This window comes from Antechinus flavipes, chromosome 5 (assembly GCF_016432865.1).
Source record: "Antechinus flavipes isolate AdamAnt ecotype Samford, QLD, Australia chromosome 5, AdamAnt_v2, whole genome shotgun sequence".
Taxonomy (NCBI): Eukaryota; Metazoa; Chordata; class Mammalia; order Dasyuromorphia; family Dasyuridae; genus Antechinus; species Antechinus flavipes.
In genome coordinates, this window is record NC_067402.1 from 282,547,163 (window position 1) to 282,691,341 (window position 144,179).

Genomic DNA, 144,179 nt, shown 5'->3' on the forward strand with positions numbered 1-144,179 from the left:
TGTCAGAGTTAGTAGAGGTCTATAATGGAAGAAAAAGTAACTCATTTAAAGGCAATCAGGAAGCAAATAATATTTGTGATAGTGATTACTTCAATACTCTTTGCCAAAGGAAAAATTCTTTGTTCCACCAAGTTATCTTTATAGGACCTAAAGTTTTCTAAATATCCTAATGGCCTTATGCCATATGTTCTCCAATTTGTTACTGCTTATCCTAAAATATAACACACAAATACATACATACATATATATATATATATATATATATATATATATATATATATATATATATATATATATAATATATATATATATATATATATATATATATATAAAGTAATTCACATGTCATCTGACCAGAACATTCATTCATTTATTTTTCCACCAAGATTTTGTCAATGAGAACATGCATTTTCTTGGTCCAATGGCCTCAACGGTACGTATAGTGAAATGCTCAAATTGTGGTGCTACTGATTACCTCATACTTAGGGTTTTGCTGTTTCTAGGAGCCTATCAAATTAGATAGAAGACCAGCTTTATAGGTGTTGGGGGAGCATTTCCAAATAGATGTGATACAGCACAAATCCCCTGCCCTCATGGGATTTCCCATTGTAGAATACCCCAGCAATATTGTTGTTGTTCAGTCATTTCAGTCATTTCCAATTTTGTGACTCCATTGGGGTTTTCTTGGCAGAGATACTGGAGTAGCTTGCAATTTCTTTTTCCACATTATTTTACAAGTAAAGAAACTGAAGCAAACAGGGTAAAGTGACTTGCCCAGAATTACACAGCTAGTAAATATCTGAGGCAGGTTTTGAACTCAGGTCTTCCTGTCTCCAGGCAAAGAGCTCCATATAGGATGCCATATAGCTACCTATCCCATCAACGCAGGTAATGCAGTGTACAACATTACATTATTAATAGTACAAACCAAAATGCTGATTATTATATAATCTGATGTGGGTGTGCATGTCAAAAAAACTTCATGCAGGAGATGGTATTGGATTTGTGCTTAAAAAGAATTCAACAGGCTTGAAAGGAAGCTGAAACTACTGAAACCAAAACAATCAGCTTTGACATTCATGAAATGGGACTTGTCCTGTCCTGAATTAGGGACAAGTGTTGTTCCCCATCTCTTCATTTTCCCTTCCACTACAAAAATTCTTCCTTGTGTGCCTATTTTAAGAGCAATAATTTCCCCCATTCTTCCTCTCTCTTCCTTTTTCTCCTAGTGAATCCCTCTTTCTCACTTCCTCATTTTTAAAAAAATAATCCCTTCACAGTTACCTCATACTTATGCCTTCTATGTTTGCTTTTTTCTGTCTTGATAATGATCAAGTTGCTAGAAGTTACAAGTATTATCTTCCCATGTAGAAATGTAAATATTTTAACCTTATTGATTCTCTACTTCTCTTTCAGATATGCCTCTTTATGTTTCTCATGAATCTTCTGTTTGATTATCAGATTTTCTATTCAGCTCTGGTCTTTTCATCAGGCATACTTGAAAGTACTCTATTTCATTAAATATCCATTTTCCTCCCAAAGGAGTATATTCAATTTTACTGGATAATTACTCTTGGTTATAATTCTAGATCCTTTGCTTCCAGAATTTCATATTCTAAGCCTTAGGCTCTTTTAACATGGAAGCTGTAAAATTTTATCTGAATGTGACTATAACTTACAATATTTGAGTTTCTTTCTTGCCATTTGCAATATTTTCTCCTTGAGAATCTAGAATTTGGTTATAATATTCCTTGAAATTTTCATTTTGGGATCTCTTTTAGAAGATAATTGATTGATTTTTCCCCCTATGGGGAAGTAGAAAGAGAAAGGGGAAAAAAAAAGGAAAAAGGGAGTAAGATGATAGGATTTTAAAAAAAAAAAAAAAGAAGGAAAGGAGAAAGAAAAGTGTAATTGGGAGGAGAAAAATACAGTTAGTTATCTTAATTGTGAATATAAATGGTATGAACTCTCCCATAAAATGTGTAGAAGGCTGGAACTCTGGAGAAGTATACTTGAAACAAGGATACTTACAGCAAGGTGTTAACTCAGTGGAATTGAAGAGATGATGATTTTTCTATTTTATATATACTTAATACTTAGCATGGGGATATAATGGTTCTCTGATTCACACATATTCAGTATACTGTAATGATGTAATTGTAATAGGATATTTAAGGGCTGAGAGGACTAGAAATGAGATATCCCATCTTTGTCCATTGGACCTCCATATACTTCTAAACATTTTGCACATTTTTGTGCACAGTATCAGATCTTACACATCACTGGCATATCTTTTAATCTTCCGGATGGACATTGGTCTCAGCAGGATTGTCACCACAAAGATGGACAGGAATAGATTCTAAAATCTTTATTGTCTCTTTTACAGTCACTCTGTCTCCTTCACGGTCTGTGTTTGTCACACTCTGACCTAGTCTTAATCTTAATGGAGGATGGAGGAGGGCAGGAGGCAAGATAGCAGAATGAATCAAAATTTCTTTTTCCAAATGTCCAGTTCTGATATTTAAAGTATTTTCTTTAGTATTTTTGATCTTACAAAAAACAACCTGTTGGCTTCCCCCCACAATTTTCATACATTGCTCTAATTTTCTCCCATCTTATTTGATTTTTAAAATTCTTTGGGAGCACTGATAGGAATTTTTTTTAACTTGTTTCCATTTCCCCTTTTTTTCATTGAGATTTTCCTTGAAGCTGTTTTGACATTGTTGTCTTCTGAATTTGTTTTGATCTTTTCTTTCACCACTGTAGCATTTTATAATCAGGTTTCTTTTCATTATTTGCTCATTTTTCTAGCCTATTTCTCAACTCTTAACTTTTTATTATAGTTAAGACTTTGCTCCTGGGGTAAAGGGGACACTCTCCCAAGATTTAGGGGTTATATTTTGCTGCTCTTTTCAGAACTAGTTCTAGGGGGTCTGTTAATTTTTAGTTTTTCTAAGGTCTTAGGATCCAAGGAAAGATTTGGTCACTGCTTTCATGATCTTTGCTCTGGTCTTTACCCATGAAAGTTTCTCCTGCAGTCACAAGTGCTATGGCCCCTCTTGGCCTTGGAACTGAGACTGGAGACCCTACTTTTTTGAGGATACAAGTGCTACTGCTCCTCTTCAGCCTGGAACTGTGATTTACAACACTGTATAGGCAATGCAAAAAGGTCTTCCACGCAGTGCCAGCAAAGGGTCCCTCTATTCTTTTTCTAATCAGTTGTCCAATCCCATTACTATCTATTGGCTGAGAGTTCCCAAAGCTCTGTTATAGAAGCTTCCAAGACCTGCTGCTGGTGTAGTTGTGGTGTGCACTATGCTCTAGGTCAATCACTACCTCAATGTTACCGATCTCTCTTTCCAATCTCCTAAATTGTCTTGGACTGAAAAAAAAAAAAAAAAAAAAAGAACTCACCTCAATCTTTTGCTGACTTTTCCAGAATTTTATTTGGAGCATTATTTTAAAGTTTTTTGAAGAAAATATTAGGAAAGTTCATCTAAGTTGTTGTTACTTCACGTCTTGGCTCTATATTCTAGTTCATATTCTAAGTTGCCTCCCTATTTCCACATTGTATGTTCTAAATGCTCTCTAAGTTCAGATGATGTATCTTCCAAGAGAATTTTAGTTCTATCATTTGATTTCTTTTTTTTATATTTAATATTTTATTTTTCCTCTATTACATGTAAAACTATTTTTAACATTTAAAACATTTTTGACTTTCAAATTCCCTCCATCATTGAGAAAGCAAGCAATTTGATATAGATCACACATGTGCAGTCTGACATTCCATTTCATGAGTTCTACTAATTCTAACATTCCCCATTCTAAGGTCCCTCCTAATTTTTACATTTTATTTTTTAAAAAATTATTTTTAGGGTTGATATAAAAGGAAAAAACAAACAAACAAAAATTAAACAAACTTCCTAAGGATAAGAACTGCCTAAAAGTGGAAAGCTATGCTTTGGGAAGTAATAAAGTTCCATTCATTTAACATTGTCAACAAATAGCTTAGTGATCACTAGTCAGGAAATTCTAGAAGGCATTCCTGCTCAAGTATGACTAGAATAAATATGCTTGCATGTTCTTTTCTACTTAAAGTCTTGTATTTTGGAAGCACCCATTTTCATGCCTTTTTTAGATTAAACACTGGAGACCCTTCAGCATTAGATTTAATTTTTGAACCACAAAAGAATACTCAACACAATACAAAATGAAACAAGAATTTAAAAGAAAAAAAAAGAATTTTATTAATTCTTAAGTCCCTTCCAGCTCTGGCATTCCACTTCCTAAGAATATTTCACAGACATAGGAATCAGCTATTCCAAGGCCTTTCCCATTTCTGATTTTCCAAGTGATTCTATGTGTTCTAACATTCAGTGTTCTAAGATGCAGCCCAGCTCTGAAATTCCATTTTGAGTCCTTTCCCAGCTCTGATATTTTGTATTTCAAGAAACTTCATGTTTCTGATTTTCCAAGTTCTAAGGTTTTCTGACCAGCTCTGACAGTCTCCTTCCTTCTTTTATATTCTATGTTCTAAGGTCCATCCTTGTTTTCACATTTTGTGTTCTAAGGTACTCCAAACTTGGACATTTCATTTCACAGTGACCTTAGTTAATTCTGACATTTCCCATTCTAAGGTACCTCCTAGCTCTTAAATTTTATACTCTAAAAGTCTCTTTTAGTTCTAACATTCTAATTTCTAAAAACACCCAACAGAATTGGAAGGTAGCTAAGAAAATGTTAAACCGTTATTCTTGAGGAGAAAAAAGTTAGAAATAAATACAACTTCCAATTCCCTAAGGATTCTTAGGAAAGGAAAGACTTCCCTGGAGACAAGCTTTTATTTGGGAAAAAAGAAATAGGGAAAAGACAATACAGGAGCAGGGAAAAGAGTCCATGGGGACACCAGATTTAGGAAAGTGGATAGAGAATAAATTCATAGGTGACTACCCACTTGACTTAGAACATTTTGTTATTTATAAATTCTTTTTTTGTATTATATTTGTTAGGTATATTTGTTGTATTATATTTGTTTCTTCTGGGATTTAATCTAAAAAAGGAATGAAGATGGGTGCTTCCAAAATTACAAGACTTTAAAGTAGAAAAGAACATGCAAGCAAATTTATTCCAATCATACCTGAGAACAGGAATGCCTTCTACAATTTCCTAAGTAGTGATTACTCAGCTATTTGTTGAAGATGTTAAATGAATGGAACTTTATCCTTTCTCAAAGCATATCTTTCCATTCTTAGACAGTTCGTATCCTTAAGAAATTTGTTTAATTTTTTTGTTATTGTTTTTTCCTCTTATATCAAGTCTAAATCTGCCTTTGCAGCATCCATCCATTGTTCATTGGTCTGCACTCTGGGGTCAAGCAGAACAAAGCTAATTTCTCTTCTACATGGCATCCTACAAATGTCTGAGGACAGCTCCCATGTCAATCCTTGAAGGTCTTCTTTTCTCCAGGATAACATAGCACACTATGATCTACAGTTCTTGTTCCACCCTGGTCATTTTCTTCTGGAGTTGGTTCAGTTTATCAACATCCTTTATTAAATGTGACAACAAAGTCTAAATGTCACACTCTTGATGTGGTCTGAACAAGACAGAGGACTGAGGGACAATTACCTCTCATTTTCAGGAAAGAGCAATCATAGTAGGTTTCCCCTGGACTTTGTTTTTGGGGAAAGCTGGTATTAATTTTTTGCTTAACTAAACCTCCCAACCTTGGATCGAGGGAATTCTAAAGTCAGCCCCTTTAGAGGATCTGGCCAAGAATGCAGCAGAGGAATTCATATTCCTTTCTTCCTAATTTGGGTTCATTTATCTATTGAACTAACCTTACCTGGTACTATGGAGGTGCTTGTTGGCGATAGGAAAGGGCATTTTTAGAGTTGGCTTAGGAGGCCAGAGATCTCTGAATTTTGGACTCCTTTGATGTTGCCTTGCTGAATGAATAAGTGGTAAGCATCATAAATTATATATATATATATTATATATATATATATATATATATACACACATATATATATGTGTGTGTGTGTGTGTGTGTGTGTGTATACATATATATATGTGTGTGTGTGTATATATATATAATATATCATATATTTATATAATATATTATTATATATATATTATATATTCCGACTGTAGACTCAATGCTCTTTTTGTACTCTACTTCCTAGTTGTATGATCTTGGAGTCATTTTTCTGAGTCTTACTGTCCTCCTTGTAAAATGAGGCATTTTAGAGAGCTCAATCTTTCGATATCTCTGACACTAAGATCTGGTCTCTGGCCTTGGTTCTGCCTCTAACTGACTGTGACTTTAGCCAAGTTGCAAAAGTATGCTATGCTCTCATCTGTCAAATGCAGATAATCCTTTCTCTGCCTTCATCCCAGTGATGTTATAGATGGCAGATGTTAAAAATGCTAAATAAATGTGGGGTGCTATTATCATCATTGTAGGCCCCATTTCTCTTAGGCAAATGTTTCCTCTCTCAGGAACTCTGCCATTTAAAAGCCACCGTTTTGTCGGCACACTCCATTTTCCCTAACCAATAGTGATTTTTTTCGCTGCTTGTAATGGCTAGAGAGTCATTAGGAAAATGGTAAGGAAGACAGAGGCAGAGGAAATTATCTAATAAACTCATTGAGGCCAGCCCAGCAAGGTCACTGGACTCATAAATTGAAAACAAGAATGAATCCATGGAGCTAGAGAAGCTGACTTGGGAATAAGAAGTCCTTGGTTTGGGGCCCACCTGTGTTATCAGTGTACATAAGATCATCTATCTCTTAGGCTTCCCTGAGTATGCTTTTCATCTGTAATGTCAAAAGAGTAGTTGGTGAGCAAAGGTGAGTGAGGGCAAATGGACAGAGGACCATCTTGCCATCCAGCCAGTGGCAGTCAGATGTTAGAGTTTAGAGTCTTTGAAACTTCATTCTCTCTATTACTGTGTCCAGAACAAAGGAGAAATTTGTTAAATTTGTTAAAAATTCTTAATTAAACAATTGATGGGAAATTTAACCCAATTAATAACCAATGATTAAGCAACTAGCCGAAGCAACTAAGAAATTGGCCGAGGGGATAAAGAACTGGTATCAGAGTCTATAAGATCTAGATTCAAGTCCCACCACTGGAATTTGATGACTGTGTCACCCTGGGTATGTCACTTAATATTTCAGGTCCTCAGACACTTCTCTGAGTCTTTAAGTGTCAAAGAAGTTGTATATTGACATTTGTTGAAGGAGCTCCCTCATTGGGAACTGCCAATCCAGTTAAATCATTCATCTGGATTGAGGCCATGTGTTTATAACCTCTGCTCTATACCAAAGAAACTGCCATCCCTAAAAAAAAAAAAAAAAATCACAAATCGAGAAGAGTGCTAGGGATTTAAGTAGAAAATGTTGGAATCTTTGGCCTAAAGCAGCTAATATTTTACTGGGAAAAGATTGATGGATGGAGGAGGAAAAACAAGAAGATGCACTAGGTTCACTGATACTACTTTCTTCTCCAAATCTAAGAGCCTTGGACTAAACTGAGTGATTGGATACCACGGTTTCAGGCAATAGACAACCAGGATTATCATTCAGGACTGAATGTACTCTACTGTCTTATCTCTAAAGAGTCTTCTGGCAATGGAGGTAAATGGAAAAATTCTGATCAGGAGTTGTTTTCTGAGAAATGAGAAATAATATTTGCCAAGTATTTGACTTAAAAAAAAAAAACAATTTGGACTTCCCATCAGTCCTTCAGAGATTGTGATAGACTTTCTAAGAGTGATTTTTGAGATAATTTTGATGAGAACTGAGGATTTAATCAGGTAGAAGAAGTTCCCCAGGTCTGGGAAGCAGTTTCCCAGACCTTGTAAAGATCTAAAGGAGATAAGTGAAGTATCATGCACCAGTATTTGAACAGTTACTTAAAGAACAATATATGAAGGGGAATTATGCGTGATAAATTTAGAAGGACTTTTGGAACCCATTTTCAAAAGAGCTAAATGACAAACAAAGGCATTTTTTTTATCCCCCAAGAAGGAGCCATTGCAGGTTTCTGAAGAGGTGAATGGCCTGATCAGAACACTTTATCAATATGTCTATGGAGCAGAGAAAGGATTTAAGAGAGATAAGGTAGGAGATAGAGGGACTAAGCAGTAATCCATTTCAATAATACAGAGAGAAGTTACAAGGACTTGAATTAGAGCAGTAGTCTAAGAAAGTAGAGGAACAAGACGCAGAAAATGAAAATGTTTAGCCGATAAACTTTGGAGAATGTCAAATAAATATTTATCTTAACTCAATGGAATTAAAAGATAGAATAATAATCTAGAGGCTGGAGAACTAAGGAAACATATAATCTAAAGATATTGCTTTCTAGAAGGCCTGTCCAGTAGGACAAATTATCAAAATCAGGAATGCTTCAAATCTCCTCATTTTGTCCATGAAAATAGCATGAAGTGACAAGAAGAAAGGAACAGAGCTGAAGAGAGTCTTAGATCCAGTGTGATCCTAACACCATAAAATTTCAAGTCAGAAGGGATCATAAAAGCCATTTGTTCCAACCCCAATATCAAACCCTGCCTGGTGAATGAATATCCTATAAAATCTCCATCCTCTGATCAATCATTGCGTGTGATAGACAATCCATCCCACATTCAAAAGTTCTTCTCAATATTCTCTAAGTCTCCCCTCTTTTCTGAATGGCAGCTTTTAAGATTTTTGAGATATTCTCTTTCTCAAATTAAACATTTCCTGTTCCTTGAGCTGTTTCTCATATGACATGGACTCTTGAAGCATCTTGAAGCATTGTTTTCTCATGAAAAATATCACTTTTCAAAAGGTCCTCAGAGTTAAGTTATATTCATACACAAAACAATACTGTTGTGTTTAAAACATTATGGAAAGGGCAAGGAACCTGAGAAGACTCATATGACCTGATGCGGAGTAAATTAAGCCAACCTAGGAGGAGGATGTATACAACATTAAAAAAATGAACAATTCTAAAGACATAAGATCTCTAATCAATACAGTGGCCAACTATTATCCCAAAGATCTCATGATGAAGCCTGCTATATTTTTCCTGACAGAGAGGTGAAGGACTCACAACACAGAATGAGACATACAATTTTTGGGATATGGCAAATACAGACATTTTATAGATTGACTATACATATCTGTTGTACTTTTCTTTTCTTTTTCTCCCCAATTAGACTATGAGTTTCTCAAGGGAAAGAACTGTGGTTTTGCCTTTCTTTGTATCCCTAGTTTTTGGCATAATTAATTAAACTTGCTAATAAAAGGAGTGGGAGAAAAAGGAAAAGAAAAAAAAAAACTTCTTAACTGAAAAACAACAATAATAACAATAAAATGCTAACATGTCCTCAGGAAAGATAACATGGTACAATAGTTATGTAATCAAGAATACTTGGGCTCGAGACCTGTCACTGTCATATACATTTACTGATTGTAAGATCTTCCATATCTTAGTGTCCTCATGCAAGTCTCTATCACTGTAACTTGCACAGCAGGAGTTGATTTATTTTGAGAAAAGAAGTATTCCCATCAGGAATTCTTTACAGCAGTGACATCAAACTCAAGTAGAGACGGCGGCCACTGAACCATCTATAAGGATTCTTACAAACCTCACAATTGACTTAGAAAACCACATGTGTATATATTTCTTCACTTAACATAGTAACATTAAAATAACATTAAACATAACATTAATATAATATTAAAATCAGATAGGAAAAACATTTTAATCTGGTTCAAGTAAAACTCAGGAGTGTTATGGAACACCTGCAACCCCATCATATGTTTAACACCGTTACTCTATATCAGTGAAATCATATGTGTGCATGTGTGTGTATATAAAATCCTCACATTCTTTTTCATCTGCCTTCTTTCCTTCTTTCCTTCATTCTTCCCTCCCATTTCCTCTTCCTTCCCTCCCTTCTCCTTCCCTCTTCTTTCCCTCTTCTTTCCCTTTTTCTTTCCTTCTTTGTTTCTTTTTCTCTCCCTCCTTCTTTCCTTCCTTCCTTCCTTCCTTCCTTCCTTCCTTCTTTCTCTATGTCTCTGTGTGTCTCTTTCTCTGTGTGTTTCTCTCTCTGTTTCTGTCTCTGTCTCTCTCACTCTCTTCCATATGAGTGGTCACTGTTTTGTTTTGCTTTTATCTATTCAGTACTTAGCACAGTACATGGCACATAATAGGTACATCAGACATGCTTGTTAAAATGTAAACCCTTCCAGGCCAGCATTTTCTTTTATTGTTATTGTTGTTGCTTGTTTTTCTATCACTAGAAGCTAGCAGTGTCTGACCCTTACGGGATTCAATAAATGCTTATTGATTGACAGTTGAATGGCTCCTTAGAACAGTGCTAAGGGATAGGCAGAAACAGGAGCACCCTCCTACTTGACAGATAACGGGAATTTCTCCCCATGTTGCACAACTTTTAAAACTGAGAAAAGAGTTAAGTCTCCCTGTCTCATTCCAATGCTTCTTGCATTTCATCACTCAGATCCCCTAATAATGGCCCTGTTCCTAAGGCCAGGGAGTTATATCTATGGAATCATGACTGGAGAAACCCCTTTGAGAGAAATACGTCTGGTTTGTTGAGCAGCAAGTTGCCCATCTCTGGAAGATTTCAAGCAAAGGTTAGAGGACCATTTGCTGAGAATATTGCTGACAAGATTACAGAATCGGGCTGAGGTTAGATTAGATGGTCTCTAAGGTGCCTTCTGGCTTACTGTATATGAAATCCCTGCAACATCCATGTGGAAAATCAACGGATTCCAATAAGGAGGAGGCTGCCTCTGGCTTTCCCATCGTGTCTGTCACTGTTCATTGTCACAGCCATAAGTAATAGAGAAGTAGAAGCAGTGGCGACTGGGGAAGGACACAGTAGAACTATATTAAAAGCAGAGGCAGGAGGGAGGAGCCAACTGACTTTCCTTAGTGTAGATTCATTTTTCCAGCGTCTGTTTCCTCCACTCAATCTTCAGTGGATAATAGCCAGGGCCCAAGGAGGGATTTCATTTTGAACAATAGAAATATTACAAAGAAAGAAGTGGGGAAAGGACAATGAGGACACATTATGGGAGGAGGGAGAAGATGCGATGAGTTTAATAACACTGTTTGCTTCCATTGTCCTTAAGTTTCCAAGGACTGTTGGATGCATTCATTGTCTCATTTACCCTTAATGACAGCCCTGTGATGGGTATGTCAGATGCAATTTAGATTCTTGGTTTTTGAGATGAGGAAGCTAAGGTTCAGAGTTGTGGAAGGTCAATTGGTTCCAGGTTATGCTGCGAGGTCACAACTAACCAAGGACAAGAACTAGGGTCTCCTAACAAGTATGCCTTCTGAACAGCTCTATTTTATGCCTTCTACAGAAAACCAGTGGGATGGATTGCCAGTATTGTTGTGGGTTATAATTACACATTCCCACAGTAGGGAGGAACCTCAGAGAACTTCTCATTTAAATCAAACACAAATTCTGCTGATGGCATCCCTGGCCAGTAATCATCCAGCATCCTCTAGTGATGGTGGATTCATTACCAATTGTCCCCCTCCACAGAAGCCTGTTCTAAAAGTCAACAATAGAAAAAAATAACTCTTGATCAATACCTAATACTACTGATGAAATACGTGAGCAGGCAATGAATGAAATATATTCAATCCGCAGCTCTATAATGAATTATGAATTATGCTTGGCCAAAATGCTCCTTCTGACTTAGCCTCCCCTTAGTTTAGCTAAGTATCAGGCTTCCAGAAGCAGGGTGGAGCAGAAGGGGATCAGTGCTGAGCACAGTGGGAGGGAGGAAATGTGTAGATCTTTGTTTGAAAGCTTATTTGCATATCCCTCTGAGAGACAACAGTTCTAAAGATAGAAATAGCCAATAGCTCATATTGACTTAACCCTGCAATAGAAGGAATACTGGATTTGAAGGATTTGGGTTCAAGTTCTGTCTTTGTCCTTTGTGACCTTGAGCTAGCCATTGATTGACCTTTGAGCCTCAATTTCTTCATCTGTAAAGTGGGGGGGGGTGTAACCTAATAATACTTTTGGCTATGATCCTACTATCCTGGAACTTAAGATTCTAGAGGCAGTAGAGTACAGTGGCTAGAGTATTATGCTTAGATTCAGTAATATTTGAATTAAAATCAGATTTGAGATACTAGCTGGGTAAGCTTGAGTAGTCACCTGGCTTTGCTCACTCTTAGTTTACTCATATATGAAATGCAAATAATGATCAAACCTGCATCCCAGGTTTTTGTGAGGATCAACTGAAATAATATAGAGTGCTTTACAGGTATTAAAGTCCTTAGGTTGTCCCAAAAGTCTTAGTACAGCCTAATAAATGTTGTTTATTAGTATTAATCCAAATTTTCCCAAGTGCCTTGCATAAATTATCTTATCATTCTCATGAATCCCCCATTATTATCATCCCCATTGGAGAGAGGCTAAGTGGCTTGCCCCCAGTCACACAGCTAATGTCACATTTGCGGACTTTTAGCCCATAATGCTTATGTTACAAGTATTTTCCCTGAATTTGAGAGCTGGAAGTGACACTCCAGGCAATCTAATCTAATCCAAATGGAAAAGATTCTCTCTAGAGCATGCACGACTAATGGCCACCCATTCTGGGTGTGAAAAGCACTAATGGATGAGAATCTACCATCCCTAGTTCCTATTCCCTATTACTATTGTATATTACTATCGTCTGTCACTATCCTGGTCATACTTGGGATAGTCTCCAGCCCAACAGTGACAGATGGCCTTGGATATAGTCCTTCCAATGCGGTTTCACCAGGGTGACTAAGAAAAGATGGATCACCTCTTTACTCCTGAAACCTACAACTCTCAATGCCGTCTGAGCTCACATTCCCTTCCTTGGCTACCATATTAAAATGCTGATTTATCCTAAATGCCTAAATCTCCTAAAATCACAAAGCTTTGTAAGATTAATTCTTGTCTAGCCTTACCTTTTCTCATCTTATATTTGGAAGGATTTTTTTCTCTAAAAATAGATATTTTATTGATATTCTTTATTTTTATAGCACCTGCATCTCCAATGCATAATTATCTCCCTTTCCCTGACCTAGAGAACTATCCTTTAGTCAGTCAATCAACAAACATTTAACTATTGATTTTGTAAAGAAAAATAACAACAGTTCCTGATCTCAAGATGCTTATAGTGTAAATGGAAAAGACAATATTCAAACAACTACATACAAACCAGGGAATAGTCTCAGAGGGGAGATCCTACTCTTAAAGGGATCTGGGAAAGGCTTCTGACAGAAGGTAGGATTTTATCTGGAACTAGAAATAAACTATATAAAGCAGGAAATTAGAATGAGAACATCTCAATGGGGGTCAGGAGGGGGAGGAGCAGAGAAATTGCATAGAATTTAAAAGTTGAATGGCTTGAACACTAGCAACCCATTAGTATTTAAAATGTACTGATCGTCTAGTTAAATGATATTTCTTGGAGCTAATTGGAGTTAAATGATTTAGCCAGGGTCATAAAGCTAATAAGGTCTAAGGCTGGATTTGAATATATGTCTTCTACCCCAATTAAGTGATATTTAAAGAAAAATAAATAAAAAAAGAATGTTGTTTGTCATACAGATAATGGAAAGAGTGCTGGAATCAATGGTCTCAAAGTTCTAAGTCTATGATTTAGTGAGCCTCCTGTAGTTTGAATCAGAAGGAATCTATGACATTTAATTTCATCTATATGAGAACTCATCCACTGTCTAAGATCTTAATCATTATATAATGAAGGTTGTCTTAGTGAGTTGTCATGATTGAAAAATTCATTCCCTATCCCTATTATCACCTCGGTGATGGTCTTCTTTAGACTTGGCTAGAACTGGTCCATACAGGAGAAGCCACAGTCCCTCAGAAAGAGTGGCCAGACAAAAATGGTGGTAGTTAACAAGGTAAATTCCCTGAGAGCATGGGATGTTCTAGCTTTTGTGTCTGTATCCCCAATTTAGTGTGAAACATGTAGGGATTTCTCAATAAATGCGATTGAATGAACAAATAAGTGAATGAAAAATGAATTAATGAATTAATGAATAAATGAGGACCTCAATAAGCTACTTCAAGGAAGAGACTGTTTTACATGTCTTTGTATTCCCTGTGCTTATGGTTTACATTATAGATACTTAATAGGTTTCTTATTGAATAACTGAACAAGGAATGAGTAAATGAATGAATGAAGAGAAGCCTGGATAGAATATAAGTTGCTTGGGGAAAGGATCACTTTGCATGTTTTTTGAGTCTGAGGACCTTATATGTTATAGACACATAGTAAATTCATAATATTTGCTAAATAAATTAATATTGAAAAACGTTCTTGGAAAATGAATATTGGACATATATTCCATATGGTCTCTTCCTTGCCCAGCTAATTGTTAGACTTCCCTGACATTTCTCATTCTATTCTTAAACCCTTTTCTCTTAAGACAGATGAGGAGAATGCTTAAATAATCCTCATTACTAACTTCTTTGCATCAGAGTGAAAAATGGATTTCAGCGATTCATGTGGCTCATGAATATAAGAGACTACTCATTAGCCAAAAGAAACGCTGAATATGATGAATATAGAGAAGCATGGGAAGATATATAATGAACTGATGCAAAGTGATACAAGCAGAACCAGGAAAATAACATAGACCAGGACTACAACAGTGGAAACAGAAAGGACAATTATGAAATAATCCACATTGAATGCTATGAAATTATAACATCCAAACTTGAGCAGAGAAGAAATAGGAGAATGGGGTCTTTGCAGGCATAAGGGACTGTGATGTGGAATATCACATTAATGTCAGACTTTGATATTTAAGTAGTTTTTGGAGATGATTTTCCCGCCAATTCTTTGTCACAAAAGATAGCTCTTTTTGTAGGGAAGGAGAATGGGGTACATTGAGAAATTAAGGTGATATAGAAACCTAAGATCACCATCAACTTTTATTTCAAAAAATAGAAAAATAAAAGACACTTGAAGCAGCTCTCCTGATCCAGGAAGCTTGTTCACACCCCTCGTGGAGATCCCCTCCCCGTCCCCCAGAATAGCAGCAATTGTCACCATTCCCAGGGATGCTCCTCTTCAACATTTTCATTCCATCTGACTGGCAGAAGGGAAGGAGGGTAAAGAGGTAGGAAGGAAAGGTGGGGGAGAGCCAATTTCCAAATTTGTGGCAATGCTTTGAGGTGGGAAGGGGGAAGACAGGCAGGGAGGAAGATTCGTGAGCTTTCTGTTTCTTTAAATAAACTGGTAGAATCTCCTCAGAGGCCCTCTTCCACACTAAGAAGTCATGTGTGGGAGCCATCTTGGGAACCTTCCCCTACTGCTCAGCTATCATCCCAGATTTCTCAGAGGAGTTCAATGTGCTTTCCAGCTCTGGCTATGAGCTGGTCAATATACCCCCAGAAAAAGGGTGGGAGAAACCAGTGATTTTCAACAGGTAAATCCTAAAGGATTTACCCCTAACCAGGGCTGGTCTTTAGCACAACTGGGAAGTTGGCAAGGTTTGTGTTTAATGCTCCCTGCTTTTTCTTTCATCACCTTCAGCACCTTTATGTAATAAATACTAACAAACGCTTGTATCATCTTTATTCCTATCACCCTGCTTTTTGTTTCTATTTTTAAATTTTAAAATAAGTTCCTTGTTTTTTATTTTTTATTTTTTAAGTGTCTTGTTTATGCTCTTATTACCTCCATATTTTTCTATAACTGAAACCCCCAAGCCAACCTTCTGTTTTAATAATAATACTTAGTACTTATATAGTGCTTTAAGATTTGCAAAACACTTTACAAATGATATCTCCTGTAATCCTAACAGTCTTATTGCTATTACTAACTCCATTTTGCAGATTGAGAAATTAAGGCTGGAGAATGTTAAGTGATTTCTACAGAATTATCCAGTTAATAAATGGCTAAAACAGGAATTGAACTCACATCTTCCTAATTTCAAGTGCAGTCAGTGCTCTATCAAATGCATCATCCAGCAGCCTCCTTATAATATAAGTAATCAAGCAAAGCCAATTGACATATTGATGGAAGATACAATCTATTATAATCTGCCATCTTTTTTTTGAGAGAAGAGAAATATGTTTCATCTTCGCTCCCTTGGGACCAAAGCTATTAAGAAAATTTCATTTGAATTCTGACAAATTTTCATGTTATTTTTTTTTACTGTTTATTTTGTTCTCTCTCCACTCTTTAGTTTTTAGGGGGGGTGGGGAATCATCCGTTATTGACAACATATGTATAACACATTGTCAAAGTCCTTGCCCTTTCTGGATGAAGTGAAAGCATTATAGATGTAAACATGGAAGGGGCCTTAAAGTTCCCCTTTTAAAAACTATTCATTTTACAGCTGGGGAAACTGAAGCTCAAAATGATTTGTCAAAAGCCAGCTAATAACTACCTAAAGCAAGATTTGAATTTAGGTACGTGGGACACCTTGTATCTCTAAATTCTTTGACTCTAAACTATAATAACTCATAATAACTGATGCTTTATAGTTTATGGTGGATTTTCATATTTATCTGCACATTTCATTCATATAACAATATTGTTATAATAATATAACTACATTAGGATTGTTAAAATGGGGGATTTGCCCATTTTAATGAAGAAAAAGCTGAGGATCAGAGAGGTTAACTTGACATGGGAATATGAACAGAAAGGGAAGACCAAGAAGGTAAGGATAAATGACTATGAGTGAAGTTTTGCCTAATGTTAATCCTTACATATATTTCACTCCAATCCCTCCAGGGAAGGAACTCCCAGAATTCTTTGGATAGGCTGTTTGGAGTTGCAGAAAAAAGAATGGAATCAGAAATACAGAAAGCTGAGGTCATTTACTCTTGTTCATACCATTTACAAAGCATGGAGTCAAGATTAAAACTCAGATTTAATTACAAATCCAGAACTCTTTTAAAAATATTAAAATTTTAATATTGGACAGCATCCCCATCTCTATCCCTTTTTGCCTACATATTAGTGTCAATCTTCCCATGTCAATTCTTCATGTCAATACCCATAAGATTCCCACCCATTCCCCATTCAGTTCTGATAGCTATCTCCAGTCTCTACTACTTCCAGCATCAAAAGATATGGGCTTTTGGCCTTGAATTTTCATCTGGGTCTGTTCCTTACAAAAATATTTGTAGCAGCTCTCATTCTCAGGGCAAAGAATTGGAAATTGAGGAGGTGCCCATCAATTGGGGAATGGCTGAGTAAATTTCGGTGTATAACTGTCATGGAAAATTGTTGTTCTATGGGAAGTGATGAGCAGAATGTTCTTGAAGGAAAAACCTGGAAAGTCCTCCATGAACTCAAAGTGAAAAAAAAAGTACTATATATAAAGTAATAGGGATGTTCTGGGATGACCAGCGGTAAATGACTTTGCTATTCTCAGCAATACAATGATCCATGACTACTCTGAAGGACTTATGATGAAAAATCCTATCCATACCTAGAGAAGAAATCAGTTGTATCTGAATACAGATTGAATCATAAATAAAATAAAATAAAATTACAGGGAATTGAAAAAAAAACAACAACAACAAAGAAAATCCCAAATGGTAGCATGAAGAGTTGGACATGACCAAAAAATAACTGAACAATAACAAATAATCTATAATCTTAAGAGAGCAGAATGGTTAAATGAATTCTCTAAGGTCATGCAGGTTGCAAATAATGTGATCAGAATGTCAACTTAGGTGTTTTTCTTTTTTACTCTGAATCAAGCATGTTTTTTCCACTGTTTCTGATTAATAGCATCCTTTATAAACATTCCTCTAAATATCTCTTCATTAGGAAAGCTGTAAATTTTCAATACAAGTGAATTGCCATCTCTCTTACATATTGGCATTTTTAGTGTCTTTTCCCTTTGCCTGAAATTCTTACCTTTTTCACCTCCTGGTTTCTATCAATTCCTTTAAGCATCAGTTAAAATTCTATCTTCTGAAACAAGTTTTTTCCCTTGGTTCTTTTAATTATAGTATCTTCCCGCTGAGATCAATATTTATCTGGTGTGTAGTTGTGTGTGTGTGTGGGGGGGGGTGCACATATTTTTATATATGCATATATGCATGTAAAAGTTTATATATGTGGGTATTGGCCAGTTACACATATACACATACAAACACACACACACACACACACATATATATATATATATATATATATATATATATATATATATGTTATCTATAGTTAAATATAGTTATGTATGTTTGTATTCATATATTTTTATTCATTGCCTTATTATTTGGAGAGACTTTAAGAAATCACCTTATATCTTTGTTTAAAAATCAGTTTGTATATTTCTAAATATATGCAAAGATTGCGTTTGCATGTTGTCTCCCCCATTAAGATGTGAACTCATTGAGAAACTCTCACTCATCATTCTTATCTCAAGCATAGTTCAATACTTAGTCCACAGTAAGCACTTAATAAATGCTGACTGACTGATTGGGCTTGCTAATCAAGTTGCCCAATAATTCTTTTAATTATTTTTTTTATTTGAGGGGAGGTCGTGAGGTACTTGGAGTTAAGTGAGTCGCCCAGGGTCACACAGCTAGGAAGTGTTAAGTGTCTGAGATCAGATTTGAACTCAGGTCCTCTTGACTTCAGGGCTCGGGTTCTATCTACTTTGACATCTAGCTGCCCTTCCACAATATTCTTTCATTTACTTTACTAGAGAGTCCACAGTCCAAGAGTATGTGGTATAATACAGTCAGAGATGTGAGGACTGGATTCACTCTATTGGATGTCACAATGGGCCACCCAAACCTCTGAAGGTTTTTATTCATTGCCTTATTATATGGGGAGACTTTAGGAAATCGTTTTATATCTTTGTTAAAAAAAAAAAAAAACAGTTTGTTCTGTTTCTAAATGCATGTTTTGTGAAAAGGATATAAGATCTTTTTAAAAATTGGAAGCAGATTTGAGAATGAGTTAGGAGTATTTTAGGATTGTTAGTAAGCAGGCAAACTGTGTAAAGCTGCTTTAATCAGTAAATATCTAGTATCCAAGACCTAATGAAAAGGCCTCCTTGGAGAAAAGAAAGCTACTTCCTGCTGATTGGGGGAAAAAAGGTCCATCATCAAAAGGCATTTAAACTGTGGGCACATGTTCATGGAATGACTCTCATGTATTCCTCATGAGGATTTGCCAACTGCCAAGATGGTAAAATAGAAAGATTTGAAGTCAGAAAACTTGGGCTCTATTTTCAGTTCTTAGTTCTTTATATCCCTAAGCCTCAGTTTCTTTATAACCAAAATGAGGAAGTTGGTCTAGAAAAGCTCTAAGCTGCCTTTCAGGTCTAAATTAATGACTGATTCTGTAAAGAAAGCCAGTGAAAAGAGGGGAAGAGTGAATATGTAGTAGTCAGTAGTGAGGGGCAGATGAATTATAATATACCCATTCTCGAAAGAGTATTATTGACAAAAGACAAAAATTGTCTTACGAGCTGTTCCTTCAGACTGGATGGAAGAATATCTCCAGGGCACTACCCATGGCTTCTGTTTGGTGGCTTCTAGGATAGTTCAAAGCTCACAGTAAGAATTCTTCAAATATGAAAATTCATAAGCATGAGGATGGATTAGAATGTATGGGGATATCTCTGAATCCCTAAGAAAGAGGGTGCAAACAGAAGCATTTCTGATCTTTCTATTGTAGCAGACTCTTTGTTCTCGGAAAGCAAGCTCATAATTGCCTTTTTAATATACATGATATTTGTATGAGTCGATTTGGGGGAATGCCTTCAGAATTTTCAACTACAAAAGAAAAGAAATCTACAATCCCTTTCTTACAAAGATGGATTGGGACTTCCAAAGTGTCAATCTCATTATTCTTTTATATTTTATTTTTTCTTCAATCTTGCTTTAAAAAGAAACAAAGTTTTCCTAGGAAGGATTGAAATCTCTTGGAAGAGGTAAGAGTTGTATCAGTACCAGAATCTTGAGCTTTAATCTATTGTTCCTAAAGTTCTCTGTCCAAGCCTACAAGGGTATTATGGATACTACGTCCATATGTTCCTATCCATCTGTCTTGTCTCTCTGCCTGCTATGAACCCCAGGAAGACAGCAGTAGGGAACAGACTGAGTGAAGACTAAATGGGGCAGTGTTGAAGTCTCCATCACTGAATGGCTAGCTGATGATCTAAATATGGATTATGCTAGCTAAAAGATGCCAATTTGTTTTAATTCAAAATTTATTAGGTGTTTACTATATAGTAAGCACTACATACAAGGAAATTGTTCTTGTGTTCAAGGAATTATTATTCTACTGGAGAGATAACTCAGATCTACAAGTAAGTAGATACAAAATATAGGAAATTTCAGAGGGATTAAAAGCTGAAGCAAGTGGAAAAATAGGGCATCTAAGAAATATAATTATATTTATAAAACATAACAAATTATGTATATGATATACTATATAATATAATATATATTACATATAAAATATTTTATATAAGCATATATTGAATATAATATAACATATACATTATATAGGATATCACTTATAAACATATACATAATATATAAGAATAATTATAATTATAAAGTTAATGAGACTAAATAATTTCTCTACCCAGGGTCATGCATGCAATGAATATTAAAGGCATCATGTAAAACCAAGTATTTCTGTTTAGCCCCCATCCACTGTGGCACGTGCCTTATTTGCTAAGTGGTTAAGAATTATGTGGTAATTCCTAGTCTATTTCTGATAATACTGAAAATTGTGAAGATTCAGAAATGGAAGCTCTTGCTTCCTGCAGGTGAACATTAGTTCACTTAGATGCTCTTGCTTCTTCCAGTAGAACATTAGATCATTGAGGATGTTTTTGATTTTTATTGAAAAGTTCCTGACATGATTGCAGGCATTTATTTAGCTTATAGACTCACAGGTTTAGATTAGGAAGAAATCCAAAAAGTGATCTAATCCAACCCTCTCATTTACAAATTATCACGAGCATGCCCAGAGTGCTGTTGCCATTTGCCTTATGCCTTATATTGGGGAACCTGTTTTAGGGACCCTCACAGTTGCGGGTAATAAAAGTATCTTATAGAAACTTTGGAACATGTATAAAAACTACATCACTGGTTCCAGTTTGCTAACGATGTAGCAAATAGGAACCTCTTTCAATGGCTTTATCACTCCCCATATACGTTGTCTTCTCCTATTACCATGTAAACTGCTTGAAGATAGTGACTGGATTACCTGCATGTATTTATATCACAGTTCTTAACACAGCACCTGGTACATAGTGAGCATTTAAAGTAGACTCTGGGGAAATTCATAAAGGAGAATTTTCTCCCCAATTGGTCTGCATTTCTTCTAATTATAGGTCAATAAATCTACTTCTCAACAAGTAAAATGTTATAGAAAAATCTTTGGATCCTAATTTTACAGGAGAGTAACCTGATAACACATGTGAGAATGCTATTTTGTCAGTGGTGTGAAAGATCATTTAAGGCCAAAGACACCATTCCCCATCATTGGTAGAAAGTTGTTTTGTTGATTGAGTCCCAAAGGCCCAAAGTTGTCACCTCTCTAAGTCTCTTTGTCATAGCTCAGTTTCTCATTTTTGATGTTATCTGAGAATCATTTATTCTTTCTTTCTTTCTTTCTTCCTTCCTTCCTCCCTCCCTCCCTCCCTCCCTCCCTCCCTCCCTCCCTTCCTTCCTTCCTTCCTTCCTTCCTTCCTTCCTTCCTTCCTTCCTTCCTTCCTTCCTTCCTTCCTTCCTTCCTTCTTCCTTCCTTCCTTCCTTCCTTCTTTTCCTTCCTTTCTTTCTTTCTCTCTATGTCTCTGTCTCTTTCTCTCTCTCATTTCTCTCTTTCTCTCACACACAAATAAATGCACAAAGGTTAAAAATCCCCATTCAAAAAAGGAAGTAGTGATTTTTAAAAAATTCTACATTTGTATAAGGATATCTTTCTGAATTCATTTCCTTTCCTGTCTAGCACAAAATTGCACTCCTATACTCCACCTGTTTTGCTCCATGTGTTCCCAAGTACAAATAAGGATGCTTCAGAAAAAAAAAGTTTAATTTTGCTGGAATGACAAGCTTTGCCCAGTATCCCTTGTAAAGCTTTTATGTTATATGTAGGAAAATGCTAGGAGACATGCAAATAATCCATCAGTGTAAATGGACATTATGGCTGCATGTTGCCAAGGTGATACTGAAGAGGGAACAAGTTCTCAGATATCCTAAGAGGACCCAATAACCATATGAAATTGACAGCTGGAATGAATGGGACATAGGAGACAATATATTGGCCCCTCTCTACCTGTCATCCTCCTAAACATTCACTGTCCCTGTAAAATAACCTGGCACTAGTCCATGATGATGCTAGTTTGGAGTCCTGCCTCAATTTAATTCAGAAAGTATTCTCCATATGTCCAGAATACTCTCCCTTCTCACCTCTAATTTTTCCCACCTTCTTCATAAAATCTTTCCCAAGTATCTCAGCTGCTAATGCCGACCCCTCACCTTCTATTTCTTTGATTTATAAGTTATGTAGAAGAATGTTGAGAGGCTGAATGAGCCTATAGAGGCCATTCCAAGGAGCACATACCCAGAACTCTTCTGTAAACTTCTGAAAATGGAAACCAAGGGAATCACTTAAAGATGAAAGGGACATATGGTGTCTAGAGAAAAAAAAGAAGAGGGTTTTGTTTCCTTTTTTTCCCCCTCTGGGGTAAAGAGGAGAAAGCTATTTTCTAGCTTTCACATCAGTGTGGAGGGACCAAAGGTTCAAGGTTTCTACAATGACATTTTTCCCCCATTTGGACTTGTTTGCTTTATTTTTGGGGGTGGTTAGGAATTTGGAGTTTTTTACAGACTGATAACAATATTGATCAACACAGATGATTTAGCTTACTCCATTTGTCCAATTTGGGCTGGTTTGTCTCTAATTAGGCAGTTTCTTCACCCACTCACCATATTGATGCCAGATTTGGTGATAAACTTTAACCATATAGAAAGCCCAGACTCAAGAGATGCACTAGCCTCAGTCTCTCTAGCAGCAGAGTTTATAGGCAAGGGCCCAGCTCACACAGTGAATATCATTTCTCAATAAAGCTTGAGCATGTTCTTGTGTATAAAATTGAATAGACAAGACAGGAAACTTGTTGCTTGAGTTTGAAAGGATAAAAAGGAAAAGAAAATAGAAAATCTTTCTGCCTGTATTATGGTGTCTCAAAGCTGAAAGGACTTTGGGAGCTTTAGGATGACATGATAGGTCCGAGTGGTTGAAGGGTCATGTTTCCCAACCCTAGCTCATGCCAACAGAATTAGCGGAGGGCATCGAGTCTGATGAAAGAAAAGCCTTCTGATCATTGATCTTCTTTGATTGGGGCTTTCCACATGACAAGACATGACTGACAGAGATAGGGGGATAAAGGCGATTGTTGAATCATTTAAGCTTATTATTCCATTAATCTTTATTTACTTTCTTTCTTAAAAATCAGCTTCAGGCTGGTTCATGAATAACAGCAGTTATTGAAAAGGTTTGTGATCTCAGAGACAAGAAATTATTACTCAGCCTCACCCCATATATCTCTTGGTAGGACTTGGTTGTATCTCCTATTTTTTTTAGACTGAACTATTTTTTGAAGCCCATCAATAGCCACTAATTTCTTATGTAAATAGGAATAAAAAAATACAAAATGGTGGGGGTGAGAGACATAAAAGAATGAAAAGATACAGGGTGTTGGATAAATAGCTTTTCTGCTTTGGTTCTTTCTCTTTTCATAACAGGGAACAGAACTTTCAGAGAAATTATCCATTTGGGATGTGGGGCCAGGAGGAGTCATTGCCCTGACTTGGATGCAGGGAAAGCAAGGGATCATCAAAAATCATTCAATCCTCACTAATCTCCCAGCAGAAGAATGACCCCCAAATCCCAATGGCTTCTCTAATGCACACGTGTGATGCATTTTTTTTCCAACAAAATCTTCACTTGATACTCTACTTTGAATGTCCACATGCTTCCTAAGATGAAAAATCTTACAAATCCTGAATCTGATTCATCGTTCTTTTTGTTCAGTTGCCTTGCTCTTTTCCTTTTTTTCCTCTTTCACCCCCTTCCTATGCCTTGCTCTTTTCCTTTTTTTCCTCTCTTTAATCCCCTTCCTATCTTCCTCCCTCTTTCTCTTCCTTCCCCTCTCTTTCTTTATCTCTGTGTTTCTCTCTGTCTCCTTTTTTAATTTATTCCTTGTCATCAGTCACTTACTTCTGTCACTCCTGGACCACTGCTTCAACTAATTTAATAACTTTCTGCCACTGTTGATAGCAGAAATCTGTTATAGTTGGTTAACAAGTATTTCTTTGGTACTTACTATGTACCAGATGTTGTGTTAAAGTATAGGAAACACAAAGAAGGAGGAAAAGGACCTGATGTATCTAGTTAAAATCATAGTTGTTGCACTTTGCCATTTGGGAGGCCCTAGACAAAGCCTTGCTTTATTGGAAGCCTGGGTTCATGCTCTGAGATGGCCCCAAAGGCTTATTTGCTACAGTAATGTGCATGTATTTTATTTCTTCCAATAGAATGCAAACTCCTTGAGGACAGAAACTGCTTCTCTTTTATTTTTCTCTGGCTTCAATCCTAGTGCTCCACACATAGCAAAAGTTTAATAATTGCTTGTCAATCATGCTTCTCAACTGATTGATTAATATGTGTCAGGAAAGAGATGGCCTGGCATAATGGCTGAACACAAACTTTCAGTATTCATGTCATACCTACTAGATGCGTGACTCTGGATAAATGAAATAAGCTTTCAGGTGATCAGAAAAATCTCTGAGGTAACAAGTTTCTAATATCTGCTAGCTGCATGACTCTGGGTAAATGAGATAACCTTTCAGGTCATCAGAAAAATCTCTGAGATAACAAGTTTCTAATATCTATTATCTGTGTGACTCTGAATAAATGAAATAACCTTTCAGGATATCAGAAAAATCTCTGAGATTACAAATTCCTAATATCTACTAGCTGTGTGACTCTGAATAAATGAAATAACCTTTCAGGATATCAGAAAAATCTCTGAGATTACAAATTTCTAATATCTACTAGCTGTGTGACTCTGAATAAATGAAATAATCTTTTAGGATATCAGAAAAATCTCTGTGATTATGTTTCTAATACTTACTAGCTGTGTGACTCTGCGTAAATGAAATAACCTTTCAGGATATCAGAAAAATCTCTGAGATTACACATTTCTAATATCTACTGGCTGTGTGACTCTGAATAAATGAAATAACCTTTCAGGATATCAGAAAAATCTCTGAGATTACAAATTTCTAATATCTATTATCTGTGTGACTCTGAATAAATGAAATAATCTTTTAGGATATCAGAAAAATCTCTGCGATTATGTTTCTAATACTTACTAGCTGTGTGACTCTGCGTAAATGAAATAACCTTTCAGGATATCAGAAAAATCTCTGAGATTACAAATTTCTAATATCTATTAGTTGTGTGACCCTGGACAAATGAACTAACCTTTCAGGACACCAGAAAAATCTCTGAAATTACAAATTTCAGACTGAGTGTTGACCAGCCTTGGTAGAAGGAATTTGTTCTTTCCTTTCCCTTCCCCATTTCTTACCTTTCCCTTCCACTCTCTTCTCAGTCCTTCCCTTGATCAGTCCAATCATTCCTCCCATCCTCTCATCATCCCCCTCCCCAGAATAGACCAGATTTGGTCTGAAATGGCCACAGATTCTGTCATATGGTTGTATTTATTCTGTCTACAAGTCCCCACTACTCAAGGCTCTCTTTTTGACATTCATTTGGTTTTTTATAAAGCCAATTCCATTGTGGTTATCTCCAGCCCCGTCCCCCAGCTACCATTTTCATCTTCCGAGATAGGACAGGTCGATCAGGTCAATATGACTGCCTGGTGAGCCTCTTCACCAGCTAATGTGTTGGAGGCAGGGCACACAGAGCCAGCTCCATGAGGGCTTCTTTTTATTCAGGGGGCCAGAGGGGAGGGAAACAAGCCTGGCTGCCTTTACAGGAGGCATATTTGTGTTTCCTCTAATGCACACGTGTGAAGCGCCCCTCCATTAATTCAATAGGAGAATCGTGGTCATGGCTGATTTCCATGGAAACAGCAGGATTCCACTTCTCCCTAACTCAGAGGCCTCATCTCCTTGTCAAAAGGAAATCAATGAGGTGGCAACAGAACTCTATGGGGAAGAGGATATCTGCCCAAGACCTGGGGTGAGGAAAGACACGATTCTCTCCCACTGAGAAAAGTCTTTCTTCTTCCATCCATCTCCCATTCATATTTCCCCTCTTTTCTCTTCACATCAATATGTTTCCCTGCATAGATTTGCTCTCCTTTCCACCCACCATCTTCCTGAATCCACAAAGCTATCTTTATAAGGTGAACTTGTTGTGTAAACAACCAGAAGCCACCTACAAGGCATGATTTTAATAACAAAGGGACAATTCTTCTCTCTGTTCCTAAACCACTCCTATCACATATGCACCCATACAGATCCCATACTGCCACAATACTCCAAATTCCCTTCACAAGGAACAGCAGTTTTATATTCTCAGTAAAAGATAAGACTTAAAGTTCAGATATCTACAGAAACATATTCATTTGGTTTTCTTCCTATGCATCTGACAGCCATTCTATTTTTGCTGGATTTTCATTTTCATTTTCAACCAAGAAATCTATGTAACTTTACGACTTTGTGATGGGATCTCTTCTCTTCTTTCTCCACATTTCCTTCCTAATCTCATTATCTTTCATAGGTTCAATTATATTCCATGATGCAAATGATTCACAGATCTCATTTTTTCCTGAGGCCTTATCTCTTTACATTAACTTTTTGTTGAATATCTAACTTTTATGTTCTATAGACTGAGATCAATACATTTCAACCCAATTTACTCTTATTTCCTTCCAAACCTTTCCATTTCCCAAGATGCCCAGTTTGTGTTGAACAAACCGCCATCTTTGAAGTGATCATGGTTCAGAAGATTGAAGCAATCCTTGGAGATCCCTCTCAGCTCCCCTTGTCTTTTTCCAACATTTGTTTGGTTTTGTTCATTCTAACTTCACAACTTGCTTGTATCTATCCCCTCATCTCCACTAGAAAAGCCTCTACTTTAATTCAAGTCTCTGTACCTAAATCATTGAAATAATCTATCAATTGGTCTCTGCTTGTAGACCCTTCTAAAATCTAAGTTGTACCATGGACAGAGGGATGCACTTGAAGGAAGCATATGAAGTTCCAATGAGCTAATGATGGTAAAGGGCTTGGCTGGTCTTAGGGTGACAGGACAATAGTTCTTATTATACTGGAAACATCACTCCCTTTTCTCATCTCCTTTAACATTTGTAATCTGTTTACATAGTTTAACCCTAAATCATTTCATAAATTAGTCCTTCTTTCATTTTAGACTCTAAAATCCTTGAAAGCAGGACTGTCTTATATATTTTTTCTCATCCCATCCTCCAACATTCCCTGCCTCAGCATACCAAGAATATAGTAAGTAATAACTCACAAGTGTTTAGTGTTTGATCTGGGATAGATGACCTTGAAAATCCAAACCATGCATGTCTTGATTGTCTTCTCATGCAGAATATTGAATTTAAGTCTGGATGTCTTGATACCTTAAATTTTCTCCTTAGGAAATGTTCTACAACTGATGCTTTTGATCCCCTGCACAGAGAATAAATATAATGAATTATTCCTTTTGCTGAAGGGTAAAAGATACTAAGAGAACTAAGGGAATTCCATGAAGTTATTGCTTTTTTGCCTCTGATAAATGATAAACACATGTTCCTGCCTCATTCCCCTGCTGAGACTCTTACCTCCATTTCCTTCCCACAGACAATCTGGACACCAACCCATGGTTCCTTGGATCTGCTAGGTCAGTTCTAGTCTTATCTTGATAGGGCCCAAGACTTTACATCTCTTCTCTCAAAGATCCACACTATGTTTCTAAGTATGAAAATGCTATTCTTCCAGTTATTCTTTACATATTTTTCCCTTTATAGTTGTATTTTCAGCATTTAATACTTGATTAGTTCATAGAAAGTACTCAATGAATGTTTCCTTATGTAACTATATGTCTATTTATCCATCTGTCTGTCTGTCTATCTGTCTATCTACTCATCCATCCATGAAAACAATGACTTCCAAGGACAGAAAAAAGAAACAACTGTATTCATGTGAGTGGAATAAGCCAATATCAGTTTTTCCTCCTACCCCTAGGTCCAACCCCATAGCCACAATAGCCTAGAAGAACAGAGGGCCAGACCCTTATGTCAGTGATGTGTTTTGTCCATTTGCATGCTTGATTCTATGTTAAAAGGATGGATTATTGTTTAATGAAACATCTAACTTCAGCTTTAATGTTTGATACCAGAATTTCTCCATGAAATCTATGCATCTGGGCTCAAATCAACTTAGTATCATAGGAGAAAACTTTTGGCATCATATACTTAGTAATAGAAGGGACCTCGAGTCAAACTCTCTCATTTTACAGAAGAGAAAAGCGAAATCTTTGGAGACTAAATGATCTGCTTAAGATAAGCTTTAAATATGGGTCTTGAACTCAGAGCCCCTGATTCTAGAGTTAATTTTTTCCCCCAAAGTATCATGCTATTTTCTTGTGTAATATTTTCAAACTCTAGGGGATATATATTTCATCTATGTATTTGCCAGAGAATGAAGATGTCTTCAAAGGAGATCTACTTATCTGTGTCAATCTTTGACCAACAAGAAGGAATCATGAGGATTGCTCTGAGGCTCTAAGATTATAAAAACTCCCAAGTATGTTTCACTTTAAGGCTTACAAAGTACTTTCTCATAATATAAGGACCTTGTTAAGGCATAGACTCAAAAGAGGTGAGTTCTACAATTCTACTAGCAGCCTTGTGCTGGATAGCCAGATCTCAGGTACCTCCTTGGGATTTGAGACAAACTGGAGTAAAGGGCACAAATGAGAGCAATAACTAATGCTTAGGTCTATGAAAAGGCTGCTACCACATTTCTATTTGTTCTTTAATAAAGCTTATAAAAGCAAGTTTTCTAAGTTTGCTTACTGCCGACCCTAGTATTTTGTAGTGAGATAGAACGGCTCCCTTTCTCAGCATAATTGTGTCCCTGACAGACTGTCTGCCTCAGAGTCATTGCCACCAAGTGCCAGGATTTCCAGTGATGGCTCTGGGGTAGAGCTCCCAGACATCACACTTACCCCACTCCCTAATTTTGCCTCTGGCCACAGTTGGACTTTCAACACCTTTAGCTTTCACAATACTAAAATAATCTTTTTATCCTACAGGGTGATGGTACCTGCCCAAGCCCTCTCAGTAGAGGGTAGTGGAAATAGTAAAAGAAATAGAAGACAGAAACTTATAAACTGTGGTGGTTATTTCCTAACTGCTGCATTATAATTAAAGGCAGGTTCAGGATAGGCAGATTTCATTACAGCCCCTTCTGATAAATTGTTGAACATTCATGCAGGCACATAGCCACCTACACAAAGCTCCCAAAATAGACATGAGAGAACAAGGTCAAGCAAGAAAAAAATCCACCCCAATCACAGTTTCATCCCAAGGAAGTCTTCAACCCAGAGTGAAGACAAGGGAATGGAGTGATCATGCAGCCTTCATCAGTAACAGTGCTTCTCCAAGCAGTGACCTCAGGTCACTCTAACTGATAAAAGACAGATTGTATGTTTAGGAGTTGAAAATATTTAAGAGAGATACAGCAGAGGTGGGAAGAAGATATAGCTCTAATTTAAGAGATACAGGTTTGTCCTTCTCTGCTACTGGTCACCTCCTCCACTGCTTTCCATAGTCCCCAGAATTTCCTCAGTAATGATGACTACCCTTCATTAGCTTAGTACCCTATTAAAAGGCAAGTTTGCCTATGAAGATCCTTCTCTGGGTCAATTAATCAATAAATAAACATTTCTTAACTTCTTGTTACGCGTGCCATAAATTGTTCCAGATACTGTGAAGTACAAAGGCAAAAAAGTCCCTCCACTGAACTCTCTCATCTTTGTATTATCCATAACTTGATAAGAAAGATGATTATACCTTCATCTAAATCATTGATTAAAATACCTATCCCACTGAAGCTCAGGCAACACAGCTGCCTTCTTTCCTCCCTTCTTCTCTCTCTCTCCATCCTTCCCTTTCCTTCCCATTCCTTCCCTTCCCTTCCCTTTCTTTCTCTTCCTTTCCCTTCCTTTCCCTTCCCTTCTCTTCCTTTCCCTTCCCTTCCCTTCCCTTCCCTTCCTTTCCCTTCCTTTCCCTTCCCTTCCCTTCCCTTCCTTCCCTTTTCCTTTTTTCTTCCCCTTCCTTCCTTTTCTTTTTTCTTTCCCTTCCCTTCTTCCTTCCTTCCTTCTTTTCTTCCTTTCTTCTTTCCTTCCTTCTTTTCTTCCTTTCTTCTTTCCTTCCTTCCTTCCTTCCTTCCTTCCTTCCTTCCTTCCTTCCTTCCTTCCTTCTTTTCTTCCTTCCTTCCTTCCTTCTTTTCTTCCTTCCTTCCTTCCTCGCTCTCTCTTTCCTCCCTCCCTCCTTCTTCCCACTTCCTTCCCTCCTCCCTCCCTTCTCCCTCCCTTCATCCTCCCTCCCTCCTTCCATGCCTCCCTTCCCTCTCCCATATCTCCCTTCTTCCCTCCTTCCTCTCACTCCTCCCTCCCTTCCTTCCTCCCTTCATACCTCCCTCTGTACCTCTCTCCTTCCCTCCTTCATACTTCCCTCCATACCTCTCTCCTTCCCTCCTTCTTCCCTCCTTCCCTTCCTTCCTTTCTTCCTTCCTTCCTTCCCTCCCTTCCTCCCTCCGTACCTCTCTCCTTCCCTACCTCTCTCCTTCCTTCCTTCCTTCGTTCTTTCTTCCTTCCTTCCTTCCTTCCTTCCTTCCTTCCTTCCTTCCTTCCTTCCTTCCTTCCTTCCTTCCTTCTTTCCTTCCCTCCCTCCCTAATCTTAATCACTGAATGGTTGTTATCTCAATCAAAATGAAGCCTGTTAAAGATTTTAGCATTTAAAAGGCCAAGGTGTCCCACTGAATCCAGAGCTACCTCCAGTTGTCCCGATCTAAATCTGGCCACCAGACTCAGAAGGCTCTGGAGGAGAAAGTGATGCTGGTGACCAGTACAGTCCTCCCTCACTCAAATCCAATTCACTTGTATGTCATAGTATCACTTCCCTGATATTATGGGTATCTTCCAAAATGAAAGATAAACAATAACAATGATTAAATTGTTAAGAAGAACAGATCATGGACAGATCCCTAAAGAACTCTTTTTGACGCCAGTCTCCATGTTCACCTAAATCTCCATCCCTTAGGTCCAATTAGATGATCAATTTGGTTTCCACAGGTTTAGGGTCAGGCCTAATTCAGGCCAATCCAGTGGTTCAGGTTTGGAATTAGACTAAAATGAGACTCATACACCATCTAACCTTAAGGAAAGGAAATTTACTTAACAATCATAGTGAACAGGTATCCAGCAAGGATGCAGCACAGATCAGCTGGGTACAATTTCCCTGCCTCTGCACTTACTATGGAGCGTACCAAACCTGGAGGATTTTTCAAAACTTAGATGACCAGGAAGCAACACCAGTTTAAGCCTCACACACCCAAACCAATTATGTCATGAGTTTGGTTTCATTACCTTTTAGGGAAAAAAAAAAATCTAGCCCAGCTTAGATGTTTCATCTATTACACCATCTAAATATCATCATTGAATTCTCATCTCCACCTCATGTCCACAATGGTATCTTGAGAGATTTTTCCAAATATCTTACTGAAATCCAGATAAATAATGCTCACATCATTTTCCTGATCTTGGTTCTGAACTTCTGAATTCATTGGTGTACAGAATTCCTAGTGGGGAAACAACACCGACAGCTCCCTATTTAATAACTGGAAGTATTTATGAAGTTGTCTGGACACTAAGAGGGTAAGTGATTTATCCAGGGTCACACAGAGTCATCTCTGTGTCAAGGAGAATTAAATCCAGATTCAGCACATACCACAATAGCTGACATGTAGTACTACTTAATAAATGCTTATCAATGAAAGGAAACATGGATTCCTGAGTTGAAGATTAGCTTTCTCTCTGTTTAGTCGCATATTACAACTATGTTAAAAGAGAAAATAAGACTGGTTAGACATCATTTGTTTTTAAAGATCTCATTCTGGCTCATAGTGTTCACTTCCTCTCATTCTAGAGATTCGGTACTCATACCTTTAATAATCCATTCAATAATTTTCATATAGCAATTAAGATATGGCTTATACTATGCAACTTTCTACCCATTACTGAAAAATCAGGAAGATATTTGCCAATCTGTAGCCCTACTGCATTATCCCTGTTTGATATAATTTCTCCAACATCATCAGCAATTTCAGCACACATTGTTTTTTAAAAATATGCTCAACAATCATGAATAAAAATAATCATAAAACATACAAAACAGCATAACTTTTATCTTCTAAGAAGACTAAAACAAATGAATTAACAAGAAATAAACAAAGAAAATGCACTTTTTTTCCAGTTGCCCCTTTCTAGATCTGTTTAAAGTGATAATTCATTTCACCCTACTTTCCCTTCTCCTCTTCTAATTAGAATAGATCTTTCCCCACAAAAGTGGGGAAAAGTTCTACTCACACTTATTGAAAATACCTCTTCCTCTGTGTGTATGTGTGTGATGACAAAGTAGCAGAATGACAGAGAGCAGAGAGAGAGAAAAGTGAGATAGGGATATAGAAAGACACAAAAAGATATATACAAAGATTTTTCAGGCCTTCAAATTCATGATTAAAGAGAATTTCCAGTGAGTAAACATCTATCAAAGTAGTCCTACTCTACTATTTAAATCTGAATGAGCCAATTTGGGTACCGAGAGATAAGTGACTTGCCCAGAGTCATGACACTGGTATATGTCAGAGATAGTTTGGAGACTCTGAGCTCAGTTCTCTTCCTATTGTTGCTTCTCAATACAATAATGGCATATTGACTTATTGACTATTATCATATTGCGTTTCAGTAAGTTTAGAACAGATTGACCATTCAAAATGTTTTATTTTCCCTCTAAGATCTCTGCCAAAATTAAATGGTATGACTTTCCCTATTTAGTGATTCTAGTGGATAAAAGTCTATTCTGATTTGGACTTATTATTAGGGTACCTAAACATCATTTCAAGGAGATTAGTTTGGTTTTTCTCCTTTGTAAGTGTCTGTTCAGGTCCATCCATTGGCCAGTCCTGCACAAGGGAGTTCTAAAAACATCAAGTGTCCATTCTTTAAAGATTCTATCTGTCAATGACTCATCCATAATACTCTATACAATTACATTTTCCAAATCAACTTCTTCAGTTTTAATTTTTAAAATCCCAATTTTTGTTATTTAAAATCCTTTTAATTTTATATTTCAAACTGATATCATCCTAATGATTTCTTATATGTTCTTGATGGATTGCTTTCTCTACATTGTTGTGACAACTATGCTTTTTTCTTCATTTTTTTATTGTTTAAAAAATAAAGATCAATTATCCAGACAAAGTTTATTGTGTCATAGCATGTGACAATAAACTTTGTAAAACAACAAAACAGTGACACATAATTATCATATCTAGCAAGTTATTCTAGAAGTCTGGGATATAGATCATCTGACTTGCTAATTTGTATTCATTGAGGATAGACAAATGATCCCTTTTCAATCAACACACATCTATTAAGCACTTACTCTGTGCCAGTGACTGAGGAGGCAAAGGAAAAAAAATTGCCCTCATAGAGCTCATACTATCTTATACTTTCTCTTCATATGTATTTCAATCTTAATGTTATTTTTTTTCTGGTTTTATCTCTCCTGATTTAAAGATTATTTTCCTTGGCAGAGAAAACAGAAACAAAGTGGGAATTGGATAATACTCTCTTCTCTCTTTTGTTCCATTGATTCTATTATACTGATAAATTCTTTGATATTTCTTGTATAACCTGAAAGAGTCTCTGTTGAGGGCAAAGTAGGCTGGCTGATGAGGAAGATTTTTCTCTTCTCCTGGGAGTAGGAGGTTGCCAATATTTCCAGAGTACATCTATTTTCTTATATGGACCAGCTTAGTGATAGAATTATTCCTCTCCCTTACCCACCTTCTATCTTTCTCCCTTCTCTCTAACTTCCTTATTCCTTCTGAAGGTACCCACAATCCTCCCAGCCATTAAGGCTTGCAATGCAATTTATCATCTTATCAACTTATCTTCCCCTCCTCTCTTCTCTCCTCTTCTCTTCTCCTCTTCTTTCCTCTCTTTTCCTCTCTTTTTCTGTCCTCTCTTCTCTTCTCTCTCTTTCCTTCTCTTCTCTTCCAGTTACTTCCTCCACCCATGGAAGAATTTATCTGAACTGACTGAGACATCCATTGCATTTGATTTGTCAACACATGTTTTGATATCTTTAACATTTATTTCAAATTTTAGGTCATAGTGGACTTCAGCCGGTTTGAAACTCTTCCAGTAGACAGATCAGATGAGATATTTTTGTCCCTAATTACTTGTTTATTGCTGATATTCAGTCATTTCCAACTATTCAAGATCCCATTTGGGTTTTCTTAGCAAAGAAATCAGAGTGGTTGGCCATTACTTTCTCCCTCTAACCTTGTTTACATCTTTTGTAAATGGATTTTAAAATATGAATTTGTTCAAGATATTTTTTTCTAAAGTCATGGCAAAAATTGAGTTCTTGAATGCACCTTGTTCTTCTGAAATGGACATTCCTTTTAAGTCTTAGGAAATGACTTTCTAACTATCACAAATTCACACTGTTTGATATCTACTCTCCTAAAGCCTAGGGCACATGAGAGGCAATGGTGGGTATTGCTTTCCATAGTTATCAGTAATTGTAAGAAAGCATGGTCACAGCTTCTTATATTTTCTATCACTTCCATATCACCAAACAGTATCATCTTATTGGTGAAAGTCAGATCCCGGGTTTGCTTACCTTGAAAGCAGTTTGATAGCAATGCAAGGAAGAAAAATGTCATCTACTCTATTATTGACAGAAAGACCTCTAGCAGAAATCCAGTGAGTTGAAGCTCTCCTTGATACCAACTTTTTAAAATTATAAGCTAGGTAATAATCACAATAAATCCAAGAAACAACCCAAGAAAACAATTGTAAAATTTATTACAATTTGTACAATTTAAAACAATGTAAGTTTTAACTTTAAAAAAATCCCAATATTTCCATGTATATTAGATACCATTATTGTGGGTATTCCTTCTAATGATGTAGATGATATTTCAAACATATCTGCCCATCCTGTGGAAATTTCATACATGTTCTCACATGAATTTGCCTTCGGGGTGCTTTGACACCACATGTTCTCTTGACATTTCAGGGATACCATACAACATAAAGTCTCTCTTGTTCTTCTATGTGACCAGCCCATTTTGGCTTCTGTTAGTGAATTTCTCTTAGGCTTCATTCACACAATTTCTAACACTTATTTCACTCTGTTTCCCTCTCAAATTACTTTTTCATCTACGTACCAATGCTATTTTGCTTGGGTTGTTTTATTTAGTCAAAATTTCAGCAATGTTCTTCAGATTTTGCTCCCTTTGTTTTGTATCATTTCATATTCATTTTTATACTTTATTATATTCCACAAATCTATCATTTTAATGGGATCATAAGTCTATGGCTGAAGAGACATGAGAGGACATGTAGTCCAACCTCCTAATAAATCAATAATATTTCATCACATCGCTTTACTATCCTCCAATTATTGAACAAATAGCTATTTTTTCAGTCTTTTATCTTATTACCACCAAAGTAGTTATGCTTTTTTGTGCATTTAGGTCATTTTTTTTCTTCTAATAACATCATTAAGGGATAATCCTTGAAGCAAGGTCAAAAGGTAATATTAGTTTTATAATTTAGTGTACATACATTTCCAAGCTGCTGTCCAAAATGACTGTGCTAATACACAGCTCTACTAACAGCATAATTAAGCATCCAATTTCTTACCCCCCTGCCAACACTGAAGTTTGTCATTTTAACTATATTGGCCAAATTGATGGATGTAAAACAAATACTTCAAGTTCTTTTAATTTTCAATTCTTGGAAAATTAACTTATTGGATAACACCTAAACATTTATCATTTAACATTTGTTTTTCTCATTTCCAAAGTTGTTCATTAATATCTTTTAGCTGTATGGATAATGTAGAATGATTATTATTCTTAGACATATTTAGAAGTTTCTTACAAATTCTGTATAACAAATATTTTCATCAGTTATATTTACAGCAATTTTCCCAATATGTTGCTCCTCTTTTTACCTTGATTAAATGGCACTGTCACACAAACTCTTATTTTTATCTTCTTCTATTTTGAAGTCAACATTATTTTTTTTCAATTCCTTCCATATGTAAAGCTTTTTTACTCTACCAAATTGAGATATCCTAGATGACAGTGGCAAACCCCTTTGCTGAGCATACATCTCTCTGTTTTATGCCTCGTTTGATATGAATAATCAGAGGACTGTCAAACAAAATGATTTTCATTGTTGCATCTATCAAGTAATATTTTATGGTCTTAACATATTCATGGGAGACACCTTGTCAGAGGAGAGTCTTTGAGGCTGCATTTTGCTCTACTGAATCAATCGCATTTCTTATATTCAACAAATAATAGGCACTGTGACATCTTGTATTCTCTCCACGTTGCAGCCAATTGTGTACCTGCAAAGATGTAGTCTACTGTAGAATATTATTTGTGAGAGCCTGACAGTTCTGTCTCATATTTTCATCAAGGGTGCCCTTGATAGCAACACCTGGAACAGGGGTGATGCTAGGTCACTTAAATAAGACTATGTCATTAAAACTAAGTTCTGGCCAGTCCAATTTTGCTGGAACGAATGGCAGTATTATCTCGGTGCCCTGCTATGTCTGCTTTCAGAGAATCAGCCTAGATAATTATGAAGAGGCACACTGCCCACAAGCTTGATACTAGGTGATTAATTTCTTGGTCATGGCAATCCATGAGACAAAGGAAAATATAAAATTGGTGACTTATGCTAGAGATGGTCTATCTTCAACATCTTTAAACCAGATGATTAACAAGTTAAGTTGTCGTAGAAGGAAGGAAGGAAAGGAAGGAAGAAAAGAAGGAAGGAAGGAAGGGTGTGAGGGAGGAAGGGAGGGAAGAAGGAAGGGTGGGAGGGAAGAAGGAAAGAAGGGAGGGAGGGAGGAAGTGAAAGAGTGGGGGGAAGAAGGGAGGGAGGAAGAGAGGAAGGAAAGAAGGAAGGAAGGAAGGAAGGAAGGAAGGAAGGAAGGAGGAAGGAAGGAGGAAGGAAGGAAGGAAGAAAGGAAGGAAGGAAAGGAAGGAAGGAAGGAAGGAAGGAAGGAAGGAAGGAAGGAAGGAAGGAAGGAAGGAAGGGTGAGAGGAAGGGAGGGAGGAAGGAAGGGTGGGAAGGAAGAAGGAAGGGTGTGAGGAAGGTAGGAAGGGTGTGAGGGAGGAAGGGAATGAGGAAGAGAGGGAGGGAAGGAGGAAAAAAGGGAGGGAGGGAGGAAGGGAAAGAGTGGGGGGAAGAAGGGAGGGAGGAAGAGAGAAAGGAAAGAAGGAAGAAAGGAAGGAAGGAAGGAAGAAAGGAAGGAAGGAAGGAAGGAAGGGAGGGAGGAAAAAAGGAAGGGAAGAAGGAGAGAAGAAGGAAGAAAGCTTCTTAAACTGTGGGTCTCGACCCCATATGGAGTCACATAACTGAATTAGGAATCCTGAAATTATGATTTTATAATCTATAAATGTTTTATTTGTACATTTATTTTATATATAGGAACATGTAAGAATTTCTTGGTCAGGGGCAGCTAAGTGATGTAGTGGACAGAGCTCCAGCCTTGAAGTCAGGAGGACTTGAGTTTAAATCTGATCTCAGACACTTAACATTTCCTAGCTGTGTGACCCTGGGCAAGTCACTTAACCTCAATTTCCTCATCCTTGGGCAAAAAAAAGGATCATAAGTGGAAAAAAGTTTTAAGAAGTTCTGGTACAGAAGGTGAAGAGAAGAGGGAATAGCCATAGGGGATGCCTATGATTAGTGGAAATGACTTAGATGAAGATTGAGAAGAAACAGTCAGACCTGTAGAAGGAGGACCTAAGTACCAAATGCTAAAGATACAAAGAGAGACAAGAACAAAGTTTCTGCTTCCAGATAGCTTACATTATAATGGGAGAGAATCACGCAAACAATTATATGCACATCACAAACACACACAGACACACACACACATACAAATTGGAGAGGGGCTAGGGCAGAGATATTCTGAAGAATGTGGAATTTGAGGTGTTTCTTTAAGGAAGTGAAATAACAAATAAGCAAGATGAAGAGGTAAGAAAGGACATCATTCCAGCCACAGAGATAATCAGTATAATCAGCAAAAACACGTGTCGTCTGAAGCTGGAGTGGTATGTCCCAACATAAGTAAGAAGTCAGTGTCTCTGCATCATACATGTCAAATAGGGTAAGAATATGGGAAAGGTAGGAAATGGCCAGTTTTTGAAGGGCTTAAAAGGACAAATGAAGCATTCTATATTTGATCCAAAAGGACCAAATAGGGAACAACTAGAATTTTGTTGACATGGTTTGAAGCTGGAGAAGGAAATGGCAAAGCAGTCCAGTATCTTTGCCAAGAAAATCCAAATGGGGTCACTAAGAGTTAGCCACAACTGAAATGGCTAAAAAACAACAGTATGATCAGAAAATCATTCTAGCTGCTGAATTAAGGATGGTTTGGAGTAAGGAAAGAGTTGACACAGGGAATCAAACCAGAAGACTATTCAATTGTCCAGGTGTGATTATAGGGTCTGCACAACTGAGTCTCTACTGATGGAGGCAAAATAATGGAAAGAGGGCATAGGGTCATAAAGGTGACAGGTTTTAGATCATCTATAAACATTTTACTATAAATATGAGGTTTTGGCTCAATGACCCTTGAGTCAGCATACTACTCTCTGGAAGAATTAAATCATCAATATTGACATTTTTCCTATAAAAGAAAGCAAAAGACATCTGAAAGTTGAAGCTAAATGATATTGGTGGTAGTGTTTGGTCATTTCAGTCATGATTGCTCTTCACGGCACCATTTGGGATTTTCTTGACAGAAATACTGGACTGGTTTGCCATTTTCTTTTCTAGATCATTTTCCACATGAGAAAATTGAAGAAAACAGGGTTAATGACTTGTCAAGGGTCACACATCTAGAAAGTATCTACGGCTGGATTTGAACTCAGGTCCTCCTGACACTCCAGAGCCAGTGCTCTATTTGGTTCCAGCTAGCTGCCCTAGGTAAGTAGCAAAGTGGTTTACAGATACTTAAAAAGACCTCTCTACCTATTCCCCATCCGAAAAATAAAAAAATAGGGAATAGGAGAAAGACCAAATTATAGGAATAATCTAGTAAATAGAATCCTGAACTTGGAATTGAGAAGATCTGGATTCTAATTTTGATTCAGACCCTTGATGGCTATTTGACACTAGGCACTTCACTTAACCACTCTAGACCTCAGTTTTCCTATTTTTAAAATGAGTAGTTTGGACTCAATGGCCTCTGAGATCCTTTCTCATTCTGCATCTCTGATCCCTATAATCCTTTGCTTATAATGTACACAAACAAACATAACACTAGGAAGGTAATTGCAGCTTAAGTACTAGAAGATGAAGAATTAAATTTTGGAAGAAATTAATTAAAACTCCCAAGTTAAATCAATATATACTTGAGTACTCAGTAACTATAATGCAGAGATGAACACTGGGGAAGAGGGAAAATATATATTAGAAAATACAGCTGCTGTCTGGAAATGAAAGATTCTGTGATCCAGATATATCCTTCAGAATCCTCACAATAGGAAAATTTTATTCATTAAGTGAAACTGAGAGATTTGATTTTTGCCTCTTTTTGTATCTTTAAACATTTAGCAGAGTGCCTGACATATAAGCAATCTCTTAATAAATGTTCATTGATTAAATATGGCAAATAATTAAATTGGATATGGAGAGCCTTGTAGAATATTACATGTAAAATATAAAACAGAGGGGCAGCTAGGTACTACAGTGGATGGAGCACCATCCTGGAGTTCAGGAGGACCTGAGTTCAAAATTTAACTAGTTGTGTGACCTTGGGCAAGTCACATAATCTCTACTGCCTCCCCACTTCTACCCCCCTCCCCCCAAAAAATCCTGAAACTAATATATACATAAAAAATGACATATAGCTAATATGGGAATGGAAACATTTCAGAATCATCTACATCAGACTATCCACCTATCAGAGCAACTATCAAAATCAACAGAAATTGGAAGAAACAATTTTTAAAAATTAAAAGGTTTGTAATCAGAGTTCCACCCTAACCTATTTGAAAAAGCTCTTGATGAGAAAAGAATTGAACATATAAAAGCATAAATTAAAACTCATTAGCACCATTCTGACAGAATCTTAGTTATTGAAATTGGTACTGGTATGGTAATAAATCTATAAATTAATTTTAGAAATATTAGCACTACTGTGTCATCCTAACCAGCTTTGGGAGGCATCATCCTATTTTTTCAGTTCCTTCTTTATATCTGTCAAATGGCTTTAAAGTTTTATTTGTAGGAGCCTTTGAGTATTCTGTATAATTTTTTAAATTGCAAATTGCTTTTCTATGATTTCTTCCCTTTGGGTCACATAAAAATGCTCATCATTTTTTATCTTATAAACTACCATTCATCATCTCAATTAGTTTGTTTTATTGAACACCTTGGATATTTGAAACACAATCAAATTACCTAAAATTAGAGCTATGTTCACCTCTTCGTTAACAATGATTTTTCTTTTCATTTCTTTTTCAATTCTTGTTTCTATAGTGAACATTTCTAGAGCTCCATTAAATCAAGGTGGCAAAAACAATCACCCAACTTTATACTGCTCTTCAGTGAATTTCTCTTGTTTTTCCACTACAGTGTTAGTTTTTAGTTCCAGATGCATCATTTTTATACTTAGCACAGTGTCTAGCACCTAGTAAGCATTCAAGCCATATGTATTTATTGATCAATTAAGGAAGTGTTCCTATGCTTTTTAAGTGGGTTTTTTTTTTCAAATAAATCATAAATAGATTTTTTTGGCAAAAGTCTTTTTCAAATATATTGACATAATCATAACATTTTAAAGTTTATATTTTATATTTTTATTATAATCTTTATTCCAATATCAAACTTTCTTTGGAATGGAGGGGGGATTCCCCGGTTTTATAATAAAATCCTTTTTATATCACTCAATAAACACTGATTAAGTACTGACTAGGTGCCAAGCGCTGTGTTAACTATACTAGGGATAAAATTGAGAAGTCAAAAAAGATCCCTACCCTCAAGAAGCTTACATTCTAGTGGGAAAAATAAAGTCTATACAAGATAAAATACAAGATAATTGAGCATAATCCTAGAGGAGAAGGCAATAGGCAGCTGGATTGTATAGTGAATAGAACACTGGACCTTGAGGCAGGAAAATCTGAGTTCAAATCCAGCCTCGGACACCTACCAGGACCATGATACTAGATAAATCACTCAATCTCTCTCAGGCTCAGTTCCTCATCTGTCGAATAGGTTATTGTGAGGATCAAATACAGTATTATAAAATACTTTGTAAACCTTAAATTTGGCACTACCTAAATTGTTTATAACTATTATTATTATTAATTGTTGACAATAATAACAATAATAATTATTATCAGCTGAGAAACCTGGCAAAAACTTGTTGCAGAAGGTAGGATTTATATGCTGCTGATACTTTTTTATAGTTTTGAATCACTATTCATTAAAGAATTTAGTCTATGAATTTCTTTTTCAAACTCACATTTGCCAAGCTTGTGAATTAGAATCCATTTGCTTTTTGGAAAGAACTATACTAAATAGCATAACTTTTCCCTCAAATAGTAATTGCTTAAATGTACATATCCATTGAAGATTTGCAAAATATCTTACCTGTACTATCATCTCATTTGATCCTCATAATATTATGAGGCAGGTACCAGAGATATTATTAGTATCCTTATTTTCCAGATGAAGCAACAAAGTGAAGATGAAACAGCTTAAGTGATCATGACCTCATGGCTAGTAAATATTGGAAGTGAAATTCCAGCTAAGCTCTCTCCAGTATCCCAGTCTCATCTTCTTCCCATGATACTATGATGCATCTTAGTCATTTTCCTTTCTTTGACAATTTTGGAGACAGGAAATTACCTTTCAATCTATCTTGTTTTTGTGCCTTTGAGCAGCATTGTTCATTTACCATTCCCAACCTCCCCCCCAAAAATCTGTTGAGCTTAATGATTTCCCAATATGTATTTGATAACTTAATTTCTGAAGAGGTACATCTATTTATTTTAAATCTTTCAATTTATTATCATAAAGCTGAGAATGGTAATGCCTGCTTGTTTTCTTAATTTCTTTTGCATGAATTGTGGTCGCTTTTTATTGATTTATAATGAATGTATATTATTCATGTATATTGAATTTATTTATTCTTCCCTTATTCAACCTTCAGGGTCTTTTTCTCTCGTTGACTAAATTAGTTTTTTTTTTTTTTTTTTTTTTTTTTATCAATCGTATTGTCTAAAAAGAAAAGTAATTATCAGCTTTCTTTGTCATTTCAATCGTTCTTCGTTTCCCAGCTTTCCAATCTCTGTTCTGCCCTTAATAATCTCATTTTGGGGATTTTACTTTTGTTCTTGCATTAATTCTTTTTTCTTCTTTAAATTTAAACTCAAATAATTTGGCTTCTTCTTTTCCTTATCTCTAAAACTTGTTAAAATAGATCAGATTGGAGCTTTTCATTTGGGTACATCATATCTTTTAATTAACATGGCTATGTAGTAGTATAAATTCATTGCTTTTGAATGCATCTAGTGATTTCTGATATGTATATTTGTAGTGTTGTCTTTCAGGAAATTGTTATACAACTTCTTGAATCCAGGCGGTTTTAATAAACAATTTTTTTCCATTCCTGTGTAACATTGTACCTTAAGATAATATGATTATTCTAGTTTGAATGTGTTCTATTAGTTGACATCAGTTCGGATATCATCTATCTACAATAGAATCCCAGATCTCCTGTCTCTCTTTTGAGCTCTAATCTTACCCCTCCAGTTGTCTATTAGATATTTCTTAGTAGATATCCCATAGGCACCTCAAACTCAATGCAACCAAAATAGTCCTTATTTTTATTCCTAAAACTTTGCCTATTCTGAACTTCCTAATACTGCTGAAGGCATCATTACCTTCAAATCATTCAGGTTGGGAGCCTCAGCACCTACTTGAGTCCTCTCTCAAAATTACATCATGTATCCAATTGGTAGCCAAATATGTCATTTCCCTTGTACCTATATAATATCTCTTAGATATTCCCACCTACTCTCCATTCAGGTACCATCCCGGTTCGGCCTCAAGTCCTACCCTTCTCCAATTTAACCTCCCCTTAATAGCCAAGGTAGTTTTTCTAATGTGTAAGTCAGATCTCCTCATGTTCCCTTTCCCAGTGAGCTCCAGAAACTCCTTATAACATTTAGGATGACATAGGAAGTCCTTTCTTTGGGATTCAAGGCCTTTTTGTTCAACCTGACTCCTTCCCTTTTCAGGATTCATATACTTTTCTTCTTCTTCACATGCATTAAGTTCCAGCAAACCAGACTATTTGCTGCTCCTCTCCCATAACGCTCTCTCACCAATTGCTGTATTTTTGCAGGGGCCAGAATGCTTGGGATGCTCCCCCCTTCTTTTCATCACAACCCCCTGACATCCCTGGTTTCTTTGAAGATTCAGCTCAAACTGTTGCTTTGATCTTCCCAAGTATTTGAGCCTTCTTCCCAACAATTATCTTAATTCTATTTTGTGGGAATTTAATGTATCCCCCCCCCCATTAGAATAAGAAACATGAGGGCAAAGTTTGTTGTATGGTTTTTGTCATTTGTATCTTAGCACAGTGCCTTGCATATGTTGTTGCTGTTCAATGATTCAATCATGTCTTATCTCTTTGTGACCCCATGGAACATATTGTCCATGGGATTTTCTTGGCAAAGATACCGCAGGGGTTTACCTTTTCTTCCTATACCTAGTGAGTATCTAAAGCTGGATTTGAACTCCAGACACTGACTGTAAGCCCACCACTCTTTCCACTGAGTTGTCTAGCTACCCCTTCTCAACATATAGCAAGTCTGTAATTCATGTTTGTCAATTGAATAATTATGGTCTAGAAATTAAGTTTATATGATGGCTTCCCTATTATATTTATACAGATCATTTTCTTCACCTGAGAATATTGTTCCTTGTATGTTTATGTGAATGCTTCCAATACACATCATAAATTTACATTGACCCAAGAAAGCAGATGTACTACAATGAAAATACTGCTGGCTGACGAGTCAGAGAGCCTGGCTTCTAGATTAAGCTTTTTACTCACTATATGTCTTTGGGCAAGTTTTTATATTCCTCTAGGTGTGTTTTTTCATCTATAAAATGAGGTTGTTGGATTTAATAATTCCTTCTACCTTCAAATATATAACCTTAGATATACTTTTAAATGACCTGTTTGTGAAAATGTTGGCTTTTAGAAAACTCTTTGACAACTGGATAGGGAATCAAGAAGACCTGAGTTCAAATACAGCCTTATATATCTACCGGCTATGTGACCCTAATCAAGTCACCCTCTCTGAGCCCTAGTTTCTTCATCTATAATATGGGAATAATAATATACCTCACATTCCAGAATTGTTGTAAAGATAAAAAGGAGATAATATATGGAAAACTTTGCAAACCTTATATAAATGCTATCCTCCATCATCATCATCAAATGTGCTTCTTTTGTGAATTTATCATTCTCAGGATAATTTTCCAGAGAAGAGAAATCTGATTTGGTTTTGGGAAATTTCTTCTCAATCTTTTTCATATTCCAATGGGATCCCACCTCCACTCCACCCTTATTCCTTTAGTATCTTATTCTATTATATACATCTTGAAAATTGATTCTTCACTATCTTTGGAAATTGTTTGCCTTCAGCATGAATTGTGTATCATTGGGTACTTGATAAACTCCAGTTATGCTTATCAACATCATCTTCTTAAATGTCATTTTCCCTTCTTCATGTAACATGAAATATTGAAATACAAGTACAAATACTAGTTTTACTGTCATCTATGATAAGACTAGATTGAAAGATGGCGGAGAGGAGGCTCACAGTTGCATAAGCTCCGCGCTTTCTCTCACTATCCACTTCATTACAAGCCTCTGAATCAATGCTTGACTGAAAAAAACCCACAAATAGTTACCAAGAGAAGCCATCCTTGAGATCCGCCAAGAAAGGTCTGTCTTTACTGGAGGGCTGGGGCGGTTTTAGATCGGGCGCAGGCGGCGGGCAGCGGCAGTGAGAGCACGGGAGCAGACTGGAGAGGGGGTGGGGAGTGATCGTAGCCGTCTCTGCGGGGAGAGCTTCGCTACAGGTTTGGAACCTGCAGCAAGTCAACAGCCCAGCAGAGAAGCTAAAAACACCGGGGCTGAAGAACACAACCGCAAACAGCTGGAGTCTCTCAGGACCTGGCCGCCCCCCCCTTCCCCCCCCTCAGTGACTCAGCACGCTTTGGGATCTCAGAGCGCAGGCGCAGCACAGTCCTGCTAGTGCCTCACTGCTGCCACCTGCAGTCTGTAGAGGAAGCTCGATAACACACCCAGCCCCCCCCCAAAGAAAGACTCCAGTTTTTTCTGTTTTTCTTTGGTAGTTTGTCTCTGATTAATAGACAGAATGAGCAAGAAGCTGAAGAGGACTTTAACCCTAGACAGCTTCTACACAGATAGAGAGCAGACTCTAAATCCTGAGGAGACTAAAAACAGGCAGTCCCCAGGTGATTCCCCAAAGGAGGAGATCGTCTGTTCCTCAGCACAGATGAACCTCATAGAAGTGATTAAAAAGGCTCTCACAAGGGAGCTAGAAGAAAAATGGGAAAGCAGAGTGAGGCTTGGCAAAAGGAGAAGGAAGCTTGGGAAAAGGAGAGGGAGGCTTGGCAAAAGAGCCTGGAGAAGTCAGTTAAAGAGAGAGTGGATAAAGAAGTAAAATCCTTGAAAAATAGGATTAGTGAACTGGAAAACAAAATTGGCGAAATGGAAAAAAATTCCACAGAACAAAAGAACTCAATTGGACAATTAGAGAAAGATTTTAAAAAAGTGAGTGAAGAGAATACTTCACTGAAAATCAGAATTGAACAAGTGGAATTGAATGACTCGAGGAGACAAGAAGAATCAGTCAAGCAAATCCAAAAAAATCAAACAATGGAGAAAAATGTGAAATACCTTCTGGGAAAGACAACAGACCTGGAAAACAGATCCAGGAGAGACAATCTGAGAATCATTGGACTCCCAGAAAAACATGATGAAAAAAAGAGCCTGGACACTGTCTTCCAGGAAATTATCAAAGAGAACTGCCCAGAAGTCATAGGAACAGAGGAAAAAATAAACATTGAAAGGATTCATCGATCACCCACTGAAAGGGATCCTAAAATCAAAACACCAAGGAATATAGTGGCCAAATGCCAGAACCCTCAGATGAAAGAAAAAATATTGCAAGCGGCTAGAAAAACCCAATTCAAGTATCAAGGAGCCACAATAAGGATCACCCAGGATCTGGCAGCATCCACATTAAAAGATCGAAGGGCCTGGAATATGATATTCCGAAAGGCTAAGGAACTTGGTATGCAACCAAAAATAACTTACCCAGCGAGAATGAGCATCTTTTTCCAGGGAAGAAGATGGACATTCAACGAAGTAAGCGAATTTCATCTATTTCTGATGAAAAAACCAGAACTTAACAAAAAGTTTGATCTACAAATATAGAACTCAAGAGAAATCTAAAAAGGTAAAGATTAATCTTGGGAACTATATTTTGACTATATAGATGCATAAAGAATACATGTATACCTTGTTCTAGAAATTGATGTGGAAAGGACATTGTACCAGAAAAAGGGTAAAGTGGGGGTAGTACATCTCATGAAGAGGCATAGGAAACCTATTATATCTGAGAGAAAGAATGGAGGGGGATGAATATAGTGGGTATCTTACTGCCTTCAGAATTGGCTTTAAGTGAAAAATCTTAAGACATATTCAATCTATGGTGAAACTTCTCCCATCTCATTGAAAAGTGAGAAGGGAAAAGTGGAAAGGGAAGGAATAAGCTAAGCGGAAGGGAATACGGGAACTGGGAGGGAAAGGGGTAAGATAGGGGGAGGAACTCTAAGGCGGGGGGAGGGACACTAAAAAGGGAGGGCTGTGAGAAACAAGGGGTGCTCACAAGCTTAATACTTGGAAGGGGGGGAAAGGGGAAAGAAGGGAGGAAAGCATAAACCGGGGTTAACAAGATGGCAAGTAATACAGAATTGGTCATTCTAACCATAAATGTGAACGGGGTAAACTCCCCCATAAAGAGGAAGCGGTTAGCAGAATGGATTAAAAGCCAGAATCCTACAATATGTTTACAGGAAACACACCTGAAGCGGGGAGATACATGCAGGTTAAAGGTAAAAGGTTGGAGCAAAATCTACTATGCTTCAGGTGAAGTCAAAAAAGCAGGGGTAGCCATCCTGATCTCAGATCAAGCTAAAGCAAAAATTGACCTAATTAAAAGAGATAAGGAAGGACACTATATCTTGCTAAAGGGTAGCATGGATAATGAAGCACTATCTATATTAAACATATATGCACCAAGTGGGGTAGCATCTAAATTCTTAAAAGAGAAACTAAGAGAGCTGCAAGAAGAAATAGACAGTAAAACTATAATAGTGGGAGATCTTAACCTTGCACTCTCAGAATTAGATAAATCAAACCAGAAAATAAATAAGAAAGAAGTCAAAGAGGTAAACAGAATACTAGAAAAGCTAGATATGATAGATCTCTGGAGAAAATGTAATGGAGACAGAAAGGAATACACTTTCTTTTCAGCAGTTCATGGAACCTATACAAAAATTGACCATATATTAGGACATAAAAACCTCAAACTCAAATGTAGTAAGGCAGAAATAGTAAATGCATCCTTTTCAGACCACGATGCAATGAAAATTACATTCAACAAAAAAGCAGGGGGAAGTAGACCAAAAAATAATTGGAAACTAAATAATCTCATACTAAAGAATGATTGGGTAAAACAGCAAATCATAGACATAATTAATAACTTCACCCAAGAAAACGATAATAATGAGACATCATACCAAAATGTATGGGATGCAGCCAAAGCGGTAATAAGGGGAAATTTCATATCTCTAGAGGCCTATTTGTATAAAATAGAGAAAGAGAAGGTCAATGAATTGGGTTTGCAATTAAAAATGCTAGAAAAGGAACAAATTAAAAACCCCCAGTCAAACACTAAACTTGAAATTCTAAAAGTAAAAGGTGAGATCAATAAAATTGAAAGTAAAAAAACTATTGAATTGATTAATAAAACTAAGAGTTGGTTCTATGAAAAAACCAACAAAATAGACAAACCCTTAGTAAATCTGATTAAAAAAAGGAAAGAGGAAAATCAAATTGTTAGTCTTAAAAATGAAAAGGGAGAACTCACCACTAACGAAGAGGAAATTAGAGCAATAATTAGGAGTTACTTTGCCCAACTTTATGCCAATAAATTCGACAACTTAAATGAAATAGAAAAATACCTCCAAAAATACAGCTTGCCCAAACTAACAGAGGAAGAAGTAAATATCCTAAACAGTCCCATCTCAGAAAAAGAAATAGAACAAACTATCAATCAACTCCCTAAGAAAAAATCCCCAGGACCAGATGGATTTACATGTGAATTCTACCAAACATTTAAAGAACAATTAACTCCAATGTTATATAAACTATTTGAAAAAATAGGGATTGAAGGAGTCCTACCAAACTCCTTTTATGACACAGATATGGTACTGATACCTAAACCAGGTAGGCTGAAAACAGAGAAAGAAAATTATAGACCAATCTCCCTAATGAATATTGATGCTAAAATCTTAAATAAAATATTAGCAAAAAGATTACAGAAAATTGTCACCAGGATAATACACTATGACCAAGTAGGATTTATACCAGGAATGCAGGGCTGGTTCAATATTAGGAAAACTATTAGCATAATTGACTATATCAATAACCAAACAAACAAAAACCACATGATCATCTCAATAGATGCAGAAAAAGCATTTGATAAAATCCAACATCCATTCCTAATAAAAACACTTGAGAGCATAGGAATAAATGGACTTTTCCTTAAAATAGTCAGGAGCATATATTTAAAACCATCAGTAAGCATCATATGCAATGGGGAAAAACTGGAACCCTTCCCAGTAAGATCTGGAGTGAAGCAAGGTTGCCCACTATCACCATTATTATTTAATATCGTATTAGAAACACTAGCCTCGGCAATAAGAGTCGAGAAAGATATAAAAGGAATTAGAGTAGGCAATGAGGAAACCAAACTATCACTCTTTGCAGATGATATGATGGTATACCTAGAGAACCCCAGAGATTCTACCAAAAAGCTATTGGAAATAATTCATAATTTTAGCAAAGTAGCTGGCTACAAAATAAATCCCCATAAATCCTCAGCATTTTTATACATCACCAACAAAACCCAACAGCAAGAGATACAAAGAGAAATTCCATTCAGAATAACTGTTGATACCATAAAATATTTGGGAATCTATCTACCAAAGGAAAGTCAGGAATTATATGAGCAAAATTATAAAAAAGTCTCCACACAAATAAAGTCAGACTTAAATAATTGGAAAAATATTAAGTGCTCTTGGATTGGCCGAGCGAACATAATAAAGATGACAATACTCCCTAAACTAATCTATTTATTTAGTGCTATACCAATCAGACTTCCAAGAAAATATTTTATTGATCTAGAAAAAATAACAACAAAATTCATATGGAACAATAAAAAGTCGAGAATCTCAAGGGAACTAATGAAAAAAAAATCAAATGAAGGTGGCCTAGCTGTACCTGATCTAAAATTATATTATAAAGCAACAGTCACCAAAACCATTTGGTATTGGCTAAGAAATAGATTAGTGGATCAGTGGAAAAGGCTAGGCTCACAAGACAGAATAGTCAATTATAGCAATCTAGTGTTTGACAAACCCAAAGCCCCTAACTTCTGGGAAAAGAATTCAATATTTGATAAAAACTGCTGGGATAATTGGAAATTAGTATGGCAGAAATTAGGCATGGACCCACACTTAACACCATATACCAAGATAAGATCAAAATGGGTCTATGACCTAGGCATAAAGAACGAGACTATAAATAAATTAGAGGAACATAGAATAGTTTATCTCTCAGACTTGTGGAGGAGAAAGAAATTTGTGACCAAAGATGAACTAGAGACCATTACTGATCACAGAATAGAAAATTTCGATTACATCAAATTAAAAAGCCTTTGTACAAATAAAACTAATGCAAACAAGATTAGAAGGGAAGCAACAAACTGGGAAAACATTTTCACAGTTAAAGGTTCTGATAAAGGCCTCATTTCCAAAATATATAGAGAACTGACTCAAATTTATAAGAAATCAAGCCATTCTCCAATTGATAAATGGTCAAAGGATATGAACAGACAATTTTCAGAGGATGAGATTGAAACTATTACCACTCATATGAAAGAGTGTTCCAAATCATTATTGATCAGAGAAATGCAAATTAAGACAACTCTGAGATACCACTACACACCTGTCAGATTGGCTAAGATGACAGGAAAAAATAATGATGAATGTTGGAGGGGATGCGGGAAAACTGGGACACTAATGCATTGTTGGTGGAGTTGTGAACGAATCCAACCATTCTGGAGAGCAATCTGGAATTATGCCCAAAAAATTATCAAAATGTGCATATCCTTTGATCCAGCAGTGTTTCTATTGGGCTTATATCCCAAAGAAATACTAAAGAAGGGAAAGGGACCTGTATGTGCCAAAATGTTTGTAGCAGCCCTGTTTGTAGTGGCTAGAAACTGGAAAATGAATGGATGCCCATCAATTGGAGAATGGCTGGGTAAATTGTGGTATATGAATGTTATGGAATATTATTGTTCTGTAAGAAATGACCAGCAGGATGAATACAGAGAGGCTTGGAGAGACCTTCATGAACTGATGCTAAGTGAAATGAGCAGAACCAGGAGATCATTATACACTTCGACAACGATATTGTATGAGGACATATTTTGATGGAAGTGGATTTCTTTGACAAAGAGACCTGAGTTTCAATTGATAAATGACGGACAAAAGCAGCTACACCCAAAGAAAGAACACTGGGAAACGAATGTGAACTATCTGCATTTTTGTTTTTCTTCCCGGATTATTTATACCTTCTGAATCCAATTCTCCCTACGCAACAAGAGAACTGTTCGGTTCTGCAAACATATATTGTATCTAGGATATACTGCAACATATCCAACATATAAAGGACTGCTTGCCATCTAGGGGAGGGGGTGGAGGGAGGGAGGGGAAAAAAAATCGGAACAGAGAAGTATATAGTGGGAATGAGCAGGTTTAGACATGCTATAAACAAAATAATAAAGATGAAGTATAAAAGTAAAAAAAAAAAAAAAAAAAAAAAAAGACTAGATTGATATTAAAAAGTTGGTGAATCGGTCTCGTTTCATATCTGTTATCTTTCCTTCAGTTTCATGCATAAATATTTTAAGATAATCTTGATTTACTTCTTTCTACCAAACTTTTCCTCAAAGTATTTATATACACATATATATTTGATAAGTATTTTTGGCTTTTGCTACTGAATTTCCCCAAAACATTTAGTTCATTCAGTTTGTTCAATGCTCTGTGCTTTTCAATTTGTCTCCTATTTATCTTTTGGTTAACAAAATTATGAAAATATATTGAAGTCTGTTATTACATTTCTATTTATCCATGCAACAAAATGGGTTTTTAATTGTCTTTTCTTTTTCTCTTCTGTCTTAGTTTTCTTTATCCTCATCTCAATGCTCAATTTCCATTTCTGATTAATTATCTTCCTCCCCCTCATCAAGTGTGGGTACATCTTAAGCTATTTTTTTAAATTGTCTCTACAGTTTTTTTTCCTTAATAATATCAATTCCCATGAGTTCAATTATCATCTCTATGCAGACATTTTCTATATTTATATGTGTGAATATGTGTGTATAAACTTGTGTGTGTGTGTATGTGTGTGTGCATGTGTGTGTGTGTGCATATTTCCAATCTGTCTCCTCCAAACTCACCCTAAACATCTTACTAACTGCTTGCCAGTATATTCTACCTGGATATCCCATTGACATTCAAACTTAATATGTTTAAAACATAACTCTTTGTATTTCCCCTCAAACCTATCCCTCTTCTAAGTTTTTGATTACTATTTTCCCGTGTTCATCAGTCTTTCCTTTTTCCAAACTATCATCCCCACAATTACTAAATTAATATTCCTTTTTTTCAGTCTAAACTTTTACTTTTTTCTTTTTTTATTAAAGCTTTTTATTTACAAAACATATGCATGGGTAATTTTTCAACATTGACCCTTGCAAAACCTTTTGTTCCAAATTTCCCTTTCTTCCCCCCCCACCCCCTTCCCTAGATGGCAGGTAGTCCAATACATGTTAAATATGTTAAAATATATGTTAAATCATATATATATATTCGATTCTACCTGGATGATCCATTGGCATTTAAAACTCAACACATCCAAAATATTATTCCTTGTATTTCCCCTCAAAACTATACCTCCTTTAAGTTTTCTGATTACTGTTTCCTGGTATTCTTTCCACCAGGCTTTCCTTTCTCCAATTTTCTTTGCAACTACTTCAGTGAAATATTTCCCTCCATTTCTATTATAATATTGCTTAATCAGAACATTCAATCAAACCTCCAACAGCATATTTGTTCAGTCATTTCAATTGTATATGGTTCTATGTGATCTCAGGCAAATGAGTTTAAGTGACTTGCTCAAAATCACAAAGGAAATAAGTGTCTGAGGCCAGATTTGAATCCATGAAGCTGGGTCTTCCTAACCCTAGGCCCAAGACTCTATCCACTACACTATCTGGCTGTTCCATACATTAGGTACTGTTAGTCTAGAGGACTAAATGGCAAAAGTGAAATAGTCCCTACTTTCAAGGACTTTACATTCTTCAAAGTATGAATAAGAGAAGAGAATATTATGAATAGTCAGTGTACAGATAACTACTTTCTCTCCCCTTCCCCTGGGAGGGGGTTCATTAGCTGTGCTCCATTTTTGGCTCAACGTCCATTGTCCTTGCATCTTACAATAAGGTTTGGAAAGCTAAATCCCATACTGTAATACTAGCTTAATGAACTATTAATTTCTACCATCCTATTTTTTCTTCTAAATCTTTTCTTTCAATCAATAGCAATGATAAATCCATCCTACGTCCCCACTAATCCTTTCCATTTTTTGTTTAGGCCTTCATAATCCCTAAAGAACCACAGAGTTGTTGTATAGGATAGAATGAAAGAACATTCATGAAGGTCTGCTGTAAATAAAAAAGTACAAGGAAATATTAGGGATAATCGTTATTTAGGACTGTTTTTTCAGACAATCACTTGCTACTTCACCAATAAGGAATGTATTACCTTCATATTTTCCCCAGAACCACATCCAAACTTCCAATCATAATAACTCATGAAGCCTTGGTCTCCTCACAATATACCATATCCATGCTCAGGATCTTGCCTCCCTCCTCTTCCCTTTCTGATATCAATATCCTTTTGTTCTCCGTTCTTCCTAGGGCTTCTCAGATGGAAAGTTAGCATTAATGCACTAAAAAGTGCTATTTTAGTGACTCATAATTATTTATTTGTTAATCATGATTTATTAATTTAATAAGACATGATTAATCACATTATTTATTAATGACTAATGATTAATTACATTTTTAGATAGAGATGAAGATATTAAAGCTCAAGGAATTAAGTAATCCACCTAGGGATACACAGTAACTATTTGGGCCAGAATATGAACTCAAAACTTAAAAATAGGGTAGTATGAGGGATCAGTCCAGGATGGCTGTGGAGGCAGTGTTGGATGAAATTACTAGAGTCCCTTAAATACAGTCTTTTCAGTTGTTGTCCACCAATAGCAATTACAATGCATATAACAAAAGACAAATAAATGATCCCTTCCTTCCAAATCTCTTTTTTTCCTGGATCTAGAGCACCATTTTTGACTTCTTTTCATCTGAAAATTTTTAAGTGACTCCAGGTATACAGGCATAAAAAGAGATACTAATAATAAATCAAAAATTTGTGACCCTCCACATTTGGTTATAAGACCCCCATATGACATTGCAAATCATAGTTTAAGAAGCTAGGACCTAGAGGACCCATGGATACTTCCAGTGGGCCATGAATGTTCTGACTCAGTACTGAATGGATTGGAGCTTTGGAGTGATGGAGTAAACTCCCTTGATTTCCCACTCCTGGGAGGGTGGTGGCAGTGGTGCTGCATCAGTTTTAAAAGGAAAGAAAGATTTCATTCTTTCTTTTCTTCCCCTCTAGTGATTATGTAGCTTAGAACCATCCTTTTCTGAGAATTTGAATGAGAGAATGGCAAGGAGCATTTTCTTCATCTAGGCAACAATAGGTTTCTTACATGTAGCTGCTGGAACACAGACTTACTCACCTGAGCCAGAGGCAGGATCTGAATCCTTGACCTCCTTTTCTGATTTGATTCTTTGTCTGTACATGACTGACAGAATAGAGATCATGAGATGGCCATTTCTATCCTGGAGGCAGCCTCGTGAATCTACTGTGTTAGGAATTCCTGGGTCCCTTCTGACTACCCTATAGAAGGAAGTGTCCCCTACAGCTATTATGGTACTTCTGGGGGGGGGATTATCACTAAGAGAACTTTGGGGATCATGTTCAGATAGCACAGAACCGGTAAAGTGGATGCATCCATTCAAATGCCTCATGTTTCAATGTCAATGTGTAAGTACCAATATTCCAGGAGAGAATAATAATAATTACAAGTTGTTGCTTCTTTTTAAGGTCTCTGCAAATGTCATTAATGAGTCCTTTCTGTTTTAAGCATTTCTTTAGCGTGACAGTTATTAATAGTTTTCTTCTACATGATTGACTTTTGACATTTAAACATTTAGAGTAGGTACTGTCTTTTGCCTTCCTTTGTATCCCTAGTGCTTAGCAAAGGGCCTGGGACATAAGCTCTTAATACATGTTTATTGACTGACTGACTGATTTGACATAGAGTACTTTATGGTCAGAAGCCTTAGACTTAGGTCAAACTAAAGTTTCAAGGATCTGGTTTTGGAATTTGTTGACCTCAGTTCAAATGCTACTTTTATCACTTTTTACCCATGTGGCCTTAGAAAAAAATCACTTTGATCATTTCTTATGGATGTGGCTCTTTTCAATAATGAGGTGACTCCGGCCAAATCCAATAGACTTATGATGGAGAGAGCCATCTGCATCCAGAGAGGAGACTATGGGGATTGAATGTGGTTTACAACATAATATTTTCACCTTTGTTGTTTGTTTGCTCTTTGTTTTCTTTTTTTCTGATTTTGATTTAATTTTTCTTGTGTAGCATGATAATTGTGGAAATGTGTATAGAAGAATTATATATGTTTAACATAAAAAAAGAAAAAAAAATCTCTTAATCTCTCTGGGCCTTAATATGCTCATATGTGAAAGGTGATTGATAGACCAGATCTCTCTAAGTCATTTCCACTTTTCCAACCATGAGTCTATGAGCAGATAAACATCTACCTTGTGCTATATGAGGTATAATTACAAAGGACTTCTCTCATCTCTAACTTTGAAGCTTTCCTACTACCTTTAATAGAATTATGAATATAAGTAGTTATTCATTCCTTGGTACCTTTTTATCCTTTAATAATATGGTATTTTGGAAATAATGGAAAACTGGAAGTCAGGGGAACTGGACCCTAATTTTGTTTTTGCCCTTGAATTACTGTGTGTCCTTGGGCAAGTCATTTGTTCTTTCCAATTCAGTCCTCTTATCTCTAAAATTCATGGCTTGAAACAATTAAGATTAATGTCATTCAATCCATATAACAAAGATTTACTAAGCTTCTCCAAGGTGAAAAACACTGTCCCAGGTGCTGAAATTCCCTTTCGTATCTAACAATCTATAATTCTGTGACCTAGCACCAGGAGGAGCATCACTTTAAACCTCTTGGTTCATGCAAGTTTCTCTGATTAAGATTTCATTTCTCAAAGAACAGAGTCAAATTTATCAAAATAAGATTCTTTTCCCAATTGATAAGAGATCAAAAGATATGAAGTTTTCAGATAATCAAAGCTATTTATAGCCATAAGAAAAAATGGTCTAAATCACTTGATTGGAGAAATGCAAATTAAAAGGATTCTGAGATATAATCACATACCTATTAGATTGACTCATAGAATAGAAAAGGAAAATGATAAATGGGGATAGGATGCGGGAAAATGAAACATTAACACATGGTTGGCAGAGTTGTGAACTGCTTCAACTACTCTGTAAAGCAAATTTGAATCATGCCCAAAGGGCTATAAAAACTATGCACACTCTTGACATAATGATACTACGACTAGGTCTATATTTAAAAATAGATAAAAAAAAAAGGAAAGGAATGTATAGATGCAAAAATACTTTTAGCACCTCTTTCCTGGTGGCAAAGAACTGGAAATTGAGATGATGTCTGTCTGTTGGAGAATAGCTGAACAAATTGTGCTATGTGATTGTGATGGAATATGATTATGCTGTAAAAATGATGAAAAGGATGCTCTCAGAGAAACCTGGAAAAACTTACATGTGCTGATGCAAAGTGAAATGTATTGTGTACAAAGTGACAGCAATATTGTAAGATGATCAGTTGTGGATAATTTAGCTATTCTCAGCAATACGATGATCCAAGACAACTCTGAAGGACTTATGACAAAAAGTGCTATTTACCCTTAGAGGAAGAACTGACAGTGTCTGAATACAGATTCAAGAAGACTTTCTAAAGTTTATTTTTCTTGAGTTTGTTTTTTTTTTCATTTATATTTTCTTTCACAACATGATTAATATGGAAATATGTTTTGCATGACTACACACGTATAATCTATATTGACTTGCTGGCCTTCTCAATGAGCAGAGCGGGGAGGGAGAAATGGAACTTGAAGTTTTGAAAATGAATCTTAAAAGTTTTTTTTTAATATGCAATTGGGATAAATAAAATACTAAATATTTTTTTAAAAAATCATTAAAATAAAAGTTGAAAAACCTCTTAATTCCTACTCCTATAGTAATCTTCCAGTTATATAAAAATATTTTTAGAACTCAAAGAACCCTTAAAGGTCATCGAGTCCATATTAGGAAATTAAAACACAGAGAAGTTAAGTATCATGAAGAGCTCTGGGTGATGATAAGAGTTATTTCCTTAGGAACATACATTTCTGGAGAGAGGGAACTGTGATTGGGGGGAAAGGAGAGCAAGGGGTCCCTAAAAGAGCAGTGGGAGCTCATCCAAGCCAAATGTGATTGATTTCAAAATGTCACCCACTGCCAGCCTTGATCCCACTGCTCTTGATCGTCATCTATAGTTTTCTTTTGGAATCCTCATGTCAGGATCCTTCCCCCACAGTACCCAAAGACACAGAGAAAAGCTAATTGATCTCTCAGGCTCTTAAGCCCTCTAGAATCCAGCTGAGCTGTTGTAATTCTACACGAAAACAGGCTCTTACTCCCAGCCCTGTCCCCTTCTGGGCCCATCCTAGAGATCGCTCCCTCTGATAATTTACAAGGCCAGAAATTCTCCCCATCACAAGCCTTCATTTCCCCAACCATTTCTCAGCAGAAAGACTTAGCAGGCAAGAGGGACCCTCAGATTTCTCCAAAGTGACAACATGTGTAACTTCCTACCGTGGGCTGTGAAATAATTATCCTAAGTAATTAAAACCAAATTACACTTGTCAAAATACCACCAAGCAGCTTGGGAAGCACAGGCCCGGGAATCCCTTTCCAATTCTCTTTCTTTCTTTCTACCTGCTTAATTGACTATGCTGTGACCTTCTCCCATCTGGAGGGAATTCTCACTAATATCCTGATCTCTAGGTAGGGGTTACAACGAACATGGCAATTTGTTCCCAGAAGGAATGGAAAATTAGGAGGTTGGATATCAAAACTCCCAGTTGCCTCATAATAAAGAAAGGAAAAAAAGATGGAGATAACAGTAACTGAGATTTCTCATCCCAATAAGGCTGAAAGACACAAGTATATAATTAAAAACCCAGTTGAGCTTTGGACCTCTAACATAATCTAATGCTTTTGCCCTTGTGGACATATTTTTAGTGGAGTTCCCAATAATATCTCCCAATCATTTATTTCTTCAATCATCTATCCATTGATTATATCTAGACCTATGATAATATACAGTAATTCCAGTTTGGAAATTTCCTTCACCAATGCAGGTCAACAAGTTGTCTGTGATTCATTTTCATTTTTTGTTTTAATTTTTTTTTAAATAATAGCTTTTTATTTTCAAAATACATGCATCGACAGTTTTGTGATTCATTTTTAGCACTATTTAGAGCACTGAGAGGTTAGCATTCATAGTCACATAGCCAATATATGTCAGAAGAAAATCTCTTAGATTTTAGTCTGGACTTTGATCTACTCTACCATGCTATCTCTCCTCACATTTAAAAAGTCAACATGCAATAGAGGATTACGTTGTTGGAATCAAATGTTCCCTTAGTTATCTATTAGTTATGTGACGCTGAGCAAGTCATTCTCTCCGTGTTTTATATTTTCTCATCTGTAAAATAAATAGGTAGGACTAGATGTCAGCCAAAGTTTCTTCTAGCTATAAATCCATACAGCACTTTTAGGCTGACAAGACATTTACTTTTTCCTTCTAAGAGAGTGCATAAAACTATTTTTATCCCTTTTCACAAATGAGGACACCCAGGGTCAGACATGGAGCAGGATTTTCTCAAGCCTATGCAGCTGTTTGAACCCAAAACTCCAAAGTTGGACTTCTTCCTATGAGATCTGGAAGTTCTGGAAAGGTTCCCAGAGTTCATCAGTTCCAAATCTTTCATGGCTAGAATTGAACAATATCATATAAGTAACAAGTGTCCGAGCTAGAATTTGAACTCAAGTGCCTTTGATCGAAGTCTAACAATATTCCCATTTTGCCCCAGAACATTGTCTCTCACCACTCCCTTATAGTACAGCACTTTCAATGCCTGGGACATTACAGGCCTGGTAATCTGGATGTGGAGAGCAAAACTCTGAGCATCAGCTGCTCCCAGTTTTAGTCCCAGTTCATCAACTTAAACACTTATATAACCCTGAATAAGTCACCTCACCCTCTTTAGGAGATAAAAATATGCTCTCTGAGACAAGGACTTAAAGCAGAAAGGACATTGTCTTTGGAATCTAGAAACCATAGGGCTCTTTAATTTTGCTACCTCTAAAACTTTGAAACAATCTTTAAATCTCCTTAGTCTTGGTTTCTTTATTTTTTCATTGTTATTTTTTTAATTAAAAAAATTTTAATTAGTTTTTACATTTTTTCAATACACATAAAGATAGTTTTCAACATTCATTTTTGTAAGATTGTGTTCCAGATTTTTCTTCCTCCTTGTCTTATCTTCTCTCTCCCCAAGACAGCAATCTTACAGAATATGTGCAATTCTTTTAAACATATTTTCATATTTGTCATGTTGTGCAAGAAAAATCAGACCAAAAGAGAAAACATTATAAGTCTTGATTTCTTTAAAAAAAAAAAAAGAGTGGGTGAGACTAGATGATCTCTGAAATGAACTTCTAACTCAAAACTGAGGAGTCTGTGATCCTATATCAGGACAATGTAGTCAAGGTCAAGCTAAGGCAGATACATGAAAACTTCTGGGATTATTTAAGTACCCTGATCATTTAGATATCATTCAAGAAATCAATTAGCAATTATCAGGCTCCTACTATGTGCCAGGTATTGTACTAAGGGATAAAAATAGAAAAAGGGGAAAAAAATAAAAAAAAGAATAGAAAAAAGGAAAAAAAATTCCTCAAGAATAGTGCATTCAAATGGAAGGGATGATATACAAAAAATCATAATAACATACAATACAAAAAGAATATAAAAAATCAAATTGCAAGATACATATGAGAGAAATAATAAGTTAAACAATCTTTTAAATTTTGCAAAGTGCTTTGCAAATATTTTCTCATATGAACCTTGTAACTATCTTGGGAATCAGCTGTTATTATTATCTTCATGGTACAGATAAGAAAAATCATTGCAAAAAGAGGTCATTTAGGATCATGAAGCTAGTAAGTAGCTGAAGCTACATTTGAACTCAGGTCTTCACTCTAGGCCCAGTCTTTGTACAACCTGACTGCCTATTGGAAGTAAGCAAAGGAGAATGGAAAAGCCCCCTTGTTAGGACATGGTATCAACTATTTCCTCAGGTTGAGATGGCAACAGACTGATGAGAGATTAATTTCTTGCTCTATTGGGAGGGGATATGGATTCAAGTTACATATCTAAACTTTGGATCCTTTCTGCGTGACCTTGGGCAAATCAATTCACTTATGTGGGCCTTAGTTTTCAAACCTATATAAAAGGTTTGAAGATAATGGAACTAAGTGATTCTTAAGATCCCTTCTAGTTTGAAAGCTCTACTTTTGTGAATTTATTTATGAAGGTATTTATTAACTATAGTTTTAGAATATTAAAATTAAAGGTCTTTTTAAATGAGACTATCTTTTTTTTTAATTTTTTATTGATAGAACTCATGCCAGGGTAATTTTTTACAACATTATCCCTTGCATTCACTTCTGTTCCGATTTTTCCCCTCCCTCCCTCCACCCCCTCCCCCAGATGGCAAGCAATCCTTTACATGTTGAATAGGTTACAGTATAACCTGGATACAATATACATGCAAAACTGAACAGTTTTCTTGTTGCACAGGGAGAATTGGATTCAGAAGGTATAAATAATCCAGGAAGAAAAACAAAAATGCAAGCAGTTTATATTCATCTCCCAGTGTCCTTTCTTTGGGTGTAGCTGCTTCTGCCCATCTTTGATCCATTGAAACTGAATTAGCTCTCTTTATCGAAGAGATCCACTTCCATCAGAATACATCCTCAAACAGTATCATTGTTGAGGTATATAATGATCTCCTGGTTCTGCTCAAAATGAGACCATCTTGACCAGCCTCTCAACCAGTGAAAATTTCTCAGAATAGTAATACAACTTTTCCCACAAGTCTCTAGGATAGACTTTTATTTGGTCTTTAAAATTTTTCATAATCAAGTTCAATAATTTCAGATTTCTTCCATCAATGCCATTCCATTAAAGCCACATCAATCTATTTCATGTTCTCAAAACTCAATATTCCATCTCCTGCCATCCCTGTAATTTCCTCTTCCAAGCTATCTCTCTGAATCACGTGTTCTATTGAAAGGATGTGTCACACTAGAAAATGAGATGGGTAGTCATGTAGCGAGAATGTTGGAATAATCAAGGGGTAGCCCAGGGCATCCATGCAATACTGAAAGACCCAGAGTGAGGTATTTTGAGTGGACCTTCAGGATGAGAAAATCCACTTGGAAGAAGCCTCCTTATCAATGAACACATAGTTACAGCAAACACGGAAGTATCCATTTTATTGGTGCCATTTGGTTGATGATCAGAAGAGATGGATTCATGGAGACCCATATTAACTTTCCTTTCTCCACTTCACCCATTGTGCGACTTGAGACAAACATTGGCAAGGAGACTTGCCAATGTCAATGATTTCAGTTCTTGGGCTCCCATGCAATCACCTTCTAGCCCTCAGTTCATTTACTAGTCTCTAAGAGTTCGGACCATTGGGATAGCAGCAGAGTACTAAAGTATAGGGCACACACAACCCCCAAATTATGGGACGGCCCCTCTCCCTTCCTGCCTCCCCCTTCGCCAGGTAAAACAAGAGGAAGAACTGGTAAGAGGCAACCCGAGTGGAAGCTGAATCATCTCCTGAGGGAAAAGAGGCGGGAGGAGGGAGGAGATGAAGGGCAGCCAGTTCACTGCAGCCTGTCAAATATTAAGTAAAGAATGGCCCGGCTAATGAGCTTTCCGTTATTGGATCCATTTTTTACCTTTTAGTTTCAGAGGACACTGGGCACGAGTTTTCTCATCACTCTTGATACAGATGTTCTTCCTTTCCTGTTAACTGGAAGCCAGAGGTAATTATAGGCAGAAGCTGGCCCCAGTGCTCTGCTGGGGAGGGACATTATACCGGTAGAAACTTCACTCAGCCACAAATTGTGTCTCTAATTAGGCAGCTGCTGATCCAGGCAGTTTTGATTTTGGGTTGCTTGCTTATACTGATTGGAAATTTCTTCCATATATAAATGTCCTGAAATGGCAAGAGAGGGAAGGAAGTACTTTAGAACTAAAAAGCAATCTTAGAGCTTGTGAAATTCAATTCCCTTATTTTATAGATGAGGAAACTGAGGCATGGAGAGTGAATTATATGATCACAGAGTTGCAAAGGACAGGGATTGAGTTTAGGTTTTTCATTATGCAAATAGAGAAACTGAGGCCTACTAAGGGAATCTGGATTATAAGTTTAGAGATTTAAAAAAATTATTAAAAGGTAACCCTCCTATTTTACAGATGGAAAAACTGAGTCTCAGAGAAAGATAATTTAAAATTTAAGATAAGCAGATACCTCTCATTTTCCAAGTGAGAAAAAAAATCCAGACAAATTATTTGCTCAATGTCTTATTGGTGGGAAGTGAATTGAGATTTCAACTCAATTCAAATTCCAAAGCCAACAGTCTTTCCATTCTGACTTGCTAGCTCTTTTGTCAGGATTAGAGAATTTATTTTGGGGTTCATATTCCAACAAAAGGGTAAAAGTTCCATTCTCCAGCAATCTGGGGCCTCCTACTATCTCACTTTTCTTGAACAATCTTCTCCTTCTGATTCATTTGTTTTTCCAATAGACATTTCCAGCCTCATTATCCTCCTGAAGGAACTATTCAGGGCTACCTCCTGTTCAGGATGATTCTGGCAGTCATTTCTAATGCTGAGTTTCTGAAATCATTCATTCATTCAACAAGCATTCAGAGAGGGGTTTCTTTGTGTGATGTAATTGTAGGTACTAGATAGGAGGTGGGGCTACAATGATGTGCTACACCATGGAAACAAATAGGATAGGAATAGACAAGAGAGTCAAGACAGGGAATCTAGTAAGCAAGTAGAATTTGGTGAATAAAGCAGCAGAAAGAGAGTCGAGTCCGGCAAGACTATATACATCACAGAATCATATATCTAGAGCTATGAGGTATTTCAGAGGTCACCTAGTGCAACCTTTTCATTTTTAAAGACAAGGAAATTGCTGTCCCAAATTTAGTAATTTGTCTAAGATTATAAGGACAACAGAAGAGGGATTTGCACTGAAACCCAGTAATTTCAGATACAACACTCTGTCCATACCATCATATAGTTCCAAGGTAGGCAAGGAATTTTGGTTACCAAAGGCAGGGCCAAATGGGATTAGGAACATAGACATAAGCTTTTAGGGTGCAGAATCCAGATTGTCAGAGAATTGACAGTCACAACAAAATTCCTTTAGTGAGAGGCACTATTCCTCAAGCAATCCATTCTACTTCGCAGTCATTCTAAATGGTAATTTTTAAAATATATATATATATATAACAAACCTAAATCTGATTTTTAGAGACTTTAAGCTACTGTTCCTAATTTAGTCATCTGAATCTCCTTTCACCATCCTTTTAAATTCTTGAAGATGGCTTTCCCACCTTTCCTGCCCCTACCCCTTTCCCTATCTAGCCTTCTCTTCTCCATATTTAATATACCTAGTTCCTTTAAAGCATCCTTGTATAGCCTGTTTACCATTTGGAACATCCTTGTCTCTGTCCCCTCAAAATCATCAATATCCTTTCTACAACATGGCACACCAAATTGAATATGGTATGTTCAAATGTAGTATATCCTGGATAGAACACAGGAGATCTGCACTTCTCCTGCTCCTTTTAATAGACAATTTCACTTTCTGAATTTAATCGAATATCCTGTTAGCTTCTTTTGACTGCCATGTTACACCATTGACTCACTGTTGTCCTATATTGACTTGTACTTTGTAACTCGGGAATTCTAAAGAAGGGAGAATTTACAAAATGAGGGGGTGGAAGAAGGTTGGACCAGAGCAGCTTTCCTTTCTGGCTTTAAGAGCCCATGTATCTATGAGTCAGAGCTATGGGAGATACTGTGCAATTTGTAAAGCTGAATTCTTCTCTAATCAATTATGGGCTGTACATTCTCTCCCGATTTGGTCTTTTTCACAGATTTTCCCAGCCTTTGGTTCTATGTACTAAACACACTGCTAGACATATAAGAGAAACTCAGTGACTATCTGATGAACTGAATTATATGATGAATTGAATTATCTGATGAAGAGGAACCACTTTTTGGAAGCCTGCCTGATCCCTGGTGATATACCTGAGGAGATACATTTTTCCAACCTCACTTTTTCCGTCTGTAAAATGGAAATAATAGAAGTATCTGACACCGTAGGCTGTTGTGAGGATCAAGGAAGATGATTTTTGAAAAGTGCTTAGCACAGTTCCTAGCATAGGGTGATCACTTAATACTTGCTTGTCTTCAGTGAATCCCACAGAACAACATGGTACCTTGGAGAGAATGTCAGCCAAACCCTTGGTCTGGCCACTTATTGTGTGTGATTATGGGCAAGTCACTTAGGATCAGAGATTTAAAGCTTGCTGGGGTCTCAGAGACTATTGATTTCAACCTATTCATTATGCTAATGAGAAAACAGAGATTAAGAAACATGCCAGAGATACATCTGAAGTAGAATTTGAAGCTATATCTTCCTGACTCCCTCATCTACTAAGTGCAGTAATTCTCTGAACCTCAGTTTCCTTCTCTTGAAAAATGAAGGCTTTGACTCAATGGACTCTGATGAGCCTTTCAGCTCTAGATATGGTCGCTTATAATTCTGCCCATGTGATTTCAGGAAAGTCACTTTCCCTTTGTGAGCTTAATTTCCTCAATTATCAAATAAGGAGCTTGGTTAAGATGGCAGCTGACATCCCTTCCAGCCCCATATTTATGATCCCTTTAACTCTGGATCATGGGACTATTCTAGTGCAAAGAGAGCATTAAGACTCTTGACCAGACCTGACTTATGTAATAGAATTAACTGGTTGTCAGACACAGTTCAGATGCACGCTTCCTTAATTCTCTTTTCCTTAGTGATTGCCCCATAGATTTATAGATTTGTTTTCTTGTTCTCCTAATTTGAAAATAGCCCCAGGGCTGGCTTCTGACTGGCATCCCAAAGTGAATCCAGCCGATCTGTTACTTTTACCATACTCATTCCGTAGTCCATGGATGTCTCACACTCATTCCATAGAATGCCTGGTTAATTCTGTCCTCAGCTCCTCAGTGTCAAGGTCATGAATTTGATGTCTTGTCAGATAGTAGTCTTTGCTTTGGTTTATGGCAGTCCTATCAGGTGGGCTCTTGGACAAAATGAAGATTGGGTCAGATCACACAGCCTTTAGCGCAATTGGACCCTCACAACTAGGTTGCTAGGGAGTACCTTGGATAAAGTGCAGGACCTAGAATAAAAAAGATCTGAGTTCAAATTAGCCCTCAGATATCATTTAACCTCTCTGTGCCTCAATTTCTTCATCTGTCAAATGGGGATAATAATAGCACCTAGCTTACAGGGTTATTACAAGGATCAGAGCAGATAATATTTATAGAATTCTTAGCATAGTGGTAGCACGTAGCAGACACTTATTCCCTCCCTCTCACTTCCTCACAGAATCAAATCATTTAAAAGCTGGCAACTTCGAAAGCCTTTTGGTCCAACTTATAGACAAAATGAATTCGTACCATAGCATACCCGAGTAACTAAACCCTAAAGCACATATCATATCGAAGATGGGTCAGTAATCAATCCATCTGAAAGGGTTCTAAATGCCAGCTATGGGCCATAGACTAAGTCATCTGCTTTGCTCTACCTTGGAAGGATATGTCATACATTGTCATTGAGAAAATGGACAGCAAACACTCTGATCTGATCCCAAACTGGATAGCTCATGGATGCGTGGAGTCATATCATATAGAGAACAAAGAACCTTAGAACTTATCTTATCCATTTGACAAATGAGGAAACTGAGATGAGAAGTTTTTCCCAATATATCACTTTGATATATTTTTTATTATTGTCATGATATTTATATCAACAGCAGGTCCAGGATATAAGCCCATGTCTTCTGAGAGGCAACGTAGAACACTGGTTCTAGAATCAGAAAACCTGGGTTCAAATTTACCTATGACATTTATTACTTGTGTCATTTTGAGACAATCTCTAATCTATCTGGACTTTAGTTACTTATCTCTCTCTCTCTCTCTCTCCATATATATATATATATATATATATATATATATATATATATATATATATATATATACATGTCTACATTTTATTAGCATTTTATTTTTCCAAGCACATGCAAATCTAGTTTTTAATGTTTACCTTTCCAAAACTTTGTTCCAAATTTTTCTCCTTCTCTACCCCATCTCCCCAAGACAACAAGCAACCTGATATAGTTAAACATGTGCAATTCTTCTAAACCTGTTTTCATGTTTGTCCTGCTATGCAAGAGAAGTCAGATCAAAACAGGAAAAGACACAAGAAAGAAAAACAAGCAAAAAATGAAAAAGTAAAACTATGTTTTCTACATCTACACCTGTCTATATATCTACTTCTATACCTATATATATCTATATGTCTCTATAGCTGTGTCTATATCTATCTATATATGTCTCTTTTTGTAGAAAGAGATATAGATATAGATATCTATATCTATGTCTATAGATATAACTATATCTTCAGTGTTTATAAAATAAGGAATTAGACTAGACAGTTATTGAAATCTCTTCCAGATTTAAATAATATTCAGGTTTTTTTCCTGATAAGTAAATAGGAACCCTATAGATCATTTAATTTAAAACTCTCATTATAGAGGAGGAATCAATGGCATAGAGAAAGGACTCTAGATATAAAGCTGGAATCAATCTCAAAGGCCATCTTGGGAAACTTCTTCCTTTTACAGAAGAGGTTACTGAGGCACAAGAGAGTTGAAGTGGCTTGTGCACAATGGCACAGCTAGAAAGTGGCAGATGTCGAATTTGAAGCTAGTTTTGGGTCTAGAGCTTGATCTATTATATAAGGGAGTGATTGATCAGAGATTTCTCATGTAGAAAAGAGAAGAGTTTGAATCTGAATCCAGAACCTCTGACACCACAGCCAGCACTCTTTCCACAGCTGATCTAAGAATAACCCTGTCCTGACTTCCTATTCTGACTCCCAGTTCAAGATTCTTTTTCCAACACCAAAATGTACCTCTGGCAGAACTTCCTTGGGGATACATCCTTCATCCCCTTGTCCCCGGGACCTCCTCAGTGTCACGTAAAAGGGATGGGAGCATTGATGCATGATGGATATTCAACCCCTCCCTTCCTTTCCTCCCCTCCTTGGACACATTAGTGAGGAAATCTGGAGATAATGGAATAGTTGACCTTTGAAAGTGGCCTAATTATGGGTTGCTGCAGTTAACACATCTACCAATCAGTGGGCAATTCCAGGCTCCTGCCCAGGCATGAGGAGGTCCTGTCTCTCTTAATTAAAAATGATCACTTTGAAAAATCTGATCAGAAGAATAACACCACCCACATGAAAGAGAGGTCTGTCCATGGAGTCTAATTCAGTCTCATATTAATAAAAAGATGTAAATGGCCTGAGATTTCAAAGGCAAATGCATACTCCGAAGTCATCTTCCTGGACAAATTCTTTAATCTCACCAGACCTTACTCTTCCCATCTATAAAATGCATTAGAAGACTATGTGATAAAGAAGAGGTGGAAAGAAGGGGATGGTTACAAGGTAGGGAAAATTAAAGAACTGAACCAAACTCACATTCTAATTCTAGCTCTCCAACCCCTTTCTGGGCACATAATAGTCTTTCATGTATTTATTCAATAAGCATTTGTTTAGTACCTCCTATGTGTCATATACTTTACTAGGTTCTGAGAAGTTGAAAAAGTTTCTGCCAACAAGAAAGCTATATTCTATTAATACTCTCCTTTATCAATATTTGGTTAAGGTAATGAGATCGTGGATTTATGATGGAAGAAATCATACAAATCCTACATTTTACAGATGAGAAAATGAGTCAGAAAGAAGTGATTTGAGCAAAGTCACACAGATCTCAAGGAAAAGAATTATATATTCTTCTACGTCCTTGTTCCTTAATCTCAGAATGGGAATTCTTGCCTTCTGAATCCCAATCTAAAACTCATTTCACTGCCTCATTTATAAGATCTTATCATCAGAAGGAACCACAATAGTCATTTAGAAGAAAAACATCTACACCATTTATTATCTACTTAATCCTTCCAGTAAAAGTTCCTTTCATCTTTGGAATGAAAATCCCACCAAATTTGAAAAATTCTCATCAAATCGGGCAAACTCATATCTGGGTCTTCATCACTATTATCTATTAGTCCAGCCTCTGAAATTATAATGCTAAGTTTAATCTCTTCCATATATAGGATGACAGATGAGTTGAAAAGACACTATAGAGGTCATGTGGTATTAATGAGATGCAACAAGTCATGAAGTTGGGGAGTCGTCCAGAATGAATTCACAGACTCACATTCAAAAGGCAAATTTTTATTGGGATTATTAGCAAGCAGGAAAAGTTCTCTGATGGAACTTCCAATTAACAAAGGGAGATATGGGACCTTTTATGAGAAAGGACCTAGAGCAAGGTGTGTTAGCTATGTTAACTGTGTACATCAGTAAATCTTCTGGTGGTAATGACCATTCTATTTGTAGAAGATAGCCTTACAATTGACATCGATAATCTTAACCTTCAGATTGTTTAATTTAATAGTGGGCATCTATATAGGATAGTTTTGACTGAAAATGATAATTCTGTCAATACAAGGTAATTCTACAGTGTCAGTTTATTCCTTATTGGGGAGCACTCAGACACTGGGTTGCAGTCCATTTCTAAGACATGGTCTTTTACTGGGCTTAATTCACCTCATCAGTTTGATCTCTTTTTTTCATATAAGGAAACTGAGACCTAGATATTGCATCAACCCAAACCCGGGGTCTTTTTGAGAGGCACTGATAGCTAATCATGCCTTTTCCATGTATTGGCAAAAAAAAAAATCTACAACTGAAGCTTTTCTACACAGCTTCAGGGAGATTTTACTTAAGAACATAGAAAAAAGAGATGTACAGAGGGAGACTTCTTTAAGAAAAAGAACCAATCCCCACATACTTATACACATAGAGCTCAAAAGAGCCTTTTATACTTTAAGAAAAATGGTGAGTTTCATTATGCATCAGCCTTGAATGTGTGCATATTTGCATTTTGACTTGCTACATAACTTTATTATTGCTCAGCTTACATCTGAACTTTAAATTTATTATCTTAGTAGCAAGGCCAGTCATGAGAGTGGGGTTCAGGAATAACAAAGCAAAAATATATCTCCTTCCTTTTAACAAAAAGAAGACCAATTTCTAAAGGGGAGTTATTCTTTTGATATCATTAACTCCTTGTTCCTTAAAGCCCTCCCCATCACTGTCATGCTGTTGCTGTTGATTCATTTCACTTATGTTTGCCTCTTTGTAACCCTATTTGGGGTTTTCTTGGCAAAGATCCTGGAATGGTTTGCCATTTCCTTTTCCAGCTCATTTTACCAATGAGAAAATTGAGACAAGGAAGGTGAAATGACTTTAGAAAATCTAATAGCTAATATCTAAGACCAGATTCAAACTCAATTCTTCCTGACTCAAGGCCAGATGCTCTGTCCACTGCCTAGCTAGCTGACTCACTGTCATGTTCCTAGGCTAATAAAATACATGGTACTATTTTCTTCACATCTATCATGAACCTGGACATTCAGTAAGATCTTAAACATAGCAAACAGAAGGTGGCCCTAACCATCAATCGATTAACTGATGAATATTTATTGAATACCTAATATGTGTCAAGTTCTGTGCTCTCTACAAGGTCATTTAGACTTATAGTCTTGATGACACCTTTGGATCTTTCCATAATGTCTATGACATGCTTATGTCAGAAGTTGGGGAATATGGATAGCTTTCCCATTTGAAGATCATTCTCCCTGATGAGGGATTAGAAAGAAAACAAGGAATTGTTTTGTTTTTCTTTGTGGTCTATTAAAATTATATCATCTGTATCCAGCAGCAGACCCATGTTTTACAGATTTTCTTCCTTGTAAGATAGATTAAAATATATTTTACTCATTTTACATCAACATTTACTTTGGGTTGAATTCTTTCATTTTGTGTACATATCTAAAGCAGATTTTGCTATCTTTCCTTTTATCCCTTCACAACTATTTCCTTCTCCAAAATCTTTCTCCCAATTACCTAGTTCCATAGTCTTAGAGCCATCTTTAATTTTTCCTTCACATAGTAGGTATTTAATAAGTGTTTTTTGGTTAGTTTTTCTGGAATTTCCCACAGCATCATTTTGTTTTTTTCCCCTTCTCTCCATGTACTCGTGTACTTTCTCCATGTACTTAACAACTCATGTGACTACATGACCATCACCCCAATCAGTCCCTTACCTCAACTATTTAAGTAGACTCCCAATGGATTTCCTACTTCTATTTTCTTCTCTTTACCATTTATCAGCCATCCCGATGCCAGAATAATCTCAGACATAGCTTTATTCATATCACCCCTTTACTCAAAAATCTTTAGTAGTTCCATATTGTTTCTAAGAATAAATCCAGAGTCCTCAGTCTGGCATTTAAGGCATGCCCCAAGGGTTCTGCTCTAACATTTCAAGTTTATTTAATTCTGTCTTCTGACTAGATCAAGGGATGTTGTCTCTTAAATCCTCTTATGCACGCCTTCACTCCAATTTCCAAATACAATATTGGACATGTATGAATTCATTCAATGTCAATGATGAACTTTAAAAAAAAGATTTTATTGAAATCTGCTTTTGCATGACACAAGTCTGCCATGCCTCCTAGAGAACCATTTTAGATGATAAATTAGAAGGAGAAAATTAAAAATATTAAAATAGCTGGAATTATATTTTTATTTCATTCCTAAAGACCCTAACCTCTGCAAAGGAAAGGGGGGCATATACCTTTTTTGCTTATTCTTAGTAATTTTACATCATTCAGTTTTTCTTGCTTTATTGTTTTTTCCATTTACTTTGTGTTAGACATTTTGTAGCTTCTCATTTTGGCACTAATCATTTCAAATTTGCAAATCTTTCTTTGCTTCTCTTTGAATCAAACTGTGCAAATCTTTCTATGCTTCTCTTCATCCCCCATGTCCATTCTTTCTTACAATGCAATAATATTTATTAATTTTTAGATATTCCCCAATTAAGGGGCATTCTACTTTCAGGTTTTTGCTACCTTAAAATGCACTGCCATAAATATTTTGGCATATATGAGGTTTTTGTGGTCAGTGGTTTTACCACTTATCAGGACTCTCTGATTCAAAAGGTATGGACATTTTAGTTGCTTTATTTATAGAATCCAAGTTCTACAAGAAACTTGGATTCTTTCAAGAATGGTAGGGCTAATCTCTAGATCCACCAGAAATGCATTGGTGGGATTATCTTCCCATAATTCCTCCAACATTTTTCTTTCAATCTTTTTTTTCATCATTGTCCACTTACTATATGTGAAGATTATAGAAAGCATTGTATTGATTTATATCTCTATTATTAGTATTTCGGATTATTCTTTTAGTTGTTTGTTGTCAGCTTGTAGTTCTGCTTTTGAGAATTATCCATGTATTTATTTCAATTCTACTATATCAGGAAATGGTTTTTAATCTTAAAATTTTAGCACTTCTTTCCTCCCTTTATCCCCACCCCCCCCATCTTATCCATGTATATATAATCTTTGATGTCAAATTCTTGTCAGATATATGTTTACTACAAATATTTTTCCATTCAGTTATTTTCCTTATAATTCTAGATGCTTAAATGTTATGCAAAATTTTAACATTTCATGTAGCCAAAATCATCTATTTTAGTTTTTCTAATTGCATCCCTTTTTTGATTAAGATGTCTTCTACTCTCAGCTGCAAAAGGCATATGACCCACTTCTATTTTTTAATGGCACAAACTTTAAGATATAGATCCTCTATGTATTTTGAATTTATTGTAAAATCTGATGTAAGCTGATCTGTGTCTAAGTTATTTCAGACTGGTGTCTGGTTTTCCCAGTAATTCTTATCAAATAGGGATTAACTAAGGTTTAAAGAAAGGCTGCATTTGTTGGACATCTCTTCCCTTATCTCCTAAAGAAGTTACATGTGCTAAGCTACAGCTTTCTTGTCTACTCGTTCTGAGGGAAAATGGGTTTTTCTGAGGTGGGTTTTTCCAGCCCAAAGAATAGGACAATAACTGGACAAGAATAGAGTCCCTGGAAGCATATGGCAAAAGTGCAATTGCTTGCTCAAATAACTGAAAGCAAATAGTTCTAGTCTAGGTGATAAGAGGAAGACAGTATCAATTTTTTTTTTAAGAACTCATGGTATTCTAAGATCTTATCAACCTTATGACAACTAGAAGAGCTAATCATGTGGCCGGATAAGGAAAATCATGGATAATGCCCAGGTGTAGAATAGAGGAGATTTTGATTTCATAGGCAGAATTTCCAAAATCTGACACCTAGAGAAGTGAAAACACCAGCATTCAAAAATGAATGCCATAAAATAACTGGACTTTGAGTTCTGTTAGATTTCTATACCCATGATCCTGTGTCACTTCATGGAGAGACAGAGTCACCATAACGTCAGTGTTATCCTGATGTCCACCAAGAGTTCAATTCTTTCTGAGGGAAATTACTGTACCTTTTGTTTTCTATAATCTGTTTATATACTTCTATGAACCTGTTCAGTGTCTTATGTATGTTGCTAGTTTTTTTTTTAATGTATTCATGGGTTATCATGAATTCTTTTTATTTTCTGTATTTCATATCACTGAAGTAAAGATTGTCTTATACACAATATGCATTTATTATCTTAAGTGGTTATATGGGATTTGGGGACACAGTTGCTCATATTTTTGGGAACCTAGATATGAAATCTCTTTTTAGATTTTCCCAAAGTAGTCAGAAAGCAAATGATTCTTTTTTAAGCTTCTGTGATTAGAATTAAACTCAGTCCAATAGAAGTCAGAATTTTGGTTGTTGCTGGGACATGGGATACAAAATAAGAGGAAAGGAATTTCTTCTGCATATTACCTCTCTTTTCCTTTTGAATTGTATTAAAGAATCAGTTTGGTTCCTTACTTATCGTGGTCATTAGGTACATTTAAGATCATGTGTAAAGTGGAGAGAGAGACCTTGCCAAAGAACCTTTACTTTCTTTTCCACTCCCAAGTTTGATATCTTCAGAACTGCAAGATTAACATGATATTAGCATGGATTTTTGTGCTTAATTTAAATTAATGAGCACTTCGGTTGGATTTTAGCCACTTAAGCAACTCTCTCAAGGGTTCCTGGTAAATTCCTGGTAAAGAATTAAATATCTTTGATTTTTGCTCAGATTTCCTTCTTTCCTTCCTTCCTTCCTTTATATCATTTTTCTTTTCTACCTTCCTTTCTTTTCTTCTTCCTAGCTTTTTAATCTTCTTTAATTCTCTTCATCCTTTTTTTCATTTTTTCTTCCTTCTATCCTCTCTTTTTCTTTATTTTCTACTTTATTGGAAATATGAATGAAAAAATGATTTCTCCCAGGAAGATTTAGTAATTTCTCTTTTATCCCCATTTGATTTTTTTAAAATTATTTTTCATTTCCTTAAGTATATATCTTGAATAGGGGTTGATTTCATGACCTTTACATTCATGACCCTCCCCCATATGAGGTCATGATCCATTGTTTAAGAAGCTTTGGTCTAGAAAGCTAAGAGAGGTTAATCAGCTTGCCTAGGGTCATAGAAGCAGTCTATGTCAAAAGTAGGACTTTTCCAGGCATTAAGGTGAACTTTCGATCTATTACACTATGTTGCCTCTTTTCTTTTGTATACTCTAGGTATTTACTAATTGTTTATTTATTGTGTGCTTAATACAGTTCCTCATACATTGTGGGTGCTTAATAAATGTTTTTTTTTGATTGACTAAATTGTTGAATCCGTATTTTATTCAGGGGACCACATATTTAAAGTAGGAAGGTACATCAGAGGCCAAATTTCTCACTTTGGAGACGACAAAATTGAGAACCAGAGAGGTCTCAAGATCACTTACTTAGAACTAGATTCAGAGGCTAACTAGTCCAATTCTCTTATTTTACAGATGAAGAAAAAGAAGCCTAAGGAGATTAATAACTTGCTCAAACTAGTAGTAAGAATCAAAAGCAAAATTTGAACACAGCTTTTCTGCCTCCAGAATAAGAACTTCTTCCATTATACCAAGCTGCTTCCCATTCAAATGCTCCGTATGACTTTTATTTGACAAAAACCATCTTTATAGATTATGATGGACATCCTGATAATAGGACCTGCCTCCTATTTGCAACGAAAAATCCCCAAATGATAAGAAATCCCACAAGGTACTAATAATTACCATCCATTCCTCTTCCAGAAGAGGAGATACCCATTCTAACGCCAATCTTTCTCTTTTTCTTCTTACAAAATATTTTCCAGATCCCATCTGCCAATTGGGATCTGCTACAAAATATGAGTCAAGGCAATAAATATTCACTATCCTTGGCCAAAAAAAGCTAGTGTCTCTTCGTGCTACCCTTTCAAAGTCATAGTGCCCTTAGGAGGAGCTCAGATGTAGGTGAGCTTGCTGTAGTTCACAACACTGGAAGAGCAATTATTGTCACTCTGCCTTTGTCACAGTGATATCCTCATGGAACCATCCCACTTATCTTGAGACTGTTCTATGAGTCTGTGAATGGTTTGCATCATGTCTGCCAGAGTGACGAGAAGGAAAAATATTTCCTATGGTCTCATGAGAATTACTTCTACAGTTCCCAAGCATGTCCCTAGAGAGTTGGGAAAAAGCTTCCATCAATAGTGTTTACAGAAGACAGTCTAGACTGTGTCCAGACAATGTGGTGGCTTGTTCTTTTGGTGAACGGACCTTAGGGTTATTACTATTCATAACAGTCTCTGTGTAATCCAACTTCTATTTGCTTCTTCAACACATTAGTAAGCACAGTGACATGCACAAGTAAGGTGAGACTTCCTGGAATATTCCCACAATGCAAGTGAGCTCTTGCTTTCCACCTCTCACTCCCTTTAAATACAGATTTGTGTTTTCATCGATGCTGGGAATTCTCCATGAGGAAACCTTCTCTATTAATGCATACAGGCAATTGTTTGTAAGTTAAGATCTTAAAGAAATTGTCTAGAGCACTGAGGGCTAAAATGAGTCGCACAGTAAGTATTATAGTATCAAAGGATTATAGGAGTATAGATTCAAGCTGAAAGGACTTTAGAGGTCATTGGGTCCAGTCTTCTCAGTTCATAGATTAATAACATGAAGCACAAAAATATTGTGACTTTCCTGGTTACATAGCTAGTAACACAAGCAGAAATTTAAGTTTTCTTAACTAATGACTAACAATTTTTCCCATCATCTTATATCACCCATGCTCCAAACAATTAAGGAATTCTATTCTCTTCTCTTCTGAAAACTAATTCTGCCTTCAAGCAATGGGGTTGTGGTCAATGTCAAGTCCACTAACAATGCTCCCTGGTCTTCTACTCTCTTGAATACTCCAGATGCAGATTTGAAAGATGTCCCAATTCACCTGCTCTCTCTGTTGGCATGCTAACATACCAGCCACTTTTTGTTTTACCCAAGATGGCCAAACTAGAAACCCTTTGGAAAGTGATAAAGAAGTGGATGTCAGATCAAGATGAATAAAAAACCAAAACTCCCAAATGATTTGAGCAGCTTGAAATGAAGTGATTCATCTCAAGGGACAGTCAATGAGTTAACTCCCGGTCACTGGAGGTCTTCCAACAGAGTTAGGAAGAACACTTGGCAGGGATATTAACAGAGGCTGTGGATTGTGCAAGTTGGACTCAGAAATCCTTCTAACTTGGATGTTCTGTAATTCTGTGTCTTCCTTTGATTTTTTCCAACCCCCACATCACCCCAGTGTGATACCCAATGGAGAACAAAGCCTGAGGAGTGTATTTTCCCCCTTGTGCCTGCCTGCCTGAAAATGGGGTTAAAACTAGATGCATTTTCAGCTTTAACTGGCATGTCCATTGCTGCAAATTCTACAATAATACACTTGTTAAACTGAGGGGAAGGTGAGAGTTGGCAGCTTAGAATAGATTTCATTTTCACTCCAGTCTACTGTGCTAACATTGGTTACCTGTCTTATTTCTCTGTGGGATTCAGAATAGCAGCCCAAGCCCAGAAGATCTGCTTATTCTTAGTCTAAAGCCATTGTTTTAACCCCTTACTTGCAGCAGGAATAGAATGTGATTTAGCTGGGCCTCTTCTGGGTTCTTTGTTTAGCCTCGCTATTCAAGGGAACCATCCCCCAGGTAGTAAACTCCCTAGAATAAGATGGTGAACATTAGGATTTCATAAAAGAAAATCAAAATTCAAGATTCAAAAGCTCCACAATCATATGATTAAGAGGTAAAGAAGACTTTGAGATTAACTAAATATCCTCATTTTACAGAAAGAGAAACTGAGATCTAGGGGAATAAAATGTCTTCCCAAGAGTTACATAATCATCAAAACCAAGACTTAAAGTTCAATCACCCTAGATAGAGAGCTGGAAGAGGTTGTTAAAACAAAGCTCATCATTTTACAAATAAGAAAGCTGAAGTTTACAAAGGAAAAATGTTCTACCTACCTAGTTAGACAACTAGCAGAGCCAGAATGTAAGAACAGAGAAAGCTAAGATGATAGATTTAGAGTTGAAAGAGATCTTAGAGGTCATCAAATCACATTTCCTCATTTTGTACATAAGAAAATTGAAAGCCAGAGACATGACTAAGCCAAGGTTACATAATCGATTAGTATCAGAGATGAGATTTAAGCCAAAAGCCTCTGATTTTCAAGTGAAGAATCTTTCCACCCCCAAGAAATGGCTGTGGAGGGTGAAAAGAATCAAGAGAACAAGCAATTTATACATATTAATGATAATTTCACATGTTAGCATAGCTCACAACATTGTGAGCAATAACTCTTTAATGTGGAGGCAGAAAAAAACTACCTCCCTCCCAACTTGTTTACATCAAAGAGCTTGTTGGTCAAGAGTCACACCTCTGGATTGCAGTTTGTTGAATGTTCAGATGCATTCATTCTGCAAGATCAGAGTCTTTGCCCAACTCTTTATGTTCTGATCCTGTCTCTTCTCCACAAAGAAAAAAGAAAGACAGGTAAACAAAGAAACTGAAGGTGGCTGAAAATATATTCCCCTTCTCCACAGAAATAAAATTCAGACTCCTTTGCCTCCATTCGACCCATCTGCTTTCCCAAATAGTTTCCCATGCTCCTACCCACACGGTAAATCATTGAGCAGACAATGAATGAACAAATCAACCAATTAAAAAGATTTTGAAGTGCCTACAATATTCCAGGTACTGTGCTAGCCACTAAAAATACAAACAATGAAATAATACAAGGAATTTTCCCAAAATTGATGATTATTTAATTCCCCAGTGAGATGTGCTTTCTTGGAACCAATTTGAGAGTATGCACAGCTAGGTGCAGAAGTCGCCCTCAATGAGTTTATTATTAATGGGGAGATTGTTACTCAACATAACCATAGTACTATGGGAAAAAAATACTACTCCTGTTATTGAGGGCCTTTGGCTCTTAATAACTGAAATTTGGGCAAGTCTCTTAAGTTTCTTGGGCCTCGAGTATTGATCAGCACTTGGATGGTTCTGAACTAGGAGCAGTTGGAGTCTCTTCTATATCTACACCTATAGTCCTTTCCCATTTAGAGTCTATTGGAAGATAAAACGTAGCAGCAACTAAAAATAAAGGCATTAAAATTAATGACAGTCCCTTTCCTCTGGCTTACCTCTGCCTTCTCCAAAAGAACCATACCACCTTCAAGAACCTGGCCTTTGAAATTTTTCTGACCACAATGCATCTCTCTCTTCCCCTCCCATCCCCACACTAACCAACGCTTTAACTTTACTGTGACCTTTAATGCCTTTTTTGGTCTCTTCAGGGCCTGGCATAAAATAGCTGCATCATAAATACTTAAATTAATGTTAACTTAACTTTACTCTGGTCAAGTTAACTGGTTCCCTTACCTGTCTCCACTATCAGGCATTCTCGAAACTCTGGCTTCCATTGTCTTCTTATAAAGACTTAATATTTTCTTCTTATCTGTTAGGTAACCCTCCCTAATAATCTTTGTTGTGAACCTTTGCTAGGGAAAGTGAAAAAAATTGAACTTATTTTACCCATTGATGGTAACAAGCATACTAGTTGCTCAGCAATTCTTAATTTAATCAATGAGTTAATTATCAAACATTTTAAAGTACTTACTAGGTAATAGAAATTGTTACCTAGTGGAGTGATGGCTTGGAGGTCAGGAAGACTAAATTCAGATTCCACCTTTAACCCACACTGAGGAAGTCACTTAATCTCTAAATGAACTTGATACAGAAGATGCCATCCTGGGCTGGGAAAGTTTCCTCAGATGGGAATTCCTTATATCAAGTCTAGTTGATGCAATAGGAATTGTGTCCCCCTGATCTTTGGGGGGGTGGAAAAACCCTAAATCTCAATCCCTCCCAACCTTTGGGAGCATCCCCACTCTCCTACTTGATTCCCAGGAAAAACTCCCACAATAATCCCCACCTACAATTCATTTGGAGATCTTGGCCTGGGGCAAAATTGATTAGTCCCTCAATTCATCTGGAAATCCCCTCCCTAGTCCCAGGCCATAGAAACCTAAATATAATCAAAGCTGTGGATCCCAACCTTTATTAATTCCTTTCAGGAACTGGTCCACTGAGTGGCTTCTCAGTGTAAATAAACCCATTTTTTTTGCCCAAAAAAAAAACCCTTTACTTGGAGATTGGGACTAGGAATTCTTTTGCAAAAACCTGCAACACCCACTTGGGGACCCCCTCGCTGTTAGGGTATCTCTCACCCCTCAACATAGTCCCAACAGAAATGAAAGTGCAGCAGTCCCTACTTTCAAGGACTCCTGATTCAGCCCACCTGACAGTCTTTTTTTTTTTTTAAGTAGGGAATACTTTTTAAAAATTCTTTATTAATTGCTTTATCTTTTCTGGTTATACATGGATGTTAACTTTTAAAATACACATTTCTTTATGAACAATATTGGGAGAGAAAAATCAGAACAAAAGGGAAAAATCACCGAAGAGGAAAAAGAAAAAGTAAAAACAAGTGAACATAGCATGTGTTGATTTACATTCAATTTCCATAGTTGTCTTTCTAGATGCAGATGGCATTTTCTATCCAAAGTTTGTTGGAATTGCCTCGGATCACTGAACCACTGAGAACTTAGTTTTTCATAGTTGACCATCACACAATCTTGTTGTTATTGTGTACAATGTATTCCTGGTTCTGCTTGTTTCACTCAACATTAGTCACCTGACATTTTTGATAAAGAGTGTTCCAAATCTTGACCTAGGTCCTCAAACACACACCTTCTCCTTTACCACTGCACTTTTAAGAAGTCAATGCACGTGATGAGAGAACATGAACATATGCATACACATTCACAGCAGATGGTTTAATTTCTTACTTCAATGAGAAAATTGAGGTTATCTCATAGGGCTCAATAAATTCCACTTCACAACATTTCTCAATATTAGCCACACTTTTCCTTTTGTCTGGTTTAGAGGAAGATTTCTCCCCCTACTAAACAAGTCTAATCTCTTTATTCCATCTCTTTATTCCACTTCCTTGGTTCTATAGGTTGAGTCATTTGAGAATTAATTGAAGGCTCTTATTTCAATTAAAGAAAAGATGGCTAGGGGAGAGACAAACTGGACATAATGGCTTTTTTTCATGTATTTGAGGGCCTGGTGAAAGAGGGATAAAGTTACTTCTGCTTTAATACAGAAGACAAAAAAGGTGAATCTTTCAGAGAAGTAGCTTAGACTTAACATTGGGGGACCTCTTAACAGTGAGAGTTACATCAAAAATAAATCAATGGTCTGTAGCTGAAGGTAATGAATTCTTCCACTCTTGAGGTCTTCAAGGAAAATCTAGATGATTTCTTGGGGACATTGTAGAGGAGAGTATGCTCCAAGTTGGGATCACACTAGATGACCTTTGAGGTTCCCTGTCCTCTCTGAGATTCTGGGATTTGGTGGCTCCCAAGGCAATGTTTTCAATCCAGAAGACCACTCTTCTTCTGGATTTCAGAAGGCAATAATCAATTGGCTATTGGAAATCTCCATATGGAAACCCCACAAACACTTCTACTTCACATGGCTCAATCAAATTTACTGTCTTTCCTGGATTCCTGCTTCGTTTTCTAACAATGATTTTTATTGTTACTTTTGTCAGTGGCACCATCCACCACTTACTAAATTGCCCCTAATCATAGTCAGGGTAGTATCTTTACCATGGTGCTCTATGCCATTTATATAATTCATTATCTTTTAATTTTTTTTCTTGCTTTATCCCTTCCTGCTCCCATCCTCACCATCTATGTACCCATGTAGTACAGATTTCCATTACTATTCACCTAGATTCTAAGAATAGGCTCCTAATAATTCTTCTGATCTAGCTTCTCTCCTTTATCTTCATATCATATCATAATTATTCTTTTATATAACAAATCTTATCATTTCTCTGCTCGAAAAGTCTTCAATGGGTTTCTATTGCTTGTAATTTTATTTTTTTTAATTGCTGTGTCAAATTCTATGACCTTATTTGTTACGGCTCTCCTCCATGCAATCTTTCTTCCATATTTCCTCTGAACACTTTCTCATTCTGATCCCCTCATCTGAAATGGCTCCTTCCTTTCTTCATTTTGTCTGTTGGACTAACACAAATGGCTCCATTTGAACCTCTCTGATCTTCTAGTCAGTAATAGCTAGCTGCCTCTCAAATCTCATAATGTCTTGTTTATATCTCTTTAATAGCTAATAACAATAAAGGATACCATTTATACAGTTCTTTAAGGTTAGAAAAGTATCTCATAGATAATTATGTCACTGATAATAACAACAGTTATTATTATTATTATTATTGTCATTATTTAGAGATGAAAAAACTGAGGTTAAGAATTAATATATGTATAGAGACTAATTCAATTATTATGATCCCTGTTATCTGTTGGTATTTTATTCTTCTCCAGACTATAAATTCCAGACCCAGTGCCTTGTTTTACCTAAATTTTGTGTTTCTAACATTCAATAGTCAATCAACAAGCACTGTAAAAATATGTACTATCTTTATCTAACTAATGTTCATTACCTAGTATAGTGCTCTATATCTAGTCTTTACTCAATTTTTGACTAAGTAAACTAAACTGAACTAAATTGAACTGGACAAAACTGGACCAAACCATCTTGAACCAAACTGAACTGAATCAAATCAAAGTGAATTAAATTGGATCGAAGCAATCTAAGACATAGGAATGTATTTTTTTAAAGTTCCATAATATGACAAAGGGTATGTTTCCAATTAATAAATGAAACCTAATACTTGAAATTTAACATGAAATAGGACTTCAATTCTTAATACTAAAGTGACTAAATGGGATGGAGCTAATAGGTGAATAGGTATATAAAACTAACAGACATGGAAAGTAATAAAAAAGTCAAGGGAAAAGGATGAGAACCAAGAGTCCTCTGGGAGTAAATGGGAGAGGGGACAGCAGGTATGTGCAGGAATCAATGTATACCTGTTCTCAAGAGCCTATTATTAACATTTTATGTGAACGTTTACACTGAAGAAATTGGCAAACACTATAAATCTGGACTTGATTCATTTTTGTTGATTATCCAGAATTAAGAAAATGAAGGAGAAAATGTTAATAATGGAGGTTAAACTTAAAAATGTGTCCCATAATTTATAAAGTTTTCTGGGCCATTGGTTGTTACACATTTACCAGCATATCCATGATCTAAATGCAACCAAAAAACAAACAAACTGGGGAAAAGGAATAGAAGAAGCTACAGGCCATGCAAAGCCAGAGATGGGGAGCAGGAATGTAGGACTGCAAACATGTTTTTCCAAAGCTTGCTGGCTCTTGATTCTGTCCCCAACTTTCCATTCCACTCTTAGCTCCAAGCAACAGGTTATAAATAGTTTTGGGGAGAAGAGATATTGTGGCTTCTCCCCAGCTTCCCCTTCTTAATCTCTGAAGTTATGCTGCTCAACAATCTGCACCAGGCGCTCTGAGATAAGAAGTGGTAGCAAGTGCTAGGATTATTATTCTGTTGAAGTCCTAAACATTGAAAAACTCAGTTGGACCTACTCTGGTGAACTTAGCTCACTATCTTGTTTCTGATTGGGCCTTTGGACCTGGCAGGAGATTTCTCTGAAAATGTTATTGAAGCCATGAGGAGGTGGCAAGAGCCTGGGCACTAGATGCCCTGGCACACACAGTTCTTGACAGATGCTGCCATCAAAATCCTTGGCAAGTAGAAACCAACTCAGACATCAAGGAATTGAGTATTGTTAAATAAGCTTGTCTGACATTATAACTTTTAAAAAAGCTATGGAATCCCTTGGAAGTTTTTACAAATCAATATGGAAAAATGGCACCCAGCTTGAGTAAGACTAAGCTCTATTTTTTTTTTTAAGCTGGAGATGGTGGGGAATGGTAACTGTCCAAATTCATGTTTTTTTCTCCCTTTCCCTTCCCCTTCTCCAAGGTTCTTATGACAATGACATCATTCAGATCTCTATCAATTTTCAGAAATGTTGGCCTTCAAAGTACCCCATGGGATCTAAAATCATCAGTGTTGCCAGAATGTTCTTCTCATATAGGCACCACTTAATTATAAGGATTTTGTATGTATTTGCCTGGCAAAATTGTGTAATGAACCTAGTTTATAGCTTCAGAACTAGAAAGGATCTTGAGATAATATCCTTTAACTCTTTAGTTTCTATTTACAAATGAGGCAATGAGGATTCAAGAGAGATTAGAATTTAGTCACAATTTGAATTTACATTTTTTGATTCAACCTCTAGAACTCTATCTATAAAGACACATTTTTAATCTCTTATAATCTCATGGCATAATGAATATAAGATTTGCCTACAAATCTTGAAGTCTTGGATTCAGGTTTTCATTGTGACACATAATCACTGAGACCAGGAAAAAACCCTTTAGCCCCTGAGTTCCCCAGTCAATTGTCTAAGATTATAAATCACAAAGTACAGAATTACACTAGCAGGAAAAATTTCCTCATGAAGAATTAGCTATACAATCACGAGTCTGGATACCAAACTCTTACAACATTCTTGCAAAAATAATTGAATCCCTACTATATGCCCAACATTTTGCATTGCTAAAGGCTGTGGAAATAGCTTCATGGAAATAAAAATAAAAAGATGTAATAGTTGCCCAAATATTTACAATTTAAAACAGAATACAAGAGCCATATAAACTGATTCCAAAGGTAGTGAGTTTCCCATTGTTCATAGTCTCCAACCCAGAACTAAATGCTACCTTTTGTTTCTGTTATAGAGGGGCTTTAGCTCAGTTGCTAAATCTAATAGATTATTTCTAAGAGCCCTTCTGATTTAAGATCTTTTATTTTCTTTAGGGATGGGGGGGCAGTTAAGGCTGCTCCCATGTTTCACTTGCCTCAGTGTAATAACAATAAGAATAAAGTTAAAAGGAGAGATAAATGGCAAAACTACTCCAAGATTGGTTTTCCAAAAGTTGTTGATGAGAAAATGGGATATTGGAACTAACTAGTGGAAAAGCTAGACTGTTAATAAGAAACTGCTAAAGGGCATGAACTCCAGTTTCCAGAGGACTTGGATCATAGCGTTGATTTAGTAGCAGCCAAAAAGAAGTAAATGCTAGAAAGAGCATTGGCTTTGGAGACAGCAAGGAGTATGAGACAGGAGAAGGGTGACCAAACAACAACACAGATAAACAAGATATAAGGCTTTCAGAAGACCGCTAGCTCAATATGAATGGATATTCAGTTGGCAATTAATAATTGCTTCCTTTTTGACTGACTGAGTCAACCAAATGATATAGTAGCCGGGAAAGTGAAGGCAAACTTAGGCTGCACCAAAAGAGACACAACATATTTGAATGAGGAGGGACTAGTACCACTCATTCTTCCTGATCAGGCAATATTTAAAAATAGGATTTAGATCTGGGACCCCATTTTAATTGGTATTTATTAAGACTAGGCTAACCAGTAAATGTCTGAAGTTCGGGTCACTTGAGAATTGCTTTAAGGGAATAATCATTATGAGCCTAGAGAATCGAGGTTTAAGAAAGGAAGGAAACAAGCATTTATTAAATGCCTACTGTATATCAGCCACTGTGCTAAGTAATTTACAACTACTATCTCATCTGATCATTATAAGAATCCTGTAAGGTAGGCAATATTCTTATAACCCTTTTAAGTTGAAAAAACTGAGGCAAACAGTGATTAAGGAGTTGTCCAGAAGAGAATAGTTGTTATAACACAGTTTGATTTAAAATTTGAACTCGGGTTTTCCTGAGTCAAGGCCCAATAGTACTCTGGCCACTGGTCTATCTTAGCTCCTACAGAAGCTCTTCCCTACTGAAGGGAGATATGATAGTTGATTTGAAGCATGTAAAGGTTTACTATGTGGAAAACTGCTTCTGTTTGATTCTGAAAACTCAACCAAGAGTAACAAGTGGGAATGTGAAGGGAGAGATGTAGGATTAATGTCAGCAAAAGCTCCCTACTAATTAGAAAGATCTGCCTCAGTATCTGGTGGAGTGTTTCATTGGAGGTCATGATTCAAAGACCACAAGACTTGATAGATCTGTGGCAGAGAAAGCTACTGGTCAGGTCAAAAGTTGAGCTAGATGGCCATTTAGCTCTCTTCTAACTGTGATATCCTGCATTTCAAATAGTTTTATACTTGCATTGAAGTCGCATTATAGTTCCAACTTCTATTTCTTGAAAGAGATAAGTATGAGTATCTTGTCTGTTACTGATTTCCTAAACTGAGAACTTTAAAGGATATCCCACCTAATGCTTGCATTTTGCAGATGAGAAAATGGAGGATGAGAGATATTTGGTGACTTGTCCAAGATCACACAGGTAGTAAATGGCCAGCTTAATCTCTCTTCAAACCAGGGTTAGGGTAGATTTCTAATTGTCACCTACTCATTCTAAAATTCATCAGTGACTTCCATACTGGAACAAATCATTATTGGCAAGTTTGTTCCCAAAATTCTTCCTCTGACCCTGTCCCATTTAGTTGTGTTTTGGTGACCCCATTTGAGTTTTCTTGGCAAAGATACTGGTTTACCATTTCCTTTTCCAGCTCATTTTACAGAAGAGGAAACTAAGGCAAACAAGGTGAAATGGTTTGCCCAGGGTCATACATCTTGTAAGTATCTGAAGCCAGATTTGAACTTAGGTTTTCCCAATTCCAGGGCTGGTAATTTTATCTCCTGCCCTATCTAGTCATCCCTTTTCCTATCTCAGATCATCCTAATTTGAAAAGTCCCTTGAACCTGGAATATTGTGTGATAACTAGTTGGTACAATGGCATCTGGAAGACATGAAGCTGAATCCTACCTCAGACACTTAATAGCTGTGTGAGTCACTCTGAAATTCAGTTTCTCTATTTCTAAAATGGAGATAATAATGGTGTCTGCCTCCCAGAGTTGTGAAGATCAAATCAAGTAGTATAAGCCAAATGGATTATTCTTAAGGACTGGAATCTGACAGGGCTCTTTGCTCCCAATGATTTAAGTACATTGGCAATTTCTTTTGCCAGCAGAACAAATGTACAGGTATACGTTCTGGCCATATTGTCAGTGCCCACTTCTCTTTACCTCTTTGATTCATCTGTATGACCTTTCTTAATAATCTAACAGTGAAATTTTGGGATGTTTCATTTTATCGGGGAAAGAATAGCAGATTTAGATTTAGGTTTTAATCCCAGAACTTTCACTTCATAACTGTAGAACCCTGGACACAAACTCCCCCTTTTTGTTCCTCAGTTTCCCTGCTTTATAAAAAGAAAACGTTGGACTAGATGACCTAAAATTTTAAAACTCCATTACCTAACATTCCCATGTCCATAATGTCAGGGTATTTCTACCTTTCTATTTTGATTAGGAAGCCTAAAAGCTGCTCAGCCCACACATCCTGGAAAAATGGATACCTTTGATTCATGGCAACAGAGAAGAGAGGCCGGGATCTGTCTTTATCCTAGTCAGCAAGTTGAAGTTGCTCACATAGTTTCCAGGTCATCTCTTCACAGTAAGATCTCAAGGAAGAGAGAGGATTGCTAGAGGGACTAGGGGAATTTGCTGAAGACAGTGTAATTATTTAGGTGACAGATCAAGTCTTCTTTTTGAAAGACGATATTCCCCTAAGGGCTCCCATCCTTGTGACTTGAAGGATGAGGAACCTCTTACCTTTTCCACTCCAGCAGTCACTCGATAGCTTTGTGGAACATTGAGGAGGTGGGAAGGAAATGGGGAAAGGTCTTCAGTTGTTTTTTTTTATTATTATTGAATTGGGGACATTTTGTGTTTATCCAAGGAGAGGGGGGTCAAATACTACCTACTTGCAAAGAGTCGATTTCTCCCTTCCTCTCTTCCTTTTTCCCTCCCACTGTAGGCTATGCTATTCTTTATGCTCTTGTGTCCCTGTGGAGGTAGAGAGAAGCCTGTAAATACAGGTTCCCTGAGTGGGATGCATAGGTCACTTACTGAATGAGGGCTGTTCTCTATTCTTATTCTTGCATTAACAATGCAACTATTTCTGCTCTTCCGTTTCATCTATAATCAAAGAATTCACATGTGCATGGGGTCTGTTGAAAAGAAAAAAGGGCAAAAATGTACTGGATTGAATTTTGGTCCCAGTTCCACCATCTGACCTCAGACAAAGTCATTGAACATCTCTGGGACTCAGCATGACTGAGCAAATAGTAAGCACTTAATAAACACTTGTTGATTGAATGTTTTCTAATTAGAAATTTCTAATTGCAATTCTAATTTCTAATAAGGGAAAAAGTTATAATAACACATTTTACAGTTAAGGGCAATCTATCAAATACATGTGACAATAGCTTGAGAAGCAAAGTGATTTAATGGATGATGTTATTAATACTATTTTATAATTAATAATGGCATAATCTAACAGTGATATTATTAGTTATTAAATGGCGTACTAGAAAGACTTATATGAACTGATGCTAAGCAGAAGCAAGACAACAGGATTATGTAAAGATCAACTGTGATAGACTTGGCTCTTTTCAACAATAAGGTAATGTCAAGGCAATTTCAATAGATTTGTAAAGGAAAGAGCCATCTGTATCCAGATAGAGAATGTGGAGACCGAATGTGAATCACAACTTAGTATTTTTGTCTTTTTTTCTGGTTTTTGTTTACTTGTTTTTTTTCTCATTTTCCCCCTGATTTTTCTTGTGCAGCAAGAAGAATATAGAAATATGTTTGGAAGAATTGCATATATTTATCCTATAGTGGATTCCTTGCTAGGATGGGGAGGAGAGAAGGTGGGAGAAAATTTGGAACACAAGGCTTTGCAAAATGAATGTTGAAAACTATCTTTGCATGTATTTGGAAAGACAAAAAAGCTACTATTAAAAATCATTAAATGGCATACATTGAACTGAGTCTAGAATCAGAAAAATGAGCTCAAAACTCATCTCAAACACTTACTAGCTGTGTGACCCTAGGTAAGTCATTTTAATCTTCTTTTCCTCAGCTTCCTCATCTGTCAAATGAGTGGGAGAAAGAAACAACAAATTAGTCCTGTGGATTTGCTAAGAATATCACAAACGGGGACAAATGGGGACACAAAGTTGGACATAACTGAAATGACTCAACAATATAAAAACAAGTATTTATATATTATCAGAGGCAATATGATATAGTAGAAAGATTAATAGGTTTACCTGGGTGACTAAGGATTAAGGTTCAAAAACAGTTAAATATGGCGGTGGTCAAGACAAACAAGACATAGTAGGAGAACACTGGAGAAGAAACAGAAAAAAAAGATGAAAAACAAAAAAAGAAAGGAAAGAGTCTTCTACATTATAAAAATACATCATAACAACCAAATCTGAAAGGAGAGATGAACAGAACAATTTTGTTTTCACCATGAAATTTAATATACATTTTTAAAAAGTAAACTGTATCTAACAAATTCATATACTTTACATACATCTTTTGTATCTGGATATTAAAATGTTTTTATTTAATTTGGTTTATAATAGTAAATACAATTTTAAAAAGAAAAAAAATTAATTGATTTCGAGGCAGAAAAACTTGATTTGAGTTGCGTCTTTGTCACTTTCTATCTGGGTAACTTCAAACAAATTTCTTGATTCCTTGATCTTGATTTGCCAATTTCTAAAATGAAGGGGGCTTGACTAGATCTCTGAGATTCCTTCTAGCATTTTAAGCTCCTATTATTACTGACATGCCATTTAGTAATAATAATTTTTAAAAAACTCTTTACTTAAAATTTATGAAAGGTACTGAGGAGTATACAAAGAACAAAAAGACTGTCACAGAGTTTATATCCAAATAGGGTGAATAACACATGAATAGCAATAAGCACAGAGCAGTACACTGGTAATTTTATGGGAAGAGCCTAGAGCTAAAAGACAACCTGTCATAGTGGAAAGAAAACTGGCTTCAAGTTCAAGTTTGTCCTCTAATTGATCCTGACCAGGTGACCTTGGTTCTCTAGAAATTATAGGTAAGATTCTAATCGATGTCAACAGAAGAGACAAAAAGAATTAATCACTTTGAAATTTATTCCAAGCTTTGATGGTGGGTCATTAAGGAAATTTGCTCATTCATTCCCATGAAATTTATTTTGTTTTGGGGCAACAGACGGGCTGAGAGATTTAGAGATATTGAGCTGGAGGGTATCCTAGAGGCCATCTAGTCCAAACCCCTCACTTAGCAAATAAGGGAAGGGAAGCAAAAGTAGGGAAGTGACTTTTCCAATGTCAAAAGTCAGTATATGCCAGAGGTAGAGTTTGAATCCAGATCCTGTGATAGCAGAAGCAATACTATTTTCCCACAGCCATCATTTCAGATGAGTTACAAAGGCTTCTATTTTTAAAGTCTTTCTTTTCCAAAAATTATAGTATCCTTGGATCTGAGATTTAGAATTGAAAGGACCTAGAAGCCATTTCATCTGACCTTGAGAGGGTAATAACTGGGAATAATCCTGAAATTTACTCCCAGGTCCTTTGACCTCAAATCCATTTTCTATTTCTATCTCCATCCTCTATCAAATTTCCAATCTACTGTTGACACTAGGAAATTAATAAATAGTATAGAGAAGCAGATTTCTGCTCCATTTAAGGAAACCTTGTGGGATCATCACCAACCATCATGACTTATATCTTGCCATTGGATTTCAATGACTCTGAAGGAGAGAATGAAGTCAATGACTTTGACAGCAATGACTCACTTAAATCCAAATCACTTGCAAGTCAAGACATCACTCTCCTGACATCATTGGTCCTCTTTGAGAATTAAGAATAAACAGCAACAAGGAAAACTTCCTAATAATCAGTTTATATAACAGATAATGTATTTCCCATGAGTGCTTTCTACTTTAAGTAGAAAGTAGATATTAAATTATTGTTACATAGAATACTAGATTCAAATAGAATATGTACATCTTGAAAACTGTTTTCTTTTCATATTTGAGCAGCCTATTGCAGAAATGTTTGTTGATTGATTGAGCAATGCTATCTTTCTTACAGAAAATAAGCTTATTGAAGGCAAGAATTGGTTCCTTTTATAGAACTATACAACCTAGTTCTTTTTTAACCTTTACTCACATTCTTCTCAATACCTATAAATTCTTTCTATTCTTTAACTGTTCCCATTTCATTTTCATCTGAAGCAAACTGTACTTCTTCTCTCCTTAACTTCCCTAATGTCTTCAATTTTCCCTGCCCTCTTTCCCAGTTGATAATATAGTTCTATGGTCTTATAAAACATTTATTTATTTCCACATTGATAGTACGTAATTCAGATGACAAATAGGTAGCAAAGAGGGAAAAATAGCCTAGCCACAGGGGCTGGACTTGCAATCAGGAAAACCCAAGCTCACATTTCTAATCAGACATTCATGAGTTGTATGACTTTGGGCAAGTCATCCAACTTCTCTTGCCTCAGTTTCACTACCTGCAAAATGAGAAGAGAGGCTTTATTCTCTTGCAATTCTAGATACAGAATCTGTTGATTATGGAGTCATTCAAACATTAAAAAATGATCATAATTGAGTTCACCACATTGTATTGACCCAGGTAGAAAGGGAAGCAAATACATTTTATAGATGTTTTCAACAACTATAATTGAACTATGGTGCAAAGAGAGTGACTTGATTATAAGGTTTGAAACCTGATACTTCAGACAGAAAATTCCATTTTCTAGAATACCCAGTTCCCTGGAGTTTTGACTAAATTCAATTCAATTCAATAAAACAAACATTTACTTAGCAGTTACTATGTGAAGAAATCTATGCCAGGTTTCAAGGGAAACTAGAGTTCAGAGAAGACACGATTCTTGCCCTCATGGAACTTAAAGGGTGATAAGGGAGGGTGATAAAATGAGATACAATAGGCATATCACAGAGGAATAAAACAAAACTTATTTAATGTAAGGACTAAGGGGTGGGTATGTGTTTATACATGTGCATGTATTCGCACATGTGTTTGTGGTGCATACATGTACATGCACACACGTGTGTGGGTGTTTGTGTGTAGCTGTATGAATGTGCTTGTGTGTACATGTGGGTTTGTATAAATGTATGTATGAGTGTATATACCTGTGTATGCAGTTGTTCATGTGTATATATGTTTGTGTGTATATGTATGGATGTGTATATAGGCATTTGTACTATGTATATGTGTGTTGCACGTGTGTGTTTGTATGTATCTGCATGTATTCATGTGCATATGTATTTGTATATGTTTGTGAGTGTGTATGTGTTTATGTGCATTGTAGTAGGGCAGGGATCGGGGGATGACTGCCTCCTAACCCATTGTACCCAGAAAGCTCATTTTTGCCTTTGCTCCCATTTTTCTTGCTATCTGGTCCTATTTCCTGAATAACTTTTGCCTGTCCTTTAAAGCTCAATGCAAATGCCAGCTCTTCCCCTAAAGCCTCCTTGATCTCCCTGATGTCCCCTATTCCAGGGGGTAAAATCTTGATACTTGCCACTTCCCAGGAGTATAATGGAAAGTCTTCCATCTGGAGTCCGAGGGTCTTTGATTTTTCTGCTTGTTTGACTTTGGACACTGATTCCCTGAGACTCAATTTCCTCATCTGTAAAATGGGGACATTGGACTGAATTCCTATCCATCTCCAAATCCATCATCCCTCAAAGGGTTTTGCCTACAGTAGGCTTTTAATAACCAATTGTTCTATTTTATTAGGATTATCTAGATTTCATGATCTACATAGTTAAAAGTCAGATGAAGAGCTTGAAGAAATCTTCAAAAAGGGCTAGTCCAATTTTCTCAATTGACAGATGAGGCCCAGGGGGATAAATGATTTGCCCTAAATCACAAAGATGATAAATATCAAAGGTGGGATCTGAATCCAGACCCTCCACTGAATTATGGTTCTCTCTTTGTAAGGTCACAGGTTTGAAGCTCCAGCGGATCTCAGAGGCCATGTAGCCCAACTTCCCCATTTTACAGATAAGGATGATAAGAGCCAGGGAGACAATAAATGATAGAAGTTTGATCTCAGGTCCTCTGATTAAAATTCTCTTTCATCTTTCCACATTATCACCAAAACACTCTGGCTTGAAAATTCAAATTCTGTAGACGGGTTCAAGTTCTAGGAAGGAAGAAAAGACCTGCATTGGTCTTTTCTTTTTCTTTTCCAGGGGCAGATTTTCTTTCAAGGCTGTTCTTCTCCAGGTGGACTGCCAGAAGCAGATTTAAGGGTCTCATACCTAGTTGTTGATTTTGTCTTGAAGCATCTTTAATATCTGTCTTGGAGCCAGATTGAACCACATGCTTCCAAGTCTCCAAATAGACATATCTATTTCCCCCAGCAGGTAGTCTTTCACTTTTCTCTTTTAACATATTTGATAATAAGCTTCTGCTGAGCCAAAATGCCATCTTCTGTCAGAGTGCAGGGAAGAATTGAATTTGACTCTGGGTCTGGTGGAAGGGTTGACAGGGATGTCCAGATAATGCACTCTACCCATCAGGAAAAAGAAATTGGCTCCTGAGATTCCCAATGTTATATTTAATTCTGGAGCTGTTGATGTGTGTGGGGAAACTTGGGCTGAGTCTTGGGTGGGAGAAAGCCTTAGTCAGAGAAGATCATAACAGTATTTAAGAACATTCCACACTTCCCAGAAGCTCTTTCTTTTTGTTCATTTAAAAAAATAGATTGATTTTTTTTTGCTTTTTTTACATTCCTCTCAATTCTCCAGACCAACCTCTATAAGACCCTCTTTTATAAATGTCTTGTGTTTTAAGCAAAATTCATACATCCACCATGCTTGTATACAATATTGCAATCTGCATCCACAATCTTCTACTGCTATATAGAGAAGGGAGACATTCATCTGCTCATTCTCTTTGAGCATCTAAGATTGTTTATTATTTTAACTTAGATTCTAATGTCTTTCAGCGCTATTTTCCTTTGGTATTATTGCACATATAATTTTCTCTGGGGTCTATTGTTTTCATTATGCATCAGTTCCTATGAGCCTTTTTTAAATTTCTTTTTCTAGATTCTTCATATTTCTTACAGAGCAATAAACTTCCATCACATCCAGTTCCCATGATTTAATCATCCATTCATCAATCAATCAACAAACATTTATTAATTGCCAGGCACTGATTTATATGCTAGGAAAAAAAAGAAAGCAAGAGTAATTTCTACTCTCAATGGAGGCTTCATGCTAATGGGTAAGAGATGGAATTCATACAGGGTATATATACATGATACATATGCAGTAAATACAAGGTACAATTAGGAGGAAAAGATTTAGCCTCTGGAAAAGAAAGGGAGAGGATGGAGTAGAAAATCCACTGTAGAAAGTGGAACTTGAACTGAGTCTTGAAGGAAGTCAGGGATTATAAAAGGTGGAAGTGGGGAAAGAGCATCCCAGGAATGGAGGCAGCCAATGGAAATTCACCTAAAAAGAAGGTGAACCATAATATGTAAGTGAAGCAAGTAGGCAATTGTGGCTGATCACCAAGTATATAGAGGCCATCATATAGAAGAATATTGGAAAAATGGGACGGGTACAAGTTGTAAAGAATTTGAAATGACAAGCTAGAGTGTATATTTAATTGTAGAGATGACAATAGCCATTGGTATTTATTCAGTTGCAGATGAAATGATTAGGTCTATGATTGTGGAAAATCACTTTGGCAACTGGATGAAGGATGAATTGGAGAGCAGTGGGGCTGCACTGTGCCCTGCTTGTGCTGGAGACTTGTTAGAAAGTATGTTTTCCCTCTCTTAAGCTCCCCATATTTACAGCATTGTAATGGACTCCATTCTTGACTTTTCCCAGCCCCCTGACCTTGTTACTCATCTTGAACTCTCACTTAACCTATTATGCTCATTGTCTTATCTAATTTTCATGCACATTTTCCCCCAGAGAAGACGTCTTTCTGGAGAACTGTGATCACAGTCAATTACCAGTGCCCATTTACTTCTGTTTGGAGAGAAAGGGTTGGGAAGAGATAAGAATTCCTATAACCTCTACTATGTACCAGACAACTGTGCTAAGTGCTTTTATAAATATTATTTCTTTTTATTCTCACAATAATACTGGGAGATAATTGCCATTTTTTTCTATTTTTAAGTGGAAGGAACTGAGGCAAATAGAGTGTATTAGTGTCTAAGGTCAGATATGAATACAAGTCTTCCTGGTTCTAAGCTTTCAATCCACTGTATCGCCAGCTACCTCTAATGGATGAAATATAAAGTACTTTCTTAATTAAGAATTCAAACAAATTTTTTTCTACGACTCAGAAAATAATTGAACTGTATATCTGCATTTAACCTCCCCCAACTCACAGACAGACAGAAACATGTGCACACACACATACACACCAACTGGGGGCTTCAAAAATAGAACTATAAGAAATTGAATCGTACCTTCCTATCCACTGTACCACTAGGCTGCCCCTCAATTTCACTTAGTGTTTTCTACCATTCTCCTTACCTGCTTCATGTAAATCAATGCTCAAAGGAGAAAAAAAGATAATGAGATTAAGATGTATCTAGTTCAAAACCCATCCTCCTTATCTCTCATTCTCTGGGCTACGCTCAGGCATAGAGACTATCCATGAACAATTTAATCTTGTCTGCCATGGTAGACCTTGGAAACAGCCACAAGAGTGGCGGCAACAGCAGAAGCTTTAAGAACTCTCAGGCCAGAGATGATAAGGTGGTCATACAACAGGTCAGAAGGACCTTAGAGAGAACCTTTCATTGACATTGGGTGGAGCTGGCAATATTTGGCAATGTATTACTATTTGGGTCATAGTGCTAGGACAAAGAAAGTTCTTATAGTCTGTCACAAGGGAGTAAAGTCCCTGGTTGCTGTTCCAAGTTGAAAAGGAACACTACTGTTTGTGGATGCAGGAGATCAGGGGACCTGGTCACAGATCCAAGACCAAGAGACACATTAGTAGTTGTGGCTACAGAGGAGCAAAGAACCCTTCTGGGTAAAGACCAGAGCAATAACCACACTCTCTCCAGATCACAACACTTTGGAAGCACCCAAAACTTTTATACTCCCATAATTAGCTCTGAAAACATCAACATAAAAAATCCTGAAGTCTGTGACAGTGTCTTTCTGCCCTCCAGGGGAGCAGAGCCCAACTTTAATATAAGATTCAAAGCCAAGAAGTAGACTAGAAAATGAGCAAACAATAAACAAAAAAGAACTTGACCATAAAAATCAGGGACATGGTAGGGAAGATTGAGACATAAACTCAGAAAAAGAAAACACTATGAAAATAGCTTCAAGCAAATCCTCAAAGAAAAATGCTAATTGGACCTAAGCCCAACAGAAAATACTGAAAGAAGTTAAAGAAAAAAACAAGACTGGTAGAGAAAAAGAAAATGAAAATAATTCAAGAAAATTATGAAAATGCAATTAATGGCTTGATAAAAGAGACTCAAAAATTAACCAAAGAAAATAACTCCTTAAAAAAGCAGAATTGGTAAATGGAAAAGGATTTACAAAAACTCACTGATGAAAATAATTCCTCAAATGTAGAAATGGCCAAATGGAAAAGCTCATTGAAGAAAATAATTCCTTTAAAATTATGTTTGGGCAAGTAGAAATTAATAATTCCATGAGACATCGAGAAATAATAAAACAAAGTCAAAGAATGAAAATTATAAGAAAATTTGAAGAAAATATAAGAAAATATCTCATCAGAAAAACAACTAACCTGGAAAATAGATCAATAAAGAGTTTTTTTTTTAATTTTTAATTCCAAATTCCCTCCCTCCCTTCCTACCTTGCCCTCTCCCTGAGATAGTTAGAAATTTGATAGAGCTTATACATAGGCAACCATGCAAAATATGTCCATATTAATCATGTTGCAAAAGAAAACACAGACCTCCCCCCAAAAATATCCCCAAAACTGAAAAATTTATGCTTCAACATGAATTCAGACTCTATCAGTTCTTTCCCTGGAAATGGATCCATTCTTAGATCATTTTATTGTTGCAAATGGCTGTCATCCATAGTTTTTCATCAAGCTATATTACTATTAGTTTGTACAATGTTCAAGGAGAGATAATTTAATAATTATTGGACTACCTGAAAGCCATGAAAAAAAAAGCCTAGACATCATATTTTAAGGTATAATAAAGGAAGACTCACCCCAATATTTTACAGAGAGTAAAACAGAATAGAAAGAATCTACCAATCATTTCCTGAAGGAGATCCCCAAATGAAACTACTAGGAATATTATGGACAAATTCTGCAGCTTCCAGGTCAATGCAAAAATATTGCAAACAACTAGAAAGAAAAAATTTAAATATCTTGGAGCCAAAGTCAGGATCAAACAAGATTTATTTGCTTGTACATTAAAGTAGAGAAAAGCTTGAAATATGATAGTCTGGAAAGCAGAGGAAACTAGGATTATAACCAAGAATAACCTGCCTAGCAAAACTGAGTATAATCCTTGGCAGGGGGAAGAGAGATTGTACATTTAATTAAAAACAGGGCTTTTAAACATTACTTATGAAAAAAACAGAGCTAAACAAAAAATAAATGAATTCAAACAGAAGATTCAAGAGGGTATAGAAAGGAAAACATAAAAGAAGAAACAACTCAAAAAATTAAACTGTTTACATTCCTATACATAAATAAGTACATAATTAATTCCTAAGAACTTTATGATTATCAGGGCAGTTAGAAGAAGTTTACATAGAGAGAAAGAATGTGAATAAATTATGTTGGGATGATTTCCAAACAAATAAACAAGGGTGTGAGAAAGAAGAAAATATAGGGAGAAGGAGGAATGGAAATATAAAAGGGAAAATTTTTTCTAACCTATAAAAGGCACATAGGCTTTTATAGTAAAGGAAAAAATTGGGATGGGAATGGGACAAGTAATATATGAAATTCAGTCATATTAGAATTAGGTCAAAGAGGGAAGAATACACACATACATACATATATATATATGATATTTATACACACACACACACACACACACACACATATATATATATATATACACACATACATCTGTCTATCTATCCAGTCAAATATAGAAATCTATCATACTGAGTAGGAAAACAGGAGGAGAAGTAGGTAAGAGATATGGGTGAGGATAATAAAAAAGAAGTAGACTATGAGAAGCAATAATAAGAAGCAAAAGAGAGAAGAAAGAATAAACAGAAGATAATGAGATGAGGGAAATACACAGTAATCATTCAAAAAATGTGAATGCGAATGGAATATACTCACCCATAAAACAGAAGCAGATAGAATGGATAAAAAACTAGACTCCAACAATATGTCGACAGAAGGGATATATTTAAAACAGAATGATGCACACAGAGTTCAAATAAAAGACTGAAACAGAACCTATTATGCTTCAACTGAAGTAAAAAAAATGGAGATAGCAAGCATAATCTCAGATAAAGCAAAAGCAAAAATAGACTTAAATAAAAGGGAGAATTGAGGAAATCACATTTTGCTAAAAGGTACCATAGACAAGGAATTTTTATAGTAGGTTTCTCTAATTAAGCCCTCATTTTTAAAATACATAGGTAATGAGTCAAATTTGTAAAAAATAAAAAAAATAAAAATAAGTCATTTCCTAAATGATAGTCAAAGGAAATGAAGAAGCCGTGTATCTATAGTCATAAAAAGATTTTAAATTGCTATTGATTAGAGAAATATAAATTAAAACAACTGAGATACCCCCTTCATATCTATCAGAATTGATAAATATTAGAGGACATGAGGGAAAATAGGTACACTAATAAAGTATTGGTGGAGTTGTAAACTGGTTCAACAATTCTGGAGAACAATTTGGAAATATACCCAAAAGGATTATAAAACTATCCATATTCTACTAGCTCTATACTCCAAAGAGATAAAAAAAAAAAGGAAAAAAGACCTATATATTCAAAAATATTTTTGGCAGCTCTTTTTTTGTGATGGCAAAAAATTGGAAATTGAGGGGATGCTCATCAATTGAGGAATGACTGAACAGTTGTAGCACATAATTGTGATGGCACACTCTCATATTATAAAAAATGATGAAAAAAAAGTAACACTTATATGAACAAAGGCAAAGTGAAGTGAGAAGAACTAGGAGGTCATTGTTCAGAGTAACATCAATGTTGTAATGATCAACTGTAAAAAACTTGGCTGCTCAGATCACTGCAATGATCCAAGACAATTCCAAAGGACTGATGATTTAAAATGCTATCAGAGAGAACTGATAAACTCTGAGTACAAATTAAAGCATTTTCAATTTTTTTGAGATATGACTAATATAGAAATATATTTCGCATGATTTCACAAGTATAATCAATATTATTTTGCTTGCTTACTCAATGGGTAGAAAGGGAGGAATCAAATTTAGACCTAAAATAAAAAGAAAAAATTGTTGTAAGTAAATAATAATTTTAAAAAATAAATCCATTGAGTTGAATAGTGGGAATAAATTATCAACATCCACTTTATTATCCATCTATGATTCAGAAGAATAAAGTCCTGAAAACTTTTGTTAAGCACTCAACCTGGACTGGGGTTGTATCATACAACTACTGAATGGGACTGTTGGAGAGTGACATAAAACCTCAAGCATTACCTGGAGCATAGCCTAGAGCAGATTTAGGCTATAAGATCAGTACTAATACAAAACCTTTACTAGAAGGAGGTTAGAAAAAACTACCCTCATATAACTATAGAAGTATATTGTTAACCTTGACAACCCAGCTCTATCTCCAAGCTGACTTGACCAGAGACTGTTGCTCTATGAAAGTTTCCAGGGAAATATGCACAGAGCAGCAGCTAGGGCAAGTTGAATTTGAAAGGAAGAAGAGGAAAAAAGTTATCATCCTGCCAAGATGGCAGACCCCTGAATGTCAGCAACATTTACAAACTGCATCTTCAGACAGTGCTATATGAGTAATTGGATCAAAAGCAATAGTCACAAAAGTTGCATCTCTCTGGGACATGTCAACTGATTTAACTACAGGAAAATGAATGATGAAGCACAACAGAGGTTGCCGTGGTACAATGGACAGAGCCCTGGACCCAGCATTAAGCATCCTTGAGTTCAGATCTGGCCTCAGACCCTTATGAGGAAGTCCTGTTTGCCTCAGCGTCCTCATTGTTTTACCAAGAAAACTCCAAATGAGATCACAAAGAGTCCAGAATGATCAAAAAAAACTGACTGAAAAACAAAGAGAAGGGGAGTGGATTCAATCACTTGGTACTTGGAACAAAGATGGGGTCATTGCAAGACATCTCAATCAGTGCCAATACCTTTTTATTATTCATAATAGTACAATGCCTGTACTATTTCAGAATACCACAAATTCAGAATTTGAGAACCTGTTGGATTGGAATTGATGGTTTCTGTTGGTGACATCCTCAAATCCTCCAGGGATCTTGCTCAACATACAAAACTGATCCATGACATTCTCTAGTACTAGGAATAGTAGCAACTATTTTCTAGGAGTAGTGCTCATTCAAGAGGAAAAGATGTAATTTCTGAGTGCACATAGGAAATAGAAAAAGGATAGGATAAAGATGTCCAGAATTCAGAGGCTATTCTAAATCTGGACCCCCCAAATTGGCAAGAATCTGACAGTGGTTCCCTGGCTTTGTGAGTCAAGTTTTTTAGTACAGAGCATGCCTTTCCTTGACTGACAACACCGCCTAGGTTGATGGAAGATGAAGTTTAGTTTTGGAGACGATCATGAGGGGCTCTATCCCAATCCAAGCTACAGTCAATGAGCATTGATTAAATAATTTGTGTCAAGCACACACATTGTGCTAGATTACCCTTGGGGGGTTGTATTGTCCCAGATACAGTTCTGGGAGGATTGTAAGATTTGAATTGAATAGACCACCATATTTGACGTCTATAGCTAAATACAGCTATAATTTTCAGTGAATGTGCAGTGACACTCTTCTCAACTATAGAGGAAGACATGCCAAACCAAAAAAAAAAAAAAATCCAGTGAAGACTTCCTGAGGGAATAAATCTGCTGCCACAACTTTGCCAAGTGTTTTTATACTATTTCCTTAACATCCATCACTTCCATCCCCTTCCCCTCTATTCACATATTTGCTGCCCTAGTTTGTCACTTCTCACTTGGGTTACTGAAGTAGCTTCCGAATTTATTTCCATTCTTCCAATCTCTCCTCTCTCTAATCCATCTTCCAACTGGACACCAAATGAATATTTCTATGTCACCATGTCACCACCTAACTCAATCTTCAATGGCTCCCTATCACATCTAAGGGAATATTTATTTATTTATTTATTTTAAAATAACTTTTTATTGACAGAACCCATGCCAGGGTAATTTTTTACAACATTATCCCTTGCACTCACTTCTGTTCCTATTTTGCCCCTCCCTCCCTCCACTCCCTCCCTAAGGGAATATTAAAAAAAAAAAACCTCTGTAGCCCAGCATCCCACAGTTGGGCATCTTTCAAAAGTTAAGCAGGCTCCCATCAACTTCAATTTTACTCCTCAATGAGACTGTTACCTTGACATCCCCACCAGTGACAATAGCCCATAGGACTTTACCTATCAGCCCCAGAAGATATCTCTGGGATCCTACAGTCTTACTTCTCAAGGGCTTACTTTGGCCTATTAGATATTGGTCAATTTGAAACAAATTTCTTTTTGTCCCCATTTCCCTTTTCACTAATTTTCTTCTTGCTATGAGTGTAATCTCTACCAAATCACATTACTGACTTCTATTGAGCTTGCAGCCACTAAAGCCACAGATGTTTCTTTTAACAATCTATTTTCTAAGCAAACTATCTAATTCCACATGCCACACTCTTCCTTTCTCCAGGAAAAAAATAAAACCCTTGGGTAAAGTTCCTATCTATAGTCTACATCTCTCTTTTCCAAATTAACAAAACATGGTACCCATGACAGGTTTTATACTTTCCATTTCTACCACCCTTGACAAAAATAGCATCTTCCAATTCTAAGGGTGGATTGTATACCACTTCTATGCCCAGCTCCCAGACAGTGAGGGGAGTCAGTCATCTGAGTCAGGAAGATTGGGAGACCCTCTGCTGATAAGGGTCTCCTATATGCTAGCCCTGAGAAAGGAGGAACTATCCTGTACCTGATAAATACAGAAACACAAGGGCAGGGGATGCTGCTGGTATCTTGAACAAGGAAACCTCATAACAAAGCTGTTTATCTCAGCCATACTGTTCATCTCGGAGGTGAACTGTTTCTGTCTCAGTGCTAATATCACTACCTTTAGATCACAGTTTAGAACTCTGGTACAGCCTCACTTAACTGGACACTTAGCTCCTGACCTGACACAGCTTTGAGTTTACTCTCCTTCAGGCCAGATTTTGGGGATTCTGCTCCTGCTTTCTCCCTTGCCCTCTGGAGGATTTGTTCCTCTTACCCTGATCTTGATGATTTGCCTTAATAATTAGTATATATGATCCTGTTTCCTTAGCTGTGAGACTCTGATTCTTCTACACTGTGCTGTTTCATATTCAAATCTGAATAACTGTAAAAAAAAAAAAAAAGCTGGGCCATAGGGATTATGTCAATTTAAATTGTATATTTTCCTGATGTCATTGCAGTTCTTTGGTTGTCTCTCTATCTCTCTCTTTCTCTTCTCTTCTCTTTTCTTCTCTTCTCATCTTGTCTCATCTTGTCTCTTCTTTCCCTTTATTTCCCTCCCTTTCTCCTTTTTCTCCCTATTCCCCTGCTTCTCCCTTTTCCCATACATGTCTCTCCCTTTCTCCTTCTTCTCCTCCTCCTCCTTCTTCTCCTCCTCTTCCTTTTCCTATTCCTCCTCCTCCTCCTCCTCTCCTCCTCCTCCTCCTCTTCTTTTTCCTTCTCCTTCTCCTCTTCCTCCTCCTCTTCCTTTTCCTATTCCTCCTCCTCCTCCTCTTTCTCCTTCTCCTTCTCCTCTTCCTTCTCCTCTTCCTTTTCCTATTCCTCCTCCTCCTCCTCCTTCTTTTCTCCTCCCTCTCTTCCTTCTCCTCCTTCTCCTCCTTCTTCTCCTCCTTGTCTGCCTCCTCCTCTTCCTCCTTTGTCCACCTTTTTGTCCTCCTCTTCATCCTCTTCCTCCTTCTTCCTTCTTTTTCTTCTCCTTTTCCTCTTTTTCCTTTTTCTTTTTCCTTCCTTCCTCCTCCCTCTCTTTCTCTTTTTCTCTCTCCCTCCTTCTCTCTGTCTCTGTCTGTTTGTCTCTTTCTGTCTGTCTCTCTTTCTCTCAGTCTCTTTCTTCCCTGCTAAATAGGAATTTACTTTGTAAACAAAAGCAATGACCACTTTATGGAGGAAGATAGATATGAAGTATAATAATCTGCCTCCATCAGAACAGCATTTGTATTTAAATCTCTCTAAAGAATATCTTGACAGGCATAAAGCCAGCTTCCTATCTGAATATATTCAGGTCAGCTGGAGATAAATCCTGTGATTACAAAAACAACACATAAATGAAGTAAAGGGACATACACATAGTGATTCTTTGGAGCTAATGCCCAATTCACCTGCATGAAAAAGAATTTGAGATTGACCCTACCACCACTTGGTACAGGGGTCAACATAGAAGACAACATCTTTCACAATTTTCAAATCAACTGAAAGAAATTAGTGTCTAGATACAGTTTGGAAAAATCCATTTAGAAGAATCTAAAGGCAGTCAAAGTCAAAAATCGATGGCTTCGCACATATATTTCACTTATCTGAGAGACTCATGTTCTCAGTCATACCTTTGGTTTGGTTTATATTTTTACCTCATCAAATGCATCATTATATATTGGTATCTATTGATTCCTCAGCCTTTCTCCCATGTGGGAAACTTTTTCACTTGAGACATTGATTTGCCCAAAGCACCCCAGTCTGTCCTAAGTATATAGGAACCTGTCAAGTAAATTAATGATTGTCACCCCCAGGTTGTTGGTTGGGTAGCTTCCACACACAATAGTGCCTTGACCATCTTAAAAAAAAAATCTGTCAAATTCTCTGTGACCAGGAAGGAACCTAAACTTAACCCTGGGAGGATCAGAGGGTCATAAATTTTGAATTGGAAAGAATTTTAATGGATATTTTATCTAACCTCTTTACTTTACAGACCATAATTTTATTTATTTACAGCTAGAAAGAAATTAAGGGTCTAAATAGATCAGGCATCTTATTTTAGACATAAAGATGGAGGGCTAAAGAGTGTGGTAGAAGGTTGGGGGGGCGAAGTTAGTAAGAAGTTAGTGGATTAGTTTAAATTCAAAAGAAAGTGATAGAGCAGAGATTTGAACTAAGGTCTTGTGATTCCTAATCCAGAGCATAGGCCCAGGTTCAATAACTCTCTCAGGGTTTTTGGATCCCACCCCATCCCTCAGTCTGTGATGAGAATGAGAGAATCACAGTTTTGTGCTGGGGTCTCAGGGATTACCTATTCTAGTCCGATGCAAATTAAGTCAATAGTATTCCTAATGGTAGAAGAGCCTCTTAATCTAGTGGTTCTAGCCAGATTGGGTAGGACTCTGCATGAAGATATAAGATTGTTCTTATTGTTATTTGATTTTATCCTACTCTTTATGACTCCACTTAAGGTCTTCTTGGCAAAGATATTGGAGTGATTTTCCATTCCCTTCTTCATCTCATTTTTACAAATGAAGAAATTGAGGCAGGCAGGGCTAAATTATTTGTTCAAGGTCACACAGCTAGGAAGTGTCTTAGGTCAGATTTAAACTCAGAGTCTTTCTGACTCCAGACCTGATGCTTAAAAAGCAGAGAAAAGATGCCCAGTGGCAGAGACCAGAGAAACTCCTGTATTTGTCATAATCACTATGGTATAACTTTTAAAAATTTGGCATTAGACCCTTGGGCAAGAATGTAAGATGCTATTATAATGTTGTTGCTCCAGGAAAATCAGAGCTGATTCTCATTGCTGCAAATTCACATCACTTTTAAAATACTTAACAGACTTTTCCTGGCTGATCAATTGCACTATTATTCCTAAAAGTGGAGAACAAGACAGTGAGGACCTGGGAAGGTCATTATGGGTATTTGTATTGCTCTTGGAGTAAATAGAGGCAGAACTAGCTAGAATATTTTAAAAGGAGGGAGAGCTCCCAGTTGCTAACAATAATTAAGAAGATGACATAGAACATAGAGCATAGGATTTGGAAACAGGGATCCTATTTACCTGCTTTGTAACTGCTCAAGTTGCTTAACCTCTCACAGCTGTCAGGATAATAATAGGTCCTTACTCAAGGAGTCATTGTGAAGATCAGATCAGATCAGAACAGAGGTAAGGTACTTTGCATCCTTTCAAGAAGTTATTATTAATATAATATAACATAACACAACAATATAATAATATAATAAATTTTATTATTTTTTGTACATGTAGATTGTTTCTCTCTTTCTTTTTTTAATAACTTTTTATTGACAGAACCCATGCCAGGGTAATTTTTTACAACATTATCCCTTGCACTCGCTTCTATTCCGATTTTTCCCCTCCTTCCCTCCACCCCTTCCCCCAGATGGCAAGCAGTCCTTTACATGTTAAATAGGTTACAATAATATAATAAATTTTAATAGCATTATTAAAATTAATACATTATCACATAATTTAATAATATAATTTTTATAAAATATATTAGTATCATCATTCAAATGACAGGTTTTTGATATCATTTCAAGTTTTGGGCTATTTGTAAAGAGCCTGACTGAATCAACCCCTTTTGGCTCTTGAAAGGTATCACTTTCTTTTCTGTTTCCTAGGAAGTGACCTTAGTAGAGGGATGTCATTACATCAATTTTTCCCATGTGATGAAAATAAAAAAAACAGGTAGAGATGAAAAGAAAGAAGAGAAAGAAAAGGGAAAGAGGAAGAGGAAGAAGAGAAAAAAGAGGAGAATGATGAGGAACAATGTGTTAGTTCAGCATTCCTTTTCCACAAGTGTCAAGTAAAATAAATAAACACTTGTAAAGCTAATTAAAGGGGGAGAGGCAGTGTGGTATAATGCCCAGCTTCTTAAACTGTGGGTTTCCCATATGGGCTCTTACAACAGAATGTGGGTAGTCATGAAAATATGATTTATTATGAATAAGTGTTTGATATGTATATCTATTTTATAGGGTCACATAAAAATTACTCAGGTGAAAAGGATCACAAATGGGAAAATAAAAACTTAAGAAGCTGTGATATAATAAGAGAGCCAATCTTTATATTTGGCAAACTTGGACTTCCCTGACACAGGTTTGACCTCAGACAAGTAATTTAATCTCTCAATGCCCAAAGCAACGGATCTCTAATACTCTCAGTTATGGAAAAGTTGCAGCTCTGTTTCTAAAAGTGGTTTCCATGGGAGTTCACTACACTAATTTAACAACAGTTTCTTTCTTTTTCTCCAAATATGCTAGCCACTGGGGATACAAGGATACAAAGGATGTGAGCCTGTCCTCAAGGAGCTTACAGTCTGCCAGTCTGCATATCTTGTGCTATTTAATATCTAATATCAGTGCTCACTAATAATTCGGTGGAAGTTTTACAGTAAGGATTGATTTGATGACAATTAAGTCACTCAGCTATAAGATTTCTTGTTCAATACTTGCTTTGAAAGTTCACCCCATTACCCACAAGGATTTGGCTAATAACTGCACAAATATCAGAAAGGTTTTAAACAGCCTTGACCCTAATTCATGAAGCTGCCCTGCAAAAGTCCTAGTAATTTTTTCAAATCCTCATACAGTGCTATGGTTCTTTGCTGTTCACCTCTTGCCAGGCTTTACTGTGACTAATTCAGACTGGAAAATCAAACACAAACTTTACCTGAGTGCTTAATGCCTTGAGACACAGGTGATCAATCTGAGATCAACTACTTTTTGAGGTTAATTTGAATGACAGCCACTCTACGCTGCTCCAACCACTTCTGGTGTATTGTTTCTATTTCAGGGAATTGCTGACAAGCTGGAGGATATCCATACCAGAGGAACTATATATGTGAACGTATTGGGGAGCATGCTATATACAAATCAATTAAAGGGATTGCAGTTGAAAAAGTTTTCTTATTTTCCTGATGATTTCTCTCTTGTATTAATAACTAATCAATTAATTAGGATGAAGGTATTTCTCCCTTTCTGCTCCCTCATCAAGAACTCAGCCAATGTGGAAAATCTTTCTAGAATATTTGCCCATCCAGAATGTCTGAGATCTAATTAAAGAGAGTAAAGAAAATTTTAAGTTTAGGCTATTGGACTCATTCCTGCTCATTGGATTTACTTAGGTCTGGAGAAATGCAGATTCTCCCCTTTTTTTCAGACAGCTGACATAGAAATTGATATCTCTTTGACCAAGATTTGAGTGATCTAAGTCATGTCCTCTAAGACCCTAATTGTAAGAGATCCCACTCTTTCAGTGAAGTATTCGTTCTTATTAATTGTTAACCAATAATAGATGATGGCCATTCTCAGGAACTCCTAATATTCCAAAGGCATGTAAACTATGAGCCCACTGCCCTGAGGGGAGACTGCCAACTGATCATCCTTTTATTAATAAATATGTTGGCCTTATTAATAAAATGATTAAATTGCCCAGAAAATATCTATCTCAAACATTTTAAATTTCAAAAGAGAATATAACACTTGAGGGAGAGATATGATAGTTATATTTAAATATTTGAATGATTGCCTTGTGAAAGGACTGGCAATATTTTACTTGGATCCAGTAGAATTAAACTATAATTGTGGGGGAGAAGTAAATTTCAATATAATGCAAGGAAATATTGCCCAGCTATTAGAGTTATCCTAGAGTGGAATGATCCATCTCGGTAGGTGGTGAGTTTGCCATCATTAGAGATCCTCAAGCAGAGGCTAGATGGTTATTTAAGAATTGTGTAGGGGAAGATTCTGATAAAGGGCAGGTTGGACCTTCTGAGATTCTGTGATTCTGAATCAAATCCCTTCAGTCAGTAAAACTAGTTGGTTTTCTATGATGCAACATCAATTCCTTCACTTCGGAGCTTGATCATTTCTGAGCAATTTCTCTTTTTTTCAGCTGCTTAAAGGCAGTGCTGTGCCTCTATCAGGGACTCCACATTGGTCTTTAACAGCAAGGTTGATGTTGTTTATATTCTGGCCATCCTGTGTGTTCAGGAAACCATTGATCAGAGTTTCCCTTCAGTTTGTGACATTCATTCATATTTCCCCTTGATTTCTTTGGGCTGCAGATACATATTTCATAGGAACCTTGTGCAGTTGGTAGAGTGGGTGGTTGTTTACAGCTTTTAGAGTCAATTTGTTTAGGGACAAGACTGACAGATCTGATTAGAGTTTGATTGGGAGAGCACATTTCCAAACCTATGGCTAGAGATCTTGAGGCACTGGCTGTGAGGACTAAGGGAAGAATCATAGATCCAGAACTAGAAGGGACATTAGAAGCTTTCAATCTGAGCCCCCCCCCATTTTACAGATGAGGAAACTGAGGCATAGGGAGATGGCATGATTTATCCAATGGCACTCATAAGATCAGAGGATCATAAATGTGGTTTTGAGGCACCTCAGGGACCAGATAGTTTGATCTCTCTTTTTATAACTGAGGAAACTGAACTACTGAGAATTTAAGTGATTGACCCAGGGACATAAAACTAGGAAGTCCCAATGTAAACCTTGAACCCGTGTCTTCTTGTTTTCAAATTTAATGAGCTTTCCCGCAATATGTTGCTTCCATCCCGCACCACAGAAATCCATAGAAACATCATTCTTTCATAGACCCCCCACTTCTGTACAGCCTCTGACACTTACTAACTAGATATAAAGTTAGTAAACTTGGTTTTGAATACTGATTCTGCCATTGCTAGCTGAGTAACCCAAGAGAAATCACTGAACCATTCTGAGCAACAGATTCCTCTTCTGTAAAATGAAGTGGAAGTAGGTAACCTTCGACTCCCTCCGAACTCTAAATCTTACCATCCTCTGCTCAGCAGTCATTCAAGTTGAAAGAGTTGGAGCCCAGTTTGAGGCATTTGCAGCAGAGTGAATGATTTTTAAGCCAATTTCTAAACATGAGGAAAAACTAACTTTAGGGTCGAGAAACTTCCAGGAAACCTGAAAAGCCATCTGGATACTGGGAATGGAGCTGTGTCATCTCATCTGTCTTTATCTGAAGTTTTAATTTGTTGCAAACATGGAGACTGTTGTTTGATTTGGCAATAGAGCCTAGAGTTCAGACCAGAACATGAGTTCTCCTTTTTCATCATCTTGGCAACAGCTCAATGCTCTATCTTAGATTAGCTTCATGACCAATGGGAATAATCCTCTTCCCTCAAGCAGACTAGGGAAATTCCCAGGGTGTTAGAACACGAAGTAGAATGTCGTGATGCTTAATCTACTGCTGTTTTTCTCTTTTCCTTCTACAAAAGTGTAAGAAATGCAGAAAACTCTATAATTTGATTCTTCAGAAAGCATGATTATATTTAAGATACATTAGTATGTATAATTTAAAAAATTAATCATCCCCCAAAAGGCAGTACAGAGGTAGATGGTGGGTGTGAAGAGGCTGCAACACATTGCTAATTAAAAATCAAATGAGAGAAATTATATAATTAAGAATATCATCAAATGGATATGTGAATTGAAAAGATGATGGACCAGTCATCAAGAGTTATAAATTTTTTAATCCATTGATACCCACAAAATAGCAAAAAAATCTAGAGGAAGCCCCACTGAGTGTTGAGTGGAACTTGTGAGTGATAAATAGGGATTACACAAGAGTCATACAAGAAGAACAGGCATGAATGGGCTGCAATCTTTGAAGGGGCAAGGCATATGATTGAAGTCAGAGTATTGGAAGGGGAGAAAAAGAAGGAGAAGAAAAAGGAGGATGAAGAGGAGGAGGAGGAGGAGGAGGAGGAGAATGAAGAGGAGAAGAAACAGCAGAAGCAGAAGTGAAAGAAGAAGCAGAAGCAGAGGAAGAAGAAGAAGAAGAAGAAAAAGAAGAAGGAGGAGGAGGAGAAAGAGGAAGGAAGGAAGGAAGGAAGGAAGGAAGGAAGGAAGGAAGGAAGGAAGGAAGGAAGGAAGGAAGGAAGAAAAAAAGAAAGAAAGAGAAAGAAGAGGAGGAGGAGGAGAGAAAAGAGAATAATTTATAATGTATAAGGGATGGATGGAAAATGATGGATAGAGAGCTGGATAGTTAGATGGATGGATGATTCAATGGATAGATGCATATATAGCTATATAGCCATCAAAATGTTTAAATACCTTTTGAGGAAACTTTGAATTCTGAGTTGAAAGGTAGAGTTGACAAGATGTGGAACCAAGTGATACACTTTATATATTTACTGCCTACAGCAGTAAGACAGGGAAACTTATATTTCTTAGTAGTCAGCCCTCTTCATTTGGGCAGAAAAAGAGAAACTGAAAAGTTTAGAACCTTGTTATATTCTTCTTTTTCAGTTATAGAAGCATCAATCTGTGTAATTCTGCTTCATGAACCCTCATGGCTTGAATACTCATTAATTTGAAAGGAGATTAGTCCATGAACAATAATTACTTATTTGATCATTTGTCAACTAGCTCTCAACCTTCACAGTTATTTGAATTTGGAGCCAGGGAAGTGGGGACCCGGTTGTTTTTTTTTTAATTGGTTCTAGGTTCTAGTTTTAAATAATTATGTTGGTTTGGCCAATCAATTAGCACTTACTAAGTGCTTGCTATGGGGCATGTATCATGGTAAATGCTGGAGAATGAAAGAAATGCAAACCCTACCTGCCACACAGAATTGTCATCAAACAAATCCAGCCTTTGTTTGATGACCTATAGTGATTATAATCACTCTAGTTTTGGAAATAGACCATTCTGATTTACGACACCTTTAACTTCATTATACTGAATCAGAACAGATTCCCTTGTAACTGATTTTTCTCAGTTCTTCCCCTTTGGAGCCAAACAACACAAGTCTAATTTCCTTTTCACAGATCTATCACTCAAATACTTGAAAACTGTCACTTACCTTTCCTAATTTTTCTCTTCTCCAGGCTAAACATTTTGAATTCTTTCAATTTATCCATATATTGCAAGCTCTACTCTGTGTCATACCAGACACTTTCTCTGCTCATACTTCCTGTTGTAAATTCAATCAATCATTTATTGTGTGATATCATTTTCCTCATTCTCTCCTGCTTTGCATTAGTTACTTGGTAGAAGTGATCCCATTTATCGAAGCCAATTCTTAAATATGTGTTCTTGATCTTCCTTGCTTTGTGATGATTCTCCCATCACTTCTATGATCTTGCCTCTTCAACTTCTCCTCCTCCTTCTTAGCAGTCTTCAGTTTTTATTCACTGGTTCTTTTTCCAGTGTAAAACAAAATCTGCAAATCTCTATCTTTAAAAAAAAAAAAAGATCATTTCACCCTGCTATGCATTCAAGCTATCATCCTTTATCTCTTTCACCAAACCAAACTAAACCATACCATTCAGCAAAGGTAATCTACTCATATTTCCTCCATTACTTTTCCTCCCTCTAATTTCATCAAACTTGCTTCACTTTTACTTGGGGACCAACAATGATTATTTGTCATTGGCCAGTCCTTTGAGTTGTGTTTAACTCTTTGACTCCATTTAGAGTTTTCTTGGCAAAGATACTGAGGTGATTCATCATTTCCTCTTTCAACAATGATTGTAATCATTCCTTTAGGATAGCATTGATTTTTTAAGGTGTTTGTTTTTTTTTAGTGGAAATAAATGTTGAATATAAATAAATCCAAGACTATTCCCAAAGGATAATAAAGCTGTGTATACCCTTTGATCCAGCAGTGTCTCTACTGAGTCTATATCCCAAAGAGATCAAAAGGAAAAGGACCCACATGTGCAAAAATATTTGTAACACCCCTTTGTGTAGAAGCAAGGAATTGGAAACTGAGTAGATGCTCATCAGTTGGAGAATGGCTGAATGTGTTATGCTATATGAATGTAATGTAATATTATTGTTCTTTAAAAAAAAGGATCAGCAGACTGATTTCAGAAAGGCCTGGAGATACTGACATGAACTCATGCGAAGGGAAGTGAGTAGAAGCAAGAGAACATTGTACAGAGCCAACAGCAAGATTATGTGATGATCAACTGTGATGGACTTGGCTCTTTTCAACAATGAGGTTATTTAGGCCAATTCCAATAAGCTTGTGATGGAGAGAGCCATCTGCATCCAGAGAGAGGACTATGGGGACTGATTATGGATCACGTTTTTCATTATTGTTGTTTGCTTGCCTTTTTCTTTTTCATTTTTCCCCCTTTTGATCTGATTTTTCTTGTGTGGTATGATAAATGTGGAAATAAGTGTAGAAGAACCGTACATGTTTAACCTGTATTGGATTACTTGCTGCTAGGGGAGGGAAGAAGAAAAAATTAGAACACAAGATTTTGCAAGGATGAAAGTTGAAACTATCTTTTCATCTAGTTTGAAAAATAAAAAGCTATTATTATTTTGAAAAGAAAGACATTCAAGATTGTACTAATAAGTATTTAATAATCTTTCCCTACCATATGTATGCATGTATGTATGTATATATATATATATACATATGACATACTTTTAAGTTTAAACTGTAATATTAACATTTTCTCCATCACTTTTAAAAACATAAATAATCAGCAAAACAATAAATTACATCATGACAAGCTTTTGCTAATGCATAAATGCTCATATTAAAATTTTAACAACTGGCTCTCTGAATCTGTAAGAGCTTATTCCAGCACAATTCTAATAAATCTTTCTCAAATCTCTAAAGCCTTTTCATAGTGGCTTCTTCCAACTTTGTCACTCAACTAAATCTTTCTCTCTCTCTCTCTCTCTCTCTCTCTCTCTCTCTCTCTCTCTCTCTCTCTCTCTCTCTCTCTCTCTCATTACTAATGATTTCCTGACTTCAAAATCTAATGGTCCTTTCAGAGTACTCATCCTTCTTTACCACTCAGTACCTGTTGATACTTTTGACCACTCCTTCCTCCTAGATGTTTTTCTGGCCTTATGTCCAGCTGAATTATCATCTAAGCTGTTTCCTTTGGGCACATGAACTCCTGAGCTCTGTCCTGGGCTCTCTTATGTTCTGTCTCCAGGCTTTCTTTTGATCATCTCATCAGCTCCAATAGATTCAGTTACTGTCTCACATTTCCATACAGATGAATTCCAAATCTATCCATGAAGCTTAAGCTTTTGTATGTCTCCTCAATGTAAATTCTCCATCACCAGCTGTCTACTAGATTTTTTTTTAACTGGCTATCCCATAGACATTTCAAACTCGACATATTCAGAACATAACTCTCCCTATCTATCCACCCCCAAAACCCCTTTTCCTGTATTTCCTATTTTTTTCTGAATGCCCCACCATCCTCCCAAACCCTCAGACTGACAATCCTTGAGCAATCCTTACCTTTTTACTGTCATTCATCCGTATCTTATCCATTTCATTCATCAGTAATACTGGTTTGCTTTCCACAATTTCTGTCACATCCATCTCCTCTATACTCGCTACCTCACCTGAATTATAATAATGACCTCTTAATTGGTTTCATTCACTCTAGTCTCTCCTCATTTCCAGTTCACCCTCCATGCAACTACCAAATTGTTATTTATAAAATATAATTCTGACCCTATGACACCCCAATTCCAGAAGCTTCAGTGGCTCCCTATTGCCTCTAGAATAATATATTAATTCCTGCTTGGCAAATAAATTCCTTCCCAATCTAGCTCCAAACTCTTTTCAGACTTTTAATGAATTTCATATTCATCAAGCTGGTTGGCATTCTGTTCTCCATGCATGAAGTTACATATTCTGTATCTCTGCCTTTGCACAATCTCTTCCCAATTTTGGAAAGTTTTCCATTTTCACTTCTCTGCCTCCCAGAATCCCTAGCTCCTTTCAAAGCTCAATTCAGGTGCCATATCCTACAGGAAGCCTTGGCTGATTTCCCTAGGTGTTCCCAATCATGTTGTATTGCTCTGCATATACTTTGCTTATCCTTTCTCATGAACACATTATTTTCCATGGTAGAATGGAAGCTCATCGAAGGCAAATACAATTTTTTTAAAAGTCTGTGTAGCCCTAATATCCATCATAGTCCCTAGAACAGTGGTTCTCAAAGTATGGTCTAGAGAATCCTGGGGATCTCTGAAACCCTTTTAGAGGGTCTACAAATTCAAACATAGTTTTTATTTCCAATATGGTAAATATCTATAAATATAACGCAGATAAACAAAAACTCTTTGGAGAGATCCTCAATCATTTTTAATAAGATAAAGATACTGAAAACAAAAGTTTGAGAACCACTGTTCTAGGGCCTAGAACATAGCAAGTGCTCATTCAATAAAGACTTAATTGAGTTGAGTTGCATTGTATCGAGTTAAGATGAGGAGAGGTGAAATCTTTATTCTAATTTTTAGACTGGAGTTCCTACCAGAGTTTTCAATCCATAACTATAACTGTGGAGAACAAGAATGACTCATACCAGAATGAGACATTATAATGCATTTTTACTATTATTATCACTTCCACACTACCACCACTATCACTTCTGCTACCATTATCATCACTACTACTTCTATTGCTGCTGATGCTACAGTCATGATATATAATAGATAGAAAGATCAGTATTCTGAGAACCAAGAAGACCTAAGTTCAAGCCCCTCAAATACATACTGAGTGTTTGATCCTAAGTATGGTATCTACCCTCTCATGCCTTCCCACAATGCTTTAAGAATATAAATTGAACAGAAGACACCGACTAGCAATGATAATGAGAGTTTCCTCATAGGTCTAATTCCCCTCTCGATAATTCATATTTTACATAGAAAGTGAGGGCTACAAAATGCTTTAGCTTTATTATTTTATTTGATCCTCACTTATATCTTTAGTCTAGATGATATAATCCCATTTTGCAGATAATAACTCTTAAGTATCAGAGAAGTAAAACGACTTAATCATAGTCTCACATTTAACAAAGGACAGAGCTAGGCCTTGAACCCAAGTCTCCTGAAACCAGCATCTTTTAAAAAATCTTTTCTTAGTCATTGTGCTTGGACCAAATTAAAGATCATGAAAGTGACAAAGTGTTTCTGTTTTGTCTTCTGGACATGTCCAGAGACTTTTGCTGAAATGCTGGCTAGAACAGTTATAAATTATGTGATACCATAAGTCATTCCAACTCAGCCTCTATTTCCTCATTTGTAAAGTTGTGTGAAAAAGAGAGGTGAAGTGGGTTAGAATATTTGCTCGGTCTACCTCCCAGGGATGTTGTAAGGTCCATTCTTTTTAACTGATATAGACATGGAAGTTTATCACTATTATATCAGGAGGGCATTAAGCAGCTGTCTCTTTACTGGAAGTTGTTCTCCTCCAGGCTTCAGAGTAATGTATCTTGTCAGAAGCACGGGGGACAGATGACAACTGAGTGCTGATTTTTTTGCCATTTTGGTCAACACTTGGTCTTATTTATCTCTATTTCCATCTCTTCTGCTTGGGCTATTTGTTCCAGTTGGGATAATTAGGTGCCCAGGATTTTGAAGATTTGGTTCTGATAGAAACTGTCTGGGTTTATCTGTAGCAGAAAAGCTGATATTTGACAGCAGCTACTATTGGAAATAGCTTGAAGTTCTGATCCAAAAATAACATCCACACAGCCAAAACTAGTGCCTGAAATTCTACCATGAGAGGGATTCAGGAACGTATAGAATCAGCCAATGGTTAAGAGTCAGAAAAGCTTTTAGAGAATACCCTTGTTTTTGTAACTTGCTGCTTGTGTGACCTTGAGATCTATTTTCTCCCATGTTAGAATGAAAGTTCCCTGAGGCCAGCTGTTTTTGCTTTTGCCATTTGTCTGCATTTGCATTTGATCAGCATTGTTAGACCTACAACATAGTAAGTGCATGTTAAATAGAAATGATTTAAATTTGATTAATTCGTTGATTGAGCCTCGTTTTTATCTGTAAAAGGGATGTGGGTAACAGGAAACAATTGTTATGAAAAGATGTTAAAGTATTCACAAAAATTATATTTTAAATGATATTTTTCTTTTGTGGGGCCAAGTATAAGACCCATGAAAATTCAGTGACCTAAGTTCACACAGATTGTGAAATAAGCTCTGGAGAGGCAATGTTTTGTAGCAGACTATATCTTTACAATGGTCTAAGTAATATTGGATCTGGAGCCAGGAGAGCAGGGTTCAAATCCTGCTTCTTGTTAATTTCATGAATATTAGTAGATTCCAATTTCTCTGAACCTCTGTTTTATGATATATTAAATGGCCTAAATATACTGGTGATATCTTTTTGATAAAAAACATTGTGAGATTCAAATGAAAGCATGTCTATAAAATGGCTTGTAAACTTGGAAGTGTCAAATAAAAAGCAGTCTGTTTTGAATCAATGGTAAATACAGTATTTCTTTGCCTTGGTTCTGGATGGAGAGGCTCTCGGTTCAAATCTTCTGCCTCAGGAGCTGTTTTCCTGTGTGACTGGGCAAGACACTTCATCTCCCCAAGTCTCAAGTTCCCTCATCTGTAAAATGAAAGAATTTGAGTAGGCAGCCTTGAGATCCCCTTCAGCCCAAGAGGTGTGTATGTGTAAGATGGATTGGAAGTTACATTGAGAAATATTACCTTAATATAAGAAAAGACTTCCCAACAAATAGAATCTTCTAAAAATGAAGTCGGTTGTCTTGAAGAATAGAGAACTCCTTGTCATTAGACATATTCAAGTAGAAAGCTGGCTGCATGATCGTTTGAAGGACTGGTACCTTGGGTAGGAAGTCGGATTAAATGAATTCAAAGCTCTTTTGCCAATTTAGGACTATCTTATTTGGAGATATTTGCTTTACTTACCTCCAGGGTAGATAGGTAGATTTAAATGGAATAATGTATGTCAAAATGTCTTGAAAAGCATAAAGGGCTTTAAAAAACCCAGTGGGCCATTATTTTTGCCCCAGACAGATAGTCTTTGCAATGAGCCCTTGCGGTCCCCATTTCCTAGATCTTTCCCTGAACATTGTTCTGAATGGGCACTGGGTCCAAAGAATGTGGTTCTCTATCACAAAAAGCAGAACTCATAGGTTATTGGTGTCTCTCGAATCTTGGGCCTGGTTTCGCTGAAAGTCCTCCTGGGCTTGTTGATCTTAACTTCAGGGAGGCAATTGAAGGAGCCTCTCATTTAAGCATTTTGCTGATGGAGGGATGCAAGGAAAAGAGTCAAGGGTAGAGAGGAGTATGAATAAAACAAAAAGCTTGAGCATGGATGGGGAAAGCAGATATAAACAAACAGGTGAGAAAGAAGGAGAGGCCAGAAAATGATAGAAGGGTTCTGGTGTGCCCAGCACACTATGTTTACAACCAATCTTCTTTCAGTTCCCTTTTAAGGAAAAGCAAAAGATGTATGACAAGTCAGAGCACTGCTACCTTGCCCATGAATTGGAAACAAGCAAGAAAAAGATAAATAACAGGGGCAGGAGATATTGTGCTTAGTATTAAATGCCCAGCATGGGGACTGATACAGGGAAGAAGGAAACATTGGCTGAGAATGTGTATTCGCAACATCAAGTCTGAAGTCCTGGCTTGCCCCATTGTTTCCTGCTTATAATTCTCTTCTGTGGGACATCAGAGAGTTCTGGACACAGAGGATACCAAGTGATCATAATCTACGAGGCTGAACAAATTAACTCCCTCATCTTAGTGTTCTCTTCTAACCCAGGTATCCGATGCTATGACATCCCTTATTTCTCCTGTCCTTTCTCCATGGTGATGTAGAAAGTGTGTGGAATATTAAAGTAGAAGTTGGATATTTAAATCTAGACTCTTCCACATATTACTTTTATTATTTTGGCAAGCCACATAAATTTTAGAGACCTCAAATTCTTCATTTAAAATATTAGTTTGAATTGTTGTTCAGTCATTTTGTCATGTCCAACTCTTTGTGACCCAAGTTGGCATTTTCTTGGCAGAGATATTAGAATAGTTTGCCATTTCCTTTTCTATTTCATTTTACAGATGAGAAATTAAGGCAAATGGGGTGAAGTGACTTGCCTAGGATCATACAGCTAGTAAGGGTCTAAGGCCAGATTTGAATCCAAGATGGGGTTTTCTAACTCCAGAGCTCAGTCTACGGTGCTACCCAGATAATCCCTAAGGTTTCTTCCAGTTCTGCATTTAGGATCACATTCTGCAACTCTAAATCATTTAACATCCCCGATCCTTGGTGCCTTCATGTGTCAAAATGGTTCCAGGGCCACTTTATAAAGTGAAAATTTGAAATCTCAACTTCCTTCCAGGTATCCATCAGTGATTATGTCACTGCTCTGTTAGGGCAGAATTTCTTTGATAAGTTTATTTATTTTCAGCACTTCAACTTTCTTTATGCATGCAGAAAACTTGTTAAAAGTATTGGGGCCACTGAGAAGTCACATGCTCTATATAATAAGCCGAGCTTAGACACAGGTTTTCTGGACTAGAAAGCCCATTCTTTGGCAGCTGTACTGTGATGCATCACCTCCTAAAAATTCAGGGTTATTCATAAGTACAGTGAACTGGCTCAAGAATCAGTGGATTTTGCTTCTCTAGAGATCTCCAAAGTTTGAACATAGAGATATGTTGCTATAGGGATTCCTGTTCAGGTAAGGCTTGGACTGCATAATACCTGAGTTCTTTTCCAGTTCTAAATCTATAATCATGTGATTCTGGACAATTAACAAATGGAGACAGGATCTTGGTACCTGGGAATCCTGACTTCAGCTTCCCTTACTCCTCCAAAACTCTGCTTATTAGGGAGATTTATGGATGCTCCCACATAGCTGATACGCATATCCTATTGGTTTCCTAATAAATGCATCATAAAAAATCAGTCATGGCAAAGATTCCAGGAGATGGAGGGTCAGAGGCAACCCTTACTTGTCTCAGAATTGCCTCGGAGACAGTCAATCCCATGCCTTCATTGACATTCTGTTACTGAATACCTAAGGATTGCTTTTACTGGCAAATATCAATCATTCTCTTAGCTTAGAATAGGGAACTCCTATCTAGGAACTCTCTCTGTGAACCCAGAGAGCAATTTATTTACAACTTAGCAGATAAGTTGTGGAGCAGTTAGTTGGTACAGTGGATAAAGTGCAAGGACTTGAATCAGGAATACTTCTCTTCCCGAGTCAAAGCTGGCCTCGGATACTTTCTGGCTGTGTGACTCTGGACAAGTCACTTACCCCTGTTTGCCTCAATTTCTCATCTGGAAAATGAGTTGGAGAAAACAATGGCAAGCCACTCCAGTATTTCTGCTAAGGAGACCCCAAATAGGGTCATGAAGAGTCAGCTATGGCTGAAATGTGACTGGATAACAAAGAAGATAAGTCCTAGGAAGTAAAGGAAGTTGAAATAATTTCTTTAAAAGTCACAGAGATCAAAAAGAGTGTCAAAAGAGCTACGCAGGATGCAAGACCAAGTGTTTGGAACTTCAAGTACAACATTTTATCTACCACTCCATGGTGTCTCCAATCACTCACTCAAATTGTCCTGTCTCCTGGCCCACTATACTCTCCATCATATCATGGTGACATTTTAGAGGAGGTATATTACAAATATGGATGGGGAAATGATACAGACCAATCCTCCACACTATCCCATTTCCCCAACTTTTGCACCACCTGGATATTAGTCATCTGTTAATCCCTTGGATCTCAAATGGGATCAAAGTATCATAGGTCTTAAGTAGGAAAGGAGACCATTGAATTCAATTTCTTCATTTCACACAAAAGAAAACTGAGGTGAAGAGAGAGCCAATGACTTGGTTAGGGTCATGGAACAAGTAGATATCTGACTCAGGATTTGAACCCAGATTTTCTCATCTATCTAGTATATACTATGCTGCTTCTCCAAAACTTTCTGTGGGGAAAATGAGAATTACAAAGATGAACTGATCTCTGCCCAAGACAGGATTCAAATTCAGATCTTTTGCCTTCACAGCCAAATTCTATGTCCATGCTACCTGTTGCTTCTCTTTATTTTTGTCTCATGACTCATGGCATTGGTATATTATTGTGTATAGATTGCTGGGCTTACCATCAGGAAAAACCTGGACTCAAATGCTGCTACTGACACTAGTCATGCTATCTTGGGTCAGTCACTCAGTCCCTAGGAGTTTCAGACCATTCTATAGAACTTATCTAGGATGTTTGTATGTAGGTAACATATCCATTAGGCCAATTTGCCTCTGTGATGATACAGAAGTAACTTCAGCTTTTCCTGTCGTAGACCAAAAAGCAAGTGTCTCCTAGGAAGATCAATTAATCAATAAATGAACATTTATCTAGCATTCCATTTTTCATCTCAGTCCTTTGTATGTGATATCCCAGATCTAGAACAAACTCTTTCTTGATTTTTGCCTCATGAAATTCCTAGTTTCTTTCAAAACGTAGATCAAAGTGTCTTCTTGATGAGATATTTCTTGGTCTCCAGTTGCTATAACTATCTCCTTCTTGAAATATTAATAATTATTTTCATTTATATGGTGCCTAGTATATGCCAGGCAACTAGGTGTTTCAGTTGATAAAGTGCCAGACCTGAAGTCAGAAATACTCATCTTCCTGAGTTTGAATCTTAATCAAACACTTATTGTGTGAAGTTGGGCAAGTCATTTAATTTGCCTCAGTCTCCCTGTCTGTAAAATGAACCAGAGAAGGAAATGGGGAAACCATTCTAGTATTTTTGCCAAGAAAACCCCAAAAGGGTCACAAAGAGTCAGACATTGCTGAAATGACTGAACAGCAAATAACTAAACAGTAATACTACATGTAAGGCGTTGTTCTAAGAACTTCACAAATATTATCTAATTTGATTCTTTCAATAACCTTGGAAAATAGGTGCTATTATTATTCCTATCTTATAGATAAAGAAATTGAGTCAAAAAAGTTAATACTTCCCCAGAGTCACCCAGCTAGTAAGTACTCACTCTGTATGTCTCTCTTTTCAATTTCATTTGCTGACATTGTCAGCCTGTATGGCGAAATGTAATTAAAAAATAAATAAATAAAAGTAGCTTTATTTAGTATATGTTTACTTACATGTTGTCTCTCCCATTAGATTGTGAGTTCCTTGAGAGGCAGAGACTGTCTTTTGCCCTTTCTTTTGTATCTCCTGTGCTTAGCACAACGTCTGACATAATTGGGACTTAATAAATATTTATTGATTGAAAAAATAGATAAAAGATAGGGAAAAGTAGCTCTTGGTTTTGTTTAATAAAATGTCATGGAAAGAACAATGAAATAAAAAAATCTAAAAATCTGGGTTCAATTTCTTGATCTGTTACTTCTATATATATTATTTAGGCACATTATTTACTCTCTATGAGTATCATCTATAAAATATTGGAAATGGTCCATATGGCCTCCAATATTCTTTCTAGCTCTAAATCTATCATATATGATAAAATATCCTCAGAAGTCTCTTCAATGTCTAAAACTATGATCTTTTGATTAGTCCAATAGAGATCTATAATCAAATTAAAGAGCCAGGTAACATTTGCTGAAAACCTACTATGTGTTGAAAAATGAGGTACATGATATTTGCCAACCAAACAAGTGATCCTTGTTGAAACTTACCATTCTCTTTGATACTAATATAGACAGAAAGAGCAGAGAAGTCCAACTAACTTTTGGCTTTTTTGATAGGGCCAAATAATTCTTTTTCTCCCCGTTGGGTGAGGAGCATTATTTTTATCTATCACCTAATAATCACCTTCTACCTGAGAAAGATACTTGGGAGTTGTCTGTGTTTGCTACAGAAATAATATTATTGGCAGATGTCTCCATTCTGAGCATGTGAAAAATTTATATGATACAGAATCTTAATTATTTTCTTGCCTGAAGAAATGGAAGGGAATAGAATGGGGGTAAAGTAGAGATGTTCATGAGAGAATAAAATGAACCAAAGGAAAACATGACATTTTATGATGCTGAAGGACTAGATGCTTCTGGGAAAGTGAGGGAGGGATATGGGAGAAAGGAAGTATATCAATTGCTGATGATTCTCTTAGCATCCTCAGACAAAGCCCTAATTTCTTCATACATTTTTATTGCTTAGGCATGAATGAATGGGGAGTTCTTATTGCTTACCATGTGCCAAGCCCAATTCTAAGGATTACAAATAAAATTACCCCCCCAAAAAAGTTCTTGTAACACTAGTAGGCCTGAAAATTAAGGAAAACGGGAAACTACAAGAACAGGAGCTTGCATTTCAATGGATGAGACAATTCATATGGGAAAAAGTAGTCAAAGAGGGGTGTAACTGACTCCACTGAGATATAACCAACTTTATGAGGCACTTACAATTAGAACGAGGGAGATCTCTGGGAAGAAAATGAACAGGTTAACTCCTCCCAAGTTAATTCCTTTAGGTAATGATCTTTTATCCAAAGTAGCAACAATAGGAGAACTGACAATAAGATATCAGGGGTAGCATGGTCATACATTGGGGAAGTTTGGATAATGTTCTAAGTAGGAAAAGAAAAGCAAAAGGGGGACATAGCCCTGGAATTTGGTCCTTTCTGGGTTCAAGAAATTGCTCCCTAACATCAGTAGCTTAAATATCCCTGGTCCTCCAGGTTGGATTGAAGATGCAGTAGATTATACTAGAAAAATCACTGGATTTTAAATCAGAGGACCTACCTTTTAAACTTGGTCCTATCTTCCTAATAAGTGAATTGGGGGCAAAGTGCTTTCCCTTCTAGACTTCAGTTTCCTTTTTTTGTAAAACAAGCAGTTAACTGAATGATCCCTTTCAACTCTAAATTTTTAGTTGTATGATATTAAGTGGAAGACCCATTCAAGGAAGATAATTAACAACAACAATAATAATTAGCATATTTATAGAGTTTGAGATTTTTAAAGAAATTTTCATATATTATCTCACTTTACGCTCACAATAATTCTACCAGATGTAAATTGCAAGTACTATTGTCCTCATTTTGTGGGAGAGTAAAATGAGCTTTAGAGAGGTTAAATGACTTCCCTAGGATTACAGAACTCATGTGTGTCTGTGTTCGATGATCAGGAAGTAGGAGCAGAAAAGGGAGAGTGAAACATCAGATGATGATAAGATCATAATATCCCACACAATCCTCCTGCTCTTATACTGAATCAGATCTTCAGCAGGAGCTGCAGTATCTTGGCCTTTCTGTTTCTCAGGTATGATGGTGTTACAAAGGTCCCTCTTGCTCTGTGTCAGGCAAGGATGGCCCTTCTCTGGGAAGGAAGAGCAGGCTCCAGGCAGAAAGATTTATGGCTTCATCTACCCTTCTTCAGTATCTAGCTCATTTCTCCTGGATGTCTTGTTCTCATCAGTCATTTCCTCCCTACTTCCCCCACCCCCACATTGAGTTCAGACTTGTAAATCCACAGGGTTTATGATTAAACTTCAGGAATCAGATCACCTTCCTGTCTTCTTTTCTCACTCCCTTTTGCACCCCTCGGAGTCTCTACATTCTCACAGACAAAACTAAATGCTTCAGAGTCACCCTGCTATCCTGAGACTTAGAGAAAGTGGGCTCAGAGAAATCAAATAATCCAGGAAGGAGAGACAGTAGAGAAGAGAGAGAGAGGTTGTAACATGCAAGGATTATGTTATCCCAGATGCAGAAAGGAATTCAAAAGTCATATAGCTAAATCACATATCTTGAAAGAATTACACAACAATCACACACACACACACACACACACACACACATATACACAAAATGCACTCAGTAGTAATGTATTATCTACTGAGTAGATAATAAGCAGCTATATCTTGAACAACTCTAGGCATGAGAAACTCACATCCTTTCAAGGTAATCTGACACATTTTGGAATAGTGATCATTGCTTGAGTATTTCATTTTTCCAATATTTTGTGTTTCTGACTTTCATCATTGCCTCTATCTCTCTATGATGATCCAGAAGAATGATTTAATTAGAAAATTTGGTTCATTGTAAAATACCAAAAGTTATTAGAATGGCACCAAGAATGAACTTAATTCTTCTTTCATATGGTACCTCTGTAACTTGATGTATTCTGAAGTTTCTTCTAACTCATGATGAAATAATTTTTATGACCCTATGTTCTTAAAAGTAGTAGTTTGGAAAGACAAAATTCTGTTTTGTTTTGTTAATATATTTTCATTTTTAAGTTCTAAATTCTTTTTCTACCTTCTCCTCTCCCCCATGCTTAGAAGGAAAGAAATGCAACGCCTTTATATGTATGAAGTCATGTAAAATGCATTTCCACTAATCATGTTATGAAAAAAGCAATAAAAATTAAGAAAATGAAAAAAATATGCATCAATCTGCACTCAGAGCTCATCAGTTCTCTCTCTAGACATAGTACTTTTCATCATGAGTCCTTTAGAATTGTTATGAATCATTGTATTGCTCAAAATAGCTAAATCTTTCACAGTTGGTTATCATTACAATTATTGTTGTTAATGTAAAGTGTTCACCTAGTTTTTGCTCACTTCACTTTGCATCAGTTCAAATGTCTCAATTTTTTTCTAAAACCATCCCCTTCATCATTTCTTGTGGCAAATTGTATTCTACCACAATCATATATCTCTACTTATTCTGTCATTCCCCAATGGGTGGACATTTCCTTGGTTTCTGATTCTTTGCTGTCACAAAAATAACTGCTATTCCACTACTTGGTCTGTATCCCAAGGAGATCATAAAACAGGGGAAAGGACCTGCATGTGAAAAAAAGTTTGTAGCAGCTCTTTTCCTGGTGGCAAAGAATTGGAAAATGAATGGATGCCCATCAGTTGAGGAATGGCCGAGTCAGTAATGGAATATTATTGTTCTATGAGCAATGATAAACAAGTTGATTTCATAAAAACCTGACTTACATGAACTGATGCTGAAGGAAACAAGCAGAATCAGGAAAACTTTGGACATAGCAACATCAGGATTGTGTGATGATCAACTATGATAGACTTAATTAGTTCTTCTGAGCAATTTAATGATTCAAGTCCAATAAATTTTGTATGAAAAATGCCATCTGCATCCAGAGAGAGAAATATGGAGAATGAATACAGATCTAAGCATATTATTTTCACCTTTTATATTTCCTGTTTTTTCCCTTGTGATTTTTTTTCTCTTTTGTTCTGATTTTTCTCTCCCATCATGACTCATATGGAAATATGTATAAAAAATGAATGTATATATAAAACCTAAAATAAAATCAAATTAAAAAGCTGCTATAAATATTTTGGACATATGGGTCCTTTTCCTCTTATTTTGATCTCTTTATGATATAGATTTCCCAGTTGTATTGTTGAGTTAACGAATATATAGAGTTGCATAGCCCCTTGAACATAACACATTGTTCTCCAGAAAGCTCCACCAATGTGTAGTATCCCCATCAGTGTATCTATTTTTCCATATTCCCTTCCGCATTTGCCTTTTTCCTTTCTTGTCATGTTAATTAATCTAATGGGTGCAAAGTGGTACGTCAGGGTTATTTTAATTTGCATTTCTCTAGTTATTAGTGAAGAAAGACATCGTTTTGAGAAGGAAAGGTGAGCAACAGAGTCTGGAAATAATCTGGAGTCAGAGAACCCGAGTTTAAACTTCACCTCTGGTATTTACTAACTATATAGCTTTGAGCAAGTCAATTTATCTTTATGAGCCTCAGTTTCTTTATTTGTAAAATGAAAATGAATCAGAGTGGCCTTTAAGGTGTCTTTTACCTTTAGACTATGATTGTATAATCCAAATTAAAAATATGTTTTAGTTAAACATTAACTTTTAGTTTGGGTGAATTGAGATGCTGGTGTAATGTTTACTATCAGCTATATATTTTATATGAGATGATACTACTCTTTGAATCCCTGTTTGGTGCAGAAAAGTCCTAAAAAGGAGCTTAGAGCCTCTGTAATGTGACTGAGAAACCCTAGGTCACTATCCATGGTACTTGTGTAACATGGTGCCCTAGGATTTAGTTTTTCTAAAGTTAACTTCAAGCTCTTTAGCCAGACATCTGTTTTATCTGTTCCAATGGAATACAATTTATAAAACAGTGATTTCAGCAGAGGCTGAATGTGTTTCTGACCCTATGCATGAGATGACTTTAGTGCAAGTGTACATTTCTAAATAGATCATAAAGACAACATTACTTCTGGAGTCATGAATGGATGCAAGTGGGAAAAGCTGAAAAGTTGATTCATTGTAAAATACCAAAGGTTATTAGAAATTCCAGAATTCAGATAATCCGACAATTCAGTTTAGACTATAACCTTTTCTATTATTTTTGCTCTGAGTGAAGGCATGTGAGCTCTTTTTTGAGCACAGAATCCTGCATTCTAATTTAGAATCATGTTTGGAATTGGAAAGGAAATAAAGTGAATCTTCCTGTGTAGATCACAGGATTTTGAAAATAGAACATAAATGAATTTCATTGTACTTCTAGGCCAACCCCTAATTTTATAGCTAAGAAAATTGAGACATAGAGTGTCTTAACTACCCCCAAGTTACACGTGCTGCATAGAAGAGACAGGCATATCATCCGATATGCTCATAGATCAAGAACTAGAATATAACTTAGAAGCAACCTAATCAAACTTTTATACTTTAAAGATGAGGGAATTTTGACTCAGTGTTGTTCAGTGACTCATCCTATGCCAAACAGGTTATTGCAAGCATCACAGGAAGGATCTGAACACAGCTTCTTTGCCTCATTAGTCATTATTGCAACATATTTCACTTAGTAAACAGTCTATGAAAACATGGGTTGAAGAAAAAAATCACAATTATAGAGCTAGAAGAGATGTAAAGATCATTTGCTCCATCATTTAGCTCCATTCATTCAAAAATGAAGAAATTTAAGGTTGATGAGATGAGTTGCCATATATAATCAGTCAATCATCCATCACTTATTAAGTGCCTTCTTCATTCCAGACACTGTGCTTAGCTCTGGAACTATGAAGCAAAGACTGAAACAGTTCTTTCTTTCAAAGAATTTATATTCAATTAGGGAACAAGGGATGCGTATTTATAAATATATAGAAAATATGTCAAATAAATATGAGGTTGTGGCTGTTATTGTATTGAGAAGAAGATTAGAAAGGGTCTCATATCAAAGGAGAAATTTAAGTTTACTTGGATTAGAGAGGGTCTCGTATAAAATGAAATTTAAGTTTAACCTTAAAGAAAACTAAAGAATCAAAATGATACAGATAGTGAGAGAATGTATTCCAGTCATAGGCAACAAACAGTTCATAGATATAGAATTGGAAGATAGGGCACTACATGTGAAGAATAGCAAACCAGTTTGAGTGAACTGAAGAGTTTAAAAAGAGGACATATGCACAAGAGCATGATCTTAAAAGCAGAACTGGGGTTGAAATCAGGGCTCCCAATTCTCATATTCAGAAGAAGAAGGAGGAGGAAGAGGAGGAGGAGGAGGAGGCTGAAAGAATTGGAAATGGAGAGAAACGACTCAAATACCTCTCTGACTATTCATTATTTGTATAATCTTTGATAAAATATGACTCTTCTGGGTGTCAATTTTCTCATATGTAAAATGAAGACATTAGATTTGCAACTCTCTACAATCCCAGTTCTAAAATTCTGTAGTTAAATGCATATTTTCATGGAGATTGATATTGCTTAATATGACAGATGCTTACAGATGCTTACCTTTCAGAAAATAAATCAGAAGTAGTTACTGCTTTACCATTGCTTTCCATCTACTATGTATGTGTATATGTATGAATATATGTCTATACTTATAAACAAACATATATGTGTATATGCTTATACAAACACACTGTGTGTGTGTGTGTGTGTATACATATATATATATATACATATATATGTATACACATGATATGGAGGATTTAAACATATTTAAACATATCTTATAATGTATGTACATATATATATATATATATATATACATACACAATCTAAGGTAAAGGGTTGTTTACATGTTACCTCTCATAATATATTGTGCCTATATATGCAGACATATTGGATACAGACATATCCAATGCAGAGGATTATTTACATGTTATCCTTCTCCTAATAGAATGTGAACTTTTCCAGAGAGAGAACTGTGTTTCTGCTAGTATTTGTATCTTCAAAACTTAGCATGGTTCCTAGCTCATAGTAAGGCCTTAAAAAAATTTGTAGATTGACTGGCAATCATAATATGCTCTAAATATGGTTTATATGCATGCCATAATTTTTTCTGAATTATTATTCAGTGACAATCTAGAAACATAGAGAGAGAAATCCAAAAGCCAATACCAACGTGAAAAGGGCATGGATTGGATATAAGGAGACTTGGGTTTTTGTCCTGCTTCTCCATTAAATATCTCATCTTATGATCAATTTTCTGGCTTTCATTTTTTGCCTCTAGAAAGTTTTTTTTTAAGTTTTTTTTAACCTGGAAACAATGTAGGGATAAATTCATAAATGAGAAAGAGAGAGGGGTAGGAGGGAAAGGGACTGATACAGAGAGAAAGACAGAGACAGAGAGAGCACAAAGAGGTCCAATATGGTTAAATGAACTTTCAATACAGAGGTTATCATAATATAGAGAACTGTATCAGCAATGAAACACCTACTCTTTTTTTGGTTCTTGGTGAATTGATATGGTATAGTGGAAGTAAGAGTCAAGAGACCTTGATGTTCGTCTCATCTCAACATATCTTTCTATGTGACCTTAAACATCTTTCTATGTTATCTTGAACCTCTTAACATTTCCAGACTTCATTTTCACCATCTATAAAAAGAAGAATTTGAAATATATTATATCCAAGATCCACCTAAATTGTAAGGCCTATGTTTAACATACTTTTCATTTTCTAATATACTGTTTTAACTATAGAACATTAATATATTTTAAGGTTTTTTCCTCCACTAACATTCTAAGTAAAGTCTCTTCTTAACTCTTCTTTAAGGTCTAATATTTTAGTTTCTGAGGTCTTTCCTTGATATAAAATTCAACAATTTAAGGTTTTGCTGCTGAAAAATCCTATTTTCTAAGATCCTTCCATTCTACATTTTTGTGTTTTTATTCTATGCTTTAAATTTCTATGTTCTAAGATTCCTTCTATTCTGAAAATCTATGTTCTAAAATATGTTTATCAACTGTGATTTTCTTTGTTTTTAATGTTTTTAGATTCTAAGGTTTCTTCCTTCTTTAAAATTCTATATTCCAAATTCTACATGTATCGACTGTGATTTTTTTTTGTTTTAATGTTTTAGATTCTAAGGTTTCTTCCTTCTTTAAAATTCTATATCTCAAATTCTAAACTTTTATATTCACATGTTCCTCATGGCTTTAAAATTCTATGTTCATGGCTACTATTCTGAGAATCCTAGAATCTCATCTTTCACTTTGCCTCAGTTTCCCTCCTGAGGAAGCAGAAAGCTCAGTATTGACAGCTCTTCAATGGTTTTGAAAATAAATGAGCATATTCATCAAAGGCAGCCAGTTCCTAAAACTGAGCATAGTACAAGAATACAAAGTGTATTGAAAAGGAAAAAAAAAAACAAGACAAAGCAGCAAGATGCTGCTTTGCACTCATCCAGCATTTTTTTTTCTGGAGGAGCAGAATTTATTATTAGATCAGCAACTCCCTCTGATGCTGAAGAAAAGAATAAGAGAGGCCAGCTGATTCCACATTGTCTTCTTGGAGGCCTATATGCATAATGCCCGTGTGACTATGTGTTGCTATGTTTTACAATATCACCAATATTTTCTCTGGGTGTGTTCAAATCAGGCCAAAAGAACTCATATTCCGACCCAAACACCATTTGTATAATATGGATAATACTGCCACATCTTTCAAAGCTGACAGTCCTCATGGGATTCCTGGCATTTGGTTCAAACCCTATGTTTCTGATACAAAAGTACCTTCCATAATTAGTGTAAAGAGGCCCAATGGAATTGTTGGCTATTGTACATGCTATGTGCCATACACAGCAGAGTGATGTCATTTTGAAGGCAGAACAATAACAACATTGAGTGTGCACTGACACCACCTGGTGGCCCAGGGACCCCAAGGAGTCCCCTTCATTAAAGGGAGAACAGATGGCTCGGAGACTTGGATTTGGAAAAATATAGCATTGGGAAACAGTGACAACCTCCCACTCTGAAATGTGGCTTGGAGTACATGGGAAAAGGTGGGGCAAAAATAAAGAAGCTTGCATGTCAGTGTCAGGAGGAACCAGAATGGGATGGTAGTGCTAAGAGCTTGTCTTTCTCTTGGTCGTCCACATCATTCAAACAGTCAATCAGCTAACCAGATAAACAAATATATCCATGGCAAATAGCCAATCAAACAGACACAGTTACCTAGTCATTCAGTCAATAATTGACAGAGCTAATCCACCATCCATATTGATTAAGTACCAATTTATTCAATGGCCATGTGCTTGACTTCAAAGGAATTGGTCAAAGAATAGAACAATGACATCATGAGACACAAGATGGTATAGCGTATAGTAGGACATCATAGAGTCAGACAACATTCAGTTGGGATCTGACCTCTGATGTATTATGGTTAGGTGGCTATAGGGAAAGCACTAAAGTTCTCCAACACTCCAGGCACCCAAGAGAGATATAGCTTCTCAGAATAAGGAAGTAATTTTACCCATAACTCATCTCACTTTGATTACATCCAGATTACTATGTTCAACTCTAGGTCAACAAGCATTTATTAAACACTTACTATATATCGACCCTTGAGCTAATCAGCAAAAATTTGAATACAAGTACAAAGTTAGATACCCTTTAATCCCAACGAGTTGACTCTTTAATGGAAGAAAAGGGTGCTGGAAAGAAGAGAAAGTGCTCTCATTGAGGCATTGCAGAAGAGTCTAGAGAATGAGGCGTGAGAGCAGAAAAGCACAAGGCCAGTGTGGCTACTTGCTTAAAATTGAGATTATGGAAGAAATTCACCAACAGGAGGGGACCTATGGCTTAGAACTTTCCAACAGTTGGATGGGCTACCTAAAAGGTAGTAGAGTTTTCATTAATTTAGGTCTTCAAAAAGAGGATAAGTAGCCACTTCTTTGGGTAAATTATAGAGGAAATTCTTTTTTCAAGTATGTATTGCAGTAGAAGAAGGCTTTCCAACTCCAAAATTCTAGGGTTCTGTGATTCTTCAAATTGATGGAGAAAGCTTCCATAACTATGAGTTTTAAACATCAAAGAAATTGTAGGTCAAGACCAAAACAAAAGAAAACCTTATACATATGTAGATCCTTAGAGTCAAAGTGTTTTTTACATATGCTATTTCAGTGGATCTTCACTACAACTTTTTTAAAGAAAACAGATCAAAATATCATTGTCTTCATTTCACAAATGATAAAAAATAATGTTCAGCAAGGGAAATGAGTTGTCTAAAGTCATATAGTAAATCAACAGTAACTCCAGGATGAGAAAATAAAATAACTCCATGAAATAAGCACCATCTGGCTGCATCTCCTCTTGGTCATGGGCTTTAAAAAGCACTGTTTCATTGGTCATTTTTATGAAAAATAAATGGAAAAAAAATTAGGTCTTTTTCAAAAGAAATTAAAACCCAGTCATTTGTTTCTTATCTCATACCATTCTATCTGATGTCTTTGTGAAGAAATTCCATGCACATTGTGCTCTGGCTCAAGAGGAAGTTCTTTCAGCACATGCCCTTAGCATCCTGAGAACGTTAATCGCTTTCCACTTTGGAAATCATCAGGAATTATTTATCTAGACAACATTAGGCATGTTTTCCTAACTAATCCATAGCAATGGACTCTGGGGGTGGAGGGATGGGTGTGCTTGTTACACATATTTATAGATAATGCTCTTCAGAAGAGAGCGCACGCATTTGACATGCATGCACAATGAATGCCATCTGCTCCCCTTGGCAAAAGGGGATGGGGTGAAGCCTGCTTTCAATTTGTACCCATATGATGTGGAAATCTTGTAATTTGGGGACAGTCTGGAGATGGGGGTTGCAGATGTGTCAATACATAGTAGAAATGCTGGCATAGGAAAGTTTGCAAACATGGGTAGATATATAGATATAAAAAGGATTTGAAAGGTCATCCAGTCCAACTCCAATATTTTGCAGATAGCTACAACAGAAAATATATCTTCCCCAAGGTCACAAAAGAGACAGAAAGAGAACATTGGATAGCAAAAAGAAAGTTGGGCTTGACATCAACAAGATTTGGGTTCAAATACCACTTCTGACAAGAGCTGGCTGTGTGCCCCTGAGGATTTTATTGTTCTCCTTATTTTAGACTCTATCTTCTTAAACTGTGGTTTGTGACCCATATGGGGTCTTGCAATTGAATGTGAGTGTCATAAGACTATGATTTATTGTCAATAAATGTTTGATTTGTATACCTATTTTCTATACCTATATATTCAGGGTCATGTAAAAATTTCTTGGGTGAAAAGAGATCATGAGTGGAAAAAGTTTAAGAAGTCCTGGTTTAGAAAACATTCTAAGACTCTTGAGTTGCATCTCAGATGCTGATCAGTACTAGCAAGAGAGGTTTCTTATCTAGGCCCCCTCTCCACTGAAAAAAATCACTGGGAGACTCCCTGACCACATCACATAAATAACAAATGCATTTCACATATCATATATCACATAAATAACAATAAGAAAGGATTCAAAGTCAGATCTCTGACTCCTAATCTAGTATTTTTTTCATTGCACTGAATTGACTAGGTGTAAAAAAGTGAAATAGCTGGAATCAGTGATTCTGGGATCAAATAACCCCTTTGACTTCTAATATGTTAGCAAACCACCCTACTTCTTCCTCTTGGAAATGATGGAGTTGGATTGGATGTTTTCTGGCTCCATATCTATGATCCAATGATATTATGACACCATTGCCTCTCTGTATACTTTGTTTCCTTCTCTGTAAAATGAGAAGCTTAGAAGATCATTGAGAACTCTTTCAGCTCTATTTAGATAATGATTAGAGAGTCATTTCCAGTTGTCCTAATTTATATCGTGCCACTGGACCCATATGGCTCCAAAATAAAAAGTGAAGCTGGTGACTTTGCACAACCCTCCCTTACTTAAATTCAATTCACTTGCATTTTTGGCATTATCTCCCTGATGTCATGGTCCTTTTAAAGAATGAAGGACAAACAACAAGATGATTATGACAGTGGTGGTGATGAGGACAATAATAGCTAGCATTTCACAATGGCTAAATTCAAGATTTGAAAAAACACTTTATGTTACCTCATTTCAGCCTCACAATTTTGAAAAGCTAATATCATCTTCATTTTGCAGATGAGGAAAACAAGGTCAAGAAAACTTCACTGACTTATCTAAGGTTATACAGCCACTGAGGATGTAAGGCAGGATCAGAACATCCTAACTCAAGTTCAGTACTCTATATGTTATCCAATTGCCTCTCATGATACTGTGATATGGATTCTGAATCTATACTCATGTGCACATTTCCATATGACATAAGCTGTGTGTACGTGTGCATGCATCTACTTATATAAGTGTACATATATACACACACACATATATATATAAGCATATACATATACCTATACAGATTAGTCCACAAATGCATGTATGTGTATATAATGCATGTATATATATATATATATATATATATATATATGTATGTATGTGTATGTATATGTGTGTGTGTATATACATACATACATACATATATATGTCAAGCAGTAAGTGTTAGGAAGAGAGCTATGGATCCTGCCAGTTCCAGGACAAAGGAAGCATTTCCTTCATGGATTCCTTTAGGAGGGCATGGGAAATGGGGAAAAAACAGGATAAGTACTTAGGATTTCTGAAAAAGACTCTGAGATCCCTTCTAGTTCTATGTTTATAATCTTGTTTATCTTCAGTCAATAATGATTAAAATGACCCAAATTAAAATGCACTTCTTCTCTGAGTCCACAGTGGGCCAAGATAATGTAATTGATTTACTCATGGTTATAAGGGAAGTACAGATCTGAGGCAGAATCAGAACTCAGGTTTTCTTAACTCAGATTTAATGTTCTACCCATGTACCCACTCAACTACCTCTGTGGTTGGCTGTGACATGAATTGTGAACAAATACCGTTACACGTATCTGCTTGTGTATTTCTTTACATGTGCACGAATGCATTCATCCATAGGTTAATATGTATGGCTCTCATTTATTTGCACATATATAATTTGTCTTTATTGTGCAGAGCATACTTTTATGCACAAGTAAATTTGTATGTTCAGATTCATGTGTGTGAGAATGATTGTGACAGTTACTCATTTTCATTGTCAATCCATTTAATGGATCAGTTCCTGGACACAAAGTTCATTTCAGGTTTTTAAAGTTGTAGAAAGTTGGAAGGTTTGTCAGAGATCAATAGCCTCATGCTTCTCTGGAATAGAGATCATCTTGAATAGTATATTATGAAGTATGTGAACCTGTTAGGTAGAGTAAATTGTTATAGTATATAACAGATTGTTATCAGTTATTGGTGGAACTTCAGGACTAAGGACAGCGAATAAATTGGCGAATAAGTCATTGGTGAGTAGAAAGATTGTATGATGTTCTCTCTGAGGTAAGCTTTGTTTCACTTCAAGGTCCTTTTTCTTTGGTATCTAGTATCTTCTTCTGTTGTCATGGCTACTTACCCTGTTCTGATCAAATACTCCATCTTGACCCTCAGTCTCTATAAATTTCCTGGGAACAAAATCGTCCCATCCCCTGTCTTTCTAACCCACCGAAGTCCTTGATAGCAAACAGCTTGGCCAAATGTCCTTGGCAGCTGAAATCAGGGACAGGAGGATCTGTTGCTGCTTCCCCAATTTCTCTTCATTTCCTTTCAGTTCATCACAGCTGTGGCAATGGTAATTGTGAAAAGATGTAGCAACAAACAAAGTGAGTCCTAAACTCAGCCCAGATCAACACTAGAGCAAATTTGCATCATGAAGAATACAATGTTCTTCAAGTAAGAATCTTTATTATTATGTGTGTGACCTTGGCCAAGTAATGTTACCCTTAGCCTCAACATCGATGTTCTGTTTTTTTCTGATCTGGCTTTGTGATTTCATTGATGTAGTGAACTCTCACGGGAAAAAAATCCTCTCTGCCAAATCACATTGACACATTTACTGTAGTTATTGTCTTCTATAGTTGCCTGAGGTCACTCAAGAGGTTATAAAATGAGGATAATAATAGATACATTGCCTAATTTACAGGTTTCTTTTTAAAGAAATGCTTTAGTCATGTGATTTGGTGCTGTAGCTTTGTAAACTATCTAACTGATGTGATCATCATGTCACTCTCCTTAAAAACCAGCATGGGTTCACTATTGCCTATTGTTTCAAACCTAACCTCCATTTTACAAAAAGATCACAGATCCAGAGGTGATGAATTTAAACCTCTCATTTTATAATTAGAAAGTAAAACTGAAGCCAAGATGGGGTAAGTGATTTGCCCAGGGTCATACAGCTAGTAAGGTCTTCTTGACTCTCAGTCTAGCCCCTATGAAATATGTCATACTATGTCTAAACACAGTCTTATTTGACCTAAACTATCCAATTTTTCCCATCTTTAGTCTTCAAAATGCATCTTTTGCAGTTAATTCTGCATTTTTCCTAGCTCCTATCAAGGAACATTTAAATACCCATTAAGATAGGGGCTGGGAAGATATGTGCCTTTGTGGCCCTTAGAATCTAGTAGAAAAAATAAAGAATATACATAACAATAATACAAGATACAAAAGGAGATTATGATAATTTCATCAAGTGAGCAAACAAAGTTCTGAGGGAATCTATAGGGTGAAAGCTCATGTCCAGCTGGGCAACATCTGGGAAGCCTTCATGAAAGAAATGAAATTTGAGCTTGCTTTAAAAGAATGGAATCATTTGGACAAGCAGAATGAAGGCATAGGATGAGATAGCATATAAGGGATATGACATGAGCAAAGAAACAGAGGTAGGAAACCTGTGGTCAATGAAGAATCAAACTTAGGTAGCAAGACCAAACCAGAGAACTTAGATGGGACTGGTTGCCATCTTCTAGTCCCCCACTAAGCTAAGTATTTCTTTAAAGGGCAATGAAACCATCCTCATTGTCTCAAGAGAAACTGTTGCTATCCCTTCCTGGTCACCTGAGTACAAAATAGCTGTGAAGAGATCCAGGTGTTCCTGAACAGATGGGAGAACTTGACTCAGTTAAATCAACTCCAATAGCCTCAATGCTTGTGTTCATTCAATAGCCTTCTCCTGTTATAGCTAAGAAAATTTCCTTTCTTAACTGTTGAATGACCAATGAGTGTTTCATTTAATTCCAATTTTAAACATAAACTATCACGGGACTGGCCTAAGTGAGGTCCAGGTTAAAACACTGTGAAATAAGTCTGGAGAGTTTAATCCCCTGCCGAGGGCCTATGGTTCAGTTCATTAACTCTTATTTAGGTTTCTGATATTGAAATTAATGACCAGAATGGCTTTTGAAATCCAAATGCATTTATTAGGGGGCTTAGAAAGCAGTATCGATGCCAGAGGGAAACTGCTCGATTGACACTGTTACATGGCTGCTCTTGCATCTTGATCTATGATCTATGTGAATGTACTAGAATGAGATTGTGGTTGTTGTTCAGTCATTTTTTCAGTTATCTGACACTTTGTGACTCCATTTGGGTTTTTTTTTTTTCAGAAAATATACTGGAAAGTTTTGCATTTCCTTGTCTAGCTCATTTTACAGATAAGAAAGCTAAGGCAAATAGGGTTGGCTGACGTGTACAGGGTCACACAACTAGTAAGTATCAGAACAAGATTTGAATTCAAGAAGATGAATTTGACTCCATCTCTATCTACTACAGGGGTCCTCTAACTTTTTAAATAGGGGGCCAGTTCACTGTCCCTCAGACTGTTGGAGGGCCGGACTATAGTAAAAACAAAAACTTTGTTTTGTGAGCCTTTAAATAAAGAAACTTCATAGTCCTGGATGACGGGGATAATCGTCTTCAGCTGCCGCTTCTGGCCCGTGGGCCATAGCTTGAGGACGCTGATTCTACTGCATCAACTAGCTGCCTCAGGATTCTGATACAAATACCAAATAATAAAGTTCAAATTGCCTGTGACCTATGACCAGATGGCAAATAATTCCAAGAGCTATACCTGAACATTGTCACTAGACTACTAAAGTACAGTTTTCCTGAAAGCTCTGTCAATCTCAAATTATTCCTTTGAAACATTGTAAGTTATCCCCAGTTTTTTCTTTTACAACCTTTTGCTTATATTATTATACCGGTCTCCCAGATGATACCCCTGCTTCAATTCTGTCACCTCTCCAATCCTCCAAACAATGACTTTTCTAAAATAAAGGTCGTATCATGTTATTCTCTTGATGAGTAAGCACCAGTTGCCTTGAGGATAAAATGTCCTGAGAGGGATATCTACAGTTTCATTCAACCTTACTCCAATCTAATTTTGCAAAATTATTATATGTCACTTCTTATTCTTCTTGTTGGTCCTTGGGTATTCAAATCCACCTCTTCCCTCCACATTTTTGATTTGGCTGTTCCTCCTGCCTGTAATGCATACTGTCTTCACTTCTGTCTCCAAGAACCTTCAACTCTTTCTAAACTTAGCTCAAGTGACACTATATATTTTTGACTTTGACAGTTCTTTCAAGATGCTTGAGCCTCCTACTTCCAAATTTTCTAGTATTTATTTTATATTTCCTAATATATTTGCATGTTTTATCTCCTGAAAGAATACAAACTTCTTGAGAACTTGGGCTATTTCATTTTTGCCTTCGTATTTCCACACTTAACTCAGTGTCTGATACATGGTAAGTGCTTAATAAATAGTTTATTGTTGTTTTTGGTTTATTGATCTACCCAGTATAGCTTGAATGACAGCCTAAGGATTTTGAACTGGAGGCATTTGGGAGTCACTCAAAGCTTTTGAGGAGAAGGTTGCTGGGTACAAGCTTCTGCATTGGAAAGATTAATCTGAGATTAATGGATGGTAGAGACCAGACATAAGGAATCTTGTTAGCAGGCCATTACCAAGAGTCTAGGAAAGAGATAAGAAGGGCTTAACCTAAGGTGCTAGCTGTGATAATGGTAAGTGACACTGTTGAGTTATACTTCAAACAGAATTAACAGAGCATGGTCATTCATTGTGAAGGAAAATGGAAGACCTTAAGACAACTAAGTTTCCAGTCCTCACACCTTGATAGTGGTGCCATTGACAGTCTAAGGATTTTGGGAGAAGTACATTCTGAAAAAAGAAGGTTCTGCCTTTAGGCCTGTGACCTTGAGGTATAGCCTCTCATTCTTGCCTCAGTTTTAGTATCATTGCCTCCACTGGGGATGTTCACCCTCTTGTCTTCATTTGCCATCCCAACCTTGGATGCCGGCTTAAGTATTGTACCTCAACTATTAGACATATTCCCTTCTTGTGAGCTCCTCCAGCAAATAAAATGTTGGTTACTGAATAATTATCACATATTAACAGTAGTTACTCATAGGAGACAAATCATGTTTTCTCTCTGAGCCTCAGTTTTGTCATCTTGGCATTGGGGAGAGTGATATTTTCAGTATTCACAGAGTCATTGTAGAGAGAGAATTTTGGAAATCTGACATCATTACGTAAATAATTCTTTTCCACCGTTGTAGGTCTCATTTCCCAAATTGAATAGATGGTAACACGTTTACTATATCCTTAGTTTTCCCTTGATGCCTAGGATTTTGGGGTCTTGACCTGTGATTATGTACAAGTTGGGAACTCTCTTCACCACCATGAATGTGGATCAGCACTTGCCTAGAGCTTATAACCTTAAAAGAATAGCCTGGCACACTGACAGAAAAGGGATATACCTTAAATCACACAGTCAGTGCATGTTACTATCAGAACTCACACTCAGGTCTCCCTGGTGTGGAGGATCTTGCTGCTTCTAAAACTACTTCAGAAAGGACTGGATCTATGTTAGATATTTGAAAAAATTGAGGATTTATTGAATAAGATAGGAAAGAGTTCTGAATTTGGAGTAAAGGAAGCAAGGAAGTTCCTTCCTTTCTCTGGGTCCCTAGCTCTGAAATGAGGGTGGATCATACCTTCCCTCTCTCACTCAAATGGTTACTGGAAAGAAAGGGATTTGTAACCTTTAAAGTTCCTTATAAATGTAAATGATTGTTATTACTATTAATAAACCTTCAAACACAATAGAAACAGAAGCACATCTTGCTGATGGGTTATTTGGGCTTTGGTGAGCAGAGGTACTTAAGTACCTGCTTAGCGATGGCTGGCAGTGATGGGAGCTCCGTGTCTAGACTAGGCTGCATTGCTAGAATAGCGCAACTAGCAAGCAACTACCTACATCTCAAGGGTGTTATCAAACTTAATTAGGTAACATATGCACTGCACTAGGAGGCTCTCGGAGGTGCTATACATACCCATGGCAGAACTTAAAATAGCATTTCTCCACATCTTATCTATCCTTCAAGATCCACCTTTGAATCTATCTCTTTCCATAGAACCTTCAGGTTCCAAGAAACCTCAGAGGCCATCCTCCACCCAAAGGTTTAAATGCCTTTACAATTATGCTTGGATCCCTCCGACAACGGGGAGCTTATTCTGCCACAAGCCAATTATAAGGTCAGATGGCTCCCATTGCCTTCTATTAAAATGAATGAGAGAATGAAAAAATAAGTCTTACTATTTGCCAAACTGTGCTAAGTGTTGGGGATAAAAACAGAAAAAAAGCCCTCACACTCTAATTGAGGTCAGTGATGATGATGATGATGATGATGATGATGACAGATTTATGTAGGACTTTATAGTTGATAAAACATTTTATTTAAATTATCCTATTGAATCCTTACAACAATCCTAGGAAATAGGTGCTATTATTATCCTCATTTTACAGATGAGAAAATTAAGGCTCATAGAATTTAAGTGGCTGGCCCAAGATGACATTACCTCAGATCCCAGAGGCAGGATTCAAAATAAGCTCATTTTTAGTCCCAGTCCAATGCTTTATCCATTATGCCATCTAGCTGTCTATAAAAGAGCTCATCTCTGGGTATATGAAAATCCCTAGAAGGTCTAAAGGTATAGCATAGGGATAATTAATAAGGTCCAGGGATTCTGGACTAAGGGATCTTCAGGGAATAGTGATAGGGAAGCTAGTAGAGATCTTGAGGACTTTAGGATATGGCAGCAAGGCAAATAATAAATCCTAGTGGTCTTTCATTTCAGGAGGATGTCCAATTTGTCAAAGCTGCATGAATAGTGAAGTTACTCTTCTTGAGCATCTACCCCATGGCTTCTAAGCAGCTTGGAACAAGGGCAGTAGTGAAGGGCATACAAGATGGTGCTCTGCTTCACTTAGCAATTCTTATCATCCAAAAAACCCAGATAAAATCATATTATTTTGGAGAAGGCTTATATTAGCTCCTTGTCACGACCCAGTGCTTGTTGGACTTTAACCTTCTTGGAATGCATGGATGAATAAAATGAAATTCATGACTTTAAATTAAATTAATCTAAACAGTATTTATTATGTATTTACTATTTGCCAAGAGATAGCCAAGTGGAGTAGTGGATAGAATGCCCTGTTCTGTAAGAATCATATCCCTGAGTTCAAATTTGACCTCAATCACTTATGAGCTATGTCACCCTGGGCAAGTCACTTCACCTCAGTGAAGCTATAAAATGAATTAGAGAAGGAAATAGTAAAACACTCCAGTATCTTTACCAAAAGCAAAAGCAAATTGGATTATAAAGGTTCAGAAACAACTGAAAGGACTAAACAATAATATTTGCTAAGTTCCGTTCTAGGCAAAGAGAATATAAATTAAAAAAAAAAAAAAAACCTCATGCAAGGTCCCACACTTATACCAATAATATGAATAAAAATGGAATGAGTATTATAAAAGCATCGATAAAACACTCATGACATTCTTCTCAAATTGGCAGGTGACACAATACTTGCTATAGATGTTTTGTGGCAGATGTGGCAGAGTTCAGAACTTTAAGAGACCTCAGTAGTTTAGAATAGCAATATCAAACCCATATCCCACAAGCCACCCACAACACTCCCAAGTCTGGCTTGAAACAAATTAAAATGTAATGAGAAAATATTTACCAAAATAACTAAAAACACAATAGAATATAGATAATGATAACGTGCAGTTTTCTATCAATATGCAACCTGCAAAGGTCCTTATGTACAATTTAGTGACCCCATGTTTGTTTCAATTATATCATTACTGTTTTAGAACATCGGTCTGAATTTAATAAAATGAAATTTAAACAGGATGAATATTAAGTGTGATACTTTGGTTCAATCATAGAAACCCAAATTTAGAGCAGAAATGGATTTTTAAAATCTGAGTTCCACAATTGACAAGTGGGGAAATTGAGATCCATAGAGTGGAAGTAATTTGTCATTTGGGTAGTTTATGCTAAATACAATAACAATAATCAAGCCGAGGGATTTTCTTAATTCCTAAGAAGTATGGCATTGTTAGTTATATAATTGTTTGGTAGATTACTGGATTTTGAGGATCTATTTTTTTTCCCGACCTTCCATTGGATTTCCTCAATATGCAACATTTCCAATACCTACTAGTTTTGATTCAGTTTGCTCTCTGAGTTCAATAGGACCATTCTGTGCAGAAGGGCCATGGACCACGTTGGGAGTTATTAATAAATGTCTTGACAAATACAACGTAATTATATCCAATACAAATATTAGGAAACTAATCTCTAGGAGAAATCTAGACAAGCTAAGATGCAGTAAGGAAGGGATAGGATAGCTATCTTTAAGAATTTCAAGAGATTTTTCAGAGGTAAGACCTCTGAATACCAGACCCAGGAGTAATCCCCAATTGCAAAGTGATCAATTTAGGCTTGATCCTAGGAAAACAAAACAAAACACCTTCCTGGTACTAGATTACCCAAAAAGTGGAATGGCTTTCATAGAGAAGTGATGAGTTCTTCCTCCTTGTCAATCTTCAAGTCGTATCTGAACAGGTCTAAGTGTGCACTGAAGCCTATCCCAGATCCCAGAGTTTATATTTCTATGTATTACTTACAGCAAAATTGATGAAGTCTTTCATTTTAAGGTGCTAGTAGCAAATTGTTTTTCTAAATAGAGGATCTTTGAAGAAATTGGACACAGATTGAGGAGAAGACATGTTATGGTGCATGTGTGAAGTAATCCACAAATAAGAGATTTTGGATCGATTACATTATGAGCAAATAAAAGCGGTAGAATATGGGAAGCTAGAAACCAAGCTTCAGTGTCATTTCCTTCTCCAGAGTAGTGACTATTGACATTAGAATCTAATGTATTAGCATAAGATTTTTTTTAACTTTGATGTCATTCGAAACCCTACACGGCCTAGATTCCCTTCCAACAGCAACATTAATGATTCCATGATCCTTCCTATTACAAAGAGAAAAATGAAATTCCCAGTCTCTGTTCAAGTTTCATCTCAAGTACCACTTTGATAGACAGTATGGGATAGTACAGAAGACAGTGGCTGTGGGGTCAAGAAGTCCTGGATTCAAATTAGACTTTACCTACCTGGCCAAGTCATTTAACCTTACTGTGCCTCAGTTTTCTTAAATGTAAAATGAAGGGGTTGATATCCATTATACTGAGAGATATCTAGATAGAGATGTCATAAATGTTACATATCTAGGTCTAGATATCTAGATACACATATGTTTATTTGTCTATATAAAGATAACAAATATATAGATGGATATAGATAGACAAATATAGATCTATAACTAGAAAAGTAACTATATATGACCATATATGGTTATACATGTACATATATTTGCATGTCTATACTCATACATAGGTATATATACATACACATGTGTGTATGTCGACACATAGAAATATATGTGTGTGTATGTGTGTGTGTGTATATATATACACACACACACACATACACACACATACCATATAATCTTTTTCAAAGGGTTATTGTGAGGAGTAAATGAACTAATGCTTGTAAAGTGCCTGGCACATGATAAGCTCCATATAAATATTAGACATTACCATCATTGTTATTGTTGTTAAAGGCTACTGTAAGGTTTACAGAGTATTTTCTTTGGCACATCCCTATATTTACCTATGTGTATGTACATGTATACTATATATATATATATATATAATATATATATATATAATATATATATATATATATATATATAATATATATATATACATACATATAGATAGTTATACATACAGATCTATATCCACATATGAATAATTGTGCATAAATTTCTTCATGACCCATATGGCTCTTTGGGTAGGGGAAAATGATGGGATATATTTGGAAACAAAACATGGAGGGGGAGAAAATAAATCTAGTTAGTTGAAAGAAAATTAATAAAAATTAAAAAAAAAAACAGAAACACAAAATAACATCCTTAGAATGAGATGGGAAACTAAAACAATGAGAAAAAATGAGAAACAATAAAAAAATTGGGCTCTTCAGGAGTCCAGATGAGGTTCACCTCCCACCAGTAACACTCAGGTTGCACATACACAATGTTCCTGCTGCCCTGCCGAATCCACGCCAGCTGCAGGACCCAGAAGTTGGCTTGTGGACATCCTAAGACTGTTTCATAGGAGCATGGAAAGCTCCCAAGACAGGGCTCTCTCTCTGCTACACCACACACCTTCCTGGCATGTTCCAAATGGATGCCCACCCTTTTCCAGCTACTGTGAAGCTCCCACCCACCAGCTCCTTTGCTGGAGTCAGAGAAACCATTTATTTCCCAGGCTTAACTAGACGTTATCGTCATAATGCACACTTGCTAATTTGCCTCCTGAGCCCCCTAACAACCCATTTAATTGAACACGGGGGCTGCCTTCCTTTTCATCTTTTTAATTTTCACGAAGCAAAATACAAAGACAAAGAGAGGAAGCCGAGCTGAGGAAAATGCTCTTAGTGAGGGAAGCCTGAAGGCAGCATCTTTTGCCTTCTGGAGCATCTAGCTTTGGCTCAGGATGTCCTGGTCTGGCAGATATGCAGAGGGATTAGGACGGCAATTTGTTACCTGGCAGCAGGCTACTGTACTAGAAAAAGACTGAGCGTGAACGTTAAGAAAGTACCTAAGTTCAAATCCTGGTTTCAGGACATAGTGACTTTTTGATGGCTAAATCATTTTTCTGAGCTCAATTGTTTTATCTATCAAGTGGAAATAATAATGCTTTTCTAACCTTTCTCATAGGGATGAAGAAAATTATTTGCAAATCTTAAAATATTCCTTGAAAATAATGATGATCATGATGATAAAAATGATGATGATAAGAATGATGGTGATCATGGTAAAAATATGATGATGGAAGCTAGCATTTAAATAGTGTATATCATGTGCAAGCCATTTTAAAAATATCTCATTAGATCTTCACAGCAACCCTTTGAGGAAGTTAATATCATTATTCCCATCTGCCAGTCAAGAAAACTGAGTCTGGATTAAATGACTTGCCTAAGATCACACAGCTACTAAGTGTCTAAAGCTGAAATTGAATCCAGTTCTTACTTCTATTATTGCTCACCAGTATTGTTAAAAAAAGAAACAGCAGTTGGCAAGAAAGGTGCATTTGGAGTTTGAGAACTTGAATGTGAATTTGAGACTTGCTACTTAATATCTGCAACATTACCTCTGTGTTTCAGTTTCCTCACAGCTATAGAAGGATGGAGGTGGAAGAACTACTTGTGTTAGCCAATCCTCATTTAAGATAAATGCTTGATGAGTTTACCATGGCATGAAGAGTCTCCATCAGTCAATCAATCAATGACTCTAAATGGAAAAAGTCCCTGGGTGACCTAAAGTGATGTTCATGGGAAAATTGTGATAAGCAAAGAAAAGTTAGTCAGTTAGTCATATATGGTCATCTATATAATAGGAGGCCAGTTCAGAACTCGTTACTCGAGGGTCGTGCGAAAGAGAGATTTTGAGGTTCTGGAGTAAAGTAGGAGGGATTGGGGTTATAAAGAGCTGAGCCAAAAAGAATCAAGAGCCGTGGGGCAATAGACCAAGAAAGAGGCAGTGGAACTGAGCTAGAGCAGGGAAAGAGCAGATCAGGTAAAGACACTGACCCCACAGGGCTCTTGGAGCAAAAGATTTGAGCTGATGTGTCCAGTTCTACTTTCTTCCTCGAGGATAGAGAGAAATTCACAGAAAAG